General features: G+C 32.2%; 9 protein-coding genes, 2 long non-coding RNA genes and 1 other non-coding gene across 37 annotated transcripts; 6 read left to right on the top strand and 6 right to left on the bottom strand.

Moving 5' to 3' along the window:
- The first annotated feature begins 2,472 nt into the window (after window positions 1-2,472).
- Window positions 2,473-4,699, top strand: LOC107261604. 7 transcript variants are annotated; one of them, XR_007215243.1, is made up of 5 exons: window positions 2,473-2,706; window positions 2,836-2,938; window positions 3,034-3,961; window positions 4,145-4,223; window positions 4,447-4,699. It is a non-coding gene; the product is annotated as an uncharacterized LOC107261604 (long non-coding RNA). The 7 variants fall into 7 exon arrangements; XR_007215242.1 differs by having other exon boundaries at window positions 4,428-4,699; XR_007215240.1 differs by having other exon boundaries at window positions 4,145-4,226; window positions 4,329-4,699.
- A 6,951-nt stretch (window positions 4,700-11,650) lies between these two features.
- LOC8282511 (glycerophosphodiester phosphodiesterase GDPDL7) lies at window positions 11,651-16,153 on the top strand. Its single transcript, XM_002523457.4, has 10 exons — window positions 11,651-11,809; window positions 12,503-12,626; window positions 12,874-13,167; window positions 13,259-13,368; window positions 13,466-13,967; window positions 14,074-14,115; window positions 14,204-14,485; window positions 14,594-14,736; window positions 14,826-15,309; window positions 15,404-16,153. The coding sequence occupies exons 2-10, from the start codon at window positions 12,527-12,529 to the stop codon at window positions 15,706-15,708; spliced, it is 2,262 nt and encodes a 753-aa protein (XP_002523503.2). The 5' UTR covers window positions 11,651-11,809; window positions 12,503-12,526; the 3' UTR covers window positions 15,709-16,153.
- LOC125369408 lies at window positions 12,290-14,881 on the bottom strand. Its single transcript, XR_007214966.1, has 3 exons — window positions 14,761-14,881; window positions 12,854-14,641; window positions 12,290-12,334 (listed from the first exon to the last, which is right to left on the bottom strand). It is a non-coding gene; the product is annotated as an uncharacterized LOC125369408 (long non-coding RNA).
- A 5,782-nt stretch (window positions 16,154-21,935) lies between the features above and the next one.
- LOC8282509 lies at window positions 21,936-41,629 on the bottom strand. Of its 3 annotated transcripts, none has more exons than XR_007215125.1 (10): window positions 41,106-41,629; window positions 40,444-40,527; window positions 40,172-40,206; window positions 39,900-40,011; window positions 38,479-38,567; window positions 38,149-38,260; window positions 37,907-38,037; window positions 37,758-37,806; window positions 26,696-37,676; window positions 21,936-24,890 (listed from the first exon to the last, which is right to left on the bottom strand). XR_007215125.1 is itself a non-coding variant. In XM_002523455.4 (9 exons), the coding sequence occupies exons 1-9, from the start codon at window positions 41,313-41,315 to the stop codon at window positions 37,599-37,601; spliced, it is 900 nt and encodes a 299-aa protein (XP_002523501.1). In that variant the 5' UTR covers window positions 41,316-41,629; the 3' UTR covers window positions 21,936-37,598. The 3 variants fall into 3 exon arrangements, 1 of the variants encoding a protein (XP_002523501.1); XR_007215126.1 differs by having other exon boundaries at window positions 21,936-28,897; window positions 29,037-37,676; XM_002523455.4 differs by having other exon boundaries at window positions 21,936-37,676.
- A 133-nt stretch (window positions 41,630-41,762) lies between these two features.
- On the bottom strand, window positions 41,763-43,425 carry LOC8282508 (ABC transporter I family member 1). 3 transcript variants are annotated; one of them, XM_048371957.1, is made up of 3 exons: window positions 43,285-43,425; window positions 42,909-42,976; window positions 41,763-42,789 (listed from the first exon to the last, which is right to left on the bottom strand). In XM_048371957.1, exon 3 carries the CDS (start codon window positions 42,686-42,688, stop codon window positions 41,999-42,001), a length of 690 nt encoding a protein of 229 aa, XP_048227914.1. In that variant the 5' UTR covers window positions 42,689-42,789; window positions 42,909-42,976; window positions 43,285-43,425; the 3' UTR covers window positions 41,763-41,998. The 3 variants fall into 3 exon arrangements, with proteins under 3 accessions (XP_048227914.1, XP_015577459.2, XP_002523500.2); XM_015721973.3 differs by lacking the exon at window positions 42,909-42,976 and having other exon boundaries at window positions 43,285-43,423; XM_002523454.4 differs by lacking the exon at window positions 42,909-42,976 and having other exon boundaries at window positions 41,763-42,781; window positions 43,285-43,423.
- A 103-nt stretch (window positions 43,426-43,528) lies between these two features.
- LOC8282506 (FIP1[V]-like protein) lies at window positions 43,529-54,923 on the bottom strand. 2 transcript variants are annotated; one of them, XM_015721972.3, is made up of 9 exons: window positions 53,985-54,923; window positions 51,621-51,874; window positions 50,015-50,141; window positions 49,873-49,941; window positions 49,632-49,772; window positions 49,193-49,294; window positions 48,762-49,105; window positions 46,633-48,319; window positions 43,529-44,771 (listed from the first exon to the last, which is right to left on the bottom strand). In XM_015721972.3, the coding sequence occupies exons 1-9, from the start codon at window positions 54,825-54,827 to the stop codon at window positions 44,214-44,216; spliced, it is 4,125 nt and encodes a 1,374-aa protein (XP_015577458.1). In that variant the 5' UTR covers window positions 54,828-54,923; the 3' UTR covers window positions 43,529-44,213. The 2 variants fall into 2 exon arrangements, with proteins under 2 accessions (XP_015577458.1, XP_048227912.1); XM_048371955.1 differs by having other exon boundaries at window positions 44,531-44,771; window positions 46,641-48,319.
- Window positions 54,924-58,075: 3,152 nt separating this feature from the next.
- Window positions 58,076-63,414, top strand: LOC8262867 (trafficking protein particle complex subunit 5). The gene is made up of 8 exons (XM_002523451.4): window positions 58,076-58,305; window positions 58,639-58,727; window positions 59,112-59,175; window positions 60,342-60,419; window positions 61,393-61,469; window positions 61,614-61,680; window positions 61,769-61,876; window positions 63,099-63,414. The coding sequence occupies exons 1-8, from the start codon at window positions 58,234-58,236 to the stop codon at window positions 63,126-63,128; spliced, it is 585 nt and encodes a 194-aa protein (XP_002523497.1). The 5' UTR covers window positions 58,076-58,233; the 3' UTR covers window positions 63,129-63,414.
- A 729-nt stretch (window positions 63,415-64,143) lies between these two features.
- TRNAT-AGU lies at window positions 64,144-64,217 on the top strand. The gene has a single exon. It is a non-coding gene; the product is annotated as a tRNA-Thr (tRNA).
- Window positions 64,218-65,191: 974 nt separating this feature from the next.
- On the bottom strand, window positions 65,192-66,713 carry LOC8282504 (replication termination factor 2). The gene has a single exon (XM_002523450.4). It carries the CDS (start codon window positions 66,530-66,532, stop codon window positions 65,405-65,407), a length of 1,128 nt encoding a protein of 375 aa, XP_002523496.2. The 5' UTR covers window positions 66,533-66,713; the 3' UTR covers window positions 65,192-65,404.
- A 9,049-nt stretch (window positions 66,714-75,762) lies between these two features.
- Window positions 75,763-85,513, top strand: LOC8282502 (NADP-dependent glyceraldehyde-3-phosphate dehydrogenase). 15 transcript variants are annotated; one of them, XM_048371946.1, is made up of 13 exons: window positions 78,901-79,007; window positions 81,192-81,332; window positions 81,661-81,718; window positions 81,835-82,016; window positions 82,326-82,452; window positions 82,535-82,747; window positions 82,891-83,016; window positions 83,247-83,332; window positions 84,199-84,250; window positions 84,354-84,440; window positions 84,526-84,569; window positions 84,762-84,815; window positions 84,904-85,513. In XM_048371946.1, the coding sequence occupies exons 2-13, from the start codon at window positions 81,274-81,276 to the stop codon at window positions 85,304-85,306; spliced, it is 1,491 nt and encodes a 496-aa protein (XP_048227903.1). In that variant the 5' UTR covers window positions 78,901-79,007; window positions 81,192-81,273; the 3' UTR covers window positions 85,307-85,513. The 15 variants fall into 15 exon arrangements, 14 of the variants coding, with proteins under 14 accessions (XP_048227898.1, XP_048227900.1, XP_048227899.1 ...); XM_048371945.1 differs by lacking the exon at window positions 78,901-79,007 and adding an exon at window positions 79,498-80,759; XM_015721986.3 differs by lacking the exon at window positions 78,901-79,007 and adding an exon at window positions 79,498-80,759 and having other exon boundaries at window positions 81,185-81,332.
- An 8,926-nt stretch (window positions 85,514-94,439) lies between these two features.
- On the top strand, window positions 94,440-98,289 carry LOC8282500 (bHLH transcription factor RHL1). The gene is made up of 7 exons (XM_002523447.4): window positions 94,440-95,280; window positions 95,365-95,463; window positions 95,578-95,742; window positions 95,980-96,045; window positions 96,468-96,533; window positions 96,638-96,706; window positions 97,385-98,289. Exons 1-7 carry the CDS (start codon window positions 94,729-94,731, stop codon window positions 97,790-97,792), a joined length of 1,425 nt encoding a protein of 474 aa, XP_002523493.1. The 5' UTR covers window positions 94,440-94,728; the 3' UTR covers window positions 97,793-98,289.
- Window positions 98,290-103,019: 4,730 nt separating this feature from the next.
- LOC8282501 (cytochrome c oxidase assembly factor 6) lies at window positions 103,020-103,855 on the bottom strand. Its single transcript, XM_002523446.4, has 3 exons — window positions 103,695-103,855; window positions 103,455-103,592; window positions 103,020-103,349 (listed from the first exon to the last, which is right to left on the bottom strand). Exons 1-3 carry the CDS (start codon window positions 103,776-103,778, stop codon window positions 103,224-103,226), a joined length of 348 nt encoding a protein of 115 aa, XP_002523492.2. The 5' UTR covers window positions 103,779-103,855; the 3' UTR covers window positions 103,020-103,223.
- Window positions 103,856-111,478: the final 7,623 nt, after the last annotated feature.

Genomic DNA, 111,478 nt, shown 5'->3' with positions numbered 1-111,478 from the left:
AGTGAAATTCAACTTTAGTGTTGGTGTTTGTAAATCAGGTAAAAGAGCTCCTTAGAGGTGCTGTAACTAAGGATATTAAAGATAAGTTTCTTTTTTGTACTTAGCTGATTGAATATTTGTTATAGACTATTCTTCCATCATAAAAGGTATTACTATGAAGGAAGTAGTGAAGTTTGACATTTTAAAGGAGATCTAATATCTAATATTTGAAGGATATGCCAAAATGCTTATTGATAATTTGAATGGTCTTCTATTTTTCATGTGGATGTGGATACTATTCTTAAGAATGTCCATTTTCTAGTAAGATGTTTCAGATCATTCTCTTTATTTTTATTTATTATGCTCATGAGTTGGTAAAAGAGTCTTGATGAGTAAATTTAGATGGCTTAATCTCTTATAATGTTTCTTTTGTGGCAATGAAATCATCTATCTTCAAATATTAATTAATTAAATATATGTTATAGAACTACCCTTCTAACCGTTCCAAAATAAACAATACCGGTATGAAAATTCGAAGATCAGAATACCCTCACATCAATTCTTGAATTCTCTACTATTAGACATTACATCACAAGATTATAAAAATACAATGTAAACTAGATTCAAGCTTATAGTTTTAAGTATCATTATCTTGTTGACCCCATAGTAACAATAAATATTTAATATATATAGTATTATCTCGCAAGTTTATATGCTAATAAATTAATTTAAGATTATATCCCTGAAAAAGAATGGTCTTAATTAATATAAAATCTTCCTTCATATTTACTTTTTACAAAGGCCTTTTGTCCAAAATAGCCATTGAACTATGGGTTATCGGACATATATCACTCCAACGTTCACTTTTGCCTATTTATGTCCTTAAACTTTTTAAAAATCAACATTCAAGCCCGTCACCATTAGTCAATCTTTTGTTGCATAAAAAAATATAAAGTAATACTGTGAATCTTATTCTTTTACTTTTCATTTTTCATTTCTTTGGTTGTTCTTTATTGTTTTCCATAACTTTCATTAATGACTTTTCATATAAATCCTCAAGAGCCATCAACTAATCATTATTTTAATTAATCCAATACTAGAAATAAAAGAATAAGATTGTAAGATTAAACTTGGAAACAAGAAAATGAATTAAGATTTATATATCAAAATTCTTAATTACTAAATGTCCAAACAAAGAAATGAAAATTCTGACTCATCTAACCCACAAGCTAATTCATCTAACTAAGCATCTGATGCATCAACTTGTGCCAAATAAAAGGTATATCTTTAAATTAATGGAGCTTCTAAATGGTTAATATATCCAGATGATTTACTTTATTAGTAGCTATAGATAAAACACTCATATTATGAACAACTAACCATGGAACGCCAAAAGATTGGCATACATTTAGTGTTCAGCTTACAAAGAAATAAGAAATGTCACATATTAGAATAGTTTCAGATTCCAGCATGCTTTGAAAAATATTTTAAATGTAATATCATAAAGAACATATAGAACAAAATTGTTGTGAACATTCTCAAACTATGCTTTAAAGATTCATAATTTCTTTATTTGAGTATTCAAAGTCATTTTTGCATTCTTTTTAGTGGGTAGTGGAGATAGTGTTGGTAGTGATGGCGGTAGGTAGTTGGATTTATTCTTTTATATTTTTGAATCTAATGTGTAAAAAAAGGAAGGAAAAGAAAACGGCGGCGAAGATGATAATAGTGGAATATTATGCTAGTTAGAATTTTATTTTTGAAAATTTAGTTGTTTGTTGGTTAGAAATTAAAAAATAAGAGAAAATGTAGAAAGGAAAGAAGGAGGAATCTACTAATTATTTTTTTATTATATTTTTAACGAAAAAATATAAAAACATATTTTGTGGTTAAGCGCTTTTATACTTAGAGGACTGTGATTTTTTTCGTAACAAAGAGATACCTTTTATATATATATATATATATATATATATATATATTTACATTCTTACCGCCTTACAGATTAATATCTTTATATTTCTATGATTTAATATCAATATAATATTTATTTTCAATAATAAAACTATTTTATAGATAATTTTCTATCAAATCAACTAGTATAATTTTATTTTAAAAATTATTTCTTTTTATTCCTAATAAAATTAAAAAAAATATTGACTTAATTAATATGAATTTAATATAATTAGTTATATACTAAGTCACTTAATAAAATGATTTTACTATTGATAATGAGTATTATATTGATATTAAATCATAAAAATTTAAAAATACTAATTTACAGGATAGTAAAAATGTAAGGAATGTATTTTTTTGATACGAAAAGAATTACAATTCTTTAAATACAAAAGCGCTAAACTAAATATATTTTTTTTACTTTTTTCTTTTTTTTTAACTAAGTAAATAGTTAATCGACGGTAATTGAGTTAAAGTGCTTGAACGATCTTGCGGGTAAAAGTGAAGTTTAGGTTGATATATGCATTTTAGTCTATAGTTTAGGGGCTTATTTGTGCAATAGCCTTTTACAAAAATCCATAAGTCACTCTGCAATACTCTCTTACCCTTCCTCTTCCTCACCATCGCCTGCATCGGCATGCAACTGAAAAAGAACCTACCTCTTTTATCTCCGCTCTCTGGAAAATGAAAGGATCTTCATTAGTTTGGACTTCTCCCTCCTCCATTTTCGGTAACATGTGCATTCGTCCCTTCGTGCCGGCGGCGGCGGCCAAGGTTATTTCTCTCTCCACTTTTATTTACACTTTTAAAAAAGAAATTTATTTGATTCTATTTTGCTTCCTTATTAATGTTCTTGCTTTAAAAATTACTCTATTATCATGTGCTTTGCATTGTGAACTCAAGAAGTTATAGCCTCTGCGTTCCAGTTGCAGAGCAGGGGCCTCTTCACAACCCTTCATCCTCTGCTCCTTTTTCCCAGATCCATCATCTATAGTTTTCGGCGGTGGTGAGTCCATCTCGTCAGTATTCCGTTGAAACAATTATTTCTCTTCGTTTAGAATATTCACCTCACTTGCTTTTACTCGCGCGTGTATTACACAGGTCAGGGAGTTCTTGAATGATCCAGTTCTGCGGAGCTCTGGGTTTTGATTTTTTTTCATCCAAAAGCTCATTTCTTCTTATTGAAGGGGCAAATTGACCCTTAGTCCGATTGAATACTGTATTGAGTTAAAGAATGAGGCTTTGCTCTCAGAGAAAGGTAGATTGGATTTTCTTGTAAGGTGGTTGCCTCCCCTCTCTGAAAGGTTGTGGAGCCGATGATTTCATAATCGCCTCCTTGTCTTTATCATGAAATAAACCGCCTTACTTTTAGTGTTCATGATCATAAACCCTCTGAGGTTTGATCATAATTATACTACTGATCTCTTTCTTGCTCCTGCTGTTGCTTAATAATAGTAATAATAATAATAATAATAATAATAACTATTATGAGGGAAAAGGTACGGATTTGCCCTCATGATCCTTCATATTATAAAGAATGAGGGTTTGCTCTTAGAGAGAGAAAGAAGGGTTCTAAGGGCGGTTGACTCCTCTCTTTCTAATTAGCAGCGAAGCCTATGATTTCTTCTCTCTGTTTTTATATTACCAACAGCCCTTGAAAGAAGAAGAAGAAACATAATATATGAATAAATAAATAAATGGCACCTGGACTAGGCAAGTCTTTTCCCTATAAATGTATATGGGAAGTGGTGCATTTTTGCCCCTCATGTTTGTAGAGATATAGAGAGGCTATGAAGATATGGTCGAAGTTGTGAAATCAGAATCGGAGAGAAATTGCCTTTTTGCACGGCAGGGTAAATCTTGATGCTGGTCTGTGAAATGATGGTTTTGCCATCACTTTCTTGGCTTTGCATGTACGCAAGAATTGCAGCTGTGAAAATATGGTGTTTCATTTTACGTCGGATTTTAGAAAGGCAAAATCTGAGTCTCCTCTTCCACATCTATTTAGGATTCGTTTGTTTCATGGAAAGTAAGTTTTGTCTCATTATATAAATTAATGTCTTTCATGGTTGCAGCCAAAGTTATTTCTCTCTCCACTTTTATTTTAATTCTCTCTTTTGCTTCCCTGTTAATGGTCTTGCTTTTAAAATTACTCTTCTCTACGTGCATTACTTTGTTAATCAAGTAGTTATGGACGGCTGTTGTGTTCCAGTTGCAGAGCAAGGGTGGCTATTCACAGTCATCCATCCTCTACCCCATTTTCCCATATCCATTGCTTTTAATTTCCAGCTGTGGTGAGTCCATCTTGTCAGTATTCTATCGACACAATCGTTTCTCTGTTTACAATATTCAACTCACTCGCTTTCACTCACATGTGTATTACACACGTGTCACAGAGTACTCAAACGATCCAGCTTTTCGAAGCTCTGTAATTTTTTCAAATCATTTTTTGTGATTCAAAAGCTCATTTCTTCCAAACCTCTGTTATGTTAAAGAATGGGGCTTTGCTCTCAGAGAAAGGTGGATTGGATGTTCTTACAAGGTGGTTGCCTCCCCTCTCTGAACGCCTGTAGAGCCAATGATTTGAAGATGTGGTGTTTATTACTATAAACTCCCTGAGGTTTGGCCATAATTACACGAAGTGATCTCTGTCTTGTTCTTGTTCTTGCTGTTGCTGTCACTGTTGTTTAGTAATAATAGAAATAATTATTATAACAACAGTAATTATAAGTGAAAAGGCTCATATGTGCCCCTAATGTTTATCCCATTTGTCATGTTGGGCCTTCATGGTGGTTGAGGATATTTTTCCTTCATTGTTTTAAGAATGACTGTTTGCTCTTAGATAGAGAAGGAAGGGTTTCTAAGGGTGGTTGACTCCTCTCTTTCTAATTAGCAGCGAAGCCTATGATTTATTCTCTCTATTTTCATGTTACCAACAGCCCTTAAAATAAGAAAAGGAAAACAAAAGAAAAAAAAAAAAAGAAAAAGAAAAATCAGCACCATCATGGTGAGGCTATGATGACATGATCAAATTTGTGAAATCAGATTTGCAGTGAAATTGCCTCTTGTCACGGCAGGGTGAATCTTTGATGCTGGTCAGTGAAAGGATGGTCTCTGCATATATGCAAGATTTTGCAGCTGTGAAAATGTGGTGTTTCATTTATGTCGGATTAAAGAAGGAAAAATCTGAGCCTCCTCTTTTCAGATCTGTTTTCACTGAAAATAACTTTTGTTTCGGTACATAAATTATGATGCTTTGCTCTCAGAGAGTTTCTTCTCTGATTGATTGCAGAGCCAATAATCTATAATTGCAATTAAGGCTGTGATTATATGAAGTTAGCATTTTACATTTCTCCACTAGTTTTAAGAAAGAGGGTTTGCTTGCAGAGAGAGGTGTTCTAAGGGTGGTCGATTCCTCTCTCACTAGCAAGGAGGCCTATGATTCTTCTCTTTATTTTTATGTTACCAAAATGGTATTGATGACCTTGACCAAAATCAGACTTGAAGAGAAATTGATTGTTTTCATGGCAGGGTAATCTTTTGCTGGTCAGTGAAATGGTGGTTTTGGTATCACTTTCTGTGCCTCCCTTGCAAGCCATAAAATTTATGGCTTTTCCTTTTTTGTCTGCTAGAAAGGCAGAATCCGAGCTTCCTATTTTCAGTTATTTTGCAGAATATACTGTGTATGAATATCATTTCGTAGTACGTATATTTACAGCACATAAAGTATGAGGCTTTGCTCTCAGAAAGTTTCTTCTCTGATTGGATGCGGAGCCTCATCCTTCTGGCTTTTTGGAATAAATCATTTGCAATTAATTCAATTAAATTCATGCACGATCATGTTACGTTTGGCATGATTTCATTTCTTTCATAATGTTGTTTCTTTTTTTTTTTTTTTTTTTTATGTTTACAGAATTGAATTTTGGCAACTATGAACTCTTCGAACACGCATATATATATATATATATATATGCTGTGATGATGCATTTTTGTGTTAAAAATCAGACATTTTGAGGAACACAACCCATCTTTGGCAGGGCAGCTCCCTTGCAGCCAAGGCTGTGGTGGTTTGTTCTGTTTTCTCTGTCTGAGAAAAGGCGAATCTGAGCCTTACTTCGTCCATAATTTTTTGTCTGTTTGTGAAATTGGGTCTTTTATATGACTAAGAAGCTATATATTTAATTAGAAAATTGGAACTTAAGGATTTTGATAATAAAATCAGTGAATGAACCTGGAAGATTGTGGTGGCTATAAATCTGTCACTTTGGCTACTGCTGGTAGGGTGGATCTACAATCATCAGCAACACCCATAATTGGTTATGGGGCAGCTGCTGGTGATTCCATTGGAGGACTAATAAATTGAAGTAGAAGTGGTGGTTCATTTAGTTGGGAGTGAGAATGAGAGGCCATACGTCCAGTTTGAACATACCTTCTCCGAAATACAGTATACTCAGACTAAATGTAGCTGCCAATTTTATGTAATCTGTTTTTTAGTCTGCCAATTTTATGTAATCTGTTGTGAGAAAAGACTCAGAGCCTGAGACTTGCTAAAATATCTTGCTTGCATTCGGTTATGTAATTGAAATGATTCAATTACAGTTATATAAAAACTTAATGTTAGTATCCATGTAAGTCATCTTTTCTCCTATTGTTGCTACAATATAGGTGTGTATCTAGTATCTCCTTGGATTCTTAATCAATATTGCTCTATCCTGCATTAAATTTGATATTTTCTATGCCAGATTTTACTTTGATAATATAGGACTGGACAAGAAGAATTATCTCAAAGGATTCTCTGCAGTGTTGATAATAGTGTGTATTTTATGCATACTAATTATCAAAATTTTCTTGGTTATTATTGAGTATTTATGCTTAATTGTGGATCTTAATTGTAATTATTAATTTTTATGATAGAAGGAATGTTTTGATGCAATATGAAGCTGAAATGATGATATTTGATGAGTTTTTATAGAGATTGATACTTTGGAGAGTTTTGGATAAAAGGGAGAAAAGATGGCAGAAGATCTCTTCAGTTAGAGTGTGCTCACGGTGTATTCCAAAAATCTGAATTTATGGAAACAAGCTTAAAGTGTGGCTTTTTAATTTGTTTTTGGGAATGTTTGTTTACTAAAAATTCCTCACTACTTAAGATTATTGTAGGGACGAATGATTCCTTCCTTAGACACATCATCTAATATTTCATAGGGGGCCAAGTTTTCCTATAAAAATAAAGAGTCTCTTAGGTTTTAGAGAGAAAGGGGCAGCAAACCAGTTTTCTTCTTTCTTTTATCCATTGTTTTAGCTTTTTTTTTTGCTTTATTTTCTCTATGACAATTATGTGTGGCTGAATTCTTTCTTTCCAACTCAAGGTTAATTAAGGGAATTCATCTGGGTTGTGAGATTTAATTATTCTTTATTATTTTCTCAATTTTATTAATATTCATGTATCTTCTATGTCTATTAGGAATTCTATTTTTGTTGATTATGTAAAAAGGTTTATTACCCAATTATTAAGATAGTTTATGTCAAATTAGAATATTAAATTTGTAATTGTTTAATTATTCTAATGATTAGTGATAGAATAACATACTCATGTTATCTAGATGCATGATCTAGACTAAATGAATTAATCTTATATATTTGTTGACTAGGATTGGGTTTCTCTATATTGCATTGCTATTGGTGAATTAAATCTTGAAAGTTTTTCTAGGATTGTTTTATTCAATAAGAAAATTAATCAAATGGTTTCCGTTGATTAACAAAAAAAATTAAGAAGAAATTAGATTGTTAAAACTTCTCAACAACTATAACTAATTTATTAATGAATTTAAAAATTATATTTGCATTAATGATCAATTCAATGAATTAAAACTGAGATTATACATTGAGTTGAAGTTTTCTCATATCGATTTATCTTCTTAAATTTTATTATTGTTTCTAATTGATTTTTAGTTTAATTTATTTTGATTCCAAATTTAAAATTCAACCCTACTTATCACTATTTACAAATTTTTATTTAAAGAGAAAATATATTTTTATTGGATTCGACACCCATCAGTTGATTTGGAATGCCATACTCTGGTTTAACTGCTTGAGCAATCTGGAATTGGAGAAACAAGCATGTAATATTAGAGTGCTTTTTTGGTGAAGAAGCCCCTATTAGCTTTGTCATCCCTGGAACCATTGAGATTCAAGAAGCAAGATTGGGGGATGTTTGGCTGGGTTATAATGGCTTGTGCTGCCTAGATTCTCTAGCAGTTGGAAGATCCTACTGTGAAGGAATGATAAATTGAGTACAGATGGTGCTTGTATGTCTGAATTTGCAACGCATGAGGGATTCTTCAATACCAACTGGGTAATTAGATAACAGGCATTACTTAGAATATAGACGTGTGCTCAACAATGGATGCTCAACTTTTGGGGAGCGCTCACGGGCCTGAGAATGGTTAAAGGGTTGGGAATCAAGCATGTGGTCTTCTGAAGCTTTGACATTAAGAAAAAAATGGTTCGACTGTATATACATTTCACACATTCTATATTCATGCGTAGATATAAATTGCATATCTTCTGCCTGCATTAATCCATGGCTAAATATCTACAGGTGCATGATGTAATCTTCGCTATAGCACTATGATACTCCACACCTCTGCCTATACCATGCCTAGCAGCACATCTGCCATATTTACAGTTGGGTACATCTAAATGATACAGCTGAGTTCATGATTATTTGAACCAGGAAGATGCTACTTGTGGATTCAATATTAGCATATCCATTTCACTGACATTTTAAAACCAGCCTAGAACTCTGATATTCAGAGGCTCCTTACAATGATTCAGATACTGGACGAGCATGCAATTTCCTCAAAAGTTAATTCAGGGCACCTGTTGTCTCTCCAATTCCTCAGGTTGCATTAATTTAATTTATTATTCATTAATATTAACAATGTATTAGCTAATATAAAGTATTGTTCAATTAGAAGTATAACTCTTCAAATTACCAGGTGCGACATGCCAACGACAAAAACAGCATGTGGTAGCATGGTAACTATTATAGCTACGTAAGAACAGGTGCATCTCATATCAACTTGAGCACCAATAGGAAAAACAAAAAACAAAAAAGAAAAAAAAGAAAACCCACTCAAGATTGAATATTCCATTTGGTGATGCAACAATTACAAGCCTCAACAACCAGGAAATCAACAATGAACATTTGGTGATTGAATATAAGTAGCTTTCAGAATAATTAAGTTTGAAATAGATTTGTTCAAAAAAATATATACCTCTCAACAATTTGTAGAAACAAATTCATTTAGGCAACTAAAAAAGGAGTGATGACTATTATAAAACAACCAACAATTCCAGCAAATAGTTATGCATGAAACTCAAAGCATCACAAAGTACTATTTTATCATTAATTATCACCTTACCATAGCTTTCAAGACATTTAATACAGGATGATGGTACGAAACATTTTTATTACAAAAGAAATTAAATCCAAAAATAAACAAAGACAACTACTATAAACTATGTCAAAACAAATATATATATATATATATAACATAAAACAAAATGAAAAACTTTCATTCACAATTTGTAGAAATAAAACAGAATAAGTATATTGCAAGTTTAGCAAAGCTGTATTACCAAGTAGATTGGAAAAATTATAATTTAAAAAAAAAAATAATTCAGTTGATTACGAGTATGATTTCTTAGTTATATATTAAGCTATAATTATAAGAAATTATTTACTTAAAATAAAAAAATTAAACATTCAATAATTTTAATAACTTTATGGATTATTCAACACAAGTTTGAATTAGTAATAATTTTTAATTTAATTTTCTTATAACTCTTAAATATAAAATTAATATGAGTCCAATTTGTATTTTATAATGGTTACAATAGTTACAAAATAATCTCTTCTATCAGTAAAATATAAAAAATTTAATAATTTTGTGTTTAACTTAATCTTTAAGAAATAAAAAAGAAAGCTTTATTAATAAAATCAAAAGAGTTATTTTATTTTAAATGATGACGATTATAAAACTAAAAAAAAATTTATATCATAGCTATAAAAAATAAAAAAAAAACTATAATTATCGAAAATGACGATGATTATAGAACTTAGAGAAAAGTTATATCATAGCTATAAAAAAATAAAACATAAACTAATAATTATCAAGTCAAATGATTGTAATAATATATATAATTTATGTGATAAAATAATTAATGATTAATAAGATATATAAAATTGAGAAAAGAGAGAAGATAGCCAAATGTATCACAATATAAACATTAATAGCCTCCTAGAGATTAGTTAGTTTAGTTTCTTTAAGAAAAATATGAATAACTAAATTATTTTTTAATTAAATAAATTTAGTTTTAATTTATTAAAGTATATTACTTTATATTAAAGAATAATTATATATAAAATAAAAAAGTTACTTTATATTAAAGAATAATTATATATAAAATAAAATAAAAAGTAATACCAAGGAATTTTATTATTATAAGAAATATTAATATCAGAATTTTCAAAAAATTTCTACTAAATTTTTTAAAATTAAATACTCTAATTACTTAGTAACAATCTCAATAATTAAATAATTTTTTTTTAATTTTAATTGCTTAGTATCAAACTGATTGATCCTATTCTTATTTGTACTATGTTTTATTCTTAGTTATTAGTTGGATAAATGATTGGTTTGATGTTTTAAACTTTCATTAAAATATTTGATTAAAACAAAAATTATAAGATACTTATGAAATCTTTTTATTCAAATCCAAAAGTGTTTGTAAAAAGATACACAATAAGACAAATTAATAAAATAGAAATTCTAAATTTGCGTGATTTTATTTTTATTTAAACTTTCCAATATTTCTGAAGTTTTAGAAATAATATTTTAAGAATAAAAATAGTAAAATATCCATGGCATATTCATACCTAAACCCATTTGTAAAAAAAAAAAAAATAACAAAATTATTTTAAATATTATTATAAAATAAGTCATAACTATTACAATATAAAAACAATCTTATAATGTCAAGTGATAATAATTGAAAATTTAATAAAAAAAGATACGTTTCTGAAAAAATTATACAAGAATGATGGATAAATCTAATAGTAGAACGTAAGATTCAAATGTATACAAGAAACATATTTTAGTCAAACATTAATTTTGAAATATACTATACCTGAAAAAAAACATATTTTAATCAAACATTAATTTTGAAATATAGTATACTCCAAAAATAAACTAAAAATAACACAAAAAGTCAAGTAATACGTTCGATTAAAATAAAAGTTTAGTTGGCCAATTCATAATTAATGGGTTCAATTCATACTTTAAGCACCATTAGTTTTTTTTAGAAAAATGTTGCAACTGTTCATTAAATGAAAGAGGAGACAGGTTTCCTATTTGGAGGGAGGTTTCAAAAAACCGTTATTGTTTGAGCTGTTATGTCTCTCTCTCTTACTATATAGACCTATAAAAGAAAAGCCAACAATGCTGTCTAAAATTGAGGAACCAAAAATAGTAAAATAACTTAAAAGAAGCAGATCGAAAAGACCATTAAAGGAAAAAGAACAGAAAAAGATGAAAGAGTTCAGTTATCTGTTACAAAAGATTAATTCCTGTCCAGCTATTAATGCGTTCAAATGTGTGGAAATTATTCAGAGAAAACATTGCACATTCAATCCCTGTCATCACTTTAAGCTCTCCCTCCCTCTCTCTCTCTCTCTCTATTTCTCTACATCTATTCCTTCTTTTCTCTTCTGCATTTACATTACCCTTTGTGGGTTTCAATTCAAGCTTGAAACTCAACAAGGGATGTTTTTTTAGGCTCTAAATCTAATCCTTCAAGATTCTAACATTTTGTAAGTTCTATTTCCTCTTTCTTTGTTCTTAATACATATACCCTTTTGTATTGTTTTATTTTGATGCAGTTACAGTTTGTATATTACAAGGTTTGTGATGGTTATGCAGAAAACTACAGTTTTTATTATTCATATGCATAGGTTAGAACAACAAAAGTATGAATGGCATTTATGATATAAAAGAGAGCTACCTCCATTTTAGATCACAAATTATTCATCAACGCAAACATAAGATTTGTTTAAAGCATAAAACAATAATCTATAGATTCAGAAATGTAGATTTGAACCATGAAGATTCAGAAATGTAGATTTGAACCATGAAACATAATAGAATTAATACATTTTATTTTTGAGGTGCTACCAGATAACACTAGAATTTTAGATTAAAAAATGCAGATTTAAATATGAAAATAAGATGATGTTCATGAAATAGCATGGGGTCATCTTTATCATACAGCACCAGTAATTAAAAAAAAAAAATTGAATACTTGTAAATCATACCTATTAAGTTTCATTAACAACAACCTGCAATATGAAAAAAAATATAAACAAGGTGAGATTGGAATAACAACCATCATCATCAAAAGGTCTTCTTGTTTTCATGATTGATTCTTGTTGGTATGTTTCTTTTTCTTTTTGTCTTTCTTTTGGCAATAAAGGTGTTGCTCACTCTATATACCATTCTTCTAACAGAGTGTAACAGGATTAGAAGAAAAAATGATCAGCTGTTTGGTTCTCATTTCTCTGCTGATCCATGCAACTGCACAAGTACCACTCAAACCTCCAACATCCAACAAGAAATGGCTAACTCTAAATGGTATCAGGATTTCTTTTGGCTTTGAAATTGTTATTTGTTCTGAAATTAACTTCCACGGAAGTTGCTCTATTGGATTATAAACATCATTCTACATTGATAAGACAAGAACTTACCTAATGCAAGAAGTCTCATCTGACTCTCCTAAAACGAGAAGTCTCGTGCCATGGGAACGTGTCTTTGTGATACTTTTAGATTTTAAATAAAGAAAGAACAACATTAATACTAACATTTTCATTGTGTATGGCAGGTCAGCCACCTCTTGTGGTTGCTCGTGGTGGGTTTTCCGGGGTTTTTCCTGAATCCACTGACTTTGCAATTGACATGACACTTTCAAGCGTATCCAATGTGGTTATGCTCTGCAATTTACAACTAACAAAAGATGGAAAAGGAATATGCCAACCAGATGTAAGGATCAACAACACAACAAATATAGATATGGTCTATCCAAACAATTCAAAAACCTACAATGTTAATGGGAAGGATGTTACTGGGTGGTTTTCCGTAGATTTTACATTCGAGGAGCTTTTGAGCAATGTAACAGGTGAATCTAAGAACTATATTACTTCTTCAGGAATAAAAAAAAAAGTGCCTGTCTTCCTTAAATGGACTAATTCGTTATTGATATTCACCAGTTATGCAAAGTATATTAGCTCGACCAAGTGACTTTGACAACCAACTTCCTGTGACCCCTGTTGATGATGTTTTACATGGTAAATTTCATTCCTACTGGATAAATGTTCAGGTAATTTTCAGACAACAGTATCCTTGTTTTTCTTGTCCTAATTTATAGATCTGTTGCTAATGCATTTTGCTTTCTCCTGTACTCTCATTCTCTGCAGTATGACAAATTCTATACTGAACACAAACTGAATGTGGCATCATATATTCAAACGGAAAGGGCATTTCGTCGTGTCGACTACATTTCAAGTCCTGAGATTGGTTTCTTGAAGTCATTGAATGGAAAAGTGAGCAGAAGGACCAAGCTCATCTTTGTTTTCCTCGACAAAAATGCTATTGAACCCACAACCAACCAAACCTACGGTTCAATTCTGCAAAATCTTGCCACAATCAAGTCATTTGCATCAGGAATTGCAGTCCCAAAAGATTACATATGGCCTGTAACCAAAGCCAACTATTTGGAGAAGAATGCAACTAGTCTCGTCCTAGATGCTCATAAACTTGGTCTAGAAGTATATGCTTCTGGTTTCGCAAATGACTATGTTACAGTCTTTGATTATTTCTATGACCCAGCAGCTGAATATTTGCAATTCATAGATAATAAACAGTTTGCTATTGATGGAATGATCACAGATTTCCCTTCTACAGCATCAGCAGCTCTAGGTAAGATCAGCAATTGGTTCTGCAATTTCTCTATATAACATCTCTACGAAAGGGTTCATGTGTTCTACCTACTTTTCTGACCCTCCTTATGATCCTTGTAATGCAGCATGCTTTGCAAATTTCAGTGACGTTAGCATGCCAAGAAAGGGTAAGATTTCTAATATTCAGTGCAAATTACTGTATCAAAGTTAGCAGTATAAGAAAAAACCATTTGACACTTGAAGAAAATGCTTCAGATGGACCTCTGATAATAACCTACAATGGAGCAAGTGGAGTATATGCTGGCTGCACCGATCTTGCTTATCAACGAGCATTAGATGATGGTGCTGACATTATAGATTGCACAGTTCAAATGTCAAAGGACGGAGTAGCTTTCTGTATGGACAGTGCAGACCTTACAGGAGATACAACAGCAATGACTACCTTTGTTTCGAGATCTAGCACTATCCCTGAAATCCAACCGGCTGCTGGAATCTTTTCATTTGATCTCACATGGACTGAAATTCAGACATTGCGGCGTAAGCTTTTTCTTTCTTTGTTGCACTCTTGCATATGTACATTCGCATAATGTTTCTTCGAGTAAGCTTCTAGGATTCCTCATTAACAGTAAATCTTTCTCATGTCAGCTCAATTGGTAAGCCCTTTGGGTAATGGTAATTTGTTCCCAAGAAACCCTGCAAGCAAGAATGCAGGTAAATTTATGACTCTGCCTGAATTTTTGGACTTCGCCAAAACAAAGGCAGCATCTGGAATTTTAATCAACATTGAGGTAAGCATGTCAGACTCCTAGTACCCTTATTGCCTTTCTTGCTTTCATCTTATTCAGCAATTTAATCCCTTCAAAACTTCTGCTTGCAGAATGCTGCTTTCCTAGCTGCAAAGAAGGGTCTTGACATAGTAACTGCGGTTACCACTGCATTGAGCAATGCCACTTTTGACAAGCAAGCCACTCAACAAGTGCTAATTCAATCAGATGATACTTCAGTGTTGTCTAAATTTCTAAATATTCCTGCTTACAAAAGAGTGTTGTACCTGGGAGAAGAAATAAGTGCAGCACCCAAGAAATCAGTTGACGAAATCAAGAAATTTGCTGATGCTGTCAATCTTCCAAGAACCTCACTCGTCCCTACCAATAATGGCTATGCTGTAACTACAACAAATGTTGTGCATGAAATGCATGCTGCAAATTTGACAGTATATGTATCGCTTCTGAGGAACGAATTCGCTACACTTCCATTTGATTTCTTCTCAGATCCTACAGTAGAGATTGCTACTTATATTGCTGGACTTGAAGCTGATGGGATCATAACTGAGTACCCTGCAACTGCAAGCAGATATTTGAGTAAGTTCTCCAAGCGCTAATTGACTGATATATTATAAATCTCAATTCAATTAAGTGTTAATCCAGAACTACATCTTATATGTGGCATTTCCAGGAAATGTATGTTCAAATCTCAACTACGACCTCCCATTCACAGTCCTACCAATTGAACCACCACTTTTACTTCAATTCATTAACTCCGAAATGCTACCACCAGCAGCTGCTCCTTCACCAGTTTTGGATGTTGCAGATGTGGTAGACCCACCACTACCAGCAGTAGCCAAAACCACAGATACTTCTTCTTCAGGCAGTCCTGCTCCAACCACACCACCTAGCGCTGCCACAGCAAATATAGCCAATTTGGGTGCAACAGTACTGGCAACAATGGTATTATTGAGTTTACTCTCTAAAAAATTCTAGTGAGTCTGCAGAAGTTACAACTCAAAAGAGAGGCATGGATGATATATAGCAAAAAAAAAAACAAAAAAGAAAAAAAGGTGACCATAAAACTGAACCTTGTTTGTTTTCCTGTATTAAAATTCTTGAGTAAAACCTGTACTATAGTAAAACAAAAGTCTTGATTGGGGGTACTGATATCAGTTTTCAGTATATGAGTCGGTCCGACAGATAACAAAATGAACATTCCCTGGACATGTGTAGGTTAAAAATAACTATTCCTTTAGCATAAATGATATGCACTTCCATGTTTGAGTTTCAAAGCAAGAGTTTTCTTTTCTAGTTTGCATATGTAATTCAAAATTTTTAGGTCTAAAGCTTCTTATGAGGTAAGTTGCTCTCTGATTAAATTTGTAATCCTACAAAACGGCCCAATTTTAATAAAGAAAAGAACATTGTGCAAGGTTCAGATTTGCCTTCTCAGACAGAGAAACGGAACAGCACCACCATCACAGCAGTGGCTACAACAGAAAATGTCTAATTCTTTTTAATTCTAATAAAGCATCATCAGAGCCTGAATTAGAGTTCAAACTATAATGAGAGACAGATGGACAGAGTGTCTTTGGAAAGGAAGTAACTTTTCATGTTTGGAAAGCTTAATAAAAGTAGCAAGAATTGAATTCTTCCAGCTTAATGAAAGAAAGTCATTTTGAGAAAAAATGGCAATTCAATCTAATTCTTGAACATGAACAAAACCAACATGTGGAAAGAGAGAAGGCTCAGATTCGCATTTGGTCAGACGCAAAATGTAATAACACCGCCAGAACCAAAATCATGGCTGCAACAGAGAGCTACTCTGCCAAATATTCTGTGTTATATCTATTTTTAACACCAGAAAATGCATATCATCAGTGTCTCAATTTCAATATCAATTTCAATTATAATTATGTACCGAAACAAAAACTATTTTTCGCGAAACAAACGGAGACTTATTAAAATAGGGAACACAGTCCGATTTAGCCGTCAAATATGGACAGAGGAGGCTCAGATTTTGCCACTATCTTTTAAAATCAGACAAAGAAAAGGAATCGCCCATTATCACAGCTGCAATTCTTGCATGCAGAGCCAAGAAAATGATGGCAACAGAACCATCATTTCACTGACCACCGACATGAGGATTCGCCCCGCCGTGAAACAGGCCATTTCTTTCCAGATCTGATTTCACAAACTTGTACCGTATATCATCATAGCCTCTCTATAAACGTTAGGGGCGAAAATGCACCTTTTTCCCAATTCAGGTGGCGTTGATATACTATTTATTTATTTATTTTCCTTATTCCTTTTCTTCTTCTCTGAAGGGCTGTTCATGACCATAAAAAGGAGAGCAGAAATCATAGGGTTCGCTGCTAATCAGAGAGAGAGGAGTCAACCGCCCTTAGAACCCTTCCTTCACTCTCTGAGAGCAAAGCCCTCATTCATTCTTGACACTACTGAAAGATGCAGGCTCCGTTTCTCCCAAAAGGGAAATATATATATATAAAGAAACCAAATCCTGCTCCTGTTGGTCGGTGTGAATTTTCGATTCCAGTTAAACCCTTCCTCATGTGTTGTGTTTGCCAAGGGTATGGAGGGTAATTATTGTCATTCCACCCATATTCAGATATTTCTTTCCTTTGCTGAAGAAACGACTGAGTGCCTCGCAGTCTCCCATTTATTACTTGTAAAATTATTGTCGTTTGACCGTCCCAGTAGCTAAATTTATCTGTTTGGAACAATATCCCACACTAGCTAATTAGGGATTGCAAAGAAAAATTAGAAAAAGTCCATATTACTAAATCATAGATAAAGATTTGGTTATTGTAAAAAAATAAATAAATAAAAATTTAATTTTTATTAAGAATTTATTTAGTTAAAATTCTTAAAATTATTTATAAATTTAAAATAAAATAAAGACTAATTCATAATATATGCCTTGAGCCTTCTACTCTTCCTTATAGTCATGTCTACTTATGTCATTCTTTTGAAGTGAAGCAGAAAGCAGATGGACACAAGTGCACTAAAACAGCAGTTAGGCCCTTTCCATATGCCCCTACTAAATTTCTCGAGGAAGAAGAAGCAGACGAATACGGAAAATAAGGTAATTCCTTAAATATAACTAAACTAAAATTTTTATTTTTAATAAAAATATAAATAAGTTTTAAATTAATAAATTAATGTATTTTGTAATATTTAAGTATCAATCAATTTTATTATTTTTACTTTAGATTCTTTTAAGATTTTTTAATAAAAAATTTCACCAAACATAATACATGCAGTAAATCACTTAATAGCAAAAAGATGTCCAAGATATCTGTCTCTCTCTCTCTCTCTCTCTCTCTCTCCCTATATATATATATATATATATGAAGAATTTTGTAACTTGTTTTTTCTTTTCACAATAATTTTTTTACAATTTTAAATTATTTCTTTAAATTGTAATAAATTTAAGAATTTATATAAAAAATTCAAAAAAATAATTATATAAATATTAAAGACATACATTAACTATTCTAAAAAAATATATATTAATTAGTATTAAAAATGTATAATTTTATACTTAACTATTTAATTACTTTAAATTATTTTTCTCACGCTATTATCATAAGAATTATTCTAAAATTTTTAATCAACTTCTTAGAATTATGAATTTAATCTAATTTTTGTAAAAAATCTCTATAACTTTTCTCTCATTTATTTAATTACTTCGAAATCTTTCTCTTACTTTCTTTTATAAAAATTATACTAAAACTTTTAATATATTTTTTAGATTTATTTTATATATTGTTATTCGATTTCATAAAAAACTAAAAAAAAAATTATATTTTAATATAAACATTTGAATAGATATATAAATAATTTATAATTAATAAACTACTACATCCATATTAATGTCAAATTTAAATAAATACTATATAGCAAAATACATAAATGGATCCTTGTTCCATATTTGCAATTTGCCCTCCAAACTCAATTTTGCAATTGGACTTTTCAACTTTACGATTATTATTTTTAACTCCTCCGCTAACGGTAGTAATAAAAAAGTTAATATTTTATAATATATAAAATACATAATTAAACTATTAAATTTGGCTTATTTTTACAATTGGCTTCTTAAGCTCAATTTCGATTCAAACGGCATATAAATTTTACGAGTTATTATATTTAAATCCTTCACAGGTAGAAGTTAAACATTTTAGATTAATTTTTTATAAAAAATATATTATTTATTATATTATTAAAAATATATTTTCTAAATAACTAAAATAAACCGTTATAATCTTTCAACTTTTCTGTCAATTTTTCTTTTTATTCTCACATATTATATTCACACCAGTAATCATAACAATGAAATATTTAGTGAATATAGAAAAACATCAAGTTTTGTTTAAGAACTAAAACTAATTGTTTTACTTATTTTATTTATTTATTTTATATTTAAATATATTATTTTTTTTTTTTTAAATTTACACATGTTTTAGATGGCATAAAACACACGTCCTTAATGTATGTGATTGAAGAATTTAAACAAAAAAACTAATAAAATTAAGAAGTCCAATTAAATCAAAATTAAATTCGAGCGGATAATTAAAAAAATGAGACAAATCCAAGAAGCCATTTATGTATTTAGCCGTTATTTTATATTTTAAATATATTATTACTTTATCTAAATATATACACTTTTAAATAGCGTAAAATATATGCACATATAATTAAAAAGTAAAATACCAATAATCCATAAAATTAAAAAATTTAATTGAATTAAAATTAAGATCTAGGGATGAATTACAAAAACTAGACAAGTTCAAAATCTATTTATATATTTAACCATATTTTATTCGTATAGAATAGCTTTCGCCAAAAAAATAGCACTAAACTATTATATTACTGTAGTCAATTTATAGATGACTTTTTATTTATATATTTTATTTTTATTCTCAATAATAATTAAAATATAAGTAAAAGAGTTTTAAAAAAATTATTTTTAGAATTATATTACAAAATTTAATTCTTAAAAAAATAGAGCTTTTAATTTATAAAATAATCCATAATTATTTACTTATTCCGATTAAAAATTCAATACTTTTATATATTAAAAAATTTAATTTCATATTTTTATATAAATTTATATTTATATTTAAATAATTTATTTTTAATAATATTGAAAAAATATATATTAATTTAATTTCCGTTCAAAAGACAAGTATTTGGCTAGTTTAAATGTTAATCGCTGTTTGTAGATATTACCCTTCAATCATTGTCTTTTCTTTCCAAAGAAAGAAAACCTCATCTGGTCCGGTGAAATTCTGATTACACATTGATTAAGGGGGCATAAGTAGACAATTAGAAGCATTTAGAAAAGAGAACAGGAACCAAAACAAACAAAAAAAGGAACAAAGATCTTTAAAGGGAGGGTTAAACAGTATAAGAAAATTTAGATGGCCCCAAAATCCAAACTTTATACAAGATAAAAAAAGGTGGAGAGAAGAAAACATATTTAAAGATTTGAATGTCGTTCAAATCTCTATATAGGTGATCAATATTTTGAATAAGGAGTTTTTGGTTCATATTTACAGAATCCACTGCCTTCTTCAAATCAAATGCATGATCATAGATGGATAAAAAGGACCCAGGAAAACCTTATCTTCGATGAGATAAAGATTTGAGCTTTTGATATCCATAAGACTGGTTTCTACAAAAACAAGATCTACAAAAAGAGATGGCTCAGATTTCCCTTTATATTATCAGACACAGGGAAAAGAAAGAACAATGTATCATGGCTGCAATTCTTGCAGGCAAGCCATGAATTGACGGCAAAATCATCATTTCACTGACCGCCTCCATAGATTACCCCGCCAATAGAACAGTTAATTTCTTTCAAATCTGATCTTGAAACACCGAGCATATCATCATAGCCCTGAATACATACACAGAGAGGGAGAGGAAGTGAGATATAGATGGGTTTTGATTTTATTTTCTTTGCTTTTGCTTTCCTGATAGGGCTGTTGGCAACAGAAAATAGAAAATAATGAAATCATCGGCTCCGCTACCTATCACAGAGAGAGGAGTCAACCACCCTTGGAACCATCCTTCTCTCTCCTGAGAACAAAGCCTCATTGTTAAACTAATGAGTCGAGACTTTCCAATGTGTCGAAAGGATAATTTAATCTGATTTTCAAATAACAAAGAGGCTCAGATTTGCATTTAATCAGACAAGAAAAGAACACAGATGGCCATGACTGCCAAAGAAAAGAGACCTCTAGGAAAACGTACAACGCCAACCATAAAGAGCCTCAAAACATTACCCCGCCAAACAACCAAAAGCATTCCTGAAAGTCTGACATTGGCACTCTAAATATGAAAAGAAAAAAAACATCACAGCCACTTTTATATTCGGTTCATTGAGAGCAGTAGCAGCAGCAAGAGTAACAACAAAGAAGAAGATCCAGCTGGATCATAAGACCAATGTAATTATGCCAAACCTCAGGGGATAATAGTAATTAACACTACAGGTCGAGCGGTTTATTTCATGAAAAGGAAGAAGGCGGCGATTTTTAAATCATCGGCTTCAGAATCGTTCAGAGAGAAAGAGGCAACCACTCAACAAGAAAATCCATCTACCTCTCTGAGAGCAAAGCCTCATTCTTAAACAAACAAAGTTTTTTTTTTTTTTTTTGGTTGAGTATAGTAGCTAACACTAACAGAGTGCTTGATCCCTGCGCAGAGACCCATTTTCGATTGTATAGTTCCAGATTTAGCCATACGTTTATTTCGTAGTGGTATTAGTAAATTGGAAATAACTTGGAGGATAGATTCGTGAATGAGTTAATTAACCAGGGTAGATGAATGGTATTGTACCGGGGTTAAAGAACGATGCCTTTGTTTTACACGTGTACTTCATGCGAGAGCTCTGTTCCCCAAGTGACCTTGGCCTGCTGTATACGCGAATAATTAGGCACTTTACTTTAGGGTAATCATAGGCTTTTTGCCATCACTATTTGTTTACAGTTCCTCCTCCATTTGAATCAAGATCTTTTTCAGCTCTTGTTCATTTGGTTTTCACGAAGAAAATCCCCTGTTTTTGGCTTTCTTTTTCCGTTTTCTATTTTTCTAATTAATTTCACACAAAAAATAATACACATTTTTTTCTTTTAAAATTGTGAAAGGCGAAGGGGGAAAAAAAAGAAGAAGGGTGATTTTAGGGTAGAAATAAGGGAGGCTCAGATTCGCCTTTTCTCAGACAGGATGGAACGACAAACACCACAACTATGGCTGCATAAGTGATTTGCCCCGCCAAATAGATGGGCTTTGTTCCTTAAAATGTCTGATATTTAACTTGAAAACTATAAGCATCATCACAGCCTCAAATTAATATATATATATATATATATATATATATATAGAGAGAGAGAGAGAGAGAGAGAGACAGAGAAAATGTGTTTTGACTTTCCAGCGAAGTATTTTCCCACGAAACAAACAGATACTAAGACAGATCTGGAAAGAGGAGGCTCAGATATTGCCTCAATAATCAGACAAGAAAAGAAACGCTACCGTTTCACAGCTGCAATTCTTTGTACAGCGTAGACCAAAGACTACCCCGCCGTGAGAAGCAGCAACCTTTGCCTTTCAAGTCTGATTTTGGAACTCCCAGCGTATATCATCATAGCCCAATATACATGTATATATATATATATATATGAAGAAAATGTTTGCTTTCTGCTAAAGGGCTGTTGGTAACATAAAACATAGGGAATGAAATCACAGGCTCCGCTAGCTTATCAGAGAGTGAGAGTCAACCACCCTTAGAACCCTTCCCACCTCTCTGAGAGCAGACCCTCATTCTTAAACTAATGATAGAGAGAACAAGTTTTCAATCCACAAAACTATTTATGGTGAAGTTGACTGTTATTTTATTCCAAATTTACCCTTTCTTGTGAATTGGGTGCAGGGCTGAAAGCCCATTTTAAATCAGACCCAAAGGGTCCCATTGACTCCCATGGGCCACGACCCATTCATAAGCAAATCTACATTGTTAATTAAAAATTTGCCAGTAATGCCTTATATATGAGCTAACTTCCTTGAGATGTTCCAGAGACGCAGGTTTTTGTGCACTGGTTTTCAAGAGGTCAAGCAAATAAAAGTACAAGACCCTTCGAATTTGATCACAATTATGTCTTATTATCGCATGACTTTGGACTAAATAGCAACCACTACTTGTGGGTAATGCCCAATTATGTCACATAACAATACTCTTACTCATTAAATACCATTAATAGCACCAATTCGTTTCTTAAGAAAATCAATACTCTGTTTTTACTTTCAGAACTAAATCCAAAATGTATCCATGCAAAAGTCTTTTCACTTTGATCAATACCACTGTTTGAGCATTTTAGCAGGAATTTATGTGGATTTGGGCAACAAAATTTGACGCCAAATGTCCTTCCTTTTTAAATACGAGTAAAAAGAAAAAAACATGATTCATGAAGCTTGCAAGAACAGAAAATGCACGGAAAGAAACACAGCAAGAAGGAAACACAGTAAAAGTGATAGAAAAACCAAACCCTAAATTTAAAACCTGCTATGAAGTCATTAAGGTATTGTTCTGGATAGAAAGATTTCTTTTAGAAAAAAAAAGTTCAGAAATCTCTTCTTTTTTTTTTTTTTTTAAATAAGGAAAGGAGAATTTAGAAGAGAGAGGGGCTCAGATTCGCCTAATAATCAGACAAGAAAAGGAACACAAATGGCCATAGGGCTGCAAGGAGGAGCCATCTCTACAAAAGAGGACAAAGCTCCACATTACCCTGCCAAACAGCCAACGAATTCCTTAACGTCTAAATTTTGTTCATTCTTGAAAAGACAGTGTCATCACAGCCTCGTTTATATTCGGTTTTATAACAGCAGAAGCAGCACGAGAAAAAGAAAAGATGAAGATGATGATGAAGAAGAAGAAGAAGAAGAAGAAGAAGAAGAGCCACATTTGAAACAGTTTAGGGCAAATTGACGCTCAGATACATATACAGATGCAAGGCGGTTTATGTCATTAAAAGACAGCGACGATTATGAAATCATAGGCTTCGCAGCCGTTCAAAGAGGGGGAGGCAACCACCTTAGGAGAAATCCCATCCCCCTCTCTGAGAGCAAAGCCTCGTTTAACTCGAGAGTGCTTGATCCCTAAAAGAACAATAACGTTTTCCATTTTTGTACTACTTTTATTCCAGGATTGCCCTTTTTCTTTGCTTAGCAGTGGTAGAGAGCTGATCAGGGTATACGAGGATAATTTGGTCATTGAATTTTGTGAGTGGTGGTGATCAATTATGACCTCTTTGTTCCCAGTTAGGCTCGTTATATTTTTTTTTTTTGTAGGTTCTGCATTTCAAAATGATAAAAATCAAGCGAAACAAGGAGGATTCTTTGTTTTCAATAAATCTCATATGAATATAATTCATATTTTGTTAAGATAAAATCACTGCCATAGATTGCAACGGAGTCTTTGTCGCAGGTGGACATTAACCAAGGCCCCAACTGCCCAATCAAATCATAGCTAGAGTTCCAAACTCAATTATGTCCCTGTAAATGATCTACTCAATTTAAGGTCAGGCGTTCCTACTCCCAGGCCAGACAGTCCGATGGCATATGCCAAGACATTAAATCCATGGCAGCACATCCTCTCAACTGCTCTTCGCATTTTGTTTGTCCCTACTGTTAATTGGGTTGCACATTTTACCGCCAAGATTCAGCAAACTGTGAAATATTTTATACAATCGAACTCACTAGTAGCCCTGTAAGGGGACTAATCTCTCATGTACAACTTTTAGTAATCTCAGACTTGCGCAGTTGAGAAACACACGAACTTGAATAGAAAGAACATAAAAATAAAAATCCAGTTTTGTTACAGTAGAATCAGGTAGATGAAAAAAGATCACAAGACCAAATCCTACATTTCTACTGAATTAATTGCCACTTAAATTTGAATTCAGGGGATCACACCAAAAAGACCCATGTGAAAAATAAAATTCAGAAAAAAGAAAAACATCTGTGAAAGGTGATTTCATGTGAAAAAAAAAAAAGATGAAACAGAAACTCGTTCGAGAGCAGGCTCTGATCATTTCAGCCTCAATTCAACCATTTTCATCAAAGAAAAGAAAGCCGGCATTTCATTTGACCATTTTCTGCAGAGCAAAGCAATAATAATAATTAATCTTAGTTAACGGAAAAAAAGAGGCTCAGATTTGCCTTCATTTTACAATATCAGACAAGAAAAGCAAACGCTATCACTGTCAAGGCTGCAATTCTTGCAAGGCAGACCAAGAAATGAGAGCAACACATCTCATTGCGCACCACAGATTTACCCCGGCATGACAAGCACTCCCTCTTCAAGTCTGATATTGAAACACATAGCATATCATCATAGCCATTTTATTTACGCGCACTACATAGAGAAGATATGATAGGCTCCACTATCTATCAGGGAGAGAGGACTCGACCACCCTCAGAACTCTTCCATCTCTCTCTAAGAGCAAAGTCTCATTCTTAAAATAATAACAGAAAGGTCCTCCGATTGTACCTCCCTCGACACAATTTATTGAACAAGGTTCAATTTGGTCCCTGATTTTGAATCTGAGATGCAATAATTCCCAAAAGGGCTGTTGGCAACACAAAAAAGAGAAGGAAATCATATGCTCCGCTGGCTATCAGAGAGTGGGAGTCAACCACCCTTAGAACCTTTCCCATCTCACTCTGAGAGTAAAGCTTCATTCTTAAACTAGTGACAGAAATTCCTGTCTACCAAAAAACAGGGAGAAGGTGCATTTTTGCCCTGAACTTTTTTTTATGCGCAAATAAACACTTAAAGTAGTAAACACCTGAATAAGCCATCATGTAGGAATTATTCGACGGAAATGAGGATTCACCCTCAATCCATCTTCACCAGGGTCAAATATGACCAGACGGGTAAGCATTAGGGTCATATTGGAGCTATTTCCCAAACTTTAAACAAACAAAACTTATGTCTGGAAAGAGGAGGCTCAGATTTGCCTTCATAATGTATATTAGACAAGAGAAAGACAGAACAATGAGTCATGGCTGCAATTCTTGACAGGCAAGCCAAGACTTGATGGCAAAATCACCATTTCACTGACCACCAAAAAGATTACACCGCCACGAATACAGTCTAACTCCTCCCCAAGTCGAATCTTGAAACAGAAAAGCATATCATTATAGCCCTGTCATTTAAAAACTCATTTCTTCTTTGTTTGATCTTCTTGGACAAGAGAAAGGGGCCCTTTGTGCTTTTATGCGTGTGTGTGTGTGTGTATATATATGATAATCCTTTCTTTGAAAGGGCTGTTGGTAACATAAAAAGAGATACAATGAAATCATCAGCTCCACTACTTATCAGAGAAAGAGGAGTCAACCACCCTTAGAATCCTCCCTTCTCTCTCTGAGAGCAAAGCCTCTTTCTTAAAACGAAGGCAAAATGTCCTCTTATATCTCTCACCACTACCACCAACACCATTATCATCATCATCATCATCATTAATATCATTTTCTTCTCATTTCCCTTCTTTAGTTTCTTTACGTTTTCGAGAAAAGAAAAAAGCAACAAAGAAATAGTACCTTTAGAGATCAAAACGTGAAAAACAAATAGCCCAAAATTTTAACTTCATAAAAAGAAAGAAGCAATCTATCAGTGTAGGCAGTATACTCCTAAAAAAGAAAAGAGATCTATTAAGACAAAAATTTGCGAACATACAAAAAGAAATTGAGAGGCTCAGCTTCGCCTTTGGTCAAACAGAAAAAGAACACAAAAGGGCACCGCTGCAAAAGAGGGAGCTTGCAGCTCTAAAGGAAGAAGACAAAACCAATTCCAACAAAAACACCAAAGATCCTCTATTTTGTGCACTCCAAAAATTAATCATAGCCTCAAAAAAACAGTAATCAACTCTAAATACACAAACAAACAAAAGACACATACATGACGGGCTTCCATGAAATCACTGGCTCCGCAGGCATTCAGAGAGTGCAGAAACAATAATCACATGACTGAGAAACACGCTTAAAGTCAGGACACCAAGTGATAAATTAACCAAGAAAAACCGATCCACTTCTCTCTGAGAGCAAAGCCTCATTCTTGAATCAAAGGAATACTGAATCCCTAAATAGTAATGCATGTTGCAGAGGAGTTGGCGAGACAGGGTATTTCGGTCACCATACCTTGTGATGGTGTTGCCAAAAATTAGAACAACTTTAGAGGGTAATTCTGTAAAGCCAACTACTAGATGCTGGCTTTGTTATACACGTGTACATCATGCGTGAGTCCTCTGCAAACTATGACTTCTGATTGTCTGCAGGATGTTCCCGCATAACGATGCATTCTAAGAGTAATCTCATATTTTAGATTAATTTGGCTAATAATAAATTAGTGAAATTTATTAATTTACCAAAGGCAAATATTTAATAAGATGAAAATGGCCAATTAATGATATAAATCAAGATATTCTCCTGTAATGTTTTCTTTTTGCATATTTCTGTTCTGTAAAAGCTATTCTATCATAAAGAATAATCAAAACCCCAAAGAGACTCTTGAATTTGATCACTGCATTGTAATAATCATCTAATACACCACCATTAACGGCATCTAGATGAAGAGAAAAAGAAAAAGAAAAACCCAAAATCCGAACTTTTTATACAACGGGCTGCTTGGCTGTAATCATTTTGACAGAAAATAGATGAAAAACTTCATAATTTCAAACTGGAAGAAGTCTTCGAAAAGAGAAAAAGATAAATTGAAGAGAGAAATAAAGAGAGGCTCAGATCCTCCTTTAACCGGACAAGAAAAGGAACACAAATGGCCATGTGGCTGCAACAAAGGAGCTCTCTCAAGAAATAATAAAAAGAGAACCCCGATGTTGCCAAGCCAAAACGACCAGAGCATTCTTTTGCACTCTGGATTCTGGACTTACAGTATCATCACAGCCTCTTTTTATTATTCGGTTCCATAAACAGAGAGAGAGAGATTGCTGCTGCTGCTGATAAAGAAGCAAAGTTCAGGGGCCTAATTATGGATTTTGGCATGGCGGTTTATTTCATAAGAAACGGCGGAGATTTTGATATCACAGGCTTCGCAGGCATTTAGAGAGGGGAGGCAACCACCAAATAACAAAACCCATCCGCCTCTCTGAGAGCAAAGCCTCATTTTTCAACTCCAGAGTGCTTAATCCTTAAAATTCATTCTATTTTCCGTTTTATACTGCTTTATTATTCCAACAGTACCCTTGTGGTGTAAACTAGTATTAATTGGTTACTGATAAATAACTGACTGAGGCTATTTCGGTCATTAAGATATACTGGTAAAAATTCGCCGGGGACTATACATTTAGTTCTCAAAGTTGTTCTTTGCTTTTTGTTTGTACGTCCTCTATTTATCAGTAAGCACATATTTGGACACTGAAACAGCAAAATCAAGTAGCTCCACTTGTAATAAAACAGAATAAAGTTACCAATATGATATGTCTTTTACTGAGTTGCTTTTTCAATTAATTAGGAATGTCTGCCATCAATGAAAAGAGACCTCTTCCTATAGTTGCAAATAATCAAAACCACTCAACAAGAAAATCCAGAATCCAGAGGTGGTTTTGCACAGCTTTAAAATAATAATAATAATTTAATCCCTTCTATTCCCTTTATTCTGGGTTTTGTTAGCAGTTCCATAGATATGCACAGCGTAATCTTTGAAGTTTCAAAGAAAAGCCATTGCTCTCCTGACACCAGTGTTGAGAGACTATCAATAATAATAAGAAGTGATGAGGCCATCATACCTCGAAAAAACAGAAAACATATCCAAAAGAAATCCAATATCCAAACTTAATCTGCTATCTCAGACACACACAGACTACTGATATAATCTCAAGAGATTGTTGTAGACAGAAAATGATAAAGAACGAATTTGGCGGAGGAAGAACAGATTTTAGAAGAGAGAGAGGCTCAGATCCGCCTTTTAATCAGACAAGAAAAGGAGCACAAAGGCCATGGAGCTGCAAAGAGGACCCTCTCTATAAAAGGGAGAAGTTCTCCCAATTTCATAAAGAAAGCTCCTCATTAACATGCCGAAACAGCCAAAAGCATTCCTCAACGTCCAATTTATTGCACTCTTGGATAAACAGTATCATCACAGCCTCTTGCATCAAAAAGAAAGAAAAGAAGAAAAAGAAAGACAGATGATTATGATGATGAAGAAGAAAACAGACAAGTTCAGGGGCCAAATTGACGCTTTATCCCAGATAAATATATATATATATATATGTATATACACATACTCATGTAAGGCGGTTTATTCCATTGAAAAGAAAAACAGGCGGAGACTGAAATCACAGGCTTCGCAAGCGTTCAGAGAGGGGAGGCAACCACCTTACAAGAAAACCCATCCGCCTCCCTGAGAGCAAAACCTCAATTCTTTCCAAGAGTGCTTAATCCCTAAAACATCAACGGGTCTTCCTTTTTTGTACTACTCCTTTTTCCATGATTACCCTTTTTCTTTGTTGTAGTGGTAGAGAACTGAAAAGGGCCAGACGAGGGCAATTTGGTCACTGAATTTTGTGATAGCGTTTGGGGAGATTAAACTAACCAGAGTAGAAGACTTTGGTTTTATACACGTGTCCTCCATGCGACCTCTGTTTGCTCTGATTCCTACTCTAAAAATTACTTGTCAAAATCTTGCTGCTACTGTAGCCAACAAGAGAAGCATAAAGAGGTCCAGCAGTGCTATAAGGACTGGCTTATTACGAGAGGGCAATGGCCCAATTGAATCAGTGATTCCCTCTAAAGCCAAGACATTACAACAGTCGCAGTGCATCTTCTAAAGTGCTGTTGTTCCCAATTGTCCCTGGAGTGCTCATTTTACAGCCAAGTTGTTTGATTGTTTTCTGCCTCTCAATGCAGCTAACTTAGTTTTAAAATAATAAAAGATAATAACAATTACCTTACTTAAGAATTGTAAATTACTGATGATCAAAACCACAGGGACTCGCATGCAACTTCTATAAAATTTACTCGTCTGCCCATTTGAGAGTACAACTCGTATAAAATGAAACTCGTTTCATTACAATTTAAAATCAGATATATATAAGATTAAAAAAGAAAACCGTTTGAGAAATAACATTTAAAACACAAAGATTTCCCAATGTGATTTCTTGGAAAAAAGAAAAGGAATCACAATCTGAACTATGGAATATAAAAAGATGGGCTTTTTGCTTGCAATCCTTCAAAGAAGAAGCGATATCTTAGTTATGTAAAGAGGAGGCTCAGATTTGCCCTTATTATATGAAATCAGACAAGAAAAAGAAACACCACCTTTGTCGAGGCTGCAATTTTTGCAAGGCAGGTCAGCAATGAAATAGCAATTCGAAAAAGTACCATCTCACCGACCACCAAAGACTTACCTCGCCATGACAGGCAATTTCTCTTCTAGTCTGATTTTGGATCATATAGCATTTCATCATAGCCATCACACGAACACACACAAAAATGTCCATACACAGCAGACTCAGAGAGAGAGATGGATTTTGATTAACATTTCCTTTTCTTTTTTGGGAAGGTCTGTTGGTACGGAAAATAGAGAAGAAACCATTGGCTCCGCTATCTCTGACAGAGAGAGAGGTGTCAACCACCCTTAGAACCCTTCCCATCTCTCTCTGAGAGAGAAGCTTCATTCTCAAACTAACAAGGACAATTTTTCCAACTCTACCAGAAAATGGAGTCTGTTGACAAAAATTATAGACAGAATGCCATTTTGGCAACTGAATTTGTATAAAAATGCAGAGACACAGATCCGTGGAAAGGGCTGTTGGTAACATAAAACATAGAGAACGAAAAATCACAGGCTTCGCTAACTTATCAGAGAGTGGGAGTCAACCACCCTTAGAATCCTTCCCACCTCTCACTGAGAGCAAAGCCTCATTCTTAAACTAGTGATAGAAAGTTTTCAATGTGGTAAAGGTCTGTCAATGGTTCGCTTAGGGAGTAATCTGCACCATCAACTTCTTAGGAAAGAGTCATTTCTCTCTCATTCGATCTTTTGGTAGTACAAGTTGGAACCAAATACATATCTGGAAAGAAGAGGCTCAGATTTGCCTATATATGCGAGTGTGCACATATATCAGACAAGAAAAGGAGTATCATAATTCATGGTTGCAATTCCTGCAGGCAAGCCAAGAATGGCAAAATCACCACATCATGACCACCAAAAGAAGATGACCCCGCCATGAAAACTATCAATTTCTCTTCAAGTCTGATTCTGAAGCACACAGCATATCATCATAGCCCTGCCATATCCGTGGAGAAAGAGGGATGGATATTGGTATGACAATTATTGCTTTCTTTGTTTCTTTCTTTCTTTGAAAGGGCTGTTAGTAACATAAAAAAGAAGATATGATGAAATCATCAGCTTCACTGCCTATCTGAGAAAGAGGAGTCAACCACCCTTAGAACCCTCATTTCTCTCTCTGAGAGCAAAGCCTTTTTCTTAAAACGAAGTCAAAATGTCCTGCAATATCTGTCTCTATCTACACAACCACCAACGAAGTCAAAACATACACATGCAAGACGGGTTAGCACGAGATCATCGGCTCCGCAGGCATTCAGAGAGGAGTGGCAAACACCATAAAGGAAAAAAATAAAATGAACGCAAAAAGTGCTTTCAGTTCACGGACGGTTCGCTCAAGGAAAGCAAAACACTTCTCTCTGAGAGCAAAGCCTCAATCTTGAAAGAGACATTGATTTTTTATTCCAGTACTTTTTTCCACGATTACCCTTACAAAGTGGTGGATAACTTAGCGATATGGTGCTGGTAAAAGTAAGAATGACACTAGAGGGGTAATTCTGTACACCTAAACAACCAGATGTTGCCCTTGTTATACGCGTGTCCAGCATGCGTGAGTTCTCATCAAGTTCAACTACGAATCTTTGACCTCTGCTCGTCTGCTATCTGCAGGTAGATGACGACGTATTGTGGGTGTTCCTCGTTTCAGCTTAATTTGTTCAAGTTTAATGATATAGCATAAGAACCAGCCAATGAGAGTAGTGGTGGACGGTGATCATAGGTTGTCAAATGGAGAAACTAATGCTACTTGCGGTCTCCCATCCTTTGGGTGTTTTCAGAGGATTTTGTCTTGTTGCCATAGATTGCAATGAGTCTCTCGCAGCTGCACGTTTTCATTGGCGATTGGGTTGCTCCTTTTAAAGCCAAGAAATCCCTCTTCAGTAACTTAATTGTGTGATCCATTGCTAGCTCTCAATCAGCTATCTCAAGTTATAAAAGATAAAGAAAAATCTCCCTCATGTACGAAGTTATAATCAAAATCACCAATGGCCCCCTTAAGGGGACTCGTTTACAGTCATTTCAAGCGCAGTTGAGAATGCAAGAGCTCGAATGCAATGAAACTTTAAAATCCCCGTTCTGTTACATCAGAATCGGGTAGATGAGAAAAGATTGAAAAACAAACTGCTGAAGACTGATTTTATCAGGTCAAATCCTAGGTTCCTACTGAATAATATTGCCACTTAAATTTGTATTTGAGTAATCATTCCCAAAAAGAAAAGGACCCAACTGAAAATCCAAGTTAAGAAAAACAAAATTGCCAGAGGTGATGTCTTGAAACGCATAAGAGCTGTGTCTCCCCTTAAAATGACTGATTCTCAGCTCTAAAAAAAATAAAAAGCATGACATCCTAAGAATAGGTACACAGAAAAGAGCGGGGGTTTTGTTTGGAAATCCATTGAAGAAGAAGCTACTGTGGGAGCAAGGCCTGATATTTTGGGGTTCAATTAACCATTTTCAGGAAAACAAACAAAAGCCAAGATTGACCGTTTTCAGCAAAACAAAGCGGAGCCAAATATAAGAAATTAATCATAATTGAGAAAACAGGAGGCTCAGATTTCCCTTTATATACAGTATCAGACAAGATAAGGAAACACCACCATTGTTAAAGCTGCAAATCTTGCAAGGCAGGCCAAGAAATGATAGCAATTGGCAAAAACACCATTTCTCCCACCACCACAGACTTACCCCGCCATAACAAGCCCTCTCTCTTCAAGTCTGATTTTTTGAAACACATGGCATATCATCATAGCCATTGCACACACACACACACACACACACACACACACAAAAAAAAGATCAAAATGATTCTGATGCACAAGGGATGCTGGTATTGCAAAATATAGAAGAAATCATTGGCTCCGCTATCTATCAGAAAGAAACGAGTCAACCACCCTTAAAAACCTACCATCTCTCTCCAAGAGCAAAGCCTCATTCTTAAACAAATGAGAAAATAACTTTGGCTCCTGATTTCCAACTGTTGCCACATAATTGTTTGTTTTTCTTTCTGGTTTGAAAGGGCTGTTGGTAACAAAAAGAAATGGAGAATGAAATCATAAGCTCCGCTGGCTATTAAAGAGTGAGAGTCAACCACCCTTAGAATCCCTTCACATCTCTCTTTGAGAGCAGAGCCTCGTTGTTAAACAAATCTTGTATGTAAAAAGAGGTGACTCAGATTTGCCTTTATATATGAGACAGAAAAAGGAAAAGACAATGTAACACGGCTGCAATTCTTGAAGGCAAGCCAAGAAATGGCAACAAACCAAAAAGATTACCCTGCCATGAAAATAGTCAATTCCTCCTCAAGTCTGATATTTTTGAAACACAGAGCATATCATCATAGTCGTGCCACATAAAAGCTCATTTCCCTTTTTTCTGGACAAATTGAAGGAGAGAGATGGATTTGGATATAATCATCCTTTTTTTTCTTTTCCTTTTTTCCTTTCTTTTAAAGGGCTGTCGGTAATAACACAAACAGAGAATGAAATCATCAGCTCCGCTAACCATCAGAGCAAGACGAGTCAACCGCCCTTGAAACCCTCCCTTCTCTCTCTGAGAGCAAAGCCTCTTTCTTAAAAGAAGGCAAAAAGTCCTCCAATATCTCTCTCCCTTGCCACGACTCCCACTCCCACCACCACCACCAACATCATCATCATCATCATCATCATCATCATTATTACTATTACTATTATTATCATCAAAATATCCTCTCTTTTTTCTCCATCTGCAGTAGTGCACCAAACATAGTTGTAGACAGCAGTAAAAGGTTTAGAGGGATCAAAAAGTGAAAAGTAGATAAGCCCAATATTGTAACTTTATACAAAGAACCGACCGATTAGATCAAAGAAGCATACAGATTACTGAAACCAATTTAATGGATTATTTTACAGAAAAATGAAATCGAAAAACGTTATACTAATGCTAGACTTAAAGCAAGTAATCAGTTTAGGCAGTAGAGAGAGAGAGAGAAAAAAAAAAAAGAAAAATTATTAAGCACATAATGCACAGAACCTCCAAATAAATTGAGAGGCTCAGCTTCGCCTTTGATCAAACAAAAAAAGAACACAAATGGGCATGGCTGCAAATTAGGAAACTCTATAAGGAAGAGGAAAAGTCCAGTTCCATAAAGAACCTCCACATTGCCCTGCCAAACAACCCTAAAAGCATTCCTTTCTCATCTGATTTTTTGAACACTGGAAAACGACAATCATCACAGCCTCGAGATAGGGCAAATAACTGTAAATAAATAAATAAATAAATAAACACACATACATATACACATACAGGGGACGGCCTACCATGAAATCATCGGCTTCGCAGGCATTCAGAGAGGAGAGGAAATAGTGGAATCAAGGGTCAAAACTCAGGGAGGAAATAGCAATTTGCTCAAGAATGAAATGAATGAGAAACACGCTTAAGTTCAGGGACCCATCGCCTCTCTGAGAGCAAAGCCTCATTCTCGAATTAACAGAGTGCTTATTTCTCTAAAACATGCTCACAAATCTTCTTCTTGTAGCACTTCTATTCCAGGATTACCCTTACGTTCTGTTTCAATGGCAAGGGTATTTCGGTCACTGAAATTTCTGGGATTGTGCTGGTAAAACTTTAGAGGGGTAATTCTGTAAACTTAAATAACCAGATGTTGGACTTGTTCGACACGTGTACGGCATGCGTGAGATTTCCTCAACTATGAACTTCTGTCGGTCTGCTATCTTCAAGACATTCCCAGATAACGATGCATTATGGGTAATCCTGGTTTTTTACCTTAATAAGTCCAATAATCTTGATAAACAAACAAAATGTATTTTTTGTAAAAATTACCCGAAATTCATTAAATTAAATAAATAATTAGACATTTGATGCGACTCTAAAAAGAAAAATAAAAAATTATTTTAATTCACAGTTCAAACAAATAAAATTATTGTTCTACAACATTATCAATATTTTATTGTTAAACTTTTATAGAGTTTCTGTTGATGCCTCCAATTACAAGCCAAACGTCGTTCATCTTAACTTGTTAATCATCTTTCCGATGAGTTTAGCTTTCTTACATATTACTCTCTTCGACTTTTTTTTTGAACAATTAACTCTCTTGGATTGATCAACTGTTTCGTGTTGTCCTGTCGCTTCGGAAATCTCATTTTTCTTATCTGGGTTCTCCTTCAATTGCAACAGCCATTTGCCACACCCCATTGTTAAAGCAACGGCGAAGTAACCTCTTTTTTTTTTTTTTCAAAAGGACAGAAAAAAGAAAATCCGATAAATAGGTAAAGTGAGATTTAAAATCGAAAAACAATACCCAAATTTTATACCAAGAACCAGTTAGTTCAATACTACATATATACACACGATGAAAAACTTTCTGATTTCGTACTTAAAAAAGTCTTCAATATATAAAAAAGAAAACTGAAAGAAGGATTGGAGAGGAAAGAGAGGCTCAGATCCGCCTTTAATCAGACGAGGAAAAGAACACTAATGGCCATAGGCTGCAACAAAGGAGCTCTCTACCGAAAAAGAACCCCGAAATTACCAAGCCAAACAACCAAAGCATTCTTTAACGTCTAATTTTGCACTCTGGAAATAAAGTATCATCACAGCCTCTTTTTATTATTCGGTTCCATAAACCAAAGCAGCAGTCGCAATTGAAAGAAAAGAAAAAGAAGAAGAAAGAGAAAGAATGATGATAACGAAACAAAGTTCAGGGGCCAAATATGCATTTGGCAGAGCGGTTTATTTCAAAAGACTTGCTTATATTATGAAATCATCGGCTCCACAGTCGTTCAGAGAGGGGAGGCAACCACCCTGAAAGAAAACCCATCCGCCTCTCTGAGAGCAAAACCTCATTCTTCAAAACCCCAGAGTGCTTCATGATCCTGTTAGCCACTTTCTTTTATATTACTTTTCAAACTGTTGGGTCGGCAGGCTGATGGAGGATATTTCGGTCATTGTAAATGTGATGAGTAAAATTGGAGGGTAGCCTCTGTTACCCTAATTTAACCACGGTCAGATCAAACTGACAACCGCTTGTAACCGCGGTTAAAACTTAAAAAGGCCAAAAGAAAAAGTCCTATTTTGTACGCGTGTACTCCATGCAAGAAAATGTTGAAATTATGATTCTCCCTAAACGATGCAGTTTCCTCTACATTGGTTTTTTAAAAGATTAATTTCCCATTTACCTTTTCACTTCAGTTTTCTTCCTCTATTATTATGGCATTATGCAGCTATTAAATTCTAAAATTGATTGATTGATTGATAAAAAATGTCTTGTAGTTATCAACTAATTCAGATATTCAAGTCCCGTCCCGTGCCATCCCTCCACCGTTAAAGACGAATACCACGACTAGGCACCACCACCGCCAGCGGTTAACTTTAAGTTTTTTTTGTTTTTTTTAACAGCATAAACGAAATATAACTACCAAAGCGGAGCCATAAATAATAAAGAAATCAATAATAAAATTAATGAGAATAAAGCGGGAAAAAGAGGCTCAGATCCGCAAATGAATCGATTTTTTAATCAGGCAAAGGAAAATGAAACCGCCATGGCTGCGACAACCGGTTGCCGAAGGAAATAAACCAAAAACCATCCGGGTCACCCTGCCAGAAAACGGATATTTTGAACCATTTGCCTGATCGGACACTTCTGGAAGAAGAAAACGCATCATCACAGCCTCATACAAGTGTATATATGTATGTATGTGTGCATGAATGTGTATACGGAGAGAGAGAGATGTGAAGAAGAAGAAGAAGAAGAAGAAGACAACGACGAAGAGATGGATCATCGACCAACTAGCCTCATTCATTGTTCTTCCAGCGAGTGTCAAAACGCTGTACAGTTTTTGCTCTGTGATTTATAGTGGGATAGATTTTCTTCTTCTTTCCCTTTTTTGCCCTTTGGTCTCACAACTGATACCGCGCGTGCGTGACATCACTCGGGAACGGGAAGGGTATTTTAGTCATGAACATGGGTACAAAAAGTGAGTGTTCAGGGTTTTAAACAAAGAGAAAAACAGAAACAAACAAATAAAAAGAATTACGAGGCAATTACAGCAAGATTTGGATTGGTTTAGCTTAAGATTAATCTTTTATGTATTGATTAAGGAAGAAAATACAAATGACTATTTTAATCGTCAAACTAGATTATAAATGAAAAAGAAATAAAAACAATCCTACCTGGTTATCAATTACAAAATCTAATTGAATTCCCATGAAATAGCATTAATGATGTATAAATATATGAAAATAATTAAGTGATTAAGGATATAATTGAAGTTTACATAAACCCTATTGTAATCTTATAACAAAACTTTTAATGATCATAAATGAAATTGAACCAGCAAAATTGTGAATTATATAGGGAGCAAACTAAAACCCATCTATTACAGCCAAAAATTTGAAAGCCAGTTTCAAATGAATCTCATTTACACGGGAAAAAGAAAATGATTCTCAACTGATAGGATCACTACTGATAAAATGACAAGATTTTCTGACCTTTTCAACCATAAATTTACATGAATTCTCTACCTCTCTGTTGGACTAAAATTTTGTTCACCACCTCTCCTGTTAAGGTAACAGAATAGGTTGCCTGCAGTTATCAGATGACAGCATAATTAATCCACCAGGATTTTAATATCAAATAAAGTTAACCAACTCTCATGATACTTACCATCTCTAAAGAGTTGACTCTGTGAAGAAGAAACCCAATTTCCACTTCCCTGAAGCATTAAAAAGATCATATTGTCAGTTCAAGTAGTATGGTTAGAATTCATGAGGATCCACATTGGGAAGATTCAGGACAAGGCGAGGCACTCTCACTTTTGAAATGCTAAACTTCCATTTAATGAAGCCATTTCAGGTTCACTCTTAATAGGATCTGCAATGCCTATATAGGCTACACTGTCTTGAAAGGTGTGATTTGCGCAACCCCCTCTGCTCAGGTATGCGTTCTGAAGAGCGAAAGCAATTACATTAATACGTCAATCCAGTAGTAAAAACGATTAATCATGGAGATCATTTTCTTATAGATATCAAAGACGAAGAACACCTTTATTGCTTACCACTCCATATTTCATGAAGATATGGTGTAGAGGCTCGTAAACTTGCTTTGCTTCGATTTTCTCATTGTTCTCTTCACAGACAAGTACCGGGTGGTATCCAACAACTACGAGCCTAGATTTATAAACCACAATTATTTCCTGTTCTAATGAAATCAAAATGAAAATCATAATGCAAGATTCTGCAGAACAGAACTTTAAACATATATATTACAGCACAACTAAACAACATTTACAAATTTTTAAGAAATGTTACAACCTTATGAACTCAAGTCCAAGGTACTCAGGGCAGAATGAACTTGTTATAAATAATGTGACAGTGTCTGATCTTACCAGTTACTGGTTGTGGCCTCTAGTGTTTTTGCCAGCCAATTTAACTGATTGTTTCCAATGCCACTCGTTGATCCCACCAGCATTAAATCCTTGAGAAGTTTCAAATAAGGTTCACTTCAGGGGAAAAAAAGAAAAAACAAAAACAAGTGGAATAATAATTGGAAATTAAGAAGAGACAAGAACACAGTATTCTTTATGCTAATAATCCATAAACATTAAATATGCAAGTGTACTGCTCTATCTGTACATAATTATAGCTCTAATGAAAATGCTGACAAGAAGAAGCAAGCAATAAAAATATCAATACAAGAAGCAATTGAAATTCAAAGCCATATCAATTAGGTCCAATAAATTGTATAACCAGAAGGTACATTATTGTTCTCTGAATTCAACTTCAAAGAGTTCACTACATGATCAATGCCAGCATTCATCTAGTCTTGCACTCAAATCCTAAAGTGAACCTCATTCCTCAAGTTAAAAATATGTCATCATATACAATGCCAACCATCAGCTATGATCTCTTGCAAATGAAGTTCAGTGTTTGTTGTTTTTGTTACTTAAATGCACAGTTCGTTACATGCATTATGTCAAGTCCTGACTTGCACCAATGCCATAGTTTCATCGTTATCTAAGTAGAGCTCTGCACCATGATCCAACTACTATTTCACTCAACAGATATGAATATGCTAATGATGATGCCTAATCATGGTTCTTCACATGAATTCTGCTCAGAATCACCTAGCGCTGTTTGCTTTAAACAGATATAGGGTCATACTCAATTTTGAATACGACTTGAATAGAAAATTAAAGATTTTGTTATGTACTTCTATGAATAATCCGTAGTTTGCTCAAGATGATTCATAGTTTTGCATAGTCCTAGTTTCCATGTCCTAATTTGAGATGGGAAACAATTGATGAGATGCCCCTGAATTCATGGCAGATCCATTGCAAATGGACTAAGCAGCAACACCAGGATTGTGCATTTAATATTGGCACTATCTAGAATTTGAAAAATATCACCAACCCAGGAAAAGAAGAGAGAAAAGAAAGGCTCAATCACCTTGCTGAGACCTAAGAGAGTAGTACATTGGCTTGTTTTACTTGACAAAATGCATATATGTTGGAGAAATTTGCAAGTTGCACGGAAAAAAGATGAACATAGAAGGAAACAGCAAGTGACAATTAAACTATAATCTCAACTATGAAAAGAAGCATAGTCATAATGATCCTTGTTACGAGGGCACTTCTCAATTGGCACTAATAAACTTAACTTTCCAAACTCAGATAGGCTATTCAAAGACACATACCATACAAACTCAGATACACAGTTCAAAGATTTCTGCGGACATGTTATACATCAAATATCTTCATAACCAGTAAGCATGCAAAAACGGTATGTAACTTGATAGTTATATATATACCTGTCGTGACTCAGTGTCCACATCAGCAATGATTAACATTTTCCCATCTTTAACGTTATTCTGATCCAGAGGATGACCAACTCCCCTTCCCTTTGAAGCTATAGTCGTGTACCTATGATATGAGCATTACCATTGAATATTGCACACTGAAGATAAGCAATTGGATTGAAGATGGTAATCAACTATCATGATCTAAGTTATAGTAGGAACAAACATTTAAATAGCAACATAAATGTACCAAAAACAGTACTGATAGCAGATGTGTGGTATACCATGGAACATTCATGGATGAGAAGAGTCTGCTTGCCTGCAAAACATATATGTAGGGCTGTTGCTAGCTGTTGAAGTAAATGAAAATGCATTAAACTAGGAAGAAATCATGTCCAATCATTATTTAACCAAGGTGGAAATGACTGGAAAATCCGCATATGCAAAACATCAGTTTTAATTTCTACTATGGAAGGTCCCACAGAAACTTTTTGTGAAAAAAGAAAAAAACAAACAGATGAGGAGGAAAAGGGAGAATGAAAAGATAAACACTTACATTCTTTGTGAGCGGATCATCTTCTCCCAACTCACTAATGTTCACAACGAACTTTACTTTGTAGACCTTTGCCACATTCTCCATCTTCATCAACATCAAGAAATTCATTTAAACTATGAAAAAGGATATCAAATGTATATATCTGTAGAAGGAGACAAGTTCTATTGGGTTGACTAAACTAGGGTTAGATGTCTTATAATAAGATGAGGAAGATTAGCTTAACAATAGCATGAAGTGCAGTCTAAAATCAAAAGGGGAAAAGGAATATGGGAACCCATCCCTGGACCAAGAAAAGATCCTGACAAGTGGGGCCAACTGAAGCATCAGGGGGAGGTGAGAGGAGGAAAGTATAATAACTTGAAGCTGTAATGCAAAAATCAAAAGATCTGGATAATAATGCGCATGAATAGAAGATCTTATAACCAAACCATTGAAAAAGAAAACAGGAAAATGCAAAAAACGGAAAAGAATAGTCAACAAACAATTACGAACTAAAATTATGATTAGTTTTAAATAAAAAACAAAGAACCTGACGGAGCTTGATTCGAAAATGAAAACGAAAAAAAATGAGAATCAATCTAAACAATTCAACAGGCTCATGCGAAAGAAATAATTTTCAAAACGTAATAGCTAAATTCAAGTAAGAAAGATTAGAAATTGACCAGTTTGAGAAGATGACTCTGTTGTTTAATGTCTCTATAGCTTCCTCTAACACTCAGAAAATAAACATCAAGATTTCTGGTACTGGTAATGCCACCTCTGCTAAAATAAACGAAATTCTGAGGCTGACCCAAATTTAGAGCAAGGTAGACGACAACACATAGACAAACCTGCAACACCAAACTACAAACCCAAGATCTTTTCTTCTCCATGTTTGTTAAATAAAAAATAATTCTCCAATCTCACTTAATTTTTATGGTTAAAGATCAAATCTTGGTAGATATTTTTGTTCCTTTAATAGCACAGTTCTGCTTTCAGATCTGAAGCTTGAACATGGCGTGTTATATAGTATTGATTTTTTGTTTGTTTGTGTTTTTGATCATTAGTATTGATTGTTTTCTACTGTTGCACAAAACGACAATTAGAATTGATAGGGGAACAGAAATGACTGCTGCTTCTTGTACCAAGTATCATCAGTGGATGTCACATTACTGGGTCTTATCCATTAATTGTTCTAATTGTCAGTTTTCTTTTTATAAATTCTTCTATTATCCATTAATTGTTCTCTTAATTTTTTGTCAACGAGCTTAATAGACTTTTTCTTTTCCTTTTTCTGTCTATTTATCCTTATCTCCCTTTTTATTTATTAGTCTAGAAAATAAAATAAAAATATTTATAGAAAACTGTAATAATAATAAATAAATTCATCAAGAATGGATTACATAATCCATTTCATCCATACTTGAATTATTTTGTTGTTCTGGCTTGACATGAAACGAGGTCAGACAGTCTAAGAAAATAACTCATGGCAGGGCTTAACCAGTTGAGCAAGGACAACTTGACACTGAGTGTAACTTGCAGGGACCACACAAACCCTTATCTGCAACTGCTTGTTTCATGAGATGTCTGCACGATCAAGCATGTCAACCAAAGTCATTCTTCTAGGGAACCTAGGTGGTAGTCTCAAATACATGGCATCCTCAATCTCAATTGGTAGATGCGTTGCAACAAATACAATGCCTCCCTTCTTTCTGTGCTCTGCAATGATGTACTCCAGCAACCTCACCCCTTCGTCATCCAATGCAACAGAAGGCTCATCCAGCAACCAGATGGGTCGATCAATTGCCAGCAACCTTGCCAGCTGCAGCCTCTTCCGCTGGCCCATTGACAGCATTCTTGCCTTGTCTTTTGCCAATCTTCCAAGTCCCATCAGCTCAAGAGCCCGCATGGAATTCCCTTGCTTGCCCTCGAGAATCTCGAACCACTGTACATTGTCGAGGACAGTAAACTTTTCTTTGATGGCATCTTTCAGGGAAAGCCAGTTGAGCTGGAGCTTATACTGGTGGAATACTCCAGATTCCGTCACATCGTGACCGTTCCAAAGGATCTGACCAGCAGAAGGCTTAGAGAATCCAGCTAGCATTCGTAAGAAAGTGGTCTTGCCTGAGCCGTTGCTGCCTGTCAGAACAAGTGCCCCGCCGTCATGGATGGAGACATTTACATGTCGCAAGATTTGTTGAGCATTTCTCATGCATGAGACATTGTCAAGGAGCATACGAGGAAGTGGGGGTTTCCGAAGAGACATTCGGAGACTCTCCTTTTTGTAAACCAAATCAACCGAGTTGCTCAAATAAGAACTTGAAATGGAGTTTCGGAGATTATTGCCACTAACTCAAGCCTGTTATCCTACAGAGAAGGATTATATAAATTTCAAGGCGGACAAGAAGAGAATTGAACGAATATAGGACCAGACCAGAAGATCAACCAAATGTTGCTATATTTATACAAAAATCAAAGTCTCTCACCTTTTCTTTTTTGTTAAGAATTAAGATGGCATACTAGTTTGCTACACCTTCTTATTTCCCATAATTTGCTGAAGATAATTTACAGACACTAGTTAAAATCAATTCATCAACCGACTCGTGCATTAGCAGCCCTACTTACTCTTGTAGCAATTAGATTGGCCCCATTAATGAAAATTCGAAAGAAAATGAATAAATGAATAAGTAAAAGCGCTTGTCAGTGCATTAAGGAGAAACATTCATTAAGGCAAATGATCGAACACTTTATGAACATTACGCCAAAGTACCCTACCAGATATACCGAACCAATAATAAAATCGAGATAGAGAGACGAATATGCTAAACAGCTAAAATCTAGAGACAGAGAGGGAGAGATGACCGTTGTTTGGAAAGCTCGGAGTTGGGCCTTTTACTGGGCGGGAAGAGTAAGCCTTGTGCAATCGGTTGTCTCCGCCATGTAAACGACGCAGCTCCCTTTTTGTATTGGCGATAATATTAGAATAAACGAGAGCAAGAAAATGAATCGTGTCAAATGAAATAATGTTACTTGTGAAAGTTGGGTGGGTGGGAATATCATTTCTCAGCCCTTAGATCATGATAGTTGAAGGAGAGGCCTGATATAATGAAGACGAATGGCGAAGAACATAAATATTTTGGGTCTTTTACAAGTAATTTGTACAGCAAGGCGTGGCTAAATGTATTCCCTTTTCAACTCTGTAATTCAACTCGGACCTAAGATACAAAAAGGATGCATGTGGCCCCAGCTTCCCGCCCTAAGGGAAGCTACAACAGAAAAGATTCAAAAAAAGAAAAGGTACAGACAATCTTATAGTAGTTTCACAAGTCCATAACTATTTTGATGATATTTTTCTACAGATACAGAAAATCGTATTGTTGCTTCGGTCCAGCAACATAAGTATTTGCTTCTTTCAACTTCAAACACCCATCTCCACTGGAAGATGCTTGTGTCTTGCCTCATACAGCACTTGGTTCTCACATGGCAAGCATCCTATTTGCAACATTTGCAGGTCTGGCAATGGATACCCTCCAGATTTCAATCTGAGCAAACCAATTCAAATGGACACTAAAATGCAATTCTGTGCCACCATAAGGTGTCAAGTTCAATGTTACATCTGTTAGTATGTGCACATCGCATCTAAATAAGTATGCTTACAAGATTATTTAATATCAAGAACTGAGGTACATGGCAAGATCTTCCGGGTGATACAGTAAAGATTCCGGCGAACTACTAACTTCCTTGCTGACATAAGCAATTGCACGCATTAAAGTTTTTGATGATTTCCACTTTTAGCTACTAATCCACCTTCGTTTGCGGGCTGGTCGTTCTGGTTTGATCTCCAAGTCCACAGGCGTATCAGTTTTGACAGAAGGCAGTGCTTCACTCTCCATTTTCTTCACTACCAAGGCATCCTTTTCACTTGGCATTGGAAGCTTGAAGCGCTCACTTCGTTTCTTCAACTTCTCTACCGTGTCTAGGTGCCAATCCTCCAACGGTTTTGTATCATTATCCTTATTCTCCACATTACTAGCATCTCTCTCTTCAGCCAAGGGATGCTTCTCAACAGCATGAATAGCCTCTGGCTGTTCTTCGAGAGGTTTGTTGGCTTCTAAAGGTCCACTGTTGTTATTCCTATCTATCTCCTTAAACTTCAAAGAAGCTGATGACTTGCTGTTGATACTGTAATCTCTCTCCTTATGGCTTGTCCAACGTTCCAACTTCGACCGTCCTCTCCTTGAATCTTGCTGTTCCTCATCTGAGGATGCGTCTTCCTTGTGTCTTTTGGAAGAATTACGTTGCATTGCCATGTTTTCCCCATTTCCTTGCTCAGCAGATCCCTTTAACCCCTAAGCAAAGACAGAAACAACCAAGAACAGCAAAGCTAAACTCAGGTCTACAGTCAACTAGTGGACAACCTTCCTAGCCGATGCCAAGAAATTGCATCAAATTAGTAACTTAACGATCCCACTGTACATTAACTTGTAGAAATTGTTAACAAACATCAAGTGAACAGCTTTCCTAAAAGAAAAGGAAATCTAGTTCTACTGCAACAGCTGAAAATGGCTATGCAGCCTATGCATGATCATAAAAATTTTCCATGGTGATGTCATGCTTAATCACATGTTGCACCATAAGGAATTCATAAAGACAGACCTCTTGAAGCAATTTTCCATCATCCCAATAAAGCTAGCCCCTTTATAAGAACTACCATGTTGAAGGGGGAAAAAAACGAAGAAAATCAAACATACGAAAGAAAATAAAACAGAGAGGGAGAAGTTGTCTTGAAAGAAACAAAGCAAACTTAAAAGTAGAAGTTCATCAAACAGAAATTCTTCCAACATGATAGGTGTTGTATAACTCACTTTTTCCTCCCCCGTTGCCATAAAAATGAAATTAATAGTTTTTCATGCCATAGGGAAAAGGTTAATACATGATCACAGTGTCAATCACCAAAAGATGACTGAACTGTAGTTCCCCTTCTGACCTAGAAGCCAATACAGCAGTGAGGTATTCATTTAATATGTACCTTGTATTATATTAAACCTATTTGATATATGCCTCGTATCATATTGTACAGCTCATATCAACAGTGAGGTATTCACATGTTTATACATCAGCTTAATATATCTGGTTAAACTTACACAAAATCTTTCAATTACAGTAATTAAAATATCTGGTTACAAAGCGAAGCCAACTCCATACATTTCATTGTAAATTTCGAATGCCAAAAGCTCTAAGGTTTAAGCAAAATAAGAAACTATGGAAGTACAAGGATTTCAATTATACTAAGTTATCTACTAGGAAGTTATACCATATGACAGAAAACAGAGAATCAAGTTTTCCTTTCCTAATTTATGGGAAGGTTTCAGTTCAGTTGACCAATAAGTGGTATTATTGGACTGATCTTTTGGTGGGAAATGTTCTTCATTTTACATAATGAAACCATTTCATTACCAACCCAAAGAAATACGACCTCTCTGAAATATACAGTTTATGCCAGAAAAGTTCTCGGGCTCAGTGCCTGAGACCCACTAAAGTTAGCAATGAACAGATTAGACAAAATTAAAGTTACTCTGGATTATTCAACAAGTTAATAAAACATAAATGACCATTATTTGAGAACATATTTAACATCATAGTCAGCTAAAACATTAGCACAGCTCCTCCATTATCAAAGAAAGGAGGACCCATCTTATTTGTGAATGATAAGCATGGTGGTTTTCTATCAATGCTAAGGGGGCACATGAAAAAACCTTCATAGCCTAGGCAACATTGAATGTTGATGATCTTGTTGAGCATAAGAAGCACAATCTAGACATTGCTTAACCATTTGCCTCAGCAATCATTTAATGATCATGAAGAGAAGCATAGCCGGATTTTACTAGCTCATTAGCTCAGCCTCCAAAAACCAGTAGTCACTTCCTCAAAGAAGGTGTTTAAATTGCATTGTCATCAGACATAAACAACTCAACTTTCCAAAAGTTGGAGCAATATGCTATAATTATATCTAACATTTGAGAAAAGATCTTCACGAGATTGTGACAAACAAGTAATTTCAAGAATTTATCTTCCCAACATTAGAGGATTAAATGTTACCAGTTTATTTATAAAAAGTTCATTTTATTATGTAAGGCCATTTGTCAATAACTGACTTAAGAGGGAGGATATATTTTCGACAGCATTTTATGCACTACATTTAAAACATACCATCTCACCAGTGTGACCACTCTGATCCTCTTGATTTCTTTTGGAAGGGCCCAAAGTGCTGCGATCTCCACCCTCAGATTCTTTATTCTTCCTCATGTTATCTTTATGTTTTCTATCATTCACCCTTTGTTTATCAGGTGTGTGAACAGCACGATCAATACGAATGCTTGATCTTTCTTGCCTAGATCTTCTCTCCTCATTAAGTTGATTTGTTCGTGCATAAACATCATCCCGTGCCCTATGATGTGAGTAACCTTCATCCTCCACTCTATCTCTTCTCTTTTGCTGTTCGCTGTTTCGAGCTGCATCTTTTAATTGGTACTCTTTTTCAGAGCCTCTGAATTCATCCTTCCTAGCATAATTGATCCATGCTTTATCATCTGCACCACGTCCAGTCCTTGCAGTACCTCGTCCTTCTTCTTTTTCTCGTTTTGACAGGTTTTCTTCGTGGGACTGTTTTAGCCTATACAATTCCTCCCTCTCCCGTTGCCTGTCACCCCTTTCCCTCTGGGGCCAGAGCTCATCTTTGTGCCTAACAGAGTGATAATCATCAAGACTATCTCTAACTCTCTGTTGATCCTCTCTCTTCCTAGGGTCCAAAACCTCATCCCTTTCTCGCCTTCGACGACTTGTGGTTTCTCTGTGGCCATGCAACATCTCCTCTTTGTCTGTGTGGTCTCTCCTTACATATTCTTCGTCTTTCCTTCTCTTGCTATGGTAATCATCCACAATATCATACCTAATCTTCAAAGTATCCTCTCTTTCCCTATGCCGGGAGCTACCATCTTTATCATAATGGATCCTATAGTTACCATTGTCCAACTGTTTTCTTGAATGAAGATGCTCCTCTTTGTCACTCCTCTCCCCTTCCCGAATCTTACTTCTGTGCCTTGATGCCATTTCTTCTCCCCGTTCTCTCTTCCTTGATTCTTCAGGTCTACTTTTTCTGCTTTGTTGATCTTCCTCTCTCCGCAGCCAAGCTCCATCAGGATTCTCTCTTTCCTTGTGCCTGTCATATCCCTCATTTCTCACATGAGGGTGATGTGCCAAGGTAGTGTCCAAATCTCTTTGAGGATAAGAACCCTCCCTGCCTTTTCTTGCCATGTGATTTCTTTCCATCTCTTGCCTTACATCACGTTCCTTTCTTCGGATACTTGATTCATTTTCCTCAACAGGCCTCTTGATGGTTCCACTGTCTCTAGTGCGACCATCTTGCATAACTTCCTCCTCAACACTATCCTGCCATTTCTGATAATCTTTGCTACTACCTGATCTGGCTTTGCTGTTTTCACTGCTTCTTGCAGCCTTTGAATCCTCTCCGTCATCAACTTCTTGCAATGCAGACTGTCCAACATGAGAGTTCAGCTTTTGCTTCTTCGTGGAATGACACACATCTCCATCCTTTATGCTATCTTTTGTGGTTACTTCATTCTCATTCATCTCATCCCTTTCCATTCCAGAACTTACCTCAGCGAGCACAGGCTCACCAGACACAGCAACATCTTTGTCCTCCGCACTCAGGTCCCTTGCATCCCTAACAGCCGTGGGAGAAGATACCAGCGGACTGTGTTTACCATCCATGCTTTCAACTGATTCTTCCTCAACATTATCAAGGAATCTTTTATCACGTGTAATCTGACTAGGAGTAGAATCAGGAGAGCTATCACGCATTCTTCCCTGTCTCCGCCTGAGAGTGAAGAGAAGAGAATCAAAGATGTTCATAACTCAGCTACAGATTTACAAGTCAATATAAATCCAACATTGAAGTAATACAAAATCTTGAGAATAAAATGTCCAAGAAATTCTTCATTTATTTGTGTTCCTTTCAATCATATGAAAGTGCGTGCCCACACGTGTTGTATGTGCATGAATGCACATGAGAACAAGGTATTTCCAGTGAAAATATAAATCAATCTATCAAAATAAAAGACCCGAAGTTACCACTGGTATGTTAATGTACCAATTTGTTAATAATGAACATAGTAATTTTGAACTTTCTCTCTGGCCACCTAAAATGACCAACCGATTTACTATGATGACAGAAGCCTTCATTCTTGTTTCTGTGTGCAAAGAAAAAGCAGGCCAAATTGCATCTACTAGTGCATGAACTCATGAAAGAAATTCCATACCTTTCCTCATCAGGGGGACAGAAATCCCCACCAGATAACGAAACACGTTGCCCCCTAGAACCAGGACGATTTTGAGAAGGTGAACCATGACGGAAGGGCAACATTCCATCTCCCTCGGGTATGTTAATTCGACCAGAATCAACAACTGGTGCCTTTCTCCCATCCTTTCGACCATCATAACCTTGTGAAAGATCATTATCATAATGGTCAGTTTCTATCTGCACCATCTCATCGTCATGCACATGACTTTCTCTGAAGTCATCACTGGGTGGATCACCATTTTCTCCATCCAAACCACCATTTCCTGAAGAGGAATCATCATCTAAAGAGTCCTGCAAGACAATCTATTTACCCAAGTACTTTTAGTTAATTAATATGAATCAAGTGAATTAGTAGGACTACTGCAATCAACGAAGTGAGCTATAGTTCACCTCAATGATGACATCACAATCACGAGTTCGAGGTGGCCGAGTATCAATAGAGGGAAGGCGTTCACCGTAGCCTCCTTCAACTTGTATTGCTCTTCCAGTTGGCTACAAATTAAATCTTTGTAATCAGATGCTACTGGAAATAAATATGATAGATCTAAAGTGTCTGAAATAATGAAAGACTAAGAAACCCATGTTTAATCAATGTGGCGCAAAAAGTGACAAAAGTGAGAGAGAGAGATCCACACTCCTACACAAGCAATGAGATTAAGAGATCCATTTCATTGATAGATTAGAGAAGAAAATATCACAAAGACAAGTTTTATCCCAATTTGCAAAGTAGTTACCATAATAATAAAAGCCAGAACATTAATAGAATAATAACAGAAACAGGCTTTTGATGCATAGCATGTAGAAGAAGAGAAGTTGAAGCTGAGCATACTAGTGGTGGTCGCATACGAGCAGGTCCTTTTGTCAAATCACTTTGTCCGACATCTGACTTCCCAAGATTTGAATTTTCAGCTGGAACATCATGCATACCTGCTGCTGCTGCTAATTCTGGTGGCAAATCTGGATCATATTCCTAAGAACAAAAAAAATTCTCACAATTTAAAAACAGAAAATAAGTAATTGTTACAGCAAATGTTTATATGTAGTTACATTTCAACGAATTAACATCTTACCTGCTCTGCCCGCCCACTCTCATAAACACGAATTTTGCTTTGCATGGTAGTCTCCAATCGGTGTTGTTCCTGAGTATAGAAAACAAATCCTTCTAAGAATTTGCTTACTTAGTTGACAACATCATTAAATGCCAAAAGTTACCAGTTGTTTGCAATAGTCTTTCCAGCTCTCCTCATTCAAACCAAAGTTGAAAAAGTCTGACATATCCACACCAGGATATTTCCATGGCTTTTCCTCAAAACTATCAATATCAACATCAAATATGGTCCTGAAAATATATATAAAAAAATTGATTAGCATTCATCAAGCAAAACAAACTCTGAAATTCCTTAGTCAAGACACAATGCGACCACGCTAAATTCCCAAAGATAAAGTTTACTATAAAAGCAAACATAGGATGAAAGACATCTCACAACAATAAAAACTACCGCTTCTTTCAGCTTCTGACATGCCAGTATAAACAGACTAAATACAGAAACAAAATGGAAAGAAGCTTTGACTCAACTTATGTAATAGCAAAAGATATTAGCTATTATATACTAGCAGAGAGCAAAATACAGAGATTAAGCAAACCTTTTCCCTTGAGAAAAAGAAAATTAAAGAACCTAAGTCAGAATGGGAATCACCAATTTTACCTCTTTCTATTTTATGGTTAATATAAAGCACGAATTTAATTATCTGTTTACCATACCAATTCTACAGATTATGATTGAGACCTAACTCCAAACACTCATCGGCAAACTTACATCAAATACTCTCCCAATCGCAGCAAGCAAATTAATATTCAACCAGTTAATAACTCCCCCATCTTTTGGCCTCTTGGATAAAAAAAAATACTGGTATGAAATATAATACTGAATAACATGCCAAGGTCCCGCCATCAGGGAAACACATAAAGAAAATAGAATCTGCTAGTGTCTCTTTCTATCTTCAGGAGACTAACAGATCTAAACAGACTCTCTCCCTGACCTTTCATATCTAACTCAATCTAAAGAATACTTCAAAAATAGGAGGTTGAAAACTAAAATATATGCAAGAAAGCAAGGATATAATATCAAAATAAATCAAATCTTCATTCACTTTTGTTCTTTTCTAAGAAAAAATTTCAATCAGACTGGAATTCACCTAAATTTGAAGGGACATATTGTCTGTAGTTAAAATCACTGGATTATTGATAAGAGTATTTCAGTCAGTATACTGTAATGTTGTGAAATATCAACAGAATCTTTGTCAAAAATAAATAAAAGTTGCTCTCGTGAAAAACCAAGGAAAAGAAAAACCAACGGCTGAAACTTAGAAACTGTAATAACTTCAACATCCCAGATATGCAAGACAATCTTGTCAAACTCAATTTTGCAAACCTTGTCTATCAAACATCCTTTGCAATGCACCCGTCCTGTTAGTTCAACGTATACTTGGCAAATTTAAGTACTTATGGAAGTGGATAACAAGATGCTGCATTTTGAAGTAGCATTCAGACTTCACCAAGTTGGCAGTCTAACATAAGTGCGATGCAATATCATTTGGTTTCTGGTACTGAAAGCCTTAAGACTGCCGGATACCTACCTTAAGAACTTCTTCATTGGCATCAAGAAAATCATTAACTAATGCTACAGTGCGCAAATAGTCAGAATCTTGGACATGTTCAAAACCCCAACTAACTAAATGAACACAAGATATTTTCACCACAGCAATGTTATAAAACAGTGGAAAAAGTACCCAGCTTATGCAGTAAGGCAAAAATTACTTGTGTGATGGAAGGGTGAATTCCAGCCCGCCGCCAAAGCCCCGCCCTGCCATGTTATTACCCCAAGGCATTCCAAAACCAGGATGGTAACCCTTCTGCATTGGAGGACCATTTTTCATTCCTGCTGGACGCCAATCACCCCTACCACGACCAGCTATAGGAGCCATGTTGATAGGAGGACGAACTTGACCTGGGGCTCCCCCAGGACCAGCAGTAGTAGCTCCAGGAATCGGCGCTGCACCAGGTCTCACATACTGCATATCAGAAGAAAATAAAGCATAAAGTTAAAATGGAAAACTAAAATAAGAGGAAACCCCATCAAAGGAAAGAAAATCTTGATGCAGAAAAATTGCAAGTAAACATGGCCAGTTGAGCTTAGCAGCATTATTACCATCCAATTGATACTAAAATAACAAAATTAGCCTTCTGAAAACATGTTATCATTTCAGGGATAAATTCTTTGCGACATGTCAGCGACAAAAGGCAGTATATCAAAGCATTTCAAATCAAGAGCCAATAAAAGGTATAGAGTACCACACATGTTAACCTTTACTGTAGTGGGTTATGGATTACTTATCAAGAAACAGGGATATTGCAGGCTAAGCAAACAACCAAATAAAGCTGGTGGTGATGGTAAACAGAACAAGACCAAGGAAATTTTTACTGTTCTACAACATGCTCCCTTTAATTTTAAATGAGTATTTGCTGAAAGAGACAAACATGATAATGAGACTGAAAGTGTAGAAACCATCCTTTGATCAGGAATGGAAAACAGAAGTGAACATGGAAATGATGAATGGAAAATTAAAAACGTTAAAGCAGAGCATCGCACATTAAAATCAATGACCATAAAGGGAATTGAGAGCTCATAATCAAAAAATTCAAAGAGGAGTTGGGATAGGCCAGGTTCAGATTTCAGAACATATCATACAAGAATATGGTGTAGTTGACATTTGATTAAGTTTTGGTTATACTTCATACAAGCGACAACTAAAGAGAGGTGAACTGGGTTTAGCTGACAAAGACTTGTGTGTATGTGAATGAAACAAATGAACAAGAAAAACAAAAGCTTTTCAATTGTCATTTCAGAGTGCATCAAATATCTTGAATTGAATTTTACAGAATGTGCACCAACAATTAGTACCCTATTTACCATTCATTTGGAAAACTATATGTATACGTTCCTGGTCATAACTAGATGATGCAAAAAGAAATGCTAGAAGTGGAAAGCAAGCGCAGAAGATGGTGAACAGACAGCTATAAAAAGCATTGTAGCAGCAAGTACGAGCTGAATGCACTACTACAGCCTCCATAGCAGTCGCCTCTGCCTCCTCATTTCGTTTATAATGAAGTATCTGATAGCAAACCACATGCTGATCAACTGGTCAGGTAATGGGGTCAATTTCTGATTTCCAAATCGCCCTATTTCATAAGTTGGATTACCTCAACAATTTATAGCCTCGTACTTATTAAGCATCAATGTCACATACATACAAGGGACATATGTATCATAGGTCAAACCAAACATCACAAAATTTCATCCTATTCATTCAATTGAACCATTTACAGTATCAGCATCAAAAGTTATGCCATGATATGTTTTTCTTTTGACTTGACTGCATACATATCTTTGTTGGCATTCATGTCCTTACAAACTTTCACCTCTTTTTGCTCATATTTATGCTCTCATTACCCATAGATCAAAACTGATGATTATAAGATATGGTTTCAGAAACGCAGCCCAGCAATAAGTCTCATTGACATTGATCACAAAGATATGGAGCTCTCAGAATTCTTGCCATCATTGGTTGCACCTACTTTGCAGCACCAATACAAAGCCATGAGCACCCTATATGAGGACTTATGATTATAATCAGCCTTTCAACTTCTCAAAATATTTACATTAGAATTGGGAATGATGATCCAACGAGATCGATTTCATAAATCTGCACAAAGGTTATTCTTCTTTGTTTCATTTGTAGTGTGAAGGGCCCTCACAATAAAATGCAAAAATTTCAGTTAAAAAGAGCATGAAGAAATTTCATAGTGTGGGTAAATTAAGACCTAATGGCTTTGCATTCATGTAAAGTTCATTGCCAGTCGGAAGCATTCGCACTTGCTACAGCACAAGCATCAAGTGAAAATTCATAATTTCTCATCTCATTCAACTTTTTCATGTAAACATATGTACATTAATGAAAACAATCATATATATGTACAACAATTACAACTCTATATTGAGGGAAAAACATCAAATCCCCCATTCAAATAATAAAATCAATCACTAAATTTCTTTTCTTTTTCCTTTCTTTCCTTAATCAAAAGATTAATATAATAACAACAACAACAACATCAGCGACTGACCTTAAACTGAGAATGAAACGGATGGTGATACACGTGATTGCTATACCCAATCTTCGGTCCTGCAATCACATTCCCTCCTTTTCCACCAGCTGTCTCTCCACCACCTTCCTTCCTTTCCCCCTCTGCTCCTGTCGCTGCAGCAGCATCTTCTCCCACACTGCCCCAATCTTGTTCCTCCATCATGGCTTGATTCGCGTCTCCATCAGCCACAATCACGAGCGGATCGTCGTCGTCGTCGTCGTCATCATCCTCATCACCACCAATCATCCCTCCTCCTCCTCCTCTTTCCATCCCCGTGGGCCCATTATCATTCAACACAATTTGCAAATCATCTTCACTATCACTATCTTCATCCTCCAAATCTTCACCAGCAACGTTAGCAGCTTCTTCATTCCTCCTCTTGTCGTTGACGTCAGCTTCAACCGTGAGTCCCGGGATTATCGGATTCTCCTCCTCTTCCTCTTCTTCAATATCAAAACTGATATCTTTATCCTGCTTATCTGACTGCATATCAACTAAATCCCCTTTATTTGAAGGAGGATTGTTTTGCAATTTCACATCAAGAGAGGAACTCAAAACCCTAACTGAATTATTGTTATTACTATCGTTATTAATATTATTTTCAGCAGAGATCGAATTATTGTTCTGGGCAGAATTAGAGACGGTTAAGATCTCATCGTCATGAACATCATCGTTGTTGTTAAGATTGAGATCAATCGGACGGTGAATAGACGGTGCTGAAGCAGGAGAAGGATGATGAGGCGACGGATCGGAGGATAAAGACGAAGAGAAAGGCCGTAACACGTCTGTGTAGAGATCTCCAAATTCGTCGTCGTCTTCCATTCGAATTTAGAGAGAGAAACACTGAGTTCAGAGAGAGAAGAAAGGTTTTCTTTTTAGGTTTGGGGGCGGTCGTCTGTGAAGAGAAGAAGAGTAATTATGAGCTTATGTAGTTTTGGACTTTCTTGTAATAGACAGATTCAAGGATGGACTTATTTGTAATTTTAAGTCATTATTAGTTTTTGCAAACTATATTATTTCATTTATGATTATGGACTTATTTGTAATTACAGTATAAATATAAAAAAGTAAACTATTATTTCATTATTTGATTAATTATTATAACTTATATTTTTTATAAAATAAAAAATATGAACAGATATAAAAATAAATAATTTTTATTAAAAAATTTAATATTATTTTTCACGCCTTAAATATCAGTAATAAAAATTATTTACTTTATTTTTTATTTTAATTATTTTATATAATATTTTTTTTGAGTAATTTGTAGAAGAATAAATGTTGTAACTGAACTATTACACTTTTTTAATTGAAGTCATGAGGTTCTCATTTTTAATTAATTTTTAAATATCTTTTTAATTCAATATAAAACATAAAATGTAAATAACAAATATTAATTTTGTATGAAAAGATCCAATTCTCTCTTAGTCCCTAACCCTAGACCGTATCACTGTTTTCTACCTGTCATTGATGGTTTTTACATCAAAATTACTGGTGGCAGCATCTCAACAATGCTTAAATTATTTATTTCAATTTCTATCTTTCTCTACTTAATTTTATTTTATTTTCTTTATCTTTACTATCTTTAATAAGTGAAGTGAGTATTGGTTATTGAAAGGAGGAAAGCCTACTCTGGGACAAAATCAAGTGGAAGTGTTGAATCTAACGACCTAATGTATTTAAATTAATATCTCAAATCATAAATTCTATGTAAATAAAGGGTCACTATGTGCAAATTATTACTAATAAAGTTTTTTTTTTTTTTTGCGTTTTTCATTGTCTAACAAAAAAATTAAAGAAATTTATATAGTAAAATCTATTTATAATCGTAATCTATGTAGAAATAATTTTTATATAATTATAAAAAATTTTAATCTCAAATTTAAACTATTTGTAAAGATAAATAAACTCTATATTATAATAAATTATTAATTTTTAAATATTATTTTTAAAAAAAATATTTCTCTATATAATAATATTTATATATATATATAAATTTTAAAAATATAGAATATTATGTTTTGTCTTATTATTTTATTTTTTTAATCTTACTTATATAATATGATAATATATTAATGTATCTCACTTCTAGTTGCTATTATTTCACTAACAAGATTAAGTATTAAATTATAGAAAATTAAGGACTTAAATCTTTATTAAATTATAACATTATTGTAGTCATAAATTTTATTTTATTCTAAATGTATATCTATAAGGAACTTTTATTGTATTTTGAAATTATATGCAAAGTACTTATAAAAGTTAAATAGAAATTAAAAGCAGTTATTCTATTTTATGAATAAATTATTGAATATTTAGATTTTTTATTGAAATTGGACGAATATGTTATTATAATAGAAACGGGCAGGGTAGGGTGAGTTTGACCTTTCAATCTCCGCCGTGTCAAGGATTGGATGGATATTGTTGTATGAATATTTTTTTAGAATAAGGTCGTTTTAGATAATATTTTTTATATTTATTTTATATATTATTATGTTAAAAATATATTTATTTAACATTTAGCCATTATTAAGTATAATTGAAGAAAAAAAAATAGATTTGAACAATATTTAAAAAATATATATTTATTTACTTACTTATAAATAAAAAATATATAAAATCAATTTAAATATAGGTTAGGGCGAATTACGGAGTGAGTTAAACCTATCTCTATTCGTCACTAATAGTGGGATGGATATTTTCTGCTCTGTTTGGATCGGATTATGAATATACTTACAAATACAGGGCAATTACCATCTTTATATATTATGCTTTACATCAGATAAAAGGTCATTACTATTAATAAAACTAATAATTCAAAAATTTAATAAAATGTATATATCATTTTATTTTTTGTTTCAATCAAATTTGGAGAGCTTTGTAGATTTTATAATATTATAAATTTCAGATCGCTTGAGTTGAGAAATTTTAAAATTTATATATTTAAAATTTATAATATCATTCAAATTTTATCATTCAAATTAAATATAAAAATAATAAATTTATATTTAACATTAAGGATAATTTTGAAATAAAATAAATTTATTAACAACAATATTATGATAAAAAAATAATATAATAATTCATCATTCTTTTAAAATGGCGATTTTTTAACTTTTCCACCTCCTAAGTGAAAAATTAGAGCCTTAAAAAATGAGAGATTTTAAAAGATAAGAAATTTATTAAAATCAATAGGTTTATATTACTTTCTTTACTTGTAAAAATGATGGATTTAAACTAAATTTATAAATTTTACAAGATTTTTTATTTAAAATCTCTCAATTCAAACAATCTTTCTATATTCAACAATTCAAACGACTTCTTTCTGTTTTTGCCAGCTTTCTAATAACTGCAATTTCATAATTTTTACGATAAGAAATATTTACGATAACAATGTCAACGCATACATAAAAAATTACTTACAATTTTAAATATATATTTTTATTTATTTAAAAAAGATTGCCATTGAAAAAAACTACATGAGTCAAATATTTTATATTTTTTCCTAACATAAATATAGTTGTGTTAATTATGAGTAGATTCAACAACACGATGATGGTGGCTTTGCTATGGTTATTGCTAACCTGATAGAAAGTTTAGTGTTAAGATACTTTGGTTCAATTATTTTGTGCTTGTATTTTAATTATGAAATTTTACTTATATTTAATTGTGGCAAAATTTATTATCAAATTCTAATTTTTTATCAAATTACTAAATTTTATTGTATTCTAGAATTTTTATATTTTATTTTTAATTATATTAACAACTCTTTTACATATTTTTTATAAATTTTTATTTATTTAGACAATATTAATTTTTTATTTATGCTATTAAAAGCTTTTAAATCTTTAATCAAAGAAAATAGAAGATAAAAATTTAATAAAATAAAATAAAATTAAGAAGCTCAATTAGTTAATAAAATAAAAATAAAAATAAGTAGCTCAATTAGCTAATAAAATAAATGGAAAATCAACGGTTTTATCTTTAATCATGTACGGTCAACTTGGTTAACTCGTACAAAAGGTTCAACGTTACCGCCGGTTCAGAGCGGTTCAAAAGCCACTGACACAATAACTGTTACAATTTAATTTCCCACATTTTCCCAGCGCCCAAACAGTACTATTGCATAACCAAACTCAACCAACCAAATAGACTTTCCTCCGTTTCGATCTAACACTTTCTGTGGAAAGATAAAAACAAACACAGAGCAAATTCGAAGCTAAAAGATATGATCGGAGTCGGCAAGATCAAGCAATACTCTAATGTCCTCGATAAACCACTCAGTAAGGGCAAGCAAGAGGTAAATATCTCCTCTCTCTCTCTCTCTCTCTCTCCTTATGTGTCTCTAATGTAATTCTTTTATGGACTCCGAGAAAAATTTCAAATAAAAGAAGCTGAGATTTGTGGAGTTACTTTTGTAGTTTTCAGATCTTACTGCACTTCGCCTTCTACTCTAATTAGGTTTAGTAGTTAGTTTGTCCGTGTAAGAAATTGAAGTATCAGATCTTTTTAGATTCTAGTGATTTACATTTTTGAGTTTTATCTGGACCAGTTATTAACAAGTGTTGCACTTTCCACTTCTTTAGTAATATTTATATTTTTTTTAATGGACTTGTGTTTGTTTTTTTTTCAGGTCAGTTTGAGTGCATTTGCATTTCTGTTTTCCGAGCTCGTGCAGTACAACCAGACACAAGTTGATAACATTGCTGAATTAGAAAGAAGGTGACTTGCTACTCTTTTCACACCTTTGTGATTTATTTGTATTAACTCATCTTCATACAGCAATGTCTCCGTATTGACCTAGTTGCTCTATATGCATTAACTAATTTGAGGGAATCTATTTTACACGAATTTCAATACTAACACTTTAGAAATATAATCTCCAAACATGACTGAGTATATAATTAGTGAGTTGGAGATAGAGAAATAGGAAATGCAAGTTAAGAAAAGGAGAAATGGGAACATATACAGGAAAATTCTACTTGCAGCTGGATATGACTAAAAGTATTCACTCCAAGCAGATGCTATTATATAGCTTTCTCTTTATTCTTGATTTCATGCCTCTTAATTGTCATAATTTGTGATAATAATTGTGGGAATGAGCAGGCTGGAGGATGCAGGTTATGCAGTTGGTGCTCGAGTTCTTGAACTTCTTTGCCATAGGGAGAAGGTATGACTGTTGATAGAGTTCTTCTTGGCAAGTCAACCAGTTTAACAACTAGTTAAGGGATCTGAGGTTTAATGGCCTGTCAGAATTCTTCTTTGAACTGTTTGGCATAATTGTTGTTAAATTGGTTGGTAATGCCACTGCAGTTTTTCCACTTATGATCTTTGTTAGAGAAACTATATCATCAGTTAGAGCTAGATTATTTGTTTTCAGAAACTATTTTTATTTCCTATTTTTGGCAGTAAGTGGTAATGAATGCACAAAAGGTTCTATTATTCAATTTGGTAATTTTACTGCTTAACAAGTTTCATATATAGGTAGCGGAAGTATAGGCTAGATCTGTGAGTCTAATGACAGCTTGAGGGAATCGTTACATGTCTAAATTTTTAAAATTGGATCAAGCATGCGGGTAGATGAATTTTCTTGTTCAACTCATGAATTAGCTGCAAAAATAATGTTTAGTGTAATAAACTTTATGGAAGATTGTTAAGTTTTTCAATCTCCATTGTTTCTTTGGTCATAAAAATATCCTTATCGCGTTGAAATTGGGATCAACACATCTGGGATTCAACTACGGATTGGATCTTGTAAGTTTTTGTCGCCCACATACTGGTTGTCCTAGATTATGAAATATGATGAATGGATAACTTGTGAATGCTGGAAAATGGTGTTGCATCCATTGGTTGGCTTGATGCTAAATTAGCTGCTATCATCCATAAATGGAACTTTTTCCAATAATCTTATTTTTTGATAAAGGTGATTCATAGTGAGATTGTGAATTAAATTTATGGGCATTTCTTTTTTCTTATTTTTCCTGCTAAATTTATTTCCCCATGTCCATCAAGTAAGTATGTTATCATACAAATACAAAAATGCATCTTTGGCTGTGGCAATGTCTTTAGATGGCAGATAGTATTTGCAGAAGTTTGGATGCCGAACTTTAAGATCCTCTTTTTCGAACACCATTTTGATAGTATTGTCATCCTTTGCAGTAGATACCATCCTGTCTCTAGAGTTTCAATGTTATACCATCATCATGCTAGTGATACTGCACTTTGAGCGTTGGAAGTGCTTTTAACTAATAAGCCAATTGTTTTTATTTTATAGATTATGTTTTGCTCACTGGGCTTGGTCTAAGTGCTATTGTTATTCTTTCTTTTATGCCACAGGGAAATAGAAGGGAAACTCGATTGTTGGGTATTTTGTCTTTTGTACACACCACAGTATGGAAGGTCTTATTTGGAAAAGTAAGTTTACCTTTACCAATTTCATTGAATTCTTAACCTGTCTTACATATTAAAATAGAAAGTCGCATATGTCTTAGTCATGCTCTTCGATAGCACCAGTTTTAATCCTTGTGGTTTTGCGCTCCAGTATGCAAAGTTGCAGACTCTTTTACCCTTTCCTGGATAGCATCTGTTCCTGTTCCATAAAAAATCTATCAAATTTTCCATGAGTTTCAAAAGATTGATTCCCCCTTTACATTGTAATATAAAGAAAGCATTTCTGGAACATTTTTTGCCCCAGTTCAGCATTTGAAATTCTACATAAGAAAACCAAGATTTTCCAGATTAATAGATGAGAAAGGTGTAGCATTCTACATATGAATACCATGATTCTGTGGATAGAAACAGGCTTTCCAATGTAACCTTGAAGCCATTTAATAAGTTTACCTTTACCAATTGGAAAAGTAAGTTTACCTTTACCAATTTCATTGAATTCTTAACCTGTCTTACATATTAAAATAGAAAGTCGCATATGTCTTAGTCATGCTCTTCGATAGCACCAGTTTTAATCCTTGTGGTTTTGCGCTCCAGTATGCAAAGTTGCAGACTCTTTTACCCTTTCCTGGATAGCATCTGTTCCTGTTCCATAAAAAATCTATCAAATTTTCCATGAGTTTCAAAAGATTGATTCCCCCTTTACATTGTAATATAAAGAAAGCATTTCTGGAACATTTTTTGCCCCAGTTCAGCATTTGAAATTCTACATAAGAAAACCAAGATTTTCCAGATTAATAGATGAGAAAGGTGTAGCATTCTACATATGAATACCATGATTCTGTGGATAGAAACAGGCTTTCCAATGTAACCTTGAAGCCATTTAATATCTGCGTGTCTTGATTTGATATGCCTATGCTTGAAATGCATGGGTCGGATATTAGTGCTTGTAATACTCAGATTAAGCATGTAACTAGTGCCTCCTCTGTGATTAAATTAGGTAGCTGACTCCCTTGAGAAAGGCACAGAACATGAGGATGAATACATGATCAGCGAGAAAGAGCTTCTGGTAAACAGGTAACAGTTATCTCCATGTTTTTTCTTCGTAATATGACAGCTGCTGTCCCAAGTTGTTGGAACTTCGGGTTTAAGTCATGGTCCAGGTGATCAATTACCATTCTTTCTGTCTTTCTTTCTTTCCTTTTCTTTTAACATTATCAGATTCATTTCTATTCCAAAGGACATGGGGACTTTTAATTGCGGAGCATTTGTTGCTGGAATAGTGAGGGTAGGTGATGTAATGAATTTGTACCATTTGATTGATCTTCTCAATCACGGAAGCTCTTATTGCGTGCCTTTCCTTTTTTCCTTTGAAGGGTGTCTTGGATAGTGCAGGTTTTCCAGCAGTTGTAACAGCTCATTTTGTACCAATGGAGGGTCAGCAACGACCTCGGACAACCATATTGATAAAATTTGCTGAAGAGGTACAATGGCTCTCTTTCTTTTTGCTTCTTTTTTTTTAAATTTCAATTAAAGAGAAAAGAAGTAAAAGGAGAAATAATGAAGCAGTCGAGTTTGCATGTAGATTAAGGAAGTTTGGTGGTTTTAAAATCAAGTTTATGAACAACCCTTTTACAGTTAAATCCTGCTTCTTGAATCCAGTTTCTCCAGTGCTGCTTTTCACCTGCCTCTGTTTGAATGATTATTGTGCTTTATGATAATTCCTAAAATCCCATAGTAATACTAGTGTAACTTGTCATATTATATAACTATGGGCAAGAGTGGCGAGTTTGATTTTATTTATGTGAAATGAATATTACATATCTATAGATCACCTATCCTGAAATTGTATTAGAAGATTATACATTGCTGCTTCTAGAGTGTCTAAAAGAACTTGGTAGAAATGTGCATGTTAATGACCATGTTTGTCTATTTATCAGGTTCTTTCTAGCCTAAGGGTCTGTATGATCTGTGTCCTTCCAATTTAAACTTTAAATAAGTGCTTTATTGGTAATTTACTTTATTTTTCTCAATCTTCCGTTTATACTTTGGAGTACCTTTTCCCTAATGCTCCACTGAATCTGGATTCAACTTAATTTCTGAAAACAAATCCTTACTAACCAATTCTGATAACCTACAGCTGGAGGGATCCATTGCTTTTTTGCAAGTATCCTGTGATAGGCTAAATACTCAGATCATTACATTAGTGAGTCATCATATATCGATCTCCCAGTTTGATAAATCACAATTGGTCTAGGGATGTTAACGTAACAGATATCCATGGAACTTTTACTGTGTTGTGTGCTTTCTTTTATCATGGTCCTCTCAGAAAGTGCCATGTTATACCTGTAGCATCACTACGAATTTTGTTTATGATCAGAGGCAAATTATGCATTCATATATTTTATATTCCAGTCCAGATGATAAGTTGCATCCCTTCTGGAAAGTGCTTTTGTAACTTAAAATGGACTCTGCCATCTGTGTTCTGTATTAAGATACTTTGCCTTAACAACATTATTGCTTATTGCAGCTGCTTCTAGAAATATTAACTTTTGCTGCCAATTGTAGCCTTCTAGGTTTATGCTTTTGAGTTTTAATTTACTTGATTTGTGTTCATAGCTTTATAGTAAAGAATAGGAAACCTAATGGTTGCAATGTCTGTCACTGTTTTTTGGGTCTTTCCTAATTGTCTACTTTTTGAATCAGGTACTAAGAAGAGAAGCAAGGCTAGGCTAATATCTATATGTAGATTTCATGATGTTATGTTTGTCAATGTTTTGCAAAAAGAGGCGATGATTGGTGAATTTTCAGCTGACTTATGAAACTAATCAGGATTGTTATACCTGCCAATCCTATCACATATACTTGGGGCATTATTGCAGTCCTGTATTCAATTTATGTACACTCCTTTTCACGGCACGGTTATAATACTGATCTGGTAAAAGCAGTTGTTGCCACAGCAGTTGATGTAAAGTATATATTCTCTTTAATGCTTATATGATAATGAATGGTTTTGGTCTTATATGAATGGTTTTGGTTGAGTTGAATTGTGTTGTGAATATTGAATATGTTGTTCATTGAGACAGCATATGATCCTTCTCATGACAATGCTCACATGTACATCTTTCTCACCACAGTAAGCTCATCTTCTTCCTTCCTATGAATGTTTCCATTCCACGGGACCTCAGCTATTATCCTTTCAATAAGTCACCGTTCTATAGCTTTGTTTTACACAAGGTTACAAATGAAGTTGAAATCGGAGTACCATTCATTTGGAGAAAAAGCTACTGCTTCAGTTCTTTGTAAAGTTTGCAAAAATTCAACAGGAGAAAAGGTTCAATTTTTTACTTTCACAATACTAGAGATGATAGTTTCTCAGTGTCTTGAAGGGCATTCCTGGATGAATTGTTAATTACGGTGGGTATATGACTCTGCATTATAGTAGATGAAAACTGGAAATTTTCGATTCAAGGAGTTCCGAATGGAATTCGGTCAAGGTTTGAAGTTTTCAGAACTGCAAGAGTAATCCAGATTCTCTCTTTTCCATTGAGAGAGCAATAACAGAATCCAAGCAACCAGAGACCAAAAAACTGCAGCTTCAAACCAAAGAAACCCCTAAGCTTTATTAGATTAATCTTGGAAACCCATTTTGACCCGTATAAGAACATGGCGAAAGAGAAGAAGAGGTCTTACTTTTGATAAAGGAAAGGAAAGAAATATGAAAATGGCTCTCGTAATAACGTCCGTTCCTGCTTTCATAGCTCAGTTGGTTAGAGCACCCGTTTAGTAAGCGGGAGGTCTTGAGTTCAACTGTCAATGAAAGCATTAGCTTACTGCAAACATTAAAAAGGCAAAAAAATAAAATAAAAAGAAAGCAGTCACTTCATACATTTTTTTCCAGCAGCTTGCTAGAGTTCCATTTCTCTCTTTTTAGCATCAATAACCTCAAATTTGTAGGTATCTCGTATCATAAATCTAGCTGCAGGAAGAAGCAAGAGAAGTACAGCAGAAAGCTGTTGACGTTCTTGTCTTACACAGATCAGTTTTTCTTATAAGAAAGAATGGGTACAAATATTATAAACCCTAGAGACATTTCAAGAAGTTGCCCCTAAGCAATCTAATGATTATAGAGAGATGGGTGAAATTTAAGATAATTCAAAAGTGAACCAACCAACCAAGACGAATCAGCAAGTTACATATGTAAATCTATGTTTTAAGAATCTCAAAGGGCAACTATATATCTTAGTTTAAAAATTAAAAATAAAAATAAATTATTATGATGATAAACCCCATACACTTCAAAATGTGCAGTGCCACAGAGGCATCAGCTGCTATAGGTTTGGTTCCTTTAATAAAGTTCAAGAAGCAGGTTACCCCAGTGGAAAGCCATGAACTGCAAAATCTGCAATGAGTACCACAGATGCCTCAGCTGTCATACGTTGGTTCATTTGGAAGATCTCTGATGCTGGCTTCACTGAATCTTCCTGCTAACAATAACAGTATTTAATGGTTCTAGTCATTCAACACCATTTTCCAATTCATTACATCTTGTTTATTTTATTCCCTTTCCTCCTCTTTTAAGTAAATGCTTTCTTTAGATTTGGACAGATCCACAAAGCAGGACTCCGACATTACCAGAAGGAAAAAAGAATAATGAAGGCAGCTAATCCAAATATGCTTCTGCAAAATTATTCATCTTACTTATTTTCTATTATCTGCTTCTTACAATTGATGATGGAACAGGGATTTCAGCCACATAACATATAGAAAGCACTTCAAAATGTGCGGAATCAGCTATAAGAGACAGAAAAACACCCAAGTAACACTTCATGATAGAAAACACAATCATACATAGTAAATTTGATTTGCCATACATCAAAGCATGACACAAGGGTTAGCCAAAAGACAATAGTGCTTTCAATTACAAATAATGAAATGTAGTTACAACTTATAAAGGAAAGTCTAAACCATCACCTCATTAAAGAGGCAATATGCGCTCACACCTTTAACAATCAGTTCCTTCCAAGTGGGAGTGACCTACACATATATGTCTCCTTGAAATCTGACTTCTTTGAAGAAGTAAAAATGGATGCGTACACCTCTTTAGTAGCATTAGCAGGTGCCATATCAGCTGCCTTAAATTTCTTCACTGCACCACCATTACCCACCCCTTTCACCTTTTCAACCTTTCCACTCCCTACAACTTTACTGACAACCTTCTCAACACCCTTATCATCACTAATACCATGTTTTTTACCTATCAACCGCGACGTATCCAAATCCACACAATCATCTCCTCCATTAACACCCACTTCCCCCTTCTTCACCTTCTTTGACTTCTTATCCTTGACTTTTAGTCTCTCCTCTTCCAGCCTCTCCCTCAAATCTGCCACCTCCTCATCGCTTCCATTTATCACAATCTTATCAAATTCCTCAAATTCCTTGTAACAAACCAGACACGCTGATGATTTCACTTCCTTCAATGCCTTAGCACTCAAAACATGACCACAATTCTTCAAAGCATAAAACTTATACTTCCCATTGAACTCTAATCCCGATATTGGGCAATGAAACTTAGCACCATACAGCTCCTCCTTCTCACCAGGAATTGGCTCTAACTTAATATTGATCATATCCTTTAAACCCTTTATATAACCAAATTCCTTGGGCAATTTTTTACCAATCAAAGCCTCTACCAGTGCTTCCTTGTTAAATACATTACCAAGCTTATCGATTACACAAGGCTGCATCAAGGGCTCATTAGAGAGAGCACAATTGAGCCATTTAGAGAGTCTTTGCTCATTTGGGTCAACTTTATCGGGCTTTTTCTCTGCATACATATTGAGATAGCAATCGCGTGACTCAGCCCCTGTAGCGCCGCCATCCCCACCGCCACCGGGGAGACGGGAGTGTAACACTAGGGTGGAAAGAGAGGTAATTTGGGGATTTGGAATAGGTGTTGAATCGAGGAGGGGTTTTCCATTGAGTGTGAAGAAGAAAGATGACAAATTTTGATGGTTGTTGGGAAAAAGAGAAAGCTTGAGATCGTGGAGGGTTAGAATTTGGGTGGAATCTAGGGTTAGGGTTTGTAGTTTAGAATTCGGTAATTGAAGGAAGATCTGCTGGAGCTTCTGTTTCATTTTTCGCGACGGTAAATGGGTTTCAATTAATTGGAGTATGAATTGGTTGAAATTGCTGCGTTTCAGGTTTTGATTTTGGGTATTTTGAGGTTCGAATTGGGGAGAGAGAGAGAGAGAGAGAGAGAGAGAGAGACAATTTAATTTTAAAGGCTCGTGATCGCGGGAGTCGCCGACTTTGTTAACGAACTGAACCAGCTATTTACTCCTCCATTAAACGACGTCGTTGTAGCAGTGCCAAATGCTGCTAAATAAATATATACATCAATACTATTATTTCAATAGAAAATTCTTGTCTTGGCTTTGGATATGATTTATACATATTATAATCATAATAACAATATACAAAATATAAAAAGGGAGAATAGTTTTATTGATTATTTAGTAATTAATTGGATTAATTATATTATTAATTAATTAATTTTATTAAAAAAATAATAATCTATTAAGTATAATCTAATTCTAACTCTATCAGGATTTTAATATTAATTGTCTAATTCTATTAGGATTTCAACATTGATTATCCAACTCTATTAGGATTTTTACATTAATTGTAAAATAATTTTTTTAATTAATATTAAGTCAAACAAACTCAACAATAATTAGAATATTTATGCATAATCATATAGTAGTGCTATAATTAATTTTTATTTAAATATTTTTAATTTAATTTTTGTTAGGATAAGAAATTAATATTAGATTAGATAATTCTATAACTAATAAAATATTTAAATATTATATATTGGATATGAACATATTTAAAAATTCATAAAATCAATTATAAACGTTTGATCTATTTAAGAGTTTGCCTCATATTCTAAAAAGAATATTTTTTTGAATGCTCAATACAAATACAAAAGTAATAAATGTTGAGTAAATTTGTAATGTATTACTGGTTAAATATTTGTAATAATTAGCAGTAATCTAGAAAGTATAATAAATTTAATTTTTTTATGAATCATATGTGCTAGAATACAGTAACACATATCAAAAAGTTTTTATTAGACCATATATATATTAATATATTTTATTCATTTATATGTACTAAAATGTTCATTTTCTATATGTATATGTCTATTAGATGTAATATTCTATAATAATTAATTTTTTTTATATTGAAATATTCATTATTTTTAAACTTAATATCCATTACGGTTAATGTTCATGTTCATTTTGTTTTATGTATTATTATTCATCAATTTTAATATTAATATTTATTATCTGGTACTGCAATATTCAATAATTGTATATATAATGTTTATAATATTTTCAAATAAAAATATTAATTATTTATAAATTTTTTTATGATGCATGTTGAAAATTCTTTATGATTGACATAAACATAATATTCATTAGTTTGTCAATAGATATTCGTCATTAATGAAAATCATACTACTAACTCATTCAAATGAATATATATAATATTAGACATAACATAAAACATTCATACACAATTGATAAATAAAAAAATTTAAGCTAAAGTTATACTATAAATATTTATATTATAATACATATATCTTTTTAATAAAATTAAATTAATAAATAATAAATTTTTTATGTTTAAACAATCAACATTAAAACACATATTTAATGAACATTTAATACAAAATCAATCATTATAAATTATTTTTTAAAGAAACATATTACATCAGTATCTGACTGACGCATGTATCAAATATTAGCGTAAATTTTTTTATAAATAAAATAATAACGAATGGACCCTAAAATCCATAAAGCTATATAAACCGTATCATCTCATAATCTGCGGTATAATTGAAATTGGGCAAAAATTGTTAATTTGGGCAGTAATGTGTGCACCTAATGGTGTAATGGGCTCATCCAAACAAATGGTGCAATGGCCTTCTCTTCTTTCTTTCTTTTTTTTGGTCTATTTTTCCTTCAATTGATAATTTGGGCTGCCTCATTCTGTCCCTTCATTTTTCATTCTCCAGACCAATTTTAAATTATTTTCTGAGACAAAGAATGGCTGGTCGGATATTTATTGATCTTATCCAAATTTAACAGGACGAGTTTTTTTTTTTTCTGCCATAAGTTTTGGTTTAAATTCTATTATTCATAACAGATTTGGATATATTCGCCGATAAAATTATATATAGTGTATGGCTGTTATTATTTTAATTATAAAATTAAGTTTATAAATATAATTTAATAAAATATTAATATTAATTTATAATATTTTTAAAAATAATAACAAATTAACTTTTTAAAATATTTTTTAATTTTTTTAAAATTTTAAAATTATATTAGTATAATATATAAAAATTATTTTATAAATATTTATTAATTAATTTTAGTATTATATAATTTCATCTTATAATTGATATTACTATTTTAACGATTAAATATTTATTTATATAATTAAAAAATTATTTTATTATTATTAAATATTATTTAAAATATTATTTTTAGAATTATAATTGTTGTCTAATTAAAAATTTAATTTTTAGTTAATATAATATTAAAATATAATTAGTATGCTAATTTTTATGATAGGATTAATATCATTATCTAATAAAAAAATTATTTATTAGTTAATGTAATATTAAAATATAATTAATATGCTATTTTTAGAATTAGAATCAGTGTTTAATTAAGAGTGTAATTTATTAATCAATAAATTAATAGAAAAAAACTATAAAATTACACATAGACTTGAATTCTATGTGTCAAAAATAGTAAGCTTGTCAAAATAAAAATCCTACGTCTAAAAAATTAAGCACACATGTCAAAAAAATTTTAAGTCTCAAAAATTAACACACACACACACACACACACACACACACACACATATATATATATATTAAAAAATTAATTAATATAATATTAAAGATACTATTTTCAAAATTATAATTATTAATCTATTAATCCATTAAATTAGTTATATAATAAATATAAAAATCATATATATATATATATATATATATATAAAGTCTATGTGTTAAGGATAAATAAATATATACAGAGATTTCAAACTCATAATAAATAACTATAAGAAAATAATAAAATAACAATATACTCAAATATGATGAATTATTATAAAATTTAGTTGTAACGATTTGGAATCAGATCACATGAGATACTGTCTGCTTTGGCTCCCCACTAGCCTCACGGTTTTGTTCTTTTGGCGGTTCGAGAACTTCCGAGGAGGTCCCCCATTCTGGAATTTTTCTGAACCAAACACGTTTAACTTTGAAGTTTCTACAACTCCACAGCAAACAACCAAAAGACGCCTCATGTGATTAGTTCCAACTTTACATATATATTATCGACCATTCCCCCTCCCATTTCGATGTGCAACTCGATTCATTTATGTAGAGTACTCCCATCCTAGAAGCCACTCCTTGTCCAGGCATCCTATCTTTGCCACGGCGTACACTTCTCACCCTCGTCGAACTGCTTCTTTAGGTTCGGCTGTCACATTAGTTTATGAGATTAACTTAATATTAAATGATATATGATAACTACATAGAAAACTCACTTTGTTCAACTGTAATGAGGAGACTCGAACAATGTGGAAAAACGACATATCAACATCCAAGTCATGAAAAGAAGTTTCGAATAACATATTCGTCGTTTGAAATATCAATGAGGAGAAAATCCGAATAAATAATGAGACATAATCCAATTAGAAAACTAATTCCCTTATTGTTTGGAGTTGAGTCCTATTCATATATGAATAAGGACTAACTTAGCTTCTATATAAAGAGGTTATGATCCATAAATTGAGGTAATGTTATATTCACTTTGACAATAACACGATCTACAACTTGTTTTCCTAAATTACTAACTTGGGCATCGGAGTTGATATGATGAATCTATTTCTAACGATTTCGTTATTTACTTATGCTGTGGATCATTTTGCTAGGCATTCATCAACCCTGTCGAATGATTCATCAATATGATATATTATTAATCCAAAAAATAATTCCTAAAATAAAATATTACTAGAATTAAAAAAGAACTCCATTTTAGACTTTTAAAAGAATTATTTTCTACGAAATAAATAATGAACTGATTAATATATTTACTTGTAAAAAGTAAAAAAAAATTATTTTTTATTTATCATCTGCTACTAGTGGTCTCTTATCTATTTTTCAAACAGTCTCAGTAACTTGATTTAAAATTTTAAAAACCTATATTAAAAAAACCTTGACAACACAGTAAGAATCTCAAGTGTGCATCACAATTAGCAAAATATTATTGATTGTTGGAGCTACGCAATAAGTAATCAAGCAAATTACATATTGCTAATTTTAACACTTGTTTTAGTGTAATAAAAAATATATTAAAATATTTAAGAGCATGTAAATAAGATAAGAATAGTCTTTTTTAGTTTAACTGAAGTTTCGAATTCAAATTTTAAGTATGCAATTGTGTTAAAACTTAGGACATAATATTTTAATGTTTGTAAGATTACCTCTAAATATACATAAAAAATTCATTAAAATTTTGAATATTACTCTTTTTTTTTTCTTTTTCTTAAAAGATTGAAAGTAAAGTATAACCAAAATTTACATGTGGTTGAGAGATGAATGGTTTAAAGAAAGGCATGATGATGAGTCCAGTGAGTATGGTGGGGGCACCAGCACCTTTACATTTTCATGAAATTGCCACAGGTGTGACTGTGGTCCATAAATATAGAGTTCATTGTTTGTGGCTTATCTTTCTCACTAACTAACACAGTCAGTGAGCTGTGGTCCATAAAGAAAGATATGATGGTTAATTGGTTGCATACACAGATCCAGCCATGATCCATCTATGTACCAACCCTTTACACCATTCTTGTGGCTCTCCTCACTGCTTCAAGCCTACATACACCAAAAGCAAAAGGGTAACTAACTACCTGCCTTTCTTTCTATGTTTTAACATACCTTTAGCTAACTCTCTTCTCTTGTTGGGTGTCCCTTTTCTTTTTAAGTGTAATATTATCGTTTAGAGTGTGATAATCATTACATTTGATTAATCCATTACGTTAAGTCTTAAGAAAATTGTTCAATTGTTACTTCTTATCTAAAATCATTATTTTCTTTTTTTTTTTCAATTGAAATATTTAATTTTATATATTTAAAACAATAGTATTTTTTTCTATTCATTTCAGACGAGCAAATAAAATAGAAAATATTTTATAGTTGTATTCTATATTATTTTATTAATATTTTTTTAAATATAAAGCATGATGAACTTTTATTATGTAACAAACACAACTCCTACACGCACCTAGAAGTACTCCTTCCTGCATATCCATACAAGATCCGAGTAGGTGGGTTGAGATCCTACGAAGTACACACTACTCGGAGTACTCTTCCAAAAGAAAAAAGATGTGTCTGTCAGGTTCGGTTCTTCTTTGCTGGGTTGGGCGGATTCGACTAGAAATGCTATGCTTACACACAAGACTATCCCTCTTCCCGAAAGCTTCGCGGCGACTACTTATTTATAAAATTTAATTTAATTTTATTTTAAAATAAAATTATCATAAAAAATATTAAGTAAGAATTATTGCAAACATCAAGGGTATCCCACTATTCACAACATCCATCGTTGAAAGAGTTAGAAATTTTATTTTTTTGGCTAAAAATATGTGATGGAAAATCATTTTATATAAATATGGATCTCATTATGTTTGTATTTGAGTTTGATGGGAGTCACATAATTAATGTGAAATGACTGCGATGAAGGCAATAAATTTCTACTTATTGACTAGATTTGAAGTGAATTGAGTCCGATTTTATCTTTGCCACTCACTAGTTTGGTCAGAGAATTGGCCCACAAATTTCATCATACTGTGGATGATGTCATTTCTTTTGTTAATACATCAAATCGAATGAAATTGAACTATATATTAATAAAACAAATAATAACTTTTATTCATATAAATAGGAAAAGGAAATTTAACTTTAAATTATATGCTTATTAATTGGTTATATGCAATAATTATCTTAGGAATCATTTTAATTTGGACAAACTAATGTTTTATGTAATTGATTTGTTTTTTTTTCCGAGCTATATATATATATATATTAATTTTTAAATTTTTAAATTTTCTTAACATGTATACTTAATATATAAATTTTTTATTTTATCATGTGTATTACTTTTGATACGTGAAATTTAAATTTATATGTAATTTTATAATTTTTTCTATTAATTTATTAATTAATAAATTATATTCCTAATTAAATACCAATTTTAATCTCAAAAGATGAAATATTAATTATATTTTAATATTATATTAACTAATAATAATTTACTAATCATATACTAATTATATTCTAAGAAATAGTAGCAATATTAATTATATTAACTAATAAATAGTTCTCTAATCAAATAATGATATTCAATCTATCATAAAAAAATAATATATTAATTATATTTAATATTATATTAACTAATAAATTAGTTTTATAATTAGATAATAGTTATAATATAGAAAATAATATTTTTAATAATATTTTTAATATTATATTTAATAATAAATTAAAATTTTAATTATATACAATAAAATTTTAATTATAAAAATAGAAATATTAATTATATTGATATGTTAATTTATAATATTAAAATTAATTAATAAATAAATTTTTATATTATTATATTAATAAAATTTTAAAATTTTAAAAAATTTATTTAAAAATAGTTAATTTATTATTATTTTTTATAATTTTAAAGTAATATTAAATATTAAAAATTTTATTAAATTATATCTATCAATTTGATTTTATAATTAAAATAATAATAACAGTCGCGCAACGTACAGGTAAATAACTATAAAAATATGAGATGATTTATTATGGAGTATTCAAATAGTGCTATAAAAATAAGCAAGATTACCTTATGCAAAGTCACACTATTTATTGGAACAAATCAAAGTGACTTGGCCAGATTAATGCGAAGAATATATTGAAGAGCACAGATCTCTGGAGTTGTGGCTGGGGAGGAAGGATGGATACGGGCACACCGTTTATTTTAGGAAATGTATGAGAAATACCTAAAGTTAATAAAAAAATATATCATTTGTACTGTTTGACTTTTTTCTTTTAAATTACAGAATAGTTGTCTTTCAATTATTTTTTAGTTGTTGTTTGGTTGTTTTACAAAAAAAAATTAAAGAAAAATTAAAATCATAATTTTAAAAAAATAGAAAAAACAGTATTTTTGATATTTTAATAGATTAATGCCGTAAATTTAATAAAAAATTAAAAAATATAGAAATTTTTATTTTTTTTCTTATATTTTCAATGAGGAATTTATTGGACCATATTATTATATTCATACATCCCCATAATATATCTTACGTTAGCTTTGTAAATGCATACTGGTGGATGCGTTTTAAAATTAAATTTTATATTAAAGGTAAAAAATAATTTACAAAATAATTTAAAAATAAGTTATTTTTAATTACAATTAAATTTTTTACTATAAAACTAAGCCGAATTGATATAATTTTAGTTTTTTAAAAAATTAAATTAAATTTATAAAAAAATTAATCAAATTGAACTGAACAAATATCAATTTGATTTGGTTTTCAATTCTTTTTTTGGAATTTCAATCATCCCTAGCAATTAGGTATTGAAAAACAAACTCTTTAATTCACATCCTAAAATCTATTTTATTATTTCAGAGTATTTTGCTGTTCTTGTTGTTTAAATTTGTTGCTATACATATTATTGTTTTTTGTTTTTGTTTTTCAGTCTTGTAACTTGTGTATATGAAAAGTTATATTATTAAAATAAGACTTAATTGTTAAGAAAATTTTAATTTTTATATCTGTTATTAAATTTAGTATGTAGTTTTTAAATTTTTAATTTGAACACCGTATTTTAACATTGATTTTGATTTTCTATTAAATCAAATTATTTATCAAACCTACTAGTTTGACATAAATTCCGGCAATAATAAAAAAGAACCAAGTTAATATTAGAATTGTTGATTCGTTATGTTACTAAAATATTATCATTTAAGTACGTAAATTTTTTTTTTAATTTAAGAATTTCATTAATCTTATGTACCTAAACGATAATATTTTAATAGTGAGGGTGCTGATTTAATTCCTCCTTTCTATTATTATCGCCGGAGTTCACGCTACATCAACAAGTTTTGTTGATAATTTTATCAGAGGTTAAAATCGAAATCAATGGTAAAATCTAATACTAAAATTAAAAATTTGAACAGTATATATTAGATTTGATAACAAAATATAAAGCCTAGGATTTTCCATGACAATTAACTCTGAAATAAAAATAAATATTTCTTTAAATGGGTTGGACTTCCCACTATGGCTAATCCAACTTTTAAACTCAATATAAATTATAAAAGATATCTCTCTCTTTTAATAGTATTTTAATAGCGAGGGTGTTGACTCAATTTCTCCTTTCTATTATTGTTGCTAGAATTTACGCTACGTGAATAAGTTTTGTTGATAATTTCATTGGAGATTAAAATCGAAATCAATATTAAAATCTAATACTAAAATTGGATTGGACTTCCCACTGTGGCATACCCAACTTTTAAACTCAATATAAATTATAAAAGGCATCTCTCTCTCTTTTCCTTATTTTTTTTTCAAAAAATATTTAATCATGATTTCATAACCTACCTGTTATGATAATATATCCAAAATTGCAGAGCCAACAATAAATCATAAATGACAAAGTTAGTAATGTATAATTTGGGGAATTCTTTTGTTGTTTGTTGGGAGTTGGGACTTGTAGTGGAAACCAAAAACACTTCTATACACAAGGACTCATAAATTTATACTCATATTAACATAAAACAAACTAAACATAAATAATTTAACTGAAAGAAGAAATTAAATTGGAGACACTTTGTACACTTTTCAAAAATAATTTTATTTAAAAATTAATTTTTATTTATTTTATGTGTCGAATATTATTTTGGATGATGCGACAGATAATGTAAAAATGAAAATAATATTTCATAAACAAATAAGAAGAAGAGTCAAAGATGAAAATAAATAAAAATTAAAATAAGAGTTGTTTAGAGTAGAATTCTCCACGTGTAATATGCCAATACGTCAACTAATTCATGCTACTCTGGGGCCAACCCAAATTAATGAACAAATAAAAACAGAACAGCTTAAAACGACGAGGGAATTGACGATGAAACGCAGAGCTAACCTGGCACACTTTGAACCACCACCTAACCGACCTCTTAGCTACACTCGACCCAAATAGTGGCTCATCTGCTCCTTATTTAAACCCAAAACCATACGTTCACCAAACTCACACCACACACTCTCTTCACTCCACTCCCTTACTAGCTCTACTTCCATTTCCATCCATCCCAATCCTTGTTCTTGTTCTTAACACTGTAATTGGCTTTCTTTCAAGTGTTTTTTTCTGGTGATTTCTTCGTTGGGTACTAGTTTCTTGATCTCTTTTGATAAACATAAAAATGGCTGGAACTGGAGTGTTTGCGGAGATGTTGGACGGAGATGTATATAAATATTATTCTGATGGAGAATGGAAGAAGTCAGCTTCTGGGAAAAGTGTTGCCATTGTCAACCCTACTACTAGAAAGACTCAGTACAAGGTTCAAGGTATACCAAGCTTCTTTTTATTAATCTCGACTTTGCTTGATTTGGGACTGAAACTCACTTGTAAGAAACATGATCGGAAATTTTAAAACAAGGGGATGCTAGTGATTGAATTATACATTAGTTCCAAGAATGTATATGTATATAAGGGAAGCACTCGATCACTGAACCATTATTATCCTGACGAATCTGATTAACTTTTGTTATGGTTTTTGACACAGCTTGCTCTCAAGAAGAGGTTAACAAAGTGATGGAATTAGCAAAAACTGCACAGAAAGCTTGGGCTAGAACTCCTCTTTGGAAGAGAGCAGAGCTCCTTCACAAGGCAGCTGCTATCCTGAAAGGGCACAAGGCTCCGATTGCTGAGTGCCTGGTGAAAGAAATTGCAAAACCAGCTAAAGATGCAATCTCTGAGGTATACCTAACAATTTCTCCTGTTGTTCTTAGTTTTTTTTTGGTTTAATGAACTTCGTATAGTAATGAACCTGAAACCTTACAATACTGTTTCTCCAGCTACAATACAACTGTCCTAAAGTTCATTGCTCAGTTTGTCCTGGTTTTAGTTTTCATTAATAATAAAGAAGAAATGTTTCTCTTAGTATTTCTGGTCTCTTGAAGGTTGTGAGATCTGGAGATCTTATTTCTTACACAGCAGAAGAGGGAGTAAGAATTCTTGGAGAGGGCAAGTTCTTGGTTTCTGATAGTTTTCCTGGAAATGAGAGGACAAAGTACTGCCTCACTTCTAAGGTATACTTGCATTTTTATTATTTTTCTATTATGGTCATGCTTACAAACGAACATTGAAATAAGCAATTACATCCCTTGTTTTAATGGTATGAATACATTCAAAAGGAAGCCAATACCGAATTAATTGGCTAATGATGTAAGCCTAACAGAACTTTCAAAATGACTAAGCAAAGTTAACCGAATGTACCTTGGTCTAGTTTATATAGTAATGGCCACAATTTGTCTGCAAGTGCAACTGGGGTAACATTGACTATAGATATGCAAAATGGCCTACTTATCTCAATTTTTATTTATAAGGAAAAAGAAAAGGAAAAAAGAAATGTGGATGCTACAGCTCATAGATGGAAACTGGATTTGTCTGAATATTTATGGTTGGGACTACTCATGCGTGAGCCATTTTATAACAATTGGTAGCCTGAAGAATCAGGAGTGAGTCTTTTGCTTTTTGAATATGGACTTGTTTAACAACAAGTTGGCTTCCACTCGCAAAACAGAAAAAGCAAGAGACACATAATAAAAAACAGAAGAAACATTAAAAAAGGGTTAACCAAATATGGCCTGCAATTTTATGACGAAATGAGATGAAAGTAATAATAATTACAGTAACTGAAATAAGGCATGTAGTAAATTAGTTCAGTGAGAGTATTGTTTTAGTTTCTCATTGATTTTTGGGCAAGATTGTTAATATAGTTTATGAATTGGAATTGTATTAAAAATTGCAGATCCCCCTTGGAGTGATATTAGCCATTCCACCCTTTAACTATCCTGTCAATCTTGCTGTCTCAAAGATTGGTCCTGCATTGATTGCTGGAAACTCACTTGTACTCAAGCCTCCTACTCAGGTAATTCATCAAGAACAAATTGATGTGCAGAGGATGCACGGCAAGAGGGCATTTGCATGTTCTCTCTAAAACAACTCCTTTTTATCAATTATCCTAGAAAGTTTCCCATTTCTTTTTTTAATGCATAAATTCGATAATTTGATTTAATGTCAGGGTGCTGTCTCTTGCTTACATATGGTACATTGCTTTCACTTGGCTGGTTTTCCCAAAGGCCTCATCAGCTGTGTCACTGGTAAAGGCTCTGAGATTGGGGACTTCCTTACTATGCATCCTGGTGTTAACTGCATAAGGTAATAACCTTCTCTTATTCCTCCTTTAAAATAATTGTACTCTGAGTGCACCTAATTACCGTATTCTTTCCTTCTCAGCTTCACTGGAGGAGACACAGGTATTGCAATTTCGAAGAAGGCAGGGATGATCCCACTTCAGATGGAGTTGGGAGGAAAAGATGCCTGCATTGTCCTGGAAGATGCTGATCTCGATTTGGTAGCATCAAACATAATAAAAGGAGGCTTTTCATATAGTGGACAAAGGTGCACTGCGATTAAGGTTGTTCTGGTGATGGACTCAGTTGCTGATGCTTTGGTTGACAAGGTGAAGGCTAGAGTTGCAAAACTAAGCGTCGGGCCGCCAGAGGATGACTGTGATATAACCCCAGTAGTTACAGAATCGTCAGCTAATTTCATTGAGGGACTAATCAAAGATGCTAAAGAGAAAGGAGCAACGTTTTGCCAAGAGTACAAGAGAGAAGGAAACCTCATCTGGCCTTTACTGTTGGATAACGTAAGACCTGATATGAGAATTGCATGGGAGGAGCCATTTGGTCCCGTTCTTCCTGTTATCAGAATCAACTCTATTGAAGAAGGAATCCACCATTGCAATGCTAGCAATTTTGGCCTTCAGGTATTATTGATATAGTACAGATTATTATACCCTTTTCTTTTCCTCCATGTCGGATACTAATAATTTCCCATGGCACACAGGGTTGTGTATTCACAAGAGACATCAACAAAGCTATCTTGATCAGTGATGCAATGGAGACAGGAACAGTTCAGATCAACTCTGCGCCAGCTCGTGGACCGGATCATTTTCCTTTCCAGGTGAATAACTCAGGCTCCGAGTAGAATAGCTAAGCAAGTCTTAGCAATTTAGCTTTTTCCAAGACAAATTATGTATAGAACTAAAAGAAAGAATTGTTGATGACAGGGTTTGAAGGATAGTGGAATAGGGTCACAAGGAATCACCAACAGCATCAACATGATGGTTAAGGTTAAGAGCACTGTTATCAACTTGCCAAGCCCTTCTTACACCATGGGTTAGTATTTATTTATCAGAGAATCAATAATCAAAACAAATATTGTTTGTAGCTAATTAATTAGTAAGATTTTCAGACAGATTTGGTCTTTAGAATTGTGCTGTGTATCCTCTCCATTAATGAGTATTAAGAGTATAATGAATAAGTTAGTCTATAAATATAAAATCAACTGTCTAGTTGTGTTTGCTGCATTTCGGATTTATTACTTCATTAGCAGAATAAGGAGATTATTAATGTAGAACTGTAATTCTTTCTTTACCTGGGGATATGCCTAAGGCTGGCCTGGAAATTTGTAATATGTATGCATGTAAAACATATGGTAGCAATAATTAACAATTTAGTTTCTATGGAATGGTGATGTGGGTTGTATTTGGTCATTTTGCTAAAGGTTTAGAATTGCTCTTTGGTTGGGGCAACCTTTTAGATCCTTTTGGTCTTCACCTGTCTCTTCAGGATTCTCATTAACAAGTAAAATCTGAAGAGAGGCAAAGAGCAAGCAAAGGGAATTACAGTAGCTGTTAATCAGTTTACTTTATCTATATAGGTCACATGATTGAGGTAAAAAAGAAAAAGCAAGGACTTGGTTTTGTTTCCTCTTATTGTTTTCCCATTTCCTATCTTAGCTATGTAATAAAAGTGAAGGAAGGAATATGTTACATCTTGATAATAATTATATTCCATTTTAACAATACATTTGATTGCATTTCTACTCGGTATAGTATTTTATTCCGATAAATTAAAGTGTATATTAAAATCTAAACTTTACAAAAATTATTTAATCAAACGACTCATCTGGTACAAATAATTTATCTTTATTATAAATTTTCTTAATTTATGTCAGCTAATAAGATTATAAGCAATCAGTTTGGTGTTATCAATTGATCGTTGACCAATAAGACTGGGATATAAATATAAATGATGTTATGCAATGCAGAAGAGCTTAATTCGTCAATTGGATGTTTCTCAAACGACACACCCTAAGAGAACAAAATCAGGAAACTACTTATTACTGCCTTTTTGTTTTATTTATTTTTGCATATATAGAAAGAAAATGCCGGGTTCCTATAATAAGTAGCCTAAATTCTGTTGCAAGCCCTTCAAAATGCAAAACCAAAATGAAACAAAACTTTGTAATTTTTCCTTTTAGTAGAGGAGTGCCAAAACTAAGTAAAAATTATATCCATCTCCCTACCTATAAAAAAAAGTATTTTTGTCTTGCTATTTTCAAAAATACTAGCCAATAACCATAACAATTAATTTTTCTATTTATTTACTATTTATAAATTTTTTAGTCAATGTAGTCAAAAGCCGAAGTGCCTAATTTATATTATTATAGACGGAATTGATATTTATTACTTTTGCATATATAAATTAATATTGAGAGGTATTTTCATCATTTTACATCACTTACAATTATATAAATGAAATTATTCGTCTACGTCGATTAAAAGCAGTAATTTTAAAACTACAGGGACCAAAAGTATTTTTAGACTAAACCTCAAGGCTGCAGTTGTAATTTTCCATTAAAATCAGAGTTGAACCCGAAGGGACCCGTATTGGGAACATAACAAGACAAAGTTGATTTGAATAACTGCATACATGCATGTGTAGTTCTGTACTGCATTTGTGTTTCCCGTGCTTTAGCATCTTCGAACCTGTCGTATCAGATTATGAGTAGACAGGAACTAAATAGACTGCTTCTTCTTTTGACTGCTCTGCTACTGCTGCTGCTGTATTTCTATTGACGACACGGTACATATCTTATTTCAGATACGATTTTATCGCTTCCTGCACACGTTAAGTACTTAGGTTACTAAGGCCTGGGGAACAATAATACCCTTTTACGGATTTCAAATGATGTTATTTAACTCTTTTAATTACACCAGGCGGGATCCGAACATCCTTTTAATTTTATTTTTGAAGGAAATTACTGGTATACTTAATTATATCCTTAAATCTTTCTCTAATTTTTTCTTTTAGATTTTTTGTTTAAGTTAGAAAATTGAGTTTTTATATGTGGCTATTTATATGTCTGTTTGTTTAGCTTCTTAGAAAATTGGTCGTGTAGTGAAAGAGAGAAGAAATTTTTTGGAAGCTTTTAAACTCAATGTGGAATATGGACTTCTTTTAGTTTACTTATTGAGCAACACAAGAATAAATTGTTGCTTGATAATAAGGGTTTAGGGTGTTGATTAGTAATTGAGGGGGATGACAATGGAGGTAAAAGAGGAGGAAAAGCTTGCAGAGAATCTTGAAGCAGCTGGAAATGCACTTCTTTCACGTCCAGATCCATCTTCTGTTGATCAACTTCTACTTTTGCTTGATGTAATTGTAAACTCAATCCCTTAATTCATTATTTTGTATATATTATTACTCTTATCTTCATACTGGAGTCAAGCGTTTGATCTTTGTTTATTACCCTTTTGATTAGAGATGTGAATGCAAATTTGTCTCATTTTTCTTTTTCTTTTTCCTTTTTTTTTCTTTTGTCTTTTTTATAAATTTAGAAACTTGAGAAGTATTTATTAGAAACGAAGCAGTCAGCATCCAATTATGTGCAGAAGGCATTGCGTTCTGCAATGAATGCATTGACAACTAAAGAGCTTCTGAATAATTTAAATGTGGATGTTAAAGTTTCTGTTGCATCATGTAGTTGCGAGATTATGAGATGTACAGCACCAGATGCTCCGTGTGGTGATGAACAATTGAAGGTATTCGATTCAAAACACCATGATATATCTCAACTCTTTCAAAATATTCTCCATGCTAGAGATTTTTACTTGGCACAATTGTATGTGATTTTCTTTATAACTTGATTGCCTCACAGGAAATATTTAAGTTGATTGTAGCAGCATTTGATAATATATCTGATATTTCAAGCCCTTCGTACAAAAGAAGACTTTCCATTCTCGAAACATTTGCAAGGATAAAGTTGTGGGTTATCATGCTGGATCTTCAACTTGATTCCTTGATACTAGAGATGTTTAAGGCCTTTATAAGAAACTTAAGGTGAGAAATTCATGCTTACATTATGTGGTTTGAATTATTATGAAAGACGTTCAGTTACTTCAATTTAATATGGAAACAGCAAATGGCATGTGTTTACAGTGCCATGATTATATAGTGGAAGTTTTCAAGTTAGTTTTGTTTCCTGTCCTTTCTGATTCTCTAAATGCATGATGGCATTGATGGATGCCTAAGAAGTATTAAAGCATTATTTGATATCCCCATCAATATGTTTTCTTTTAGTTTGATTGTACAAAGACTATTTATTTGAAAGAACGCTAATTCTTGGAATGGGATGAGGACAACTTTCAGGGAAAACCATCCTCAGGCTGTTTTTCTGTTTATGGGGTACATTATGATCATGGTCTTGGAGGAAGTTGAAGAGGTATCACCAGAGCTTCTGTCCCCTATCTTGGGCAGTTTAAGAAAAGGGAACCAGGTGATTTCTATTCTTTTTCCTTTTAAAGTCTTTATATTGATTTGATGATCAGATAACTTACTTTCTTTTTCTCCACCACCAGAGTGTTCTGCCTATTACACGGAAGCTGGGTGAGAGAGTGATTGAAAATTGTGTTTCAAAGCTTGTACCCTACATGGGTCAAGCAGTGCAATATATGGGCTTTCCTCTAGATGATTATGGTAAATTTGTCGCCTATATATGTGCGCAAAATCGTGGGACTCTGGATCACAATAAAGTAAATCCTTTTCAAGATACCAGTGCTAAGAAACATCCGGTATGCTTCTTGTAATGGTTGCATAATTATGTCTCCTATGATTGATACTTGTGACTTGCGTTAAATTCTTTTTTAAATGATCCTGCAATGGTTGTTGAAAAGTTTTTGGACGTTTCATGTGTCATTTAATTCCCTGGGATAAGAAGAGCAGTTGCAATCAAGGGATTTGTAATTCATCTTCAGTCAACCAGTCTCTCAAGTCTGGACATGTTTGGTCTCAACAATGGAGAGGTAGAAAAGTTCGAGAAGGAAAATCTAGGATGAAAAAGGTAACAACCCTTCATCATGGTGTACTGTATTCTGGCACTGATTGGAAAATTTTTTCAGCATTCGAAGTATCAGTATGGGATGAGTGAAGGTAGTAAACACAAGTAGACACTGATATTCACGTGTTTCTTCTTCTACAATATGACAATATTAGAATACAAAATCTAGGATGAAAAACAACTCTTCATCATGGTGTACTGGAGTCTGTTCACTTTCTCTTTTTACAATTCAGGCTTGTTTAGCTCCGGATGATGGTAAACCTTTTGTTGAGAATTTGATTGGTTCCAGAATCAAAGTCTGGTGTGTAGAAGAACATGCGTAAGTATTCCATACATCCTTCAAATTAGTATGTATATTTCCTTTATGTTGTATTTTCCTCCCAGGCTCTTTTATTTGTGGCTTTTTATAACGAGATAGTAGATGTCATTTCTGCCTACAGTCATGCTTAACTATTCTCTTTGTAACTTTCTTTCTTTATAGCAGCAATCAGCATTTGATTATGTTTTAGATTTCATGTTTAGAGAGTTTTAAATATCTGGCTTAAGTAACTATCCCGGGAGGGTTCCGACGCCCATATGCATGCAAATTGGAGAGTTAAGGTTTGGACAATTTTAAAGTAGATATTTGTTGACTCTTTCATGTGGAGTTGCATTTGTGAGGTGGAGGTAATTCAAGAATAGTTTTCACCTTTCTGTATTAAGATTTCTTTTGTAGTCTCTTCTTAATAAGAGGTGTTGAGGGTATAGGATAACACATTGTACTTTCTCCTAAAATACAATAGTTTCTGCAGTCTTGTTTACAGTTTTAACTGCAAGACTCTCACAATATCTGATCATGAACCTTTTAGAAGTAAGCCCTTAGTAATGATGCATTTGGATCTGAATAGAACTGATGTCTGATTAGTGGCTACTCCATACCTATATAAAGGACGAATTCCAACTCTGTACTATTGTTGAGACTATCAGATGGATTGGCTTCACTAGAACTTGAGCTACTGCTTCTCTCTTAAGTCAGTAAATGCATTGCGAGTGTCATTTGTGGATGTTCATATATGCTAGCATTTGTATGCACATGCATCCATTTATGCTGCCTATTTTTCTGACATTGCATAGTTTTCTTATCTGCACTTTTTAATTTAAGATTTTTATTTCCCTTTTCTTTTGTTCTGTACAACTTATTTGCAGGTCCTATGAAGGTGATGTAGTTTCTTATGATCCTAAAGAGAAGAAACATAAGGTGAGAATCATAAAAGTTCTGTTGTGCCTTTTTCTTCTCTCTAGATAATTCGATCACAGGGACAAGTACTTCTGGCATTTTACTGAACATATGGCTCTGTCAGGTTCGATACGCCAATGGTGATGAAAAAATGCTGCTTCTCGAGAAAGAATGGTGGAAGTTTGTTGGTGATGGAAGTGGTGCAAGTAGAGTGAGTTGACTGACTGCATCATTACTTTTCAACTCGCATATGGATTAATGTTTAGAATGTGATTGATTTCTAGTTTTAATGACAGGAAAAACTAGCTAATTCTCCAAATCTTGATGCTTCTTGTGAAATGTAAGTGCTTCTTTACCCGCTATTCTCGTATGTGTCCTGTTGCTGGTGCGATGCCTTTCATGACTTCCTGTATCTGCTCTGCAACTCTTTTGATGCCATAGCTTTAGATCTTTTAACTTCTTTCTAGTTTAATGGTATTATTTGTTAGTTGTGCAAACTGTAGCTAATATCTTGGTTTCTTGATTTTGCCAGGCACCAGAACAAGAAACCAAAAATGAATTCCAATTTTCCGATAGAGGAAACTATGTAAGATACTAAACTGCAAGCTGATACTTGTGTTTTGTACTATGGCTTTTTACTGCTATGGAGCTCTAAGTGCCAATGTACTTAACAGCAGAAGAGAAGGGATCTCAAAAACGGCACTTGATATCAAGATTTCTGGCAAGAACAACTCGGAAAGTATTGAAAATGCAATTGAATCAGAAAATAAAACATCAGAAGTAGGACACACTGACAGTGCCGTTGAATCAGAGGATGGAGTTGGTGGAGTTTGCAGCATGCCAGAAGAGTCTTCTATTGACAATATTGGAAGGTCGAATGATGACCCTCTCAAGCCTAGAGCCGTAAAAGAATGTAATACAACCAATTCGGCTATAGATTGTGAAGATAAAAATGAGAAAAGCACGTTGCTAATTGGAACATTATCGAAAAATCTGGTTCCTGCAAACTTGACGAAAAGAAGGTCACCTAGGCATCAGATGATGAAGAGTCAAAAGCAACATGGGACGCCAAATTGAAAGCAGGAGCCAAGAGGTCAATTGCTAACTTTTGTAACTAATTAAATGGGTTACCCATTTTTATATTTTGTTATATCATTTGAATGCCTTGCATATAATGAAAGCAAGAGCATTCTGGCACATTTTTGTAGGCTAAACTGAAGCTTAAACTAATCAGGCTTTTGCCAGAACCTTGTCAACTTGAGAAAAAGACAGCAGTTCAGGATATATTCTGTTTAAAGATTCTACAGGTTATAGGCTCAACAGTAAGATGTAACCTCACATACAAGTAACCATTGACATCTGGTTTAGCATAGGCATGCTGCAGTGGAGCCCATTTTAATAGCCCTATTTGTTTCAATTATGGACATTAAAAAAAGCTACTGCCTTTACATTCTCTAATAAATAAATTTTGAGATCTCAAAAGTATCAACTCCTATAGAACTAGTAGATGGGTTTTCTATCACATACCTAACTCTGAATACAAGTCCCATGCTTTCTCAATTACCAACTTGTTTTATTAAACAATATTATACTTTATTGAATTGTTTAGCATCTTTTTAATTGTCTTTGAGCCATTGTTGTAGGTTTAAAGCTGAGTAATGTGATCTTTAAAGTTGCACATATGCTTATAGTTTATGTATATAGGAAGTCAATTTGTGGAACCCATTTAGGTGTCTATTTCAAACTTAAAACCCATGCGAGTTCTTTCTAAGACTTATCCACCTAATTCCAAACCCATTTGTCTATCTGTCTGTGGGTTCAGATGGCCCTGTTAAAATTCCTAAAATATTTTAATTATTTCTCCTTTTTGTGCGCCAGAAACGCTTAGAATTATTTCTTACTTCTCATTATGGTAATGGTAATGGTAATGGAGAAGCAGTGAGGACAGATTTTTAGATTTCATTTTCTTATATGCTTTGCATGTCAAGGGGATTCGTACTAGAAATCCTTAGAATTTTTGGCTATAAAGATGCCAATGGACGGAGCATTAGATTTTAAGAGAGTATTATTATAAATGTTCAAAAAATATACAAGACATAAATTAAAATATGAATATTATTTATAGAAATCTTTATAAAAGAATTTAAGTAGTTTATAGGGTAATGTCACAGACCCTATCTGTGGAGGCAAATGTAGTTTTCCTTCTCTATGCATCATTAAATTATTAGATGAAGATTATTAAGTATGAATTTTATAGACAAACCATACTTTTATTAGATTATTAGTTTATTTATTTTATTTTATATTAAAAAATTGAACTTCTGAACCTGCTTTTGTCTCCTTTTACTTTCCACATATTGTATTCCATTCTTTGTTTTCTAAATTGATTTTCAGATGATCTTTTTATTTTTATTTTTATATAGTCTTATTACAATTATTAAGGTTGTGTACTTCCTTTATGGAATTAGCTACTCTTCTTCTCTACACCAAATTCTCTTCATTCCCTTGTCTTATTAAAAAAAAAAAAAAAAAAAAGATACAACCCCAGAGTTGACTATAAACTTTTATTTTAATTCCAAATAGGATGAGCAAGTATTCCCTTTGTCACCCCCCCTACCAAACAGAAATGCCATTTTAATTATGGAAAAATTACATATATACAAGATTTGGACCATCAGATTTTGTCTTCATGTTTATTTATATGGTTACAAAACTCAAAGAAATTTGTTTTTACAGTTTTCAAATTTTTAATTTTTCTCTACCAAAAATAGATATTTTTTTTTTACATAATCGTTGTTGTTATAAAATAAGAAACAAAATATTAAATTTGCCACGTGATGTATTTAAATCCAATAAAATTTTTACTGCTACTACTGTAAGACTGAAACAAAAATAGAAAATCAAACAAACAAATGGTTGATTTAAAGCTATTAATCTTCAGTTTTCTTTTTAATTTAATTTCAAATAAATATTCAAATCAATCTAATACTCACAATTTAGTAACAATGTGTGAGTTTTCGAAGCTCATACAATAGATAAAAATAACTCTTAGTAGAATGTATCAAATTTGAAATAAACAAACTATAATTACAATTTATTGTATTTTAAGAAAACAAATATATGCTTTATATTTTTGTCAAAAAATACAAAAGACTATTATAAATATAATATTATAATAAAAAATATTGAAGAACTTTCATGTCATACCATTTTAGTTTGATCTTTTATTTAATTTTAAAAAACTGATGAATTTAAAAAATTTATAATATTATAAGATATATTAATAATATTTTTCTAATATCTTTTTGGTATCTTTTAGTCAATTCAATTATTAACCTTAAATAAAATCATTTTTAATAAAAAATAAATACATAACGAAAAGATATTTTAAAATGTCTCATTAATATCTTTAATAAAAATATTGATTTAAAAAAATTAGAAAATAAAATTTTAAATGTATATCATAAATATACTACAATAAAAATGGTTTTAATATATATATTGCAAGTATCTTTTAGTATTTTTATATGTAACTAAAATAATTTAAAAAATTCAAAAAATAAGATATGAAGCATATTAACAATAAGAAGCATAAATTATATCAAAAATAACCTTTTTACATTAAAATATGTATCAATAAATGATTATAATATATTAAATTATAACATAAATTTTTTTTAAAAGATGCAGAAAAATATATATTTTAAATATGATTATAGTATCTTTTTATACCACTGAGTAATGATTTATATTATAACTTTAATCAAAACATTCATAAATATACAGCTAAAAGTATATTAACAATATCTTATTGGTATACTATTGTGAATTTTTAATTTTTTCTAAAATCATATATATATATCGTTATATTATTTGGTATTTTCAGGTATATCAAAATTATCTTTCAGACATCTTATTATAAAATAATCAAAAAAATAAATTTACTTTAATATGATACATTATTGATAAACATAGAAAAAAATATATTAAAAAAATTATTTTGGTATTTTAGAAATATTTTATAATAAATATAACTATAACAAAATAGAAAACATAAAAAATTCTGATTCTAAGTCTGCCATGCAGTAATTGACATAGAACTGCCTTTGGAATGTCTCTGTGTGTATATATATATATATATAAAATGATTGATTGACTAAAATAGAATCAGAATTTATTTTTTTTTGGATAAAGAGCTAAAGAAAAACATGTTGCTGTATGTGTGTGTATATAAATATTCCAGAATGCTCCCAAAATTTCTAAATGAGAAAAGATTGATAGAAGTAATCATAAGCCTTTAGTTATAATTTTAACTTTAATTATTATTCCAATGTTGGATATTTAATGTATAAACATACTTTAGTCTAATAATTTATATGCAACTACAGATTTTTTGTGATGATAAAAAATGTATCTGCCTTCAAAAGAAAAGAAGCAATGGATCTAATAACAATAAGTATATGTTTTTATTAGTTATGTTTACATTAGAGAATATGCATATATCCATAAATAAAACAACATTTTAAATTCACTCATCTTTCTCTTTAATGATTCTGGCATCATCAGAACTTACATTAGTCATATGCATAATACTTTTAGATATTATACATAAAAACAAGCAAATTCTTTCTATGGTCATTCCAGTTCAGTGCATGGGGCTTATAGCTTAGGGTTATCTTCCAAAAAATGCCCAAGTACAAATGAGCTAGCTAGCTATCCTTATAAAGAACTATCTGAGAAGAGATTTATTAAAGAAAGGAAGATAATCATTTTTATGAGTTGATAGTGGCAAGGCATATCTGTGGTTTAAGGTGTAAAAAGGGACCTATCATAAAGAAAAGTGGATTAGTTGTGATTGGTACAAGACAAGGACTTATACCTACACATTTCAAATCTTTTGGCTTAATTTTATTATAATTTTAGCTTCTTTTACAAAACCTTTTTCCAATCACAGCTAATAAATTATTATTATTATTATTATTATTATTTAAAGAAATTGGAATATGTAACCTAGTGAGAAAACCCTATCGAACTCGGATTGAGATCTCAGAACAAATTTTAAATTTTGTATCTACCGCCAAATCAAATTTGCGTGTCTATTATTATTTTTGATGTTATTGTTTGCTTTTGTGGATATGATTTTTCTTTCTCTTTTCGCAAGTGTATTTGGACTATGTAAACCAATCTTCAGACAAGAATATAATGTGTAAGCCATGTTTGAGCATATAAACTCTAATCATGTCTTTGAAAGAATTTAACAGTAGAATTTATGCTAACCCTATTTCAAGACTAAAGACTGCTAAGTATCTTCTTTTGTTCTTTGGTTTACGAAGTTTGCACACAACCAACCATTGAAATCACAGGCCGAAATTAAAGTACAATAAATCATTAACTGACAGACATTACATGTGCAAATGCTTACCATATCAGAGTCTTTTAGTTTTGCACTCTTTGCTTTAATTTTAGATAGCCAGTTTGTTATCAATCTTAACCTTACCCGAGAGGTAGACCTGGATTGGTTAAAAATTCAAATATAAGCCGGCTCAAAATCTTTAGCAGTAACTAAGGATCAATTAAGATTCAATATCATAATGAACCAGAACCGGTCCTAAATCAGAACCATCGACCCAAGCTGGAACCAACCTCATTGGAATCAATCTAAGGGTTGTATTTAGTACAAACCCCCTAGCTATGTGGATAATATACTTGGGCTTTTTTCATTAATGTCATTTTTTCCTCGTTATTTTAGGTTTGTGCTATAGAATTGCTTCTTTAAACTTTATTTGGTACAAATATTCTAATCCATAATATTATTAATTCTATTCTTATATTTCAATATTTGGTAGGATAATTTAATTAATAAGATAGATTACTAAAATAATTATATTACCTAAACCCATTTTGCTATATATTATATGTACAACATCACAATCTAATAAAAGAATCAATTAAAAGAGATCCTATAATTCCAATTAGAAATTCGTTGGGCCCTTTAGGAGCAGCCCTTCAAATTGTCTAATTTCTTCTTTTTATTTTTCTCAAAAAGTCTATAAATTATATAGTATTAATTACTTTTTATAATATTAATTATTTTTGCAAGTTTATTGGATAAAATTTTAGTGCTCTTTCCATTGAATCTTATTAATAATTATAAATCAAATTTATTATGCAAAAATAAAAAAAATTATGAACTATTTAAAAAAAAGCTTATAATATATAGGTGCAAGAATATAAATTTTAAGATTAAACCACTATAGCCACATTAGCAATAAAATATGTTATATAAATTTTGGTGGAAATAGTTAACTTAATATAACTTTTAAACTAATAAGTAAAAAATAAAAGTGAAATTTATAAAGTTATTTTTAAGTAAACAAAGTAAAAAAGTAAGACTATTTTAGAAATTAGAACTTTATTTTTTATAGAATTAGTAATCTCATTGTAGATGGCTTACTAAAGACATAGAGGGGTTGGTATTGGATAAGATTGATTTCCTGGATTAGCTAAGTACTTGGAATTATTAAGCCAACCTCTATTACATGTACAAAATGTAGTGTTATTTATTAATATTATAGCTTAATTAGTTAAGTAATTTCATAAACCAAACAAATTGTTAGATTATTATTGTTATTTTGTGATAATGGAATATTAAAATATACAACATTAATTTTAATAATAAAGTTATATCTAGTAGTTTTCTTATCAAATAAAATATCGAAATATTTCTAAGATTGTTATAAAATTATAAACATGTATATTAATATTATTTATCGCGCTTTTATTTTTGTGTACTAAATCACTTACTGAAGTCACCATATTATTGAAAACTATGTTATATTAATATGAGATCATAGATTTCTAATAGTAACAGTAGATTATTAAAGTGAAAAAGAAAAGATATTAGAAACTTCTATTTATAATGTGTCATTTTTACTTTTCCGTAGAAATTCCATTAAAAAGAAATTTTAATGCTTTATTTATATTTGCCTTATTATCAATTAACCTTGAATTTTTTATATTTTAATAATTTTATTTAATTATTTTAAATTTTTTAAAATAAACAATAATATTTTAAATTTTTAAAATAAACAATAATATTTTAAATTTCTTAAAATAAACAATAATATTTTAAATTTATTTTTAAAAATATTTTTTATTAAAGATTTTATAATATCATAGAAAACAAAAATGATGTAAAAAATTTGTGAACCAAAAACTTTATTCTAAATTTAATCAGACAACTATTAAATATCTCATATATGCATTTGTATTTTATTTGATATATATTACATCTGAATATATCATTGATTTATAATTTTGAAATTGCAAAAATTATCAAAACCAGCTAAGCATGAACTACTATATCACACTGTTCACAAATAAGAAACCAGATAACATATGAATGTCCTCAACATCCAAACCATTACTTAGAATGTAAATCACATCATCAAGCATCATGGCGATACCATTAGTGGAAAAACTTTCCGACCTCTAAGTCAGAGAACCCACACTCCCATTCCAAACCGAAACCCTTCCCTAATAGCCAAAAGTTCAACCATAGTTGCAGAAAACACTGATAGGTTAGAGCTTACAGAAACTGCCATACAACCACCTTCATAGTTTCTGAGAAGAGTATAAGAAAAAGAAACATAAGGGTGTAATTTTAGCATTATTTCAGGGAAAACAAATATATATACATATATATATATATGATATTTGGCCTGAAAATTAACGTGCAGGTATCCCCTAATAGATATGTTACAATGAACATGGTTTTTGAACAACTAATCAGATTGCTTATCAATATATATCAGTGCTTAGATTCCTTTGTGCTTCTTTGGTCCTATTTTCAGCAAATAGAATATTAATTGCTAAATTATTTGCTTAATGAAATGTTTTTTTTAAACAATAATAGGTAATGCTTTATTTTTTTTTCCATTTCCTTCAGGGCTTTTGTGTCCTTTGATTATATTCTTAATGAGATTTTCTTTTATTTTTATGGTTAGATAGGATCGAAATAGATGGAACTCAAAGTTCTTTTTCTTGGTTTTAAAATTGAAATATACACTTACTATCATGCATATAAATTTCTAATAAGATAAAACTTTCTGTATAAATTTAATTCAAATTTTATAAATTTTCATTAAATAAACATATAGAAAGGTAAAACAACCTAAAATTTTATTTAATTAAAATTTATAAAATTTAATATGTACTTTCTAGGTAAGCTACATACTAAAACTTTTTCATATAAATTTCTATATGTAAAGTTAATCTAAATTTTTATAAATTCTTATTGAATAATTAGCTAATTAGCGGAAATGGATGCAAGAACTAAACATAAGAATTTGGCGGTAATATAAGAAAAATAGTTACTCTTCTAATTAAACAATAATTTACTGCTGCTTGAATCAAAATTGATCAGAAAGTGATGGAAAAACAATTGTCAGGTTCTAGAATTTGATTTCATTGGACTTGATTAGCTAAGATAATTCCTGATTCAATCAATGTAGAATAGAAAGTGCTCCCTACTTCCGGTGGGATCAGACTAGTTGCCCATAATCACCAAAGGAATTTCCTTTGCCTAAAAGACTAAAATCTATTGTGGTATAGTCGACCTCTTCATCTTAGAGATTTCATCAGGGCTAATTCAATATGGAAAAAATCTTGCACCTTTGGCAAATATTTCCACCGATTCTGCCTATGTGTTTTAATGATTTGGCTCATTTCACAGTCAAATTATATTTTTTCTTATCTGTCTAATTTTCTTCCTATGTATCACTAATTCAAGTCCTATAAAATAGTATATTAATTGTATTCATTAATTATTTATCAATATATAATACATGAAAGAAAAAGTTTTAAAATCCCATCAATTATACTATTTATTAAATATCTCAATTTATTATTAGTTGAATTACCGTCGTACAAGTTCTGAAAAATACTTATGAGCTAAAATAATAGTAATAGTTCGTATGGATAGACAATTAATAGTAAATAAGTTAAGTTATATTTAATCAATTGTACAATAATTAGATTTTCATGAAATTTATTTTATTTTATTAGTAACTAATTTTTTGTTTGAGAAATATTAATTACTACTAAATGATAAAATGTAATATTATATGGATATAGTGATAGAAATGAACTAAGTATAAAATAAGAAGAAATTAAATTAATCATAGAACTCTAGTGATTAAGGAATTGATTAAAACATTTTGTACGCATTTTTTCTATTAACCCTCTTAGGGAACCTTACTGGGGTTGGCTGTGACCACGCGAGACCTAGAACTTAATTTTGCAAATTGCCACTCTTCCCATTTTACGTGTAAATAAATAAAGCTCATTTTATAGTTATACATTTATCTTTTTTTTCTTTTTCAACATTTTGCTTTTCATTCACAGCATCAAATTATGATCGTATTTTACGATCATTATCATTATATAATTATAAAAATAAATTTATAAATAAAATTTTAAATATTTAATATTTATTATTATATTTAAAAATAACAGTAAATTAAATATTTTTAGATTTCATAATTTTTCTAATATTTTAAAATTTTATTAATATATTTTATAAAAATTATTTTGATGAATAATATTATATATACTAATACTATTTATATAATTGATATTACTATATTTTAGAATTAGATGTTATAATTAAAAATTTAATTTATTATACAATTTAATATTTTTAAAAAAATTATTATCTGATTAAAAATAATTTGTTAGTTAATATAATTTTAAAATATAATTAATATTTTATTTTTAGAATAATTATTATTTAAATAAAATATTAGTACTATTAATTATTCTTTTAGGATTAAAATCAGTGCTTAATTAGAAATGTGATTTATTAAATAATAAATTAATAAAAAAATATTGTAGATTTCCTAATTTAAATAAATAAATATATATAATCCATTAAGTATAGCTTAATTACTATTTCATTTTTTGAGAGAAAAGCTCAATTACTATTGTTGTTATCTTTGTGTAAAATTTTAATCCAAACCTAATTAATCCAATCAAAGAAGAGGAAAAAAAAGAAAATAGTAGTAGAATACAGATAACAACTGTTACTTCAATTTCAATATTTCGAAAGAGAGGTTCAAAGAAAGTGGAAGGAACGCGCCTGTCGTTTGACCAGAGAGAAAGTAAAAGTCCTTGGTAACCCTACTACTACAGTAATGTATGACTAATACAGAAAGCTACAAAGGGACATAAAGAGAACAAATTTAGCTAAAGAAACCAACAACTTCTTCTTCTTCTTCTTCTTCTTCTACTGTTGCTACTACTGCCACTTTTGCTATTTAACATCCTTAGCCCAAAATTTCACATAATCCTTTGTCCTTCTTCTTCTCCTTCTTCAGCTACTAATAAAACATTCTAAACCCAAAGGAAAGGAAGAAAGAGAAACTCAAATGCTACCCTAAACTCAAAGAAAACCCAAAATTAAGAATTTGTATCTGATATTTTTGAAAGGAAAGAGAGATATGCAACCTTGTAGCAGAGAAATGCAAGGAATAAACACACTTCTGAACCAATCATCAACAGCAACAACAACATCAACATCTCAAATCCCTATTCATCATAATCATCATCATCATCATCATCAAGACCTTCAAAATCAGCAGATCCAGAACCCTCATTTTGATCCTTCTCCTTCTTCAAACGATGATTTTCTTGAACAGATGCTTTCTACTCTCCCTTCTTGTTCTTGGGCTGACCTTAAATCTCCTTGGGACCTTACAACAACAGCAAACCTTAATTTGCCTAAACCTAGAGACTTATCAGACGAGACGCCGCCGTCTTTACCTGACAGTAATAATAATGTCGGTTTCCATAACTTCGATGAGTCTGTCCTTTTGGCATCCAAGCTTAGACAACACCAAATCAGCGGCGGCGGCGGAGGAGGAGGACCGTCTCCTGCAGCTGCTGCCGCTGCTGCTAAGTTGATGCTTCAGCAACAGCTAATGATGGCGGCGGCGGCTAGAGGTGGGCTGGGTCAAAACGACGTCCTAGACGGGTTCAAGTCTCCTAATCAGGTAAATATTTTTAGGGTTTTTTTTTCTCTTTCTTTTAGCATTTTTTTTTCCTTTTGTGGTGACATTAATTTGTTTTTCGTTTAGGGCGGAGACGGGTCAGTGCAGGGACTGTATAATGGGTTTGGTACTGGATCTATGCATGGAACTGGCCAGTCCTCAAACCAGCATTTTCACCATCCTCAGGCATCTATTATTTTTACTCTTTCCTTTACTTCATTTACTTATTTGTTCTCGAAATTGAATCCGAGAACTCTGTACTACTCTTAATAACCAGACGACAGTATTATTTATGAACAGGGAGGAGCGGCAGCGATGCAGGCACAGAACTTTGGCAGTCCAGGAGGAGCGATGATGAACCAACCACAAGCAAGCGGATCAACCGGCGGTGCACCTGCTCAACCCAGACAAAGGGTTAGGGCTAGAAGGGGTCAAGCCACTGACCCACACAGCATAGCTGAGAGAGTAAGAGCCTTATCAACATCATACTAAAGCAAATTCCAATTAGCATCATCGTCCGTTTGTGTTTGTTTCTTTATTTTTGGGAAAGAGCAGTACGTGTTATTTCTCGTACTTTCTCTCTTATGTTTTCTAGGCAACCAAACGAACTTAATTACCTCTGTGTGGGTTACATTCTGATCTTTCTTTTTTTTTTTCTTTTTTTAACTTGGATTAATTTCTTTTTGTTTCTTTGATGGACAGTTACGAAGAGAAAGAATTGCAGAGAGAATGAAAGCTCTGCAGGAACTGGTTCCCAATGCCAACAAGGTAACCCCATTTATTTTAGTTGCAGTATATATTTTGGCAATGTTTATCTGAAGCAGTTAGCACAGTTCACATTTTAATAGAGGTTGACGCGTCAAAATGGTATTCAATTGGTGATTTTAAAATAATTCATGGGGATTTAGCGCGTACAGGTGTTGATGTTGGAGTGGTAGGTGATATAAGATTAGGTGACTGTTTTGTAGTTTAAAGGGAATTCCACGTAGATTGCATTATTTTCTTCCGTGCGTACTTGGAAAATGGAAAATGGAAAATGGAAAATCTGATGAAATGTGGTAATTGTACTCTAAAATGGGTCCGCAATTACTGGCGAATATATCGGGGGATAAATATATCTGGGTTCACTAATTTATGAATTAAATAATGAAGAAAATTCTGAAATGGGGGAAGTGTTTGTGGAATGACAGACAGACAAGGCTTCAATGCTAGATGAGATCATCGACTATGTCAAATTCCTCCAGCTTCAAGTCAAGGTTCTTATCCCTCTTTCCTTTTATTTTGTTCATAATTAATAATAATAGAAAAGGATTCTCTTCTTAATTAACTATATTTACTAATGCTAACTGTTTTACTGCAGGTTCTGAGCATGAGCAGATTGGGCGGTGCTGCTGCTGTTGCTCCCCTCGTCGCTGATATCTCCTCTGAGGTACTCTTTTTTTCTTTTTTCTTAATTCAATTTACACCCCATTCATTCATTTTATATTTTATTGCTAATGGAATAGGTCTGAAAATCAAATCACATTGACTTTTAATCCTCACAACAACAAAAAATATTAGAGAAATTCTAGATTTGATAATATACATTATATAATACATAATAAATTAATATGTGCAATATATATATATATATATATATATATATATATATATATATATATATTAATATTTTATACATTATTTATCAACTTGATACTAAATTGGGACAAAATGTTTTTAAAAATTTAAATAAATTTTAGCAGATGTAATGTAGAAAGATAAATAGAAGGAAAAAACATGTGAAACATTCCATAAGAGGAGGGTCATACATTACATGTGAAAACGTAAGCATCATAAGCTTAACTAAAACAAAAAAACATAGCCATCAAAAACATCAAGAAAAACCTCAACAACCACCTCAAAATATCCTCTCTCTCTCCCAATCAAAACCTTCATTAAACGACAAACCTAAAGCAGCACGCGTGCTCACTTTTTCAGATTCCCTTCTCTCTCTTTGTCTCTAGACAGACAACTTTCCTTTTTTTTTTATTTATCATCAACAGAAAATAAAGAAACAATGATATATTAAAAGGATGTCGTTTTTTGTTTTGTTTCGTTCCGTTTGTAGGGAGGTGGCGACTGTATTCAAGCCAATGCTAATGGTGCTGCTGGTAATGGGTCCCTTCCACGCGCCAACAACAGCAGCCAAACGCCGTCTTCTAACGACAGCTTAACAGTGACGGAACACCAGGTCGCTAAACTTATGGAAGAAGATATGGGTTCCGCTATGCAGTACTTACAAGGCAAAGGTCTCTGCCTCATGCCTATTTCTCTCGCCACTGCTATTTCTACCGCCACGTGTCACAACAGGAACACCACCACCAACTCCCTTCTCAACCCTAGCAGATTACTTCAATCTAACGGCGAAGGTCCTTCTTCTCCTAGTATGTCTGTTTTGACTGTCCAGTCAGCTACTTTGGGTAACGGCGGACTCGACCCTTCCGTTAAAGATGCCGCTTCCGTTTCCAAGCCCTGATAACGGGACGTTGACTGAGTCCCTTTTCTTTTCTCTCTCTTACTGGTTTAGTAAATTTAAAAGAAAAACAAAAAAGAGTCTGACGTGGAGGATTCAACGGCCGTTTCAAAGTCTACGAAAATAAGGGGTCTTTTATAGAAACTAGTAGTAGTGTTTCACACGACGTCGTATTCTCGTAGACTTTGAGCTGAAGCTAACATCCGCCGCCGCCACCACCACCAACAAGAAGAAAACAAACAAGATTAGCCAAATCCCAAGGACTATGTGTTATTATTATTATTATGATCATCATCATTTTCTTTTCTTGTATTAATTTTCTGGGCTTTCTAGGGTTTCTCCTTTTCTATTATATTTTATTATAATGTGTTTAGAGGATAGCGATTGAATATTTTAAATTATTGATGTTCGCTATCATGATGTTAGTATTATATTAAAAAATTATTTTAGAATTTTGGTTAACTTTAATAATTACTGAATTATTATGGATCATATTCATATGGGTGCTCTCTGGAAAAGGGTTGGCAGCTTTGCTTTTTGTTTTATAGATTTTAAATCTTTTGGGGTTTTTTGTTTTGCTTGTCGAAAGTTATTAGGTTTTTAAAATATATATAAATAAAACAATAAACGAGTGGATTAGATTTGAAGTCAACGGCGTGCCCCCTTTTTTCTTCTTGTTATTAAATTAATGATTGTATAAATAATTTGGTTAAAGAAAAAGTGATTTCTTCTAACTAGTATATAAATTTAAAGAAGATATCAACTCTTTTTTAATTTGTAATTAAATTATCAATTTCTTCTCAAATTATTTTAATAATAGGAGTTAAATAAACGCATTTTCTTTCTCTTGTTTTTAAATCTTTAAGAATTTCTAATGAAGAAAACCTCTAATCTTTTATTAGTGGTGGACGGGCCAAATATGTTTCTACCTTTGCTTCTTTCATAATATTTATTTATTTATTTATTATCATATGAATTCTTAGGAAAAGGATCTCTCATTAGTCACTAATTAGTCCAATGGTGAAAGAAGTGGGAAGCCTAATCCTCTTCATCTTAAACACTTCTTTGACTCATTACATGATATAATATGACTATACAATTAATTCCTCCCAAGAATTAACTCATTATTTAGAAAATTATGCTATTTCCATTGATAATAATAATAATAATAATATAGATTGAATTTGGGTTTTAGACAAGTAAAATATTAAAGTGTTAGGTGAGGTTTCAGTCTTGTCGGATGCAAAAAAGAAAGCATTTATCTTCAATTACTATATCAATAATTCTAACTCTTTTTTTTTTTTTTTTTTTTCTTGATGGAAAAAGAAAAGGAAGAATTGTATAACAAATTTATTGTTAGGTAAAGAAACATTATGGCCGTAAACATATTTCCAAACAAGAGATAACTAAAGAAGTGGGCAGCGACTAATTAGAGACCTACTTAATTACATGCTCAAGTCTCTCCACACTTGGGAAAATTCTTCCTTTGATTAACTCTACCTTATGACTACACACTAATCAATGGAATTTGAATGGCTCACTAGAATTTATGCATAATCTTGCTCAAAAATCATGATTACTTGATGTTTGCTTGAACATCAGAGCTAGAATCCAAGAAGACAAATAGAATTAGAATGGCAATGATAAAGGTAGTCCTTTGAATAGATTAAACAAAAGGTTACCCTAATGCTTATCTAAGAATCTCATTTTCTTCTTAATCCATTTTACATATTTAGTTAGAAAATAATACCATAAACAGGCAGGCCTTCCAAAATATAATATCACAAGATGCAGAGAGAGAGAGAGAGAGAGAGAGAGAGATCCAGGCCTTTGGCTGACACACAATGAATTGGAACTGAAAGAGATGATTATGAAAACATATAGTTTCAGCAGATCTTGCAAATATCAGATGCAATTGCAAAGCATTGACATAGAAAAACAAGCACATGGGAATATCAAAGATACTTGTTGCCCACTACTTATTGTCAATGCAACAGCAATAATCACCATAATATTAATATATATATATATATATATATATATATATATATATATATATATATATATATATATATATATATATATATATATATACTTTATCATAATACTGTTACAGGGAAAGAAAAAAAGAATATAGTTTTGCCCATACATATACAGAATAGGGCAGTCAAAACAAGGAATTTTTTTTAAAACAAGGCTGTTAGTTCAGGGTTCAGACTACAGAGACAGTTTGCAAGCACTTAAACTATATTATCAGAACTAAATTATAACCACATGATTTCTTCTTACATTCTTTAATGTACTTGGTCACTGCTTTGCATTAATGGCTACCTCTTCCTGAAACTTCTCTCTTCATCATGTTTTTCTATAACCCATTCAAATTCAATGCTCAGGCTAAAAGGAGAAGAAAGAAATTAAAAAACAGAAACAAAACCATGTGTCATGGAATATTTTGATGCAAAAAAAAGGAAAAAGAAAGAAAAATTCTGCAATTGATGCATCATGGCAGAGTTCAAGCAACAATAAAAAGATGGCTAAGAGGAATGCAGATGCTGCCACAAAAATTAAAACTCAGAAAAAAAGATAAATTAAAGTATGAGAATCGAAATCCAATATCAAATACTGAACTGTAAACACATACAAATCGATCACAGAATTGATTCCAGAAAAGTAAAAGAAACATTCATGAGTAGTAGTGTGGCACGTTAAATATAAATTAACATCTTTTCCATGAATTCAGTTAAATTTGTTTTTGATATCTTACTTCCTCTTTATTTTCTTAAATTAGATATAATAAATTATTTTATAATAGATTTAGAAAATTAATTTTGGAATTATTAGTCTAATTTTCTACAATTTAATGGTTTTTATATTATTATTTAAGTTAATTTTAATAATTATAAATTTGGCCAAAAGATATCTAACTGTGTCAGGTTTTTTTCTTTTTTTTAAAATGTTCTAACTTATAAAGACGTGGAAAATGTGCCAGCTGCTTCTTAGCACAAAATGCATTTACCTTGGTTCCTAAGAGCCTGATATTCAATAAAAGAAAATAGAATTTGGGCTATGCTTTAATCTATAGGAATCCCCATGCCCCATAGAGTGGTAAGGGAAAGGGAAGAGAATGCTCAATTCAGATATATACATCATAACAACGAACAAGTAGACCATGTGGATATAAATACAACTTCTATTACAATACCCTTCCTCACGCTTAGGATGACATGCAAACAGCCAGGTCCAAATCCATCGTCGCAAGCAAAAGAGCAACTCCAATACCATAATAACTATAATGAAGAATAATTTGTGTATTTGGTGATTTAATAAAGTCCATATGATGCTCTTTATATAGAGTTACGATAGATCTATACATGTTGAGGAAATATTACAATGGAAAGAAAATATTGCAGCATGATTTAAGGGCTAAATTATAGCTAAATGAGCATTTGCCACTTTTAACAGACATGTTTCATGTTCTGGCAACTGAAGAGCAATAAAAAGCAGCAGTTCAGCAAACCTCAAGTTAATATCCCGTGCATCACTTCAGTCATATGGCATTACCATCATTACGGAAATGCACACTGATTCATACATTAAAAAGCAGGCATCCTGTATATTGTTAATTTCACTCGCAAAACACTTCCTACCAACATTTGAAACCTGATATAGTTACATGTTTCTCCACTGCAAATCTTGACAACTAGCTTGTAACATAACTTGAACGCAAGCTCTATTTCACATTCTATCTATTTCAGCCACCTTTCTTCAATTTGCATGGAGCACACTTTGGAAAAGACTTCATCAGTTCATCTAAAAGACATGAGTTTCCTATAAGCAACAAAAACTGGCCCGTCAAATATTACGGCATGCCACTTGCCTCTGCCTGAGCTGATTTACTGTGTTTTCGATTTAGTTTCTGGTACAAATTTAACATGCTTGACAAGTAAACACCATTGATATGTAGAACAATACAAATGTAAATCACTTAAAGCTAATTGAAGAGGAAAAATAGGCAAATCTCTCAGTCCATAAGCAAATGGATTCGGTTATTCCAATCTATATTCTTAAAGAAATAGATCAAAGCAAGTCTGTTTGACGCCTTGTTTCCCATTGAGGAATAGATCAAAGCAAGTCTGTTTGATGCATTGTTTCCCATATAAAGAAAGTTCTCAGCACTGCCTACTTCTGGAATAGTACAATTTACAGAAGTACTGGAAATAACCACAAAAAATAGCAGAAATTGAACAGTCAAATTGCTACCGAGAGATGTATAACCATGCAGAATTTCTAATAACAACAATTCTGCTACAAAACCAAATTGTTTGGACACATGGAGAGGAATAAAAATAAGCTATATCACTTGACACAGTAGTAAGGTATGCAAGCATTTGGGAAACAAGACTCGTCAGCTGAAATTTTCTAACCTTCAATGTCAAAACTTGTCAAATGTTTCTATCCCCTTGAGTACATAACAGCAATGTCAAAGCTTGTCAAAGATTTCTATCCCCTTGATTGCAGAAATTGCTGTCGCAGGGGCATCCAATTTACTAAGGAACCTGGTTATAATCTATCACCTCGAATATCATGTAGTAGTCCCCCGCACTAGAATGCTCTAATGAAGAGAGGCCTACAATTTAGTAATATATATTGCATAAATTCTTAATAATACAAGTTTGTGACAATCTCAATCTCAAAGTACTTCCGAGATTACTAATGTCAGAAGTAGAGGGAGAGTTAATATTAATCACTCAGAAAGTGGAAAATGATATAACATACCATGTCTTTCTTTAATTAGCACTATTTAAAATGTTAGGCATCCTAAGACCACTGAAAAGTGAGAAATATGGAAAGCATAAACAGTACTCGGGCATTTAAGCAAAAACAATATCCCGAAGGACTATTTTTATGCTATTTTCAGAGTCCAGTATCAAGCATCTCTTGCAAGGCAAGAGTACACCCTTTTTTCATTATTTAGTTTCTAATGCCATTGAGAGGCTCATTAACAGTACAATTAGCATATATTAGTTGTATCAGTTCTACATCTTACTAAGTAACTTGATCATTATGCTAGCTTCCATCTTCCAAAAGGCCCTGGCTTAGTCCAGCTCTGTAGCTGCGATGATGCTATCCTCAAATATATTTAATCAACTATTTCTAATCAGAAAGTTTGCTGCACTATCACTTGATGTTTGATGTTACCAAAAAAAGAACGCAACCATCAGCCTCAAAATCAGAAATTTAGTGTCTATTCTCCATTGTATATCAAACTCTAAACACTTAAACAGTCACTGTCACATAGTCAAGAAGCTAAATTTCAAAGTGAAAAAAAATATTATCACTATACAATTTCAGAATTCATCAACAACCTAAAACAGATAAGACCACCTCAAACACAACCCACCACAAAGACAAAAAGAAAACCTTCAAAAAGATTTTAACTGGAGGTATGCTTGAATGTGTAAGGCTGTGGAAGAGACAATGGACCTCTCCTTGAATCTTTATCATCCAATAACCTCTGCACCCTCTTGTCTCTGGCGTACAACCGATCAAAATGCTTCACCTATATAATTCAAACGATTACAATAAAAAACTTTTTACCAAACTGATCAATAAAAAGATGAAATTAAAAAACGAATTCAGACAAGAAAGTTTTATTTCTTTTTACCCAAGAAGCACGACAACCCTTTTCGTATTTAGCTCTTGAATTTTTACACTCCATTGGATAAAGAAGTCCCACTGACCCAATTTCTGTTGGTTTCTTTCCTGATTCCTTCTCTAAACACGCGTAAAAAGCATCACGGGCCTTATACAAACATACACACACAAAAATAAAGAAAAGATTAGATCCTTATTCAAGAAAGCTAAAAACAAAGCAAATGAAAAGGAAAAAGGAAAGAGAGAGAACTTTATAGCAAGCTTCTCTAGCTTTAACGAGAACATCAGCATGAATTTTGTCAGGATTTCTTGATGCGTAGGCTTCCATTGTCATGGGATTTTGAGCTCTTCTTCTAAAACTCCATATACTGCAACCTATTTCACGAATTTTTCTTTGCTAACCTTCGCTTCTTTTTCTTTGAAGAATTTACGGGCTGGGTTGGGATGGGCTGGCTAATCCTATTTATGCGACTTTGAGCCCACTGAGATACGATTATATTGGAGGCCCATAATCTGGTGGGCTCATGTTACGGATTTAAGAATCCATATTAATTTAAGGAAGGTTTATTTACAACACTTCAAGTAAAAATAAGTTAGAATAGCAACGGTTTGAATACCATTTATTTAAGAATATTTAAATCCAAATTCGATTAAAATAACTATACATTAATTTATTTCATACCCAATTATAAAATTACTTCTATTATTCAAACTCATCTCAATCCGAATAGAAATATTTATATACTATCTAAATCCAGTAAAACTCATTTAATACATATAGTTAATTAATAAAATTTATAGATATTTAAATGGATAAAAATATCTTATACGTTAAATGTCCTATATTTATATTTGTTTAAATAATCAGATATCAGAATGTTCGAATTCAAACATCACGTAAATATTAAAATTTAATCTCAAATACCATTTATAATTAACTGTATTCATCTTATTAGAGTTCAATCGAATCGGATGCTTAAAAATACCTTCTACTTCTACTGGCATCCTTAAAAATAAATGTAATTTTGCAAGTACCGGGTTAAAATTCTAGGGGAAAGTTTGATTGAGGTCATTGCCTTAAAAGTGTCTAGGTTTACACTTTGTTTTAGGTCTCCTCACTTCGACTCTGTGGTTCCTTCTGCATTGACCGGCTTACACTCCGTGTCTCAAGCTAGCTATGGCTCTAAAAATATTGCATAGTAGATGAGAATTCGTATAATCGCGCGTTGCAAAGTTCATTACTGTCGGTCAACCTCTCTCCGTTTTAGCAAGCAAAAAAATTAGCTCCAGTAGCATACTGAACCGGCATCACTTTTACACAAAAATGAAAAGGGATTCAAGAAACTTAACTTGGTTTTTTGTCTTGGAAAAAATATATACAATTTATTAGGTCTAGAAAAATATATTGCAAATTGCAGATGGTGTTTCCCACTCGAATCTGGTCTGGAATAAGGTATGGGACTTAAACATTCCTCAGAAAGTTAAGGAATTCTTGTGGAGAGTTGGTCGTAATATTCTTCCAACCAGAGATAACACTATCAAATCACGTGTTGAGGTTAGTAGTCTCTGTCCTCTGTGGAAATGCTGATGAAAGTGCCTTCCATGTATTTGTACAATGCTCTCTTGCTATTGATGTTTGCGCAATGCCTAATTTGGGTGGGCAACCTAGCACAATGAGTACTTTTTAGGATTGGTTGAGCTCTAAGTTCCTTTCTTTTTCTGAGGAAAATTGTTGCTGGCTTGCGATTAGGTGTTGGGTGATATGGTCTTGCAGGAATAGCTTAATATGGAATGGTAAAACAAGCTCTGCAGAGGGATTGTTAGCTGCTGACACAGCACTCTTGAATCAATGGAAGGAAGCCCAAGTGAAGAGATTTGTCACTGCTCTTCACTCTTAGTCGACAAGCAAAGCTGCTAGTGTTTGGCATAAACCATAATTGGGATTTGTTAAACTAAATGTAGATGTTGCCCTGTTTACCAATTCTGATAAGGTAGGGATGGGGTTGTGTGGTTCGTGATCATATGGGTAGGCTATGGCATTCTCAAGGCCAGGTCTTGTTTCTTCTCTTCGGGTTGAGTGTTTAGCTTTTTGGGATGCTATATGGTGGGCTCGTGAACGACGGTGGGATAGTGTGATCTTTGGTTTGGACTCTCTATTAGTTGTTCAAGCTTTCCAGAGTGAAGATGTGGACTGTTCTAGTGTTGGGTTGGTTATTGATGGTTGTAAGCAGTTTAATTCTATCTTTACCAACTTTTCAGTTTTTAGCCAGGGCAGCTAATTCTTGATCAAATCTTATGGAGTGGAGTATTGTCCCTTCTACGTGTTTGAATTATATTTTTTCTTATGAGACGAAACTGGGATGGAGTAGCATAATGAATTATCCATGGGAAGGTTAATAATTTAACATAAGGATACGCTTTCGTACAATGAATGCATAAATGGGGGGCAACCTTGAAAGAAGGGTTTCATTACCACTCTTTTATGTCAATTTTCCTCATCTTGAGTAGCCCTTTCCTAAATTCATGTGCACAACTTTATCAATTATTTTTGGCGACGATTTTGATAGTTAGTATTGTGGGTTATTAGGCCCTTGCGCATTGGCATGCATACATAGTGATCATATGCTTGAAAGGGATATAGAATCCCAACAACTAGTGGATCATAATTTGGCGCTTTTATTATCTTTTTTAAAAATAAATTAATAGAACTATTAAAAAATTATATTATTTTATTGATTAAAGTTAAAAAAAATTTATAAACTTATATTGTTTATTCATATCCTGTGATTTGATTTTAGTATTAATAATAATAATTGTCTAATGTATAGCTTTCGTTAAATCTTTCACCCAACAAACAAACTCCATAATCACTTTACTTACTACATACTCCAAGCTTATTCTTCAACACAATGTGCTTAAATTCCACCGAAGTATCTTAGCTCCATGGATCTTTAACTTGGGTCATGGGTCGTGGATGTGGATTTTAAACTTTATGAATCCTGTAGATTTGGGTTACGAATCATGGCCTTTTGAAATTAGAATTGGACTCCTTTTGAGTTAGTAATTAGAAATAAGATGGTTTGGGACCAAAAAATACTTTTGAGCATAATCAATTTGTAAGACAACGTTAATAAAATAAAATCTTACAATAGCATTAATATAGATTGCAGGAAACTACCGAGTATAAGTAAGATAAACCGAAGTACGAAGAGCCCTATTGCAGCAAGAAGTATCCCAAGGACCACAAGTCAACTGTGGACAAAAACTGACAACTCTATCCGGGTTTCTCGTACAACCCCCCCATATGCACCCCTACCAAGTTGGCTCTCCTTCTGCAAATTTTTAATTTGAATTTTACAGTCATCAAGATGGGAATATTTTATTAATTAATTCAAGCATATTCCCACCTCTTCTCAGATCACCGTCCACCCCAGCTACACATCTTCTCCTGACTGTATTTTCATATGTTCAGATTACCATATTTACTTTTGTTTTTCTTTCTCTTTTCTAGTAGCATAACTCAAAGTTCATACGTTTCTGTCTGTCCAAGCTAAGCTACAACAAACCTGCTTCTTTTCTTCTGCACTGTATTTGCTACTTTTTCCAAATTAACTTTAAAGGGTATGTATACACTTTCTAGAGGAGGCTTCAGCCTCCACCCTCTACCCAGTTGGACATTCTATTAATATTTGTATGTATAGTTTCAAACACCAACCATTCTCAAATGAATATTGTATGGCCTTTTGTTCTCTCCTTTTTTTCATTTTTTATTACTACGTTAAAATATATAAAATTATTAAAATATTTATTATTTAATGTATGTCTCTATTTATATATTAAATTAATATATATATATATATATATATTATTTTAAAATAATAAAATATGCATCAACCATCTATTATTAAAATATAAAACACTCGGAGATAACGTTTAAATTCTGAACCGAAGGAGATGCATTTTAGACACATAATTATAATATAATCCCCTCAAATATGGTGAAGAAGTCTTGGCAATGAAAGCATGAATCTGCTTTAGCACCTCGAGAACTTTTCCAGGTGTTATGTACTTATTATCATTTTTTTTTTTCCTTCTAAATTTTGTCTTCATATATAGAGCATCGCGCTGAAGATGTGGTAGCTCTATTTTGGATATATATATATATATATACGTATAAATACAAACGAATCTGAATAAATTAATATTAGTTACTTTGCTACGTTGAAAGTACTTTGCATCGGTTACGGTGGCAGAATTACTGGCTGTTCGGGAAGGAATGCGGATGGCTTTGGGTTATGGTTTATTTGGATATTGTTTAAACAGATTCTGACGGTATGTATTAATATATTATATTTTGATATTAGATCATTAACACATATTTTATTATTTAAAATTAATAAATAATATATTAATTATTTATCAATTTGATGTATAAATAGAACCAATCAAGTCTATATATACTTTTATTTTTTTATAAAATATTTATTATTGAGGATGAGTCTTCCGTGTGGGTTCGTTGAGATGAACGAGTTTGGTTTGAGATGCATTAATTTTGTTTTGCTTATTTTGGCCTAATTTTGGAGTGTGCCCTTTTCCCTTCTTTTAATATGAAGAGGTGGAGCCTAAAAGAAAATACCAGCCTGCAATTTGCAGAATTTTAATATATTTTGTAACACATAAACTTGGTTCCTTTTTTTAATATGTCTAATCATTGATGATAAAGGAGGCAGCATTCCGACTCAATAATGAGTTTGGTACTGTGACCAAAAAGATAATTGAGTTTGGTAATCGAGAAAGTCATTTTCTGAATTATGAGTTGATGGAATTGAGTCAAAAATTTACTAATTAGTAGCCAACACATTATAATGATATATGTTGAAATAAATTAAATAATGTATACACACTCAATTCCTTGCTCCAAATTCATGTCAAAGTTTGAAGGAGGGTTCATGGATCCATACAATTGAAACTATGATGCTCAATTCGTGATGATTAAACTTCTTTTTTCTAAAAAAATAATAAAATGGAACACTTCAATGGAGAGATCCTACAATTCTTGACAACTTTTTAAAAGCTTTGTCAAATAACAATTGGTCATTCCATTGCTAAGCCAACGATAAGATTTGAGTTTCTACATAAAATCATGTAGTCAACTATTAAATTATGATATTATTAGCTCAATTACTATTTACTATATTCATATCTATAATTTGTCGTTATTGAACAGTTCAATATAATTATTATAAAAATATTAATATTATATTAAATTTTAGTTTTCTAAAATAAAAGAAATTAGAAGTATACTAAATACTAGAGACACCAAATTGTATCGAACTAATATTTTCAATTAAGTATAAATGGGTTATTTAATACTATTTTGATACTTACACATTAATACTTGTAAATATAATTATAGTTTTATTTTTATTTTTTAATAATTTTAATTAGTTACCACGAGATTAACAAAATATTTTTATAATATCCTATGAACAGTAATATAAAATAAAATTTAAAAAATAAGAAAAATTATCAATTTGTAGAATTGTAGTTAAACTCACAGTAAATATCATTGCAATCTCAAAATAACAATAGTTATTTTTATCATATCCTCTTAGAATTTGGCCTTTCCACACCATAATATATATGCTATACTTAACATTCAAGCCAAGCATTTCAATTTACACCTAAAATACAAAACTACAACTATAAATAACATAACATCTTAGTATTTGTTAAATTTGACTCTCATTTCAATTTGCATTTTGACAATAAACAATACTCAAAAGACCCGTAAGTTAATATTTGAAGTCTAATTTAAACGGCAGCAGCGTTTGTTTTTAAGAATAAAAAATATTAAATTTATAAAATTTCTGAAAATGGACCGTTGGAAATACAACAATTCTTTTTAAAAAAATATGTTGATGAAGATAAATAAATAGACAAGAAAAAAGGTTAATGTTTATATATATGATATTTTTCATTTTCCAAAGAAATTTTCATTGAATCAGGAGATATATGTACGCCAGGAGCCAGATTTCCATGGACTCCAATTTCAGAAGACATTGAAATAAGTTACAACAGAGTATATTTTGTTTAATCTTGATGGAAGTGAACTCCATATTTTATTAGATTCACGTTTTGATTTCTGTTTGTTTTTGTTTTTGTTTTTGTTTTTATTTCTATTTAAAATAGTTTTATTTTTCTTTTGTTTTTATAAAAATATAGACTCTTGAATTTTAATTAAAAAGTTAAAACTTCACCCTCTATATTTTTAGATAGTGAAATTTCATCCTTTAGTTTAATTTTAGTTAATCTATATATCTATATCAATGATTATATAATACATTAGATTCGAAATTTTTAACATATACTGCTATGAAATGTTTTATTTGACGCATGAAATTTAAATGGTGTGTAATTTTATAGTTTTTTTTATTAATTACTAATAAATAAGTTGTATTTCTAATTAAACAGTAATTCTCATTCTAAAAAATAATATTTTAATTTTAATTATATTGTATTGATTAATAAATTAATTTTCTAACTATACAATAATTATAATCATAAAAGATGACATTTTAAATTATATTTTTAATATTATTTTACTAATAAATTAGTTTTCTAATTATATAATAATTTTAATTCCTAAGGTATCATATTATGATTATATCTATGGTGTTTTATATAATATTAAAATTTAATTAATAAATATATGTAAAATAATTTTTACATTATTACAATAAAATATAAAATACCAAATCTTGTAAAAATATTTAAACTATTATTACTTGTAAAATATTATATATTAAAATTTCTCTTAAATTTTATTAATTAAAATAATAATAACCGTTGTCCAACAAATAGATAATGACTAATATTTTATAAATTATCATACATTTTTATTAGTTAAATTATTCTTATTAAATAAATTTTTATTGGTAAAAAATTAAAAAATTTAGACTATTAATATTTACGAGAAAAATAAAACTAAAGATTGAATATATAAAAAATTTGTTAAATATTATTTAAAATCTCTTCTTTTTATATATAAATATTGATTTAGATGCTATTTATTTATGTACATAGTATTCTTTAAAATAAAAGTGTACCTTTAGAGATATTTTCTATTTGCACAACGTTTGGTAATTTTTGTAAATGTACAGTCAAATTCATTAAATTGGTAATTTTAAAAATTAAAAAAAAAAACATAAACTTTCATAAGTTAATATATGGATAAATTAGTATGTTCTCCTTATGCTTTAGTGCGAGTTTGAGACTTTTTTTTTCAAAAAGTATGATGATTTATTTCTTATTTTATAAAATGAGTTTTTTTATTAAAAATAAAAAAATTTATTATTAATAAATAGTTAATGAGTAATTTAAATTAATCTTTTCTAATTATTTTTTCTATATGTTAATTTTTAAATAGTTTGTCATTTTATATGTTAGATGCCGATATTTAAAATATAATTCGGAATATAATTTCTTGTTATAGCTATATATATATATATATATATATATATATATATATATATATATATATATATATATATATATATATATATATTTATATATTAATTTTTCAGATCTAATTTTTGATATGTGCCTTCTTTCTTTTATATATTAATTTTTTATTTTATTTTTATATATAAAATTTAAAATTATATGTAATTTTATTATTTTTTCTATTACTTATTGATTAATAACTTATATTTTTAATTAAACACTAATTTTAATCATAAAAATAATATATTAATAATAAATTTATTTTCTAATTAAATAATGATTATCTTAAAAAATAACATATTAATTATATTTTGATATTATATTAATTAATAACTTAATTTTTTAATTAGATAATTGTTCTAATTTTATAAGATAATACTTTAAATATTATATTTATTAGTAAATTAATTTTTAATTTTAAAAAATAGCATTAGCAATTATATTAATAATATTAAATTATATAATATTAAATCACTTAATAAATATTTTAAAAATAATTTGTATGCTAGTATACCAATACAATTTAAA

The sequence above is a fragment of the Ricinus communis genome, chromosome 3 (genome assembly GCF_019578655.1).
Source record: "Ricinus communis isolate WT05 ecotype wild-type chromosome 3, ASM1957865v1, whole genome shotgun sequence".
Taxonomy (NCBI): Eukaryota; Viridiplantae; Streptophyta; class Magnoliopsida; order Malpighiales; family Euphorbiaceae; genus Ricinus; species Ricinus communis.
Note: the sequence above shows the minus strand (reverse complement) of the source record. Positions and strands in the feature narration are given on the sequence as shown.

Bases quoted from the DNA above. Each gene is read 5' to 3' on its own strand.
- LOC8282502 (XM_048371937.1), top strand. From the start codon at position 81,222: ATGGAGGTAAAAGAGGAGGAAAAGCTTGCAGAGAATCTTGAAGCAGCT. The intron at 81,719-81,834 runs GTATTCGATTCA...ATTGCCTCACAG, and splicing joins GTGGTGATGAACAATTGAAG to GAAATATTTAAGTTGATTGT. The intron at 82,453-82,534 runs GTGATTTCTATT...CTCCACCACCAG, and splicing joins GTTTAAGAAAAGGGAACCAG to AGTGTTCTGCCTATTACACG.
- LOC8282509 (XM_002523455.4), bottom strand. From the start codon at position 41,315: ATGGAGAAGAAAAGATCTTGGGTTTGTAGTTTGGTGTTGCAGGTTTGT. The intron at 40,528-41,105 runs GTCAATTTCTAA...ATGTTGATGAAG, and splicing joins AGAGTCATCTTCTCAAACTG to ATGGAGAATGTGGCAAAGGT. The intron at 38,261-38,478 runs GTAAGATCAGAC...TTATAAATCTAG, and splicing joins GAGGCCACAACCAGTAACTG to GCTCGTAGTTGTTGGATACC.
- LOC8282506 (XM_015721972.3), bottom strand. From the start codon at position 54,827: ATGGAAGACGACGACGAATTTGGAGATCTCTACACAGACGTGTTACGG. The intron at 49,942-50,014 runs GTAACTTTTGGC...TTCTATACTCAG, and splicing joins AAGACTATTGCAAACAACTG to GAACAACACCGATTGGAGAC. The intron at 49,106-49,192 runs GTGAACTATAGC...TTGGGTAAATAG, and splicing joins ATTGTGATGTCATCATTGAG to ATTGTCTTGCAGGACTCTTT.
- LOC8282504 (XM_002523450.4), bottom strand. From the start codon at position 66,532: ATGAAACAGAAGCTCCAGCAGATCTTCCTTCAATTACCGAATTCTAAA.
- LOC8282501 (XM_002523446.4), bottom strand. From the start codon at position 103,778: ATGACAATGGAAGCCTACGCATCAAGAAATCCTGACAAAATTCATGCT. The intron at 103,593-103,694 runs GTTCTCTCTCTT...TGTTTGTATAAG, and splicing joins CTAGAGAAGCTTGCTATAAA to GCCCGTGATGCTTTTTACGC. The intron at 103,350-103,454 runs GTAAAAAGAAAT...TGAATTATATAG, and splicing joins AGGGTTGTCGTGCTTCTTGG to GTGAAGCATTTTGATCGGTT.
- LOC8282511 (XM_002523457.4), top strand. From the start codon at position 12,527: ATGATCAGCTGTTTGGTTCTCATTTCTCTGCTGATCCATGCAACTGCA. The intron at 13,369-13,465 runs GTAATTTTCAGA...CATTCTCTGCAG, and splicing joins CCTACTGGATAAATGTTCAG to TATGACAAATTCTATACTGA. The intron at 14,116-14,203 runs GTAAGATTTCTA...AAAATGCTTCAG, and splicing joins CGTTAGCATGCCAAGAAAGG to ATGGACCTCTGATAATAACC.
- LOC8262867 (XM_002523451.4), top strand. From the start codon at position 58,234: ATGATCGGAGTCGGCAAGATCAAGCAATACTCTAATGTCCTCGATAAA. The intron at 61,470-61,613 runs GTAACAGTTATC...TAACATTATCAG, and splicing joins AAAGAGCTTCTGGTAAACAG to ATTCATTTCTATTCCAAAGG. The intron at 61,877-63,098 runs GTACAATGGCTC...TTTTTGAATCAG, and splicing joins TGATAAAATTTGCTGAAGAG to GTACTAAGAAGAGAAGCAAG.
- LOC8282508 (XM_048371957.1), bottom strand. From the start codon at position 42,688: ATGTCTCTTCGGAAACCCCCACTTCCTCGTATGCTCCTTGACAATGTC.
- LOC8282500 (XM_002523447.4), top strand. From the start codon at position 94,729: ATGCAACCTTGTAGCAGAGAAATGCAAGGAATAAACACACTTCTGAAC. The intron at 95,743-95,979 runs GTAAGAGCCTTA...TTTGATGGACAG, and splicing joins CACACAGCATAGCTGAGAGA to TTACGAAGAGAAAGAATTGC. The intron at 96,534-96,637 runs GTTCTTATCCCT...GTTTTACTGCAG, and splicing joins TCCTCCAGCTTCAAGTCAAG to GTTCTGAGCATGAGCAGATT.